At 48.5% G+C, this 132,814-nt stretch overlaps 1 protein-coding gene and 2 long non-coding RNA genes across 5 annotated transcripts; 2 read left to right on the forward strand and 1 right to left on the reverse strand.

The window, feature by feature from the left end:
- Positions 1-9,336: 9,336 nt before the first annotated feature.
- On the reverse strand, positions 9,337-97,426 carry LOC122393932 (dolichyldiphosphatase 1-like). 3 transcript variants are annotated; one of them, XM_043390411.1, is made up of 7 exons: positions 97,398-97,426; positions 93,194-93,340; positions 52,866-52,966; positions 32,708-32,886; positions 12,477-12,575; positions 10,075-10,203; positions 9,337-9,753 (listed from the first exon to the last, which is right to left on the reverse strand). In XM_043390411.1, exons 2-7 carry the CDS (start codon positions 93,249-93,251, stop codon positions 9,621-9,623), a joined length of 699 nt encoding a protein of 232 aa, XP_043246346.1. In that variant the 5' UTR covers positions 93,252-93,340; positions 97,398-97,426; the 3' UTR covers positions 9,337-9,620. The 3 variants fall into 3 exon arrangements, with proteins under 3 accessions (XP_043246346.1, XP_043246347.1, XP_043246348.1); XM_043390412.1 differs by lacking the exon at positions 12,477-12,575 and having other exon boundaries at positions 97,398-97,425; XM_043390413.1 differs by lacking the exons at positions 52,866-52,966; positions 97,398-97,426.
- LOC122393933 lies at positions 62,183-66,062 on the forward strand. Its single transcript, XR_006258779.1, has 2 exons — positions 62,183-63,093; positions 65,505-66,062. It is a non-coding gene; the product is annotated as an uncharacterized LOC122393933 (long non-coding RNA).
- On the forward strand, positions 78,290-85,537 carry LOC122393934. Its single transcript, XR_006258780.1, has 2 exons — positions 78,290-78,536; positions 83,881-85,537. It is a non-coding gene; the product is annotated as an uncharacterized LOC122393934 (long non-coding RNA).
- Positions 97,427-132,814: the final 35,388 nt, after the last annotated feature.

A 132,814-nucleotide genomic window follows, 5' to 3' on the forward strand; every position in this document is an offset into this window, starting at 1 on the left:
GGCCTTCGACTGTGTTGATCGTGACGCACTGTTCATCAAGCTCCAGTGGTACGGAATATCTACACACTGGTTCTCGGACTTCTTCAGCGACCGGACGCAGGCCATAGAGGGCGGCGGCAGCCTCCCGGTGCCGTATGGAGTGGTCCAGGGCAGTACGATCGGCCCCATCATGTTCAGTGTGTTCACAAATGACCTGTCGTGTCACTTGTCACATCACGCGTCACTCATAACCTACGCTGACGACTCCCAGATACAGCACTGCGCCGCGCCAACCCCGGCAGGTCTCACTGAGCTGCGTCTCAGGGCGGAGACCGATCTAGCCACTGTCTCTGCCTGGTTCACTTTAAACGGGCTTAAAGTTAATCCCACAAAGACCGAGCTCATCGTCTTTGGAACGGCAGCAGCCATCAAAAAGACTGATGGATTCATGATCAACTTTGACGGCATACAGATAGCACCAGCCCAGTGTGTCAAAATCTTAGGTGTGGTTCTGGACCGAGAGCTTACCATGCGTCAACAGACGAGCAGAGTGGTGCAGCGCTGCTACAGCAATCTCATCACCATCAGTAAGATCCGAGACACGCTGCCAAGAACTACCCTAGTACACCTCATTCGTGCCCTGGTCTTTCCGCATGTGACGTATTGTCTGCCGGCCTGGGCGCCACCTGCAAAGCAGGATCGCCTTCGCATGGAAAAGGTGGTGAACTATGCAACTCGCATTGTCACACGGAAACGTAAGTTTGATCGTATTTCTAAGACAAGACAGGAGCTCGGCTGGCTTACATTCGAGAACATGATCGACTATAGAGACTGTGTCCTCGTGCACTCACTGCTGTATCAGGAGAATGCACCGTTTCACCTAAAAGCACTAGCCACGTATCGCGCGGACATATCAGAGCGTAGTACGAGAGCGACCGCTGCTGGTCTCCTTCATGTACCGCGGGCCCGTCTGGAGCGAACTCGCTTGGCCGCACCCATCCGGTCGCTGAACACGTGGAACGCTCTCGACGAAAAAACGCGTGTCTGCAGAAGTGACTTTACCTTCAAGAAAAATGTGAAAAAGTCGATGCTTACCAAACTCTAGAGCACGCACACACCTACCATCATTTTAAACAAGAGTGTTTTATATTACATTGCGTCACCATCTTTTAGCCTTGTCATTGAGCTAGTCGTTACATGTCTTTTTTTTAGCTTTTTTTAGGCATCACTCACGCCACTGCGTCCATGTATATTTTATTCTGTATATCATGGCAGCCGGTATGTGTATTTGTATGACGCTGTGGTGTAACAAGCCAATTGCATATTGGAAACCACAAAGATATGCGAAATAAATAAATAAATAAATAATAAGCCTCGGTGTTTTGCTGGTCTATTTTCGATGAAAAAGGACATTTGACCTGGGCTTGTCTTCTTGTGTGTCGGCATATTGGTGTGATCTTGGCACTTTTCCGTTTTTTTTTGTTTTTTTTTGTTTTGTTGGGTTAGGCCCTTTCGGTCGACAAGACCATTGCAGAGCCGGAAGGATCATAGGATTTAGGGGGAGACATTGGTCTGGGCAGGCACCCTAGTGAGTCGCCGGGGCTGAGCCCGTCCAGAGGACAGGCCACCCAGCCCCAAGGCACTCACTGCACCCGGCTACGGGGTGCGCTCCCTCGGGAGCAGCGGTGCCGCTCCAAGGGAGCAGCCCGCATGAGATAAAGTTGCCTGTCCAGCCCGGAAGGGGGTTGTGGCGTGGTGGAGAAGGATTTCAGTTTCCTGAGGATAGAAGCACGGATAGGTGAGATAGGTGCGTGCTGCGCGTGCTGCATTTTTAGGTATGTGGTCTCGCGTATGCTGTCAAATAATGTGACGAGGCCGTGTTGACAGTTGGGTGTCGTCCGATGTTTGGGAAAATCGCATTTTATTTGCTTTTTATATTTGGGCCTATAGTTGTGTTTACCAATCCAGCGATTTAGAACATACAGCATCTTTTTCGACAATGAAAGCCTGTGTTTTATGTGAATGGCAGGCTTCGCCGTGCTTCAGGTTCGTTTCTGGCATGTGACTTTCCCCGAGATTGGAGGGAGCAAATCAGATGGTCGGAGGAAGCAGGGTACGCGTTTGTCAAACAAGCGGATCAAACTGATAAAGCCCTATCTTCTCCCTCTCCCTCTTTCTCCTTCCTCCCTCTCCCTCTTTCTCCTTCCTCCTTCTCTCTCTCTCTCTCTCTCTCTCCCTCTCTCTCTCTCTCTCTCTCTCTCTCTCTCTCTCTCTCTCTCTCTCTGCCTGCCTCCCCTCCCTCATTTCCCCTCTCTTCCTCTGCCTCTGCCTCCTCCTCTCCCTCTCTCTCTCTGCTCTCTCCCCTCTCTCTTCCTCCACCTCTGCCTGCATCTCCCTCCCTTCCCCTCTCTTCCTCTGCCTCTGCCTCCTCCTCTCCTTTTCTCTCTCCCTCTCTCCAGCTCACTCACTTGTCTTCGCCTGCTCGCTCACCCGCTCACTCGGCTGCACACCCGCTCACTCCCCGCTCATCCGCTCACTCACCCGCTCATCCACTCAATCGCTCCATCATCCCAAGCCCGTAAATAGGCCTCGCGCGGTCATTCATCTATGCATACTGATCCGAATCATCCCTTCAACAGCCCAGCAACGGAATATCTCATTGAGCTTATTATTATCTTTTTATCGGAGGTGCCGTCAACCCATATCCACGGCTCAATGAAGCCAGAACAGTCGCCGGCGACTCCAAAATGTTGGAAAAATTGAACTTTCTCGGCAACCCCGACAACTCTTCAATGATTGGCTGACGCGACTGCTACGTCACACCCCGGCGACTGGTCAGCTGATATCGACAACTGCGGAGTTGCCGGCGGCGCCGGCGACTGACCCCGGTCGCTGGCGATCGCCGGCGACCGGAAAAGTTGCTACGTGTGAAAGGGCCATTACTGAAAAACCGAGCGACGAAGGAGCGAGGTTTTTCTGTAACACGCGAGGAAAAGATATCCGATCTTCCACGAGTGAGCCATGAGGAATCCTATATCTTTCTATGTTGAGGTTTATTCTTAATTAATAAAATATTAAATGTATTTGAATGCATTCATCTATGTAAAAATAGATTCAGAGTAGTTTGTTCTTATTTCATAAGTTTCATCCATAAACAACCATTAAAAATGTCGTTCGGTTATTGACCCATCATCACTTGAACTCTTGATTTTCGCTATGAACCCTCGAGACCTTATCTTTGCATCTCAGAGGGATGCAGATGTAACAAATTCTTATCTTTGCATCTCAGAGGAGTGCGAGATTATTTGGTATTTGGTAGTTATTTGGTATGCTTAAAATTAATATCACTCACTATGTTAGAGCCGATCTTTTGAGTTCCCCCAGGTCCCGCTCTAAATCGTGTGTCACAACGTGCATTGTGATGTTATCGAACCGGCCAAGCAATAAAAAAGTGCGCGAACTTGCGCCATTTGCTGCTATGCAACATTTTGCAATACGCTGTCTAGCCTTTATTAGCTCCATAGTGACGGGAGCGAACATATCAGCCTGCATTTTAGCTTATATTATTTCAATTGATGACGGTAACACCAGCCAGTGTTATCTCGTGGGTTAGAAGCATTCTAATTGACCGGAGGATGACCTGTCACGTGACCGGAAAGGCCTCAGGCGATGCACAGTGGGCGATCCGGCCGGTCTGGTCTCGCGAAACCTCAAACACATTTTGTTTCCTAAAAAGTTGAGAAATATTGCACATGAGATAATGGAAAATTCTGCATAAGTCACGCCCCCCCCCCCCGAGGGGGATGCGACTCCCTTATTGGTTTTATCGCGATAGCTCACAACACGACGGCGATAAAGAGCTGAAACTTGATATACTTGACCTTTGATTGAAGCCAAATCTTGGTACATCAACCGCATTTTCAGGTCAGGTCAGGTCGCTGACCTATGACGTCATAAGTGAAACTCTGCACGGTCCTCAGATGTCGCAACTTCGCAACGCCCTCAGTGCCAGAGGGGCTTTCACAGGGAGATAAGCTTACAGGGCGTAGCATACTCCGAGGTCTCACAGCTTGTGTATCTCGGATTTTTTGCTAAAGTTCACATGCGGTCAGGTCGGTCACGTGACCTCACCATTATAAGTCAATGAGGGAAATACGGAAACTGTTATTTTAGCGCCGGGAATGATTTAACCTTCCAGGCGGTGGGGGGGGGGGGGCATTTTTTGCCCCCTTTAGTTTTTTTCAATATATCTCGAGAACCGCTGCGCCGATCGTCACCAAACTGTCAGTACCCTCCCGGGAGCACCTAGCGCACATGGTGACCAAAATTTTTTTCCAAAGGCTATGCTAGGTTGGCCGCTAATGACGTCAGAGTGACGTCATTTTTGCCATTTTTGACCCAAAAAAAGGTTTCGCGGGAAGAGCTGTCAGGCCTACAGCTTTAGAGATACAGAAAAATGTTTCGGACATAAAAGGCGTGGAATCAAAAGGGCTAAAAACTGCTATTTCGGTTTTTCGAATTTTTTTGGATTTTGACCCCCAAAAATAAAAAAATAGATTTTTTGAATATAATAGCCAAAAAATCCAAAAAGTTTTTTGAATTTCGAAAAAAACCGGAGTATATGTGATAGTCCCTACCGCCTTCTATCTACATACCAAATTTGAGATCGATACCTCTTTTTTTGGCCAAGTTATAGCGAAAAAACTGTTCAAAATTGATGACGTCAAATTTTTAAACTCAATTTTTAGCAATTCTAGACCGCGTAGAGCAAAACAAAGACCACCATTAGACTCCCCGTGACGAGCTGCATCAAATCGATACCCATTTTATGTAAAAATATCAACTTTGAAATTTGACCTTTTTTGACCTGACCTTGACCTGACCTCCACCAGAAAGTGGCCTAAACTGTACCTGATGGTCTTATAACCAACACCATTGAGTTGGAAATGAAAAACTGGCCATAAAACATGCATCACATAACCTTAGTAAAGTTGGGCTCATGTGGTGACCCTTGGTGACCTTTGGTGACCTGACCTGGTACGACCAGTGACCTCTATTGGCAACATATGTACTAGACAACTGACGCCTTATCGCTGATTTTCGACAGAATGCGTTTTACTCGGTGTTATAGCGCTTTCCCTAGAAGCCCCGTGAACGGTGAAACATTTTATCTTTGACCTGACCTGTGACGTCATCGGTGACCCAAAGGTCAATGAAATTTGGTTTCCTTCAACAAATTTGACAGGGCTATCGAACGCCGTTTGAAGTTTCCGGATCCGTCCAGTAGTTTCGGAGATACGGGGGGGGGGCAAAAAAAATCCCCCCCCCCCACCGCGCGGAAGGTGGCTGGTAGGCCCACCGCCTGCCGGGTTAAAACTATCTCAAGCACATGCAATCATGGTTTCATGCGCTCCCTGCAAGGTACGATGCTACACCTTTGCATTGCTGACCTTGCATGACGTCATTTATGACGTCACTAGGGCCATATTAGTTTTCCGTCAATAACTCCGGAACAAAGTGAGTTAGACAGTCGACCTCCTTTGACCAAGTTCGTGACCTGGCGGACTCTGACCAGACTTTGACTCGAGGTCAACGACTCAAAACCTTAACCCTCGACTTAACCTGCGATTTGAGGGTGGAACCTTTCTGAAATTAACCCGCGCCGTCGCGGGTTAAGGGTGTAGATTCATGCTCTACTCACTAAAAGTTGCGTTGCGAAATCATTGGTAGTATTACTGAAGGAATTAATTGCGAAGTCGAAATCAATTAGTTATAAGACAGGTAAATACGGTTGAAAAGGAATGTAATGTTTTAAGGCGGCGACTGATTCATGAAATCGATCTATGAATATGGCTATGAGTTATGATTTTCGACAGATACGAATGCTTGAGCTTACGGCGGAATTTCTTCTGTTACTTAGGTGCAGGGTTGAGAGTAGTGGTTTTAGGTCGACGGTTTTAATTCTTGTAGTGCTCTTTGTATGTAAGGCATGTAGGTGATTGGTAAATTCCTTTTTAATGACCTCCTTACAAATTATTTATGTTTTTGATGTATTTAGCTTGATACAAATTTTCGGCCACGGGCCTTGATCACATATCAGTTTAAACACAGACACGAAAGACACACAGACACCAATGCAGTTACAGTTTTGCCAGTTTTTCAGTTTCTGTACAACTTCGCGTGATAAAAAAGCACAATATACCTACAGTTCTAAGGATAAGGAATATGTTAGATGGGCCCAACAAAAACGATCATAGACAACCTAATAGGTCAAAAATTAACTTTAAATTCGTTTTCGTATTCGATTCATTCATCTACTTTTCAACGTTCACTCATGCACATGCACATAAAACCCGATAACTACATAATGTACCACGATGATACATTTCGATTCAGTTGCGGCTTTAGCTTTCGGATTTGTAGCGACTCACTTATCTTTCGGTGTGGATGGTCGCCGGTTTTTTGAATGATTTCCACCGTTAGAGGAATTTCACCCCTTTGAAGTTCTAATTCTCTGTGAGCCGATCTAAAGTGATCACCAATGGGTGTGTCTCGGGTCTTGTTCTTGGCGCTTACGACATGCTCATTAAAACGTAGCCTAATAGGCCGTTTTGTCTCGCCCACATATGTTACTTCTTCTCCACCTTTCTGGCAGACGCTACATGTGATTCTATACACTACACCTGCGGTTAGGCACTTCCCTTTCAATCCCGACTCACAAGTATTGCAAACAATACTTGTGAATACAGTTTGCAATACTTGTGAGTCGGGATTGAAAGGGAAGTGCCTAACCGCAGGTGTAGTGTATAGAATCACATGTAGCGTCTGCCAGAAAGGTGGAGAAGAAGTAACATATGTGGGCGAGACAAAACGGCCTATTAGGCTACGTTTTAATGAGCATGTCGTAAGCGCCAAGAACAAGACCCGAGACACACCCATTGGTGATCACTTTAGATCGGCTCACAGAGAATTAGAACTTCAAAGGGGTGAAATTCCTCTAACGGTGGAAATCATTCAAAAAACCGGCGACCATCCACACCGAAAGATAAGTGAGTCGCTACAAATCCGAAAGCTAAAGCCGCAACTGAATCGAAATGTATCATCGTGGTACATTATGTAGTTATCGGGTTTTATGTGCATGTGCATGAGTGAACGTTGAAAAGTAGATGAATGAATCGAATACGAAAACGAATTTAAAGTTAATTTTTGACCTATTAGGTTGTCTATGATCGTTTTTGTTGGGCCCATCTAACATATTCCTTATCCTTAGAACTGTAGGTATATTGTGCTTTTTTATCACGCGAAGTTGTACAGAAACTGAAAAACTGGCAAAACTGTAACTGCATTGGTGTCTGTGTGTCTTTCGTGTCTGTGTTTAAACTGATATGTGATCAAGGCCCGTGGCCGAAAATTTGTATCAAGCTAAATACATCAAAAACATAAATAATTTGTAAGGAGGTCATTAAAAAGGAATTTACCAATCAAGGTCGACGGTTTGACACTTTGCGACTTTAGGTGGTCCTTGTACTTAACGTATTGAAATTGCGAAATGTCGAGTAACCGATCGTTGTGCTTTTCGTAGAATAAATGCTGGAAAAGATATACGGTGCAGCAGACCACTTGCACATCTCGAGTGGCAAGGCCGATGGCGCTACGACTTGGTACGCTGTTAGGGACCGGTTAGTAGTGGGCCCAAAAGCCAGTTGAAGGTATCACTTTGCAATTCGGTACGTGCCAAGGCCGCTCTCGTGCTCGCTTGTTTGTCGCCGCAAAAGACGTCTTACATGTAGTAAAAATCGTAAATTTGACAATTTTGTAAATTAATCGAAAAGTGTTTTGTAAAATCGAAATGAAAGTACAATAAGTACACGTTACACATTCATTTGGTGATAAAGACCTACCAAGGCCCTGGAATCATGTCCACATCATTCATCACCCATATCTCAGTTTATGACAACAATATCCCGGATGATCAACAGCTACTTCCAACATAACACAACTCGCTTTCACTTGTGGCTGATATCTTAAATCGAGCTTCGCTTTTTTGAAAATGAATTTTACCTTTTTGAAAACGGATTTCAGGTTTATCAGTGATGTTCAACTTTTTAAAATTGAACTCGAAATTTCTAACTTTCGTCTTTCACTTTTTAATACTAACCCTTCAGCCGAGCAGAACGAATTAACCCGCAACCATGGTGGGGTCTGTTAATAACGCGACCTGGTGGGAGGGGGATATTTTTTGCCCCTTCCCTCGTATCTCCGAAACTACTGGACTGATCCGCACAACTCAAACGGCGTTCGAAAGCTCTGTCAAATTTGTCAGGGGAACTCCAATTTCATTGACCTCGGGGTCACCGATGACGTCACAGGTCAGGTCAAACATAAAATGTTTTGCCGGTTACGGGTCTTCTAGGGAATACGCTATAACATCGAGTAAAACGCATTTTATCGAAAATCAGCGATAGGGCGTCAGTTGCCTAGTACATATGTTGCTATTAGTAGTAACTGATGGTACCAGATCAGGTCACAGGTCAGGTCACCAAGGGTCAGCATGCATGAACCCAATTTTACTAGGGCTGTGTGATGCATGTTTTATGGCCAGTTTTTTATTTCAAACTCAATGGTGTTGGTTATAAGACCACCAGGAACGGTTTATGTCACTTTCTGGTGGAGGTCAGGTCAATGGCAGGTAAAAATGGTCAAATTTAAAAGTTGATATTTTTGCATAAAATGTGTATTGATTCGATGCAGTTCGTCACGGCAAGTCTAATGGTGGTGTTTGTTTTGCGCTACGTGGTCTAGAATTGCTTAAGTTTGAAAATTTGACGTCATCAATTTTGAAGTTTTTTTGCTATAACTTGGCCAAAAAGAGACGTATTGATCTAAAATTTGGTATGTGAATAAAAGTCGGTAAGGACTATCATATATATTGTTTTTTTTTTTCGAAAATCGTTTTTTTTTCAGCAAATATATTCAAAAAAATATATTTTGTTATTTTTGGGGGTCAAAATTCAAAACATTAAAAATCCTGGAAAGTAGTTTTGTAGCCCTGGTAGTTCTATAACTTTTATATCATAAACGTTTTTCGGTATCTTCAAAGCCTGACAGCTCTTCCCGCGAAACCTTTTTTTGGGTCGAAAACGGCAGAACATGACGTCACTCTGACGTCATTTTCGGCCAACTATCATAAACTTTGGTAAATTTGGGTCACAATGTGTAAAATTGATGCCCGGGAGGGTACTGAAAGTTTGGTGACCATCGGCGCAGCGGTTCTGGAGATATATCGAAAAGTCTGAAGGGGGGAATAGCCCCCCCCCCAGGGCGCGGGTTAAGGACTGACAAAAACTTTCCAATGGATAGTTCCTACACTTTGTTTATTAATGCGCATTACCATCGAACGACATTGTCGCTTATAAAAACATATGTCGGTCGCAGGAGAAAACTGTCACCGTATGAGCGGCGGCGGGCCGCGCAGCGTCTGGCGGAGAGCTGTCACTGCGCGGATACTCTGAGTGAGATACTCTGAGTCACTGTGTGGACAGGTACGGTGAGTCACTGTGCGGTGACACGGACTGGACACGCCGTCCGCACGCCGCTGGCGGACATGTACCGCAGGCAGTGAGATGGCCGCGCCCCTGCCGTCATTGGCTCTTGCTGGAGGGATGAAGCTTTCGCTGGCGGGCCCGCGCCTCCTGTCTGATGTTGGCGTACTCGAACCACATCACACACGGGATAAGAGTGGTATCGCAGATCAGCAGCAGCTCGCAGACGCGCCTGTGAAAGTACCGCGGCACGACGTCAGCCAACAACCGAGTCACAACGCTCCATTGGCAAACAAATCGGCTAATAAAGCAAAAGAACGAATGCCATTCCAAATCCAGCGAATGCAAAGCTCACCTGTAAGAAGAAATACTTGGACATCTACCTAACTGAAAACGCATGCTGCTGCACAACTTCCTTTAGCAATTTCTAAACATAACAGAACCACAAGGGAACAACAAAACCACCCGTAATGAGCGTCGCCGACGCAACGATTATTATCAGGCGCAGTTCCACAGGCAAGGGGCGCAACACAGTGGCCACCGGCAGACTTACCATTGCACGATCTGCGGAAAGCACGGCGTGAAGACGTAGTGAACCAAGATAAACCAGACGACTGCGAGAGCGAGGCCGACGCCGCCTCCGCAGACCACCTGCCACCACGTGTGGTACTGGAGGTAGACCCTGTGGAGGACACGGCGCCGCGCCGGTGAGACCCATCCACACACTGCACGGGCCGCCCGAGCTGCTGCTGAACGCCGGAGCCACTCGCACAGCAGAGGGCAGGCGCTGACCAGACACCTCGTCAGCGCCACAATGTCAATGGCAGCGCATATAGACACCTCGTCAGCACACACAGACACCTCGTCAGCACAAACAGACACCTCGTCAGCGCCCCAGACGAGGGACACCTCGTCAGCGCCACAGACAATGGCAGCGCAGATAGACACCTCGTCAGCACAAACAGACACCTCGTCAGCGCACACAGACACCTCGTCAGCGCCCCAGACACCTCGTCAGCACCACAGACAATGACAGTGCAGACAGCCCACAGCAAAACGGCATTTCCGGGGGGAGGGGGGAGGGTCTCTAATCTTCGCTCCAGTGGGTACGGGTGTTTTTTATCCCCAGGCTTCTTTCGTGTGTAAAGAAAACCTCGGCGCGCAGCGTCACGAAAGCAGTGGTATGGCTTATAGGCTATAGCACATCACGTTTGCATTGTGTGTTAACAATTTGGTTACAGGTTACCCAAGGTCAGGTCACCATGTCACCATCATGTTTAATTGCCCCACCCCACCGGCCAAATAACCCCGCTAGCGGGGTAATTTGGCCGTTTTGCAGACTTTTGTAGAAGGTCAAAATTTAAGCATAAGTAGTTACTCTATCATTTTCAGTTTACTGTAGGCAAAGGAAAATGATTAGTCACACCTGCCAGCGTTGAGAGAGTGCAGAGATACATGCAGGGTTGGGCAGATAAATTGGGACAAATTTCAACTTCCTCTAAAACGACTTTTTTTTTAAGTGATTAAGATAATTTTTGAACATAAATATAGGCTAATGAATATTTTTCCATGTTATGCAGGTTGCGTTGTAATTTTGAGTCGGCTGGTCACAGAACGTGGGCTTAGGCAAGCCACTATCAACTTAGTCCGCGCGCACATGCATGCCAATATTCTAATTATGCTCCATCAAATGGCTGAAAGTAGTGTGTATCGAACAGACGTAAACGTTGGAGGAAGAGATGATATTGACTCATCCTTACATACCTATTGCATTGACACCGGCCGCTCCCCCGGTTTTCCAGGGGGGCTAAAGGGCAAAATTCAGTTAAATCAGATGATCCTCGCGAAAACAGTGGCGCGAGCTTACAACGAAGGTAGCCGCGCCATGAGAAAGCGATATACCATCACCTCAAACATGTACTCTTATGCACTGATGCATATCAACCTGTTAACATAGATGTTGAAGCAGCTGTGACGTTAAAAAGATTGTTTCCTCTTGAAGGGCTTGGAGAAGCGAGCAAGCACGTGCAGGTCATTTCTGCCGATGGTATCCCCATAATCGAACATATGAACAACCGCAAACACCATGTAACATCGCAACCAGCCCAGAAGACGTGATCTTAGTTCAAAAAAAAACATGCAGCAGACATCATTCCACTCCGTGACTTCTGACGGTCACGTGGGGCCCCCTTATTTTACGTAATCGGGAGGGGGTTCGCCATTACAGGGTACCTAACCATTATTCCGGCAGTTCGAACCAACAAGATGGAAGAAGGCAACATCCTGCATGGGGTGATGCTCTTCGAGGAGTCAGCTCCCCGGCATACAGTAAATTAAATACAAAATCTCCTGAAACGGAGGATCCCGCAAACTGTGCCCAAGGGAAAATGCCTCCTTCCTCATTAAACCTCAGCCCACACAAGTTCTGGTTGCTGGGGCGTTTTTGCGGGTGAGTCAAACGAACGTCCCCAATCCCATGTGACTGTGGCGAGCCTCAGCAGTGCCAGTCGGCTACAATCACGAGCCATTTCAGACGGGAGATCTCGCCGCGCGTGCAGTCAGTCCAGGCACCGACAAGGACTGATGCAGGTGGACCACGGTGACCATATTTGGTGATAAATGTGTAAAATTGGTGTGACAATATGTGATCCAAATTTGAAATGCCTATGTTTACAAATTTCTAAGCTACGGCGTTTTAAATGCAAGTACGTAATTTACCCAATTTATCTGCCCAACCCTGTATGTCGCCAATTTTGAGATACAACGCTTTCTAAAAAAGCGGCCAAGTTGCCCCATCCTCCCCTATACAGATAAGAGGTTTATGCTGCAATTTTAGTGGATTTCTGTTGAAGACTGTTGAAAACGTTATAAAGTCTAAGGAACGCACTAAATTTCTATATATTCCTAGATCTATTTTGACGGATCCACACACATATCAGGACAGCTATAGCTTACCTGCTAAAAGACACCAGTGCTGCGCACACACAACAAACGGCTGCCGCCAGCTGCTTCCAGAAGTTCAGTATCATGGATGACGTCTGGACATGGTGCAGCCTGAGAACAGCAGACAACACAGGTAGACGCCATTGCCAATATAGGCAAACAAGGCGCCGTGACGGCCGGCTATTTGGTATTTGTATATTCAAATACATACTTGACAGGTCACGAATTGTACACAGTACAGTAAAACAAAAACGCTCCTATCTCCATTCCCCTATTTGCTCCCTTTGCCCCCACGAGACAGGTATCTCGCTAGTTCAGGGTCAGACATAGGGTCACGGTCCAGGCCCTGGGCAATAAACTGTGCCCGCATTTCCTGATAGAGCTCGCGATACTTTTTCAGAAGGTCTGTCGACCTAGGAAACTGCTCCGTCTCTATCATCAGAGAAGGGGTTTCGGTGTCTGTTAGGATCGTGACGAGGTCGTTCACAGCGATATCGGAGCCTTTGTCGTCATGCGTATCGAGTAAGCATTCGTGGTCGTTAATGTTCCTCGATTCACACGAGTTTTCACTGCCCCCAGCTTGCCAATTGGTGTCGTCCTTGTCGTTGGGCTCGATGATGCTTTCAGTTGTGTGGGCTGCTCCCATGAGGATTGACGTGGCGTTACCACGGAGCACGGCAAGCGACACTCGCTGAAAGAGGTACTCTGTAGCCCTCCGCCGCTTTCACGTGCTATTCGCCGACCTAACTACGTCCTTCAAGAACTGGACAGTGGACTGTCCCAGTGAGTCACTCGTTTCGACGGCGATGGGCTGGAACTTGAAACGCCTTTCCAGCGCTCCATAGCGGCGCCTCTTCCGGCTTTCGGCGGCTTCTGCTGCAGCTCCTGCATGGGCCGCCGATTTACCGATGATGTAGCTGGCGTATGTATCCACGCAGGTGCTGTCCCATATAAGGCACTTGCCTTCGGTGAAGGGGAAGGTGGTCATCCCATCCGGGCGCCGGCCGTCGCCGCGATCAAGGCCTGTTGGTTCCAGCACTGATGGCATGCCTGCGCTGTGCAGGGCGCGTTTAATGACATCATTCAGCGCGGAGTGTCGCGGCAGACGGCCCGCACTCAGTTGGCAAGACAGCGAGTGCAGCCCCAGGGTGTCGACGGTGGATCCGCACCGGCAGCGGTGAGGAGCACATACCGGAGCGCCTACTCGAAGAGAAAACGTGATTTGGTATCACTTAGATATTATTCGATAAAGATGCAGTGAATTGGGAAAGTCGATATAAAGTGAACACAGCTTGATATTTAAATAATTTGTGAAACCAAGCACCCAATGTTGAAATGCCCTTTTGAAATGAAAATAAAAACTTCAAGAAAATTGGCCTTTGAGAAAATATGGCGAAAATGGACATCTCAGTTGCTCAAATTGCAACAATTTAGCGCGCACGAGCACAAATGACCATTCTGTTCTTCCTTTCGCTTCTTAGTGAAGTGTAGCCTGTCGGCTCTGGGCGCCTCTGTCGGCCGCCGACCATCGTGCAGACGAAGCCTTCGACGATTCACGGCAGCGTCAAGTTCATCAAGGGTCTTGAGTTTGCTCCGCAATTTGAGTTGCTTGATGTTAGACGCTAAGCCCAAGCAGGAAAGAATCCAGACTGCAGGGTGACCAGGGAAGCTGCGTCCTTGCTCGGTTGCTCGGAGGTGAAGAGAGTCTAGCACTATAACCTTGGTCTAGCAATTCTTCAGAAATCTGTCTTACATTCACGTTCGCAATGCATTAACCGACGGGGGCGGTTATCCGCCCCCCTCCGAGGTTTTTCGTGAATAGCGGGAAAACCGCGCCGCGTAGCGCCGCGAAATTTGGTACGACTATTTTCTCATCAATTTTACACATGATGTCCAAGTTTGAACCTCCTATCTCCTAAAGTCAGGTCACCAGGTCACTTCAAATGACCCAGCCTCAAGTCACTTTTTTGCAACTTTGTCACCGTGCCAGAGCTACAGTAGATGATGGAGGCCTTTGACTCCCTGTTTTTACCACTAAAACGCGTCGGAATGGCCCCATATACCATACATGACTTCATACACGATCAACCTTCACTACCTTGAGGTCTGTTTTGCTGTTGGCCAGCGGTAAGGTCATCCGTCATCAAAGGTCACCAAAGGTTTTTTTTTGCCAGTAACTCCGTACAGGAACAAGATACAGCCGCGCGGATGGTATTATTGTGTTCATCTCGCCAAGGCGCATCGAATGATATACATGATGACCTCGAGGTCACGTGACCTGAGGTCAACCTTTGACCTTGACCTTTCGAGGTCAACATATATATGATTCGATGCGGATTGACGAGAGAATCACGATGATGCCCTTAGTTTGTTCCTAGCTTGGCTTGTTCGAAAGTTATTCGAGAAAAACTCACTCCGTATCTAGCGCCGCCATTTTGACTTTTTTGACCCCTGTGACGTCATCTTTGACCTGAACTGAAAATGACCTTGTTGAAAATTGTAGACCTTGTCCGCGCATATCTCATGCCGTTTACCGCTTGTCGTTGTCGCTATCTTGCTTCGTTTTCGAGGTCTCAGGGGGTCATCCGCCCCCCAGTCGGTTCTTAGTTGGCGCACACCCCCGTCGGTGCGCGGCTTAACCCGCGCCCGGCTGAGGGTCCTGGATTTCCACGCCCTGCTGGGGGGGGGGGGTGTTTGAACACCCTCCCTTCTAACTCGGCTCCTGGGCCACGTAGCGATACGCGGAAGGCGGCGTTCGAAAGAGCGTCAAAAATAATGACGAAATCACTTCGGCCAATTTTTTGGTCAGGTGAAAGGTCAGGTCACCAGAGGTCATTGAAGGCAAAATTTTGCTGATTTCCAGGTCGAATGTCGACAATTTCCAAGACGCCAACGCATAACTCGGGAACCATTAGGTAGAGTTACAGCGCCGCGGAAAAGCGCATTCGATAGCTCGTTTAACGCCCTTTCTGGGTAATTCTCTCAGATTTAAGCTAACGTCAACGGTTTTGCCTGCAGGGGGCAAAAAGTGCAACAATAACCGATTTTTTTCGGAAACAGTTTTTCTGCAATAACTTTTGACCAAAGCCTTGTACGAGCTTACTTTCACCGGCATCGTGTTCCTCTCGTCAAGACGCATCGAATGAACTTGACCTTGAAAGGTCTACTTGAAAATTTGACCTCAGGTCAAGGACATGACCTGACCGGAAAGGGTCATTTTGCATATCAGTCGATCCGTATCGTCGAGCTGAACACATCTAAGGCGTTTTCATCGCTCTAGCATGCCTCTATCAAAAGTTATTTGCGAAAAACTGTTCGATACCATTCGTGACCTAAGATGACCTCAGGGGCATAAACAGGGGGTCACGGACACCATTTTCATGTTCAGTGTGTCTTAACCACTTGTAATTCAGTGTTTGGGAGTGTTTATAATGTCTTTCGTCCAAAAGAGGCGCATTTCAATTTTCTCCCATTGACTTATAATGGGGAGGTCGCAAAATTGACCTGACTTAGGTCATCGATATCAAAATTCTGAGACATACATTTTGTACATGCTATTGCTCTTAGCAATCGCTTACAGTTTCAAAGCGATCGGTCACTCGGTGTAGCTATGGCAGACATTGAAACTTTTTATGAGGTGAGGTCACTTCAAGTGACCTCACCTCAAGATCTCGATAACGAAGCAAGATAGCGACAAGCGGTAAACGGCATGGGGTACGCACGGACAAGGTCTACAATTTTTCCTTAAGTCATTTTCAGGTCAGGTCAAAGATGACGTCACAGGGGTCAAAAAAGTCAAAATGATGTGGAGCGCTAGATATGGAGTTTTTGTCGAATAACTTTCGAATTGGTCAAGCTAGGAACAAACTAAGGGCATCATCGTCGTGATCCTCTCGTCAATCCGCATCGAATCATATATATGTTGATCTCGAAAGGTCAAGGTCAAAAGTTGACCTCAGGTCAAGTGACCTCGAGGTCATCATGTATATCATTCGATGCGCCCTGACGAGCTGAACACAATGAGAGCATCTGCGCAGCTGTATCTTGTTCCTGTAAAAAGTTATTGGCAAAAAAACCTTTGGTGACCTTTGATGACGTCACATGATTATATGACAAAAAATCGTAACACAAAAGATCGTATGGAAAAAGATCGTAGGAAAATGATCGTAAGATAAAGATCATATTGGAGGGTCTTTATGTGTGTGTCACGAGTGCATATCACGAGACATGTTTATTTCTGGCAACGTCGATACTCAAGGTAGTGTGCCAGCTTTCTTGGACGATATATTGGACTAGGCAAAATAAAATGGGAAATCATTGGAAGGTGGCACACTACCTTTAATTAATACAGTTGGCTTTCGGACGTCAGGTCGTATTCACCAATCCGACATGGCGCGGTCGGTAGCGTGTTAGCTTTAGAAATGATTTTTTTCTTTTGTGGTATAGGTATAAGCTATACCACACCACCACCATAGCTTATACCTATAACACAAAAAAATGCCACGCCGCACTCGTCGTGAAAACACAACCGCATTGGATAGTAGTGCAACAGACTCCAGGCATGCACTAGACACCGGTGAGTGTATGACAATGTTACAGAACCAGCAACAGATAATGCTGTCAATGTTGCAAGAACAGCAGCGGCTGCAGGGCGAGTTGCAACGGCAGAACGAAGAGCTGAGACGCCAGCATGGCGCAGGACAACCGTCACCTCAAAAGGTCTTATCGTCGTCGCTTCCAGGTAAAGCTTTTTATGACATGTCCATACAGCAGTGGAGAATCTGGAAACGTGACGTGAAGCAGATTGCAGAGATGAGTCGCTGGGATGATAAGACTGCTGTTATGAATGTCCGTCTGCAGCAAGACGGAAAAACTCAAGCGAGTGATAGAAGCGGAGTTCGGTGACCGCTGGATCGACCTGACAGTGGAGCAAGCCTTGGATGCCGTGGAAGCGGTCCTCAGCAAGACTTATATTCTAACCCTGCTAGAGAAAAGGAAAAGTTCCACAGGCTGAACCAGCTGCCTGGGGAATCTGGCAAGACATTTGTGCACCGCTGCGAACAACAGGCACTGGAGTGTGATATGGCTTGCCCACACTGCAATCATGATTTATCGGAGTGGTGTATCCGGGATAGAGTGCTTGCAGGTCTCAGCAGTGACCAGCTGAAGCTGGATCTTGTACCAAAACGTCGAAAAACATCCGGCTCTAGCCAGTCTGATTGATAAGATCAGGGTGTTTCACTAAAAGTGTCAAAAAGAAAATGCTTATTAAAGATATATAAAATACGCAAAGCACGTGGTTGCGCACGTGGCTTTGTTGCAAATTTTTGGACATTTATGCTTTGGCCACTTAAGATATATTTTACACTCATACGGAGCGAGGGCAGGAGGCCAAAGTTACTAGTCGTTTTTTTTCCTTATACAGAACAAGAACAGGTTATTTACACCGCAACGGGAGCGGTGGATTACACTTACATTTGGTGCTATCAGAAGCATTGAAACCGTACGCCGACTTTTCAGGAAACGTTTCACTCTCTCACCTCGCTACGACCCAGATTATAAAAGTTTCAAAGGGCTTCTTGAGAGGTTTAAAAGGGTTCCTTTGATGCCAGTTCCAGTCCAAAAAAAAAGGCGGGTCGCCCCCACCTCTCGGCGGAAATCGTTGAAAAGGTCAGGGTCTTTTTTAGGGCCTTTTAAGATAACAAGAAGCTTATTTCAACATCAGAAATAGCCAAGCCCCCAATTTATCAGAAACAACCACTGTAACGGCTGTAGCCACCAAGAACTGGCTGGACCAGAAGTTCCGTTCCCGGGCCGAATAATCAGCTGCCTCACCGCCCGCCCCTGGCCAGCGCGAGGCCCCGATCTGTCACCGCTAGCCTTCTGGTTTTGGTCAGTAGCTCTCGCAGAGCTGAGGAAGACTTAAGTCGCATCACTTTTGGAGCTGAAGAGCACAATGCAAGGCTTTGCCGACAGTCTGGACGCTGAAGATGAAAACGGGCTGTGAGGCACCTCCGGACACGTGCCGAAACGGTGCATCAAAAGAAGCGGCGGATATGTGGAATAGGTTTGAGTGACGGTGATGTCATTTTTATATATTCAAATTCCAACAATCGCGGATGGAATGATGTGCAAATGTCCATAGAAAACATTGTTATTATGTGCATAAGGGCCTTTTACTTTTTGACACTTTTAGTGAAACACCCTGTAGAAGAAGTATTCGAAGCCGCCAGTGCTGGTTGCAGACAATCAATGGTCGCTGGCCTAAAAGAAGGCGGGAACCCGGGAAGCCATGATGAAGAAGAGCCGTCGGTGGCGCCCTTGAAGCTTCATCCGAGAGCTGGGAAGCCAACGCAGCCTCGCCACAGAACAGAATCTGTCCGTCCCAGCCGGAACGAGCCAGCTGATAAGCGCAGAGTTGGACGAACGGAGACCATCTGCTATAAGTGCGGCGGTAAAGGCCACCGGCGAGCGCAGCGTCCCAGTTATGCCGGGCCAGCTGCAAGCCATCTGCAATGTTCAGTGAATGAAACGGATACGAGCCATACTACAAACTCGTTCAGTGTGGGTGGTGTCGTTCCAACGGGCAGCAAACTCGCCGAGCTGGACTTGACGGTGAGGCCCGGGGAGCGCGCGAGTGCACGTCACTGCCCCGCTGTGGCAGACACGGGAGCGGAATGCTGTGTAGCAGGCATTCAACACTTGAAGAGACTGTCTTGGTCCCGTCAGTCTTGGGAACGACCACCAGGGGAGCAGCCCACTTACTGTGGCGGACGGGTTCCCCGAGTCCTTGCTGTATCTCCTTCTCCAGCTGCGCGTCCACGGCCTCCCGGTAAGCCAGAGGAACCGCCCTCGGCTTGAAGAAGCGCGGCCGCACATCTGGATCCACGTCAATGGTGACCTCGCCACCACGAAAACAGCCGAGCTCATCACGGAACACATGTGGAAACTCATCGAGTACCGGCTGCACACGAGACGCGGACGATACACGACACACTGTGGGCCAATCCAGTGGGATCTGACTCAGCCAGTTTCGGCCAAACAAACACGGGGCACTTCCCTTCACGATGATAAGCGGCAGCCTGGCCACCGTGCTCGACATCCACCGTTACCTGTCCGCACACCGATAGCTGTTCGCCGCTGTAGGTCTTCAGCGTGACGTTGCACGGCTCCAGGCTCGGGCCGCCGCTCGGCCAGAGCTGCCGGAGCACGGAGTCTGAGCAGACGGACACCGCCGCCCCCGTATCCAGCTCCATCTCCACTGCCTTTCCATCAAGCACCACGCTCACCATCAGCGGCGGTCGCCGCTCACTCTCGGGCCGCACACTTAACATCGCGTAGGCCTCATCGATCGCCTCATCACTCGCGGGAGCCGCCACCTCTCGGCGCGACAGCTCGGCACTCTCATCACCGCACTGCATCACTGACGCCGACTGTGGATCCTCGGCCGACAGCTGGCGCAGCTGATGCTGACCCCCCGTCCGCAGGCCACTCGGATGTGGCCGCGCTGGCCACAGGCGAAGCACCGCCGGCCCCGGAACGGGCACGCTGACTGAAGATGATCTCGAAGACATCGGGGGCACTCCGTCGAGCCTCCACATCGAACATCTCGCCGCTGCTGAGGAGGGCCAGCGGCCGTCGCAGGGCGCGGCGGGCCTCGCCGCGCCCCCAACTCGCCGCCGGCACCTCCGGCACGTAGCTCGGCGGCGCGCTCCACCCGCTGCACGGTCGAGTCGCCGGGCGCGCCGACTTCGTGCCCGCTGAGCTCTGCAGCACTAGCGGCAGCAGACTCGTGAGCCTGCGCCAGCTCCACCGCCAGTGGTAGCGTCAGATGCGGCTCACTCAGAAAGCGCGACTGCAGCCGCTCGTTCCTGATGCCGCAAACCAGGCGGTCTCGTAGCATCTCCTCCAAGATACCGGCCGAAAACTGGCAAGGCTTAGCCAGCTTCCGCAACCGCGCCAGAAACGCGCTGACTCCTTCCTGGGCCCCTCTGCAGCACGAGTGGAATGGAAACGGAATCGAGCCACGATCACCGAAGCCTGGGGCTCAAAATGAGCTTCCAGCACATCCACGAGGTGAGTGTAGGTGCAGTCACTCACGGCTGTCGGGGCCACCAGGTCTTCCAACAGACCGAACGTTCTTGCTCCGACGACACTGAGGAAAACGGCCCACCTCTTGCCTTGCTGATCTTCACCAGTGATGCCGTTAGCAATGAAATATTGCTCGAGTCTTCTGGCGTAGGATCCAAACGATTCAACTCCCGGGTCAAACTCTGGCGCCTTCCCAACACACGCCATCTTCACACGCGGTTCGAATCGCCTCGTCGCCAATGTTGTAACGCAGAGGCTCCGTTCCAGACTATGTATTTGCGGCCGGTCACTGGGCTCACAGACACAGCGCCTGAGGCGACCAATCAGGCGTCCGCTGGCCGGCGCTGCCTGCGCCGGCATGGTGCACTGGGACCAGAGCAGCGGCCCGGGTACAGCAGCATTGTGCACCACAACAACTACGTTCAACAGAGATCTCTGCCGGCGATGAGCTGTGCGCCACACAAGATTCATCTCTTACCCGGCGCAGTGCCTTTTGCGCGTCACACGCCCATCCCAGTGAGCAAACACTGGGAAGATGAGGTTAAAGCTCAGCTGGATGAAGACGAAAGAATGGGAATAATAGAAAAGGTGCCTGCCGGAGAGCCAACGGTGTGGTGTGCTCAAATGGTAGTAGTTCTCAAGGCAAATGGGAAGCCTCGGCGAACGGTCGACTACCAGGAGCTGAACAAATTTTGCGTGAGGGAGACGCATCACACAAGGGTTCCGTTTGATATGGTGTCATCAGTACCAAAACGTACTTACAAGACGACGCTGGATGCCTTTTGGGGATTTCACCAGGTTCCGCTTGATGAGGACAGCCGGCCACTCACAACATTTATCACTCCTTGGGGCCGCTACATATACCTCCGCACGCCAATGGGTCACTGCTCAGCGTCGGATGCTTATACGAAAAGATATGACGACGCGGTAGTCGATATAGACCGCAAATTCAAATGTGTAGATGACGTGCTACTATATGACCACGGTGTAGAGCAGGCATTTTGACACTGCTGGGAGTATCTGGAGGCATGTGGAAGAGCAGGTGTGACTTTCACCGGAAAAGTTCGCCTTTTGCAAACGTGAAGTGGAGTTTGTCGGCTTCAAGCTCGGTTGGGATGTGTGTGGACCAGCACCTGGGAAGATGGCGGCCATCGCTGATTTCCCGATGCCGCCGAACCCGACTATCAAAGACATCAGGTCGTTCGTGGGTCTGGTTAATCAGATGGCTCCATTCATGGCTACAGCACCCCTTATGGAGCCGTTTAGAGCCCTCTTGAAAACCCCACAAGCAAAACACGTTTACTGGGACAACCAGCTGAAGGAGAGGTGTGATGTCAAGTCGAAGATATCGAAACTCGTAGCTCGCGGTCTACAGTACTACGACAAGGACAAGCCCACCGCTGTATTGGCGGACTGGAGCAGGACTGGAGTAGGCTTTGTCGTCCTGCAACAGCACTGCAGCTGCTCAAGTGGAGATAAGCCGTTCTGCTGTCCGAATGGGTGGAAATTGACACTGTGTGGCAGTCGTTTCCTGACACAAGCAGAGCAGCTGTACGCAGCTGTCGAAGGAGAAGCGCTCGCAGTCGTGTGGGCCCTTCAAAAGGCAAAACTCTTCCTACTCTGGTGTCAAAATCTTGAGGTGGTCACCGATCATAGACCGTTGGTGAAGCTGTTTTCTGACAGAGAACTCAAAGACATCGCTAATCCCAGACTACTACGTCTGAAAGAGAAGACTCTGCCTTTTAGATTATCGATTCGATTCCGACCTGGTAAGCTGAATGCTATGGCCGATACGCTGTCCCGCTATCCGGTCGAGAGGACGGCGCCTTCCGAAGCTGATCTTTCACTGGATGATGAGCTGACTGTGGCCGCCCTGGGCGCGGTACAGGAGTGCAGTGACATGGTCACTGTGGATCAGGAGGTAGTGCGTCAGCACACAGACAGTGACGGCACGTATCAGCTGCTGAAACAGCGCATCGAGGAGAACAGCTGGCCAGGAAGCTGTTCAGAGGAAATAAGCGAGCTGAAGGCATTCTTCAAAGTGCGAGATCGTCTCGCTGTGGTGGACGGCCTGGTCTGCTACACGTATGAAAGTGGTCCTTTGAGACTTGTCATCCCTGAGGCGCTGAGAAAACTGATAGCTCAAAATCTGCACGCGGCACATCAGGGCACGGACAGCATGTTAAGACGAGCCAGACAGGCAGTGTACTGGCCGGGAATGGAAGGTGACGTGGAGATGACCAGACGCAGGGCACAGCGTCTGACCACCATGCACCGTCGCAGTCGCCGGAGCCGCTGATTATGACACCGCCACCCGAGTACCCGTTTCAGCAGGTGGTGGCGGATCTCTTCGAGTTCGAAGTAGCTGGACACCGCTACCTAGTGCATGCATATCGACTGACCGGATGGATCAAGCTGGACCACCTCCGTTCAATCAATTAGACCTATCGCGTCTAACGTCCTGATACCGATATTTCAGCGGCATTTTTCACAGTACGGAGTTCCGGAGCAAATATCGATTGATGGAGGCACCAGCTTAGTAAGCGCGGAAATGACTGAGTTCTTCCGTCGCTGGTGCGTCGACGTCCGTCAATCATCAGCCCAGTATCCACAGTCGAATGGGAGAGCAGAGGCAGCGGTCAAATCGGCAAAAGCAATCATGCGGAGTAACACAGCATACGATGGCAGTCTGGCAATGGAAAAGATTGCATGCTCTTGGAAAAGATTGCATGCAATTGGAAAAGATTGCATGCTCTGTTGCAGTATCACAGCACCCCTCTGCGGCAAGGAGGCAAGTCACCCGCGCAGCTGCTGCTGGGGCGTCAACTGAGAAGTGGCGTGCCAGTCTCTGTGACTTTGCTGCACGTACAGGAGCAGTGGATGGAGGATCTGACCCGCAGAAAAAAGATGATGGCCCAAAAAAACTGACCAAATAGAGGAGCTGTCCAGCAGGACGTGTCGACAGCTTGACAAGCTTACAGTCGGCCAGCGTGTGCGAATTCAGAACGCACTCACCAAACGATGGGACCGCACCGGCGTGGTGACCCGGATTCTGAGATCAATCAGACAATATACGGTCCGACTAGACGGGTCCGGCAGGCTGGTCCTGAGAAACAGGAGGTTCTTAAAACCTATGGCTGTAGCGACGCAGCATGAGCAGCACGCATCCGCAAGCGACGCGGTGCCATCGCGTCGGCGCTCTGAGCGCCTCTGAGCGCTCTGAGCGGCAGAGTGTAGCTCCCTGAGCAGCGGCTAAGGATCACCGCTGCGCTCCCCCTCCCTCGCCTCGCCGTCACGAGCGCCTCCGAACATTCCGGGCGTCGGGAGGCGAGAGAGCTGAGCTAGGGAGGGGATGGAGGGTCTTTATGTGTGTGTCACGAGTGCATATCACGAGACATGTTTATTTCTGGCAATGTCGATGCTCAAATTTAATACAGTTGGCTTTTGGACGTCACGTCGTATTCACCAATCCGACACGACACATATGTTGTAAAAGATCGTACGACAAAAGATCGTAAGCAAAATATCGTAAAGAAATTGATCGTAAGGTGAAGATCGTATGTCGCAAAAGATCGTACTACTTAAGATCGTAAGCAAGGGATCGTATCGTAAATTAAAGTATCATGAAAAATATCGTGGGAAAATGATCGTAAGATAAATATCGTATATGGCAAAAGATCTTAAGACCAAAGATCGTAAGCAAAAGATCGTAAAGCAATGGATCGTATGAAAAGATCGTAGGAAAATGATCGTAAGATAAAGATCGCATGTTGTAAAAGATCGTGCGACAAGAGATCCTAACGTTAAGTTGGTTAAGTAAATAATCGTATAGAATAAATAGTGTTGTAGGTAAATTATTGTAGCATAAAGCCCGTTAGTTGCAAAATATTCTACGAAAAACCGTGCCGTGCGTGTGCTGCTGTGACCTGTGAGGTGCACCTGAAAAACCGTCCCGTGCGTGTGCTGCTGTGACCTGTGAGGTGCCCCTGAAAAACCGTCCCGTGCGTGTGCTGCTGTGACCTGTGAGGTGCCCCTGAAAAACCGTCCCGTGCGTGTGCTGCTGTGACCTGTGAGGTGCCCCTGAAAAACCGTCCCGTGCGTGTGCTGCTGTGACCTGTGAGGTGCCCCTGAAAAACCGTCCCGTGAGTGTGCTGCTGTGACCTCTGGGGTACCCCTATTGGGCTATGTGCTCGCCCCTGTTGGGCTATGTGCTCATCCGCAATCATGTATCGCAATGTCCATGCACATTATGATGGGTCGAAACAAGATGCAACTAGAAATGTCAAAAGGCCTGACTTTTGAAAGTTATCGCCTATTCTGAATTCAAAAGTACCATTTAGTTTAAGGTCCGAGGTCATCTGGCTGGTTGTCAGCTCTTTAAAAAATCTTAAGTATTCAAAGGCTATTATTTATCGCGACACAATAGGCGCTTAAAGGGACCCTCCCACCTTCAAAAAAGTTAATGAATTGGCATGAAAGTGATGTCGCTCGGTTAAGAAAGAGTGAAAACGAATATCTACCAAATTTCATCGAAAAATATCCACCGGTTTTCAAGATATTAGACTTTTACTTTTGTTTACTTTTTGGAATCTCCGCTGTTCCTAGCGACTTTATTTGAAAGTGCGGCACTTGTTGCGCGCAAAGCAGCATATACCACCGCGTGCTACAAAACGTTTTAGTCAAACATTTAAAAATCGTTAGATATCTGCGCTGACGTCACACATTCAGAGGGGTATTCCTATGCATTAGCCCCTCTGAATCAAAATGCTGCAATTTTGAAATTCAATATTTCCGATTTAAGGCATTTCTCGATGTTGTGAGTGCCGAAACCGGTAATTGTGAGCCAGGGACCCCATTTTGGCTATCTCAACTCAAATCTAATGTTAAGGTGGGAGGGTCCCTTTAAAAAGCTGGTTTGCAAAAGTATACTTGTTTATGGTGCTAAACCTGTTTTATCTATAATGTCTACTTAATTGTTGCCTATTTTATTGTCATTAGAGTTGGTTTAGGGGGTGTGCAAATGGCTTAAATATTTGAGCTTTTTGCCCATTATAAAGGCATTGTTCATTATGACAGCTTATGAAAGGATTTGAGTGAAATGTCAGCACCTTGAACAGCTACGAGAGAATACTTCTACAAAGTACATATATTTTCATTATCGCTTATGCATGACGTCCCTTCCGATTGGAACATGGGTTTAGTTGTATACACTTCAATTCAAATACATGAAACGGCGGCATATACATTCATTTATTCGGCAAATATACAACGCGTTGCTTTTAGGTGCTATTGAGCCATCTAAGTTCTGAAATAACATCAATGTATGGTCGAGCTTACGACGGCCACTTACTACGCGAACACAGAAATTGATAAGCTCTGTATGCGATGGAGTTGGGCTGCACCATGTGAATACCATATTTTGAATGTACGATCTTTATCGCATACGATCATTTGGCGTATAATCATTTACCTCGAGGATCTTTTGCGAATACGATCTATTGTCCATACGAGCATTATGTCGTATGATCTTTATCCATTACAATCTTTAACATACGATCAACTTCCTAGGATCTTCTGCCATACGATCTTTTGCTTTACCATCTTTTTTAATTGTCGGAACGCCTCTTGGATGTAGGGCATTGTTTCTACTTGAATAGTTGTATGTTGGTGACCTTAAGCCCTAGTGTAAAGACGAAGAAACCAGACTGACCTCCAGATGATGTTGAAGACGATGCTGTAGTCGACGATGATGAGAAGAAGACGACAAAGAGAAGTAGTGCACAAATTTTCGGTCCTAGGCCATCCTCAGGTGATGAGAGGGGAAGTAGAGGTAAGGAGGGGGAGGAAGACCATCTCCAACGGTCGCCGCGGCGAGGTACCAACTGACGCTCGACGGAGGTTTGAAATGACACCAGTTGGCGCGCGAGGTGACCTGCAGCGCCACCTGTCTCGGTACGCCATCTGTCGGTCACCGTTCGGACTGGCAACTCCTTCAGCCGCCGGTTATAATATCGGCCATGATGTGGTTTGGGTGTTCAGCAATGGTCTGCGGTCTCGAATAAATAGCGATTCTGCGATTTTCCTGTTTGGGCCGTCTTTGCATACCGTCAAGATGTTGATGCGGAAGCAGTTGGTGATGTCTGTTTGTTCGTTTGGGTGACAGGTAGTCATGTGGTCGCCGAGGGGAGTGTCCGGGTTTCTGTGCCGCGCGTCTCGGAGGTGCTCGTTAAATCTCAGTCGCACGCTTCGTCTTGTCTCTCCGATATAAATATTCCGCGTCTTTACCTTTTCACACAGCTCACAGGCTATCTCAATTCTCATAGACCACATTTTTTGTGTGACACCTGCCACCCAGACCGCTCATACAAGTCGCGCATTTGCAACCCCCTCCAGGGCAGGGGGGGGGCGGTTCCAGAGCGGAGCGCACTAGGCTCTTTTTGAGGCTATTGTCGTTTTTCCACGCCACTTGGAATGCCAGCCCTGACGCCCGGACTGCCCTGACCTAGGGCCGAAAATTTGTGCACTACTTCTCTTCGTCGTCTTCTTCTCATCATCGTCGACTACAGCATCGTCTTCAAAATCATCTGGAGGTCAGTCTGGTTTCTTCGTCTTTACACTAGGGCTTAAGGTCACCAACATACAACTATTTACCATCTTTTGTCCGGTTACCACGTCACATGATCTTACAGCTGCCCAACAGCAAAACAGGCCTCAAGGTAATGAAGGTTGATCGTATATGAAATCAAGCATGGCATATGGGGCCATTCTTACGCGTTTTAGTGAAAAAAAAAACAACAGGGAGATGATTCTTCCTCCATTGACTTATAATGGGGAGGTCGAGAAATTGGCCTGACCTTAGGTCATCGATATCAAAGTTCCGAGATGTACAAATTGTAGCTACCAATGACTTAACCCGCGCCCCGCTGGGGGGGGGGGGGCAGAATCTGCCCCCCCCCCTCCTGCCCCCCTCCCGTTTTTCGCCAATAACTTCTAAACGCGTTACGCCAGCGACGTCAAACTTACAGTACCTTATCATACATCAATTTGACACGTTCCCTGAAAATTTGAGCGAAATCCGTCGGAAAATTTTTGAGAAATTGACGTTTTAGTGACGTCATGTTCGCCATTTTCGCCTCAAAAACGGCAAAATTTCAAACGCCGCTATCATCTTCATTTTTAAAGGAATCAAGACGTAACAAAAAAGGTTATACGTCATTCTACTTTGTCTATCAAATGGCTATCTCGGTTTTTTTTTTAATTTTTTGATTTTGGCCCAAATTTTTTCAAAAAACTAACTTTTTTTGGGAAAATAATTATAAAATCCAAAATTTTGAGTTTATCGAAAAAACCGGAATATATGTTAGAGAAATGGTCTATGTGCACCTACATACCAATTTTTAGAAGAATCGGTTCAAAAATGTGGGAGTTATTCAAAATTTTATGACGTCACGACACACAAAAATTTTGAAAAATCAATTTTTTGGAAGTTCTAGACCTCGTACGGAAACAAAAATAGCACCATTCGATTCGCCGTGAAAAACTACATCAGATAGACACCTTTTTAGGCCTTAACAACCAACTTCAAAATTTGACCTCACTTGACCTGACCTTGACCTGACCTTGACCTGAAATTCATCCAGAGGTGGTCCACATCACTTATTGAGTGTGCCTATTGAATTCTATGAGTAAAATGACCCATAAAACATGTGTCGCACATGCCTATTTCTATATTTTGTTTTTGGTGACCTGACCTGACCTGACCTGACCTTGACCTTGACCTTTGAATGACATTTTATGCAACGAATATTGTCTTGGAAGTCTAAGAACACGTTTTGGGCAATCAGTCTCAGTCCATTCTTCGGCAACTACGGTGCAAGGCCGATACTGTAGAAACTTGCATTTTGTACCCTTGACCTGACCTTGACCTGACCTCTGACCTACTTAAGCAAAAAAAATTGGGCTCTTAAGATCCGCCTTGTTGAGAGCTTTCGATTGCCGTTTTCCCCGTCTTTCTACGACCATCGGTTCGGAAGTTAGACAGGGGGGGGGGCAGAATCTGCCCCCCCCCCCCCAGCAGGGCGCGTATGGCTGAATAGCCCAGCGGGGCGCGGGTTAATAATATTCTGCGACTCTCAAAGGCCTCCGTCATCTACTGTAGCTCTGACACGGTGACAAAGTTGCAAAAAAGTAACTTGAGGTTGGGTCATTCAAAGTGACCTGGTGACCTGACCTTAAAAGTTAGAAGGTTCAAACTTGCACACCATGCGTAAAATTGATGAGAGAATACTGAATAGTCACACCAAATTTCGCGGCACTACGCGCCGCAGTTTTTCCGCGATTCACGAAAAACCTCAGGGAGGGCGGATAACCACCCCCTGCCTCGGTGCGCGGGTTAACCCGCGCCCCGCTGGGGGAAGGCAGAATCTGCCCCCTCCCGTTTTTCGCCAATAACTTCTAAACGCGTTACGCCAGCAACGTCAAACTGTCAGTACCTTATCATACGTGAATTTGACACGTTACCTGAAAATTTGAGCGAAATCTGTCGGAAACTTTGAGAAAATGACGTTTTAGTGACGTCATGCTCGCCATTTTCGCCTCAAAAACGGCAAAATTTCAAACGCCGCTAACATCTCCATTTTTAAAGGAATCAAGACGTAACAAAAAAAGGTTATACGTGATTTTACTTTGTCTATCAAATGGCTATCTCGGTTTTTTGAAAATTTTGGCTTTTGGCCCATATTAAAAAAATGACTTTTTAGGAAAAATAATTATAAAATCCAAAATTTTGTGTGTATCGAAAAAAACCGAATATATGTCAGAGAAGTGGTCTATGTGCACCTACATACCAATTTTTAGAAAAATCAGTTTAAAAAATGTGGGGTTATTCAAAATTGTATGACGTCACGACCGAAAACTTCTTGAAAAATAATTTTTTGGAAGTTCTAGACCTCGTACGGAAACAAAAATAGCACCATTCGATTCACCGTGAAAAAACTGCATCAGATACACCTTTTAAGGCCTTAACAACCAACTTTAAAATTTGGCCTCACTCGACCTGACCTTGACCTGACCTCGACCTGAAATTAATCCAGATGTGGTCCATATCACTTATTGAGTGTGCCTATTGAATTCTATGAATATGATGACCCATAAAACATGTGTCTCACATGCCTTTTTCTATATTTTGTTTTCGGTGACCTGACCTTACCTGACCTTGACCTTGACCTTTGAATGATATTTTATGCAACGAATATTGTCTTGATAGCCTAAGAACACGTTTTGGGCAATCAGTCTCCGTCCATTCTTCGGCAACTACGGTGCAAGACCGATACTGTAGAAACTTGCACTTTGTACCCTTGACCTGACCTCTGACCTAACCACCCTTGTGGCGCAGTTGGCAAGTGCGTTCATGTTTGGTGTGGGAGGTCCTTGGTTCAAAGCTGACCTCTGGCAGCGTTTTCCTCGGCCGGCTCCTACCCAGGAGATGGCAGTAACTGGGGAGTGTTCGCTCGGTCGTGGGGATTACCGCTGTGCCAGCCAGCGCCCCCGGCCGCAGGTACACGGGCCTGATCCGCCTTTAAACAGATCCTTCGGTCCGGTGACATGTCCCGAGGGCACGGCCTCGCTTCATGTCCCGGAGCAGCCCTCTGACCTGCCGGGCCCGAGAAATCGGGATAGCCCCAGCGTGCGCATAAGTGCGGTGTCACCTGGGGTGCGTGACAGGAAGCGTGCGGTCAAGGCTGTCCCGCGTAGCGTGTGCCGAAAACGATTCGTACCACTGCCGTGTATATAGTGCACTAACCCAGTATGAATGTGTGCTACTAACGACAAAAGCCCGGGTCGGGCAGCAAAAATATTAAAAAAAAGACCTCTGACCTACTTAAGCAAAAAAAGGGCTCTTAAGATCCGCCTTGTTGAGAGCTTTCGATTGCCGTTTTCCCCGTCTTTCTACGACCATCGGTTCGGAAGTTAGACAGGGGAGGGGGAAGAATCTGCCCCCCCCCCCAGCAGGGCGCGTATGACTGAATAGCCCAGCGGGGCGCAGGTTAACATTGTGAATTCCTCTGAACCACTAACCTACTGATACTAACCTACCTTACCTGAACTAACATGGCTGAGTCGCGGAAGGAGGATGAGATGTTGGACCCTCTGCAGTCCAGTTCTGGGAGAGCCATCCGTCCATTAGAGGCGGGACGCGAGTACCAAATTCAATTGAAGACGAAGGCCTACAACCATCAGCTACGTTAACTCAAGCAGCTCAGTCGGCAGGCGGTCCGACAGAGTGGTACTGAAGTGGAGGTGAACCCAGACATCTCAGAAGAGAAAGCAAAGAAGTGGATCCACAACTACATCTCCTTCTCACAGACAGAATATGAGTTGTGTCACTTGCTCCCTCGGGCTGAAGTGGAGCAACACTCAGATAACCATAAGATGGTTTTGGAAGAAATCGACCAAGTGAGAAATCGACCAAGAGACCAAGTGGTGGCTGAAGGCTACCTGAAGAGCACACAGCCGCAGAAGACTGCAAGTGCATCATAGGCTGGTTCTGGCGTCAGCATGCAGTCTGGCCTTCAGCTGATGCAGATCGAAGACCAGCGTAAGAAAGCTGAAGTGGCAGCAAGACTGTCCATGCCGAAGGCAAGGCAAGAGCTTGAGCGTCAACGCCAAGAGTTGCAATGGAAAGAAGAAGAGCTGGCACTGCAAACTGAGATTGAAATACAGCAGAGACAAACAGATGTGACCTGCTCACCTCAGCAGATACCTACCTGCGCCGATCCGCACCAAGGATCGGCGCAAAGAAGAAGAGCTGGCACTGCAAACTGAGATTGAAGTACAGTTGAGACAAACAGAGGTGACCTGCTCACCTCAGCAGATACCTGCGCCGATCCGCACCGAGGCAAAATGCGGACTGAGTATGTGTAGCTTATCCTTTCGCAGCAAGGCTGCCGGTATGGTTCATGGCGGAATGAGCCCAAAGAGGGTCTACCAGTAGCTGAGCATCGGCCGCTCCCAGCTGAGCATCGGCCGCTCCCAGCTGATCGTCTGGCTGAAGCCAGACAAGCTGTGACAAGGAAGCGGGAGAAGCCGGCCTGGCAACAAGCCAGGCCGGGGCATCAAATACACCATCCACCCGCTAGCCAAGACAGTGATTGCCATGGCCACTGGAAAACAGCACTAGTCAGCCCGCAAGTTGTTCCAGCCATGTCGGGTAAGACGCTGGATTCCAGCGTCTTACCCGACATGGCTACATCTCCCGTTCAACCATGCAGTGTCATCTCCACCAATCCCTGGGGATGAAACCTTTAAAGCTCACTAGGAGGCCGAAGTAGACGAAGAGGCAGGGAGAACATCGCCTGAGATTCGCCAAGGACCACAAAGACGGGTCAGTGGAGGACTGGAGGAGGGTGATGTGGTCTGATGAGTAGCCATTCGAACTGCACCACCAACCCACCCATCACGAAGGCCGCGTTTGGGCCGTCAGCAGTTCCCAAGTGCCGCCAGTTTCGGCAGTGAAACATTCCACCAAAGTGCACGGCTGGGGGCGTGATATCCCACCGCGCAATGTCCCCGCTGCACGTGGCTAATCAGGAGACAGTCAGCAGCGGCGAGTACTACCACATGGACATCCTCGCCAACGAGTGTTTGGATGCGATCAGCCAGACTGACCAGAATAGCGGGGTCCTTCAGCGGCCGCTGATTGCATACTCCAGCCAGGCCATCTTCACGCAGGACGGAGCTCCACCGCACACGGCGGACCGCCCATAAGACGCAGCAGTGGTGCCGGGAGAACCTCCCCGGCTTCTGGGGGGAAAGGAGTGTGGCCAGGGAACAGCTCGGACCTCAACCCAATTGAAATCCTCCGGGCGATCCTGTAAGAGAAGGTCTTAACAAGATGACGTCTGCCACCACCGCCGATGAGCTGGTAAAGCAACTGAAGAAGGCGTGGCGTAGCACTCATCCGAGTGTGCTGGATAACCTGGTGGAGGGGAATCCCGCAGCGGATGCGTGACTGTATCGCCAACAAGGGCGGCCACATTGGTAAATAAAATGGAAAAAAGCATGGTGTTTACTATACATACCGAATACAAATGTAGAGTCCAGTTAATTATGAGACACCCTGTAGGTACTAGTTACTACTGGTGGCCACTTACCGCACGAGAAGAAAGAGTGTAAGGTAGCCGGCCATGAACCACGAGATCTGCGCGTGGTCGGACGGCATGCCGTAGTGGCCGAAACTGGTCCGCTTCCGGGCGGGACGCTCCTCACGGATCCAGTGCTTCAGCATAATGTTGAGCAGTTCGCAGACGGCCACACCCAGGGCGAACGAAATCTGCCCGTACGGAACGACGGCATTAGCAACAAAACATGCCACCGGAGCGTGACACTGATGACCTGTCCATAGGCGGCGGAACGATTTGGGACAAGGGAGGCACCATGGATTCCCAATTTACAGTTCTTACCTACATCTTATATCACTGGCTTGCCTATAACATACCATTGGACCTTTGTCCTTTATAACCTGCCTCGGGATGGGAAGGGGGTTTTTGAACTATGTGGTTTTTCGAAGATATCTTTAAAAAACAACGGCGCAAAGGAGCGTCGTCGTTTTGTTCGCGGAGCGCCCAGCGCCGTCGAATTCATGCAGCTCTGTTGTAAAAATTTCAGACCCAGGTCGCCCAGGATTAGGCTAGGCCACCAACCACGTCACATCAAGTGACCTTACCTCAAAAGTAAAAAAGCTCGCTTTACCCACACCGACTGAACAATCGCTTTGAAACTTTCAGCGATACTCGAGGGCAGCGCTTTTCGAGGAGCGCTGTGGCCCGAAGGTTTGGACTTTGAATTGTGAAAAACGCCCGCCCGCCGCAAAACGCCAAACACCGCAAAACGCGCAAAACGCACGCCCGAAACGCCAACGCAAAGGTCGCGAAAAAATAAACAAACGCCCGCCCGCCGCAAACCGCAAATAAAAAAAACGCAAAAACGCCGCAAAACAATAAAGCCGCCCGCATGGCACGCCCGCTAACCGCCAAACGGAAACGCCTAAAAATCGCCCGCCCGCCGCCAAAAGCAAACACCGCAAAAAAACAAAAAAGCGGCCGCCTACCGCAAACAAAATTAACACCGCAAACGACGCAAAAAAAGAAAACCGCCCGCATCAACCGCCCGCCCGCCCGCCGCAAAAGACAAACACAGCAAAAAAAAAAACACCAAACGCCCGCCCGCCGCAAAACGTAAACACCGCAAAACGTGCAAAACGCACGCCCGAAACGCCAACGCAAACGGCGAAAAAATCGCCCGACCGCCGCAAACCACACAAAAAGGCCGAAACGCCGAAAAATAAAACCGCCCGCACCGCACCGACGCTAACTGCTAACCGAAAACGACTAAAAGTCGCCCGCCAGCCGCCAAACGCAAACACCGCAAATAACCGCCCGGCCGCAGCAAGATAATAATTTATCAACGACTGGCATACCGTTAGGTTAGTCATTTTCGCAAATCAAAAAGATATCTGCAAAAATCTCCTAGATGAAAGCGCCCGAGTAAAAAACGGATGGCACGTGCGTGTTCCTTGCCCCCAACTTCTTTCAGGTCAATCGTCATTTGGGTCACCTAACGCATTGACGACCGGCTGGGTGGAATGAACATTGCGCCAAGAAACGTAAGTATATTGTCAAAAAGAATCCCCAGAATGGTGGATCCCAAAAGTTTGAAACTACCACTTTGACCCACTGGACGACACCTTAAACAGTTGCCGACCGGATGACACCCATTGTTTGGTCACCCACGCCATAGTATGCATCATGGGTGCGCCGAAATGACCAAAAGTCCTAATTTCCGGTGTGCAGGGTCATTTTCAACGGCACGTGGCACGTGGTTCTGGACTTTATCGGCCCTCGTCCAAAAATGCAACGGTATTCTCATCGGGCTGTCCCACGTGCGTCACCACATCCCTAGTGAACTCCTGCCTACTGTGGTCAGCGCCTTGGTCCTCTCGCACGTCCGTTATTGTCTCTCGGTCTACGGAAACGGCTCGGACAAAAACATACAACGTCTCCAAAAAGTCATCAATTTTGCGCTGCGCGTTGTGTCTGGCCGAAGAAAATTTGACCACATATCGGACGTGCGAGAGGAACTGGGTTGGCCCACCGCCCGTCAGCTGTTCGAAATCCACTCACTCAATTTCCTTCACAAAATACGCTGCACTGGGGAGCCGGAGACTATATCCTCTCAAATCCTGACCAACTCTTCCCTGCGCTCACGCTCGACAAGGCGGGACACTGATCTGGCTCTCCCACGCGTGAGGACCGAAGCAGGGAGGCGCCGTCTGCTCTACAGCATCGCCCAGTTATATAATCGCCTGCCCCATGATTTTAGGAGCCTCTCTATGGGAAGTTTTAAACGCTCTGTTTCCGAGTGGTTTTTACGTATTTAGGGATGAGTGAATGGTTCGATATGTTTACTGAGTGCTGTGATTTGGGTGCATTTTAACTCGTTTTCCCCTTTTAACTCAGACGCGACACTCAGAATAGCCATTTTAATATGGAGAGTGTTTTAATTGTCAATACAATACAATACAATACACTTTGCGACATACCCATGGGTAGTGCACCGAATGGTGGTTGATCCGCATGGAAGAAAATGGGGGGTCGTTTGGATCGTTTTCGAGCAATCTGCCGTGGAACGCATTTTTTCATTTTGCCCAATGGCTTAACACGGGAATTTTCAAAGTCACGTGGCACGTGCACCAGATGGTCCGCGGAGGGGAGACCCATACCAGAACGTAGATCACCTGGCCCACTAGAAATCCTGAAAAAATCAGATTTTTTGGAACAGCCGTTTTCTCGAGCATCAAGTTGTACTGATCTCAGGCAGCTTTTGCCAAATTGTCAGGGAACTGAGATTTGTTTTTTAATAGAAAAACACAATTCTAAAGAATAGTGTTTTAACACAATTCTAAAGAATAGTGTTTTAACTATTGACAACAAACCTTCGGTTACCACTGGGCCTTAATAACCTGTCCCGAGCCAGGGTGTTTGAACACCACTTATGCGTTTCTCTTTTAAGATAGGCATTTAAAAAACGCCGGAGGGGGAGGGGCGCCGCCTTTTTTGACGCAACTCATCATAAATCTTTTTCATCGTCGAAAACACAGTGTGAGACATTTTGAGCCACGGTGTACTCAGTCAGTTTCATGTACCTAATGCCCCAAGCACGACTGTTAACAGGAAGTAACACTGCGGTAATATTCTAGCATTACAAAAAACTGCATGCGGTGAACTGAATGGTCATGAACGGGTTTGCTTTGGAAACCAAATCTGCTAGAAGCCAAATGTCGCGCCAGGTTCAGGCATGACGGTTCTCCACATTGGATGCCAAAAACAACGCAACAGTGGTGTAAGCCGATTTTTTTTTTTTTTTTTGGGGGGGGGGGGGAGGTAGAGAATGCCTTATGCAGTGGCGCAGCCAGGATTTCATTTGGGGAGGGGGGGGGGGGGGTCATCGCCTCCAAAGCGGGCCCCCTAGTGTGCGGGCCCCCATCCATTTTTAAGAATCTCTCCATATTTCATACGCATTTTGCTGAGCGGGCCCCCTTTATCTGCACGATAAGCCTGAGCGAGTTTGAATCGGAAAGTTTTGATAGAACAATAGCTCGGTAATCACCCGGTGTTCAATTTCCACGCAAATTGACTACAAAAGAAATATACTGTTACAATGAAGTATGAATTCGTATCTTTCGAGGCCGAAATGTACCCCTTCCGCAATATGCATACCATATAGGTATGCAAACGGAGCTGTTGCCTGCTTCTGTCGGACAAGATATGGTATATGTAGTCCCATGTGTCTGTCCTAAATCATCTATTGGCTGCTGTAGTAGATTGTGCCATTATTCTTCTTCATTGCGTGAATTCGCTCACAAGAAATTTTAACGCGCTCATATGGGACACTTATTGCTTTGGGCCGGGTTTGTTGTGGTGTGGTAATGTGGTGACGTAGACTTTCATAATGAATGGGGACTTTCATAATGAATGTTACTTTTAAAGAAGCTATTTTCCGCATCCCCTTCGAGCTGCCAGCAAACATAGAGACAATTAGCTATGCTATGCGTAACCAATCTCAGCGCAAACCTCACAACCAAGTCCCTCCAGTAAAACACTGTAGCTGTACAAAAAGGGGCTATTGGTATATTCAGCCCAAATGAACACGACACAAACATACTAGCAAGTATACATGTCTCAACCGAGACTGCCCTGCCAACGGGCCGCCACCCCTCCCCCCGCGCGGCGCAATGGTGTCCCCACCCAAACTAGAAACCCTGTCGTGTGTGTCCTCCCCCGGAAAAAGTCCTAACTAGAAAAAAACCGGGGGACCTAGTTGGGGAAAAAACCACATTTTGTGGAAAAACCCATCTTTATTTAAAAGTGTGGTGCGTGTAAAAAAAAAAGCCCCAAAAATGGTGGTGGGTGGGTGGGAAACGCAAAAACATTTCAGAGCGAGAACACTGCTGACTTGCGTCAGACCGGGCGGCTTAGAACAGAGTGACCGCGCAAATGCACTCAAACCCCGCGCCGTCACCGTCACGTGACACGAGTCGCTCCACCAATCAGAGGAGGCCGTCGCCTTAGCGGCCTTGCCGCCCGGGGGCGCAGGCGGCCGCCCGCCTGCCGCCGAACGCTGCTCGCAGAGGCCGGCCCGGCTCCGGGGCCGCCCCAGAGAAGACGCTCGTAGTGTCGCGGAAAAACCGGTTATATCTTGTCATATATAACCGGGCGTATTTTCCGCATCCCCTTCGAGCTGCCAGCAAACATAGAGACAATTAGCTATGCTATGCGTAACCAATCTCAGCGCAAACCTCACAACCAAGTCCCTCCAGTAAAACACTGTAGCTGTACAAAAAGGGGCTATTGGTATATTCAGCCCAAATGAACACGACACAAACATACTAGCAAGTATACATGTCTCAACCGAGACTGCCCTGCCAACGGGCCGCCACCCCTCCCCCCGCGCGGCGCAATGGTGTCCCCACCCATTCAATACATCCACCCAGACACCAATGCGCCAACATAAAACACCCCCTTCCCGAGACCAGCAGACCGAATGGGGGATACAAATTAACACAGAAGACCTATAGTTACCGCCAGTGTCGAGACCAGTGGCGGAACCCACCCAAATACCTACGTGCTTGGTTGAAGGAAGGTAATTATTTCCTCAACCTGGCCCGAAGCTTACCAGAAACGCCACGATCCCTAAAACCTGCCAACATGAATGTGAGCGATACAGTGGTCACCAATGAAGAACAATATTACGGCATTTATACCGAAGCCCTTACAGCAGGACTAATAACCAGTAGCATTAGCCACTACTGCGATGATAGCCTCCACCAACTAAAGGCCCGCGATGTACCCGCCGAAAAAAACAACCATCCATGAGTTCTGAGGCATCTGACGACAGAAGCTGTATTTTCCTTACCTTGAGCCCACGCACATGCCTCTCAGCGCGACCATTAATTTTCCCAGAACTTTGGAAGGGGTTAGAACAGTATCAACGAAGGTCGTTGACAGCCGCCCAGCAAAAAAGGGGAGGGCTCTCAGCCCGCTCCAGGAATCAGCGCTCTAAGCCGCCGTAAGGACACCCGCGCTACCGGGCGTCCTAGCGGCAGCGACCTAAGGGTAGACTAGCGAGCCGCCCCGTGTCCGTTGTAGAAGGTGGAAGAATGGAGCATCCCGGGCAGCACCCGAGGCCATGAGAAACTGCTTCCCCGGGCAGACTAGCGAGCTGCTTTTTTCTTTTATTATTGTTATTGTTATTGTTATTATTATTATTATTATTATTGTTATTATTTTAGCGCCGCACCTTAAAAAAAAAACAAAACAAAAAAAAACATGAAAACCCATTGGTTGTTAGGCAACTGAAAACAGAGGCCGCAGCCACTGTTACGTGTACCTTAGCCCCTGTGCTATACGTGGCAATGACAACGACCATGAATGTTACCTAAAACTTTGCAAGGGCTTAAAACAGTGACCACGAAACTATAGGTAATCAGGTCATAGATAGCCGACAAGCAAAAAGGGGAGAGCTCTCAGCGCGCGCCGGCATCAGCATTCCAACCCTCCGGAATGACGCCTGCGCTAGACCGGCGTCCTGGCGGCAGCCACCTCCAAGCAGACAAGCAAGCCGCCCCGAGGCCGTTGTAGAAAAGTACAACCTCGGCAGACTAGACAGCTGCCCCGAGGCCGTTGTAGAAGGGGACATCCCCGGGTATACTAGCGGGCTGTCCCGAGGCCGTTGCAGGAGAGGACACCCCCGGGCAGACTAGCGAGCTGCCCCGCGGGGTCGTTGTAGAAGGGGACACTCTGGGGCAGACTAGCGAGCTGCCCCGAGGCCATTGTAGAAGGGGGCACCCCGGGCAGACTAGCGAGCTGCCCCGAGGCCGTTGTAGGAGAGGACACCCCCGGGCAGACTAGCGAGCTGCCTCGGGGTCGTTGTAGAAGGGGATACCCCCGGGCAGACTAGCGAGCTGCCCCGGGGTCGTTGTAGAAGGGGACACCCCCGGACAGACTAGCGAGCTGCCCCGGGGTCGTTGTAGAAGGGGACATCCCCCCCGGGCAGACTAGCGAGCTGCCCCGGGGTCGTTGTAGAAGGGGACACTCCCCGGGCAGACTAGCGAGCTGCCCCGGGGTCGTTGTAGAAGGGGACACCCCCCGGGCAGACTAGCGAGCTGCCCCGGGGTCGTTGTAGAAGGGGACACCCCCGAGCAGACTAGTGAGCTGCCGCGGGGTCGTTGTAGAAGGGGACACCCCCCGGGCAGACTAGCGAGCTTCACCCGGGACTTGCAGAATTGGGCATCCCAAGATTCTCCGAATGTTCAGGGCAATTACCCGACCTGAATACCAAAAATAACCGTTTTTGAAATATGATAGTATCCGCATCACCCGCCACGGGCAACAAGCTTGCCTTTCCGCGAAGCTCCGGATTGATCAGGGACCAAATGACCGGCATACAGACAGCCCCTACGCTGTAAACGGGCCAATATGGGTATAAAGGTTGCCGTTGATTCCTAGCTCGACACGTTTTGGAGGTGTTTACTGCCTCCAAACGCCGAGCTGGCTCAATGTCACCCATAGAAGGTACAGTAACTCACCCACCAACCAACCGTAGGCAGGTCCTGGGTGACGTCAACCCTGATGCTGGCGAGGGTTACCCCGTACCAGTGCCCCAAAATTTGTTGATTTAGGTGGGGAACGACTTTTGAAAATCACTTTATTTTCACTTGATTTGAAAACCAAATGAAAATCACTTTTCACTCGCCTCCATTTTTTAAGCCCATTTTCCACTCCCAATTTTACCAAGAAAAGCATTTGCATGGATCGATAGCCATTTTACTTCCCACATACCAGCCTTGTATTAATTTTTGCTGTACATTCTTTTTCCACTCTTTTTAGGCCTTATCTGACCATCAATTTTCCACCCTTTCCCTTATTTGGTGAGTAATTTTCATAGACCCGGGAAACAGGGGCAGCAGGGGCGCTTGCTCCCCCCCCCCCAACCTGAGAGCCGAGGGGGGGGGGGGCGCCCCCTCAACATTGAGGCAGCGAGAAAGGATCTTTCCTCCCTTTTCCGGACTTGTTTCCTTTATACATCTAAACGTAAACACACGGCATTTTCCTTGCCATCTGAATGTTTTCTGCTGTTACAGTATCGATTTGACATCTGCTGTTGTCATCCCGCTTTTGTTTGGGCCTGGCCTTGGCCATAAGTTTAGCAGGCCAGCTTTTACACTGGACCATTTTGAGTCAACCTTGAGAAATACCTAACGTACAACTGTGGTAAAATCGTTGCTATACAGGGTGTCCCATAAGTTCGTTCTCACATTATATTTGCATATAAAACAGAGTACATTACGTTTTAATATATTTTTGACCCCTCAATGTGCTCCCCATTTCATAGGCAAACACATGAATACATGCTGCGGCATACCAACCGGCATGTTTGGCAGCATAGCAGGCTTGAAGTTAGCACACACTGACTTGACATGCACCGTGAGCTCCTCGAGGCTGGAACAGCGCTTTGATTCGACGAGCCTCAATTTCAGTATTCCCAACACTTTTTAAGAAATTTGGATCCGATGAGTTGCCTGGGATGTGAACTTGCCACAGACGCCTATCACAGTCTCCTGGCACTGTTTTTAAGCCTTGCTTGACCTGTGCACTGATGCACTGTCCTGCTTGAAGATGGGCCTACGACCTCCCGGATGCCATTTTCTCCTCCAAAAATGTGTTCATACTTGCGGTTCGAGTTAAGCTAGAAGGCTGAAACTCCTCCTAGATCTTCTTGGAGAGGCATTCTGCGTTGCAACACTGTTTCTGGAGCACCAATCGTAACCTAATCAGCGTCTGGACGCATATTACCCCACATTACCGTGACCCTAGCCTTTTGCATAGGAACAAAGCGGGACGAAACGAAGGCCTTTTCCTTCGTCCACATGGGACCGTTTTGGGGTTTGGACGGGTTTCTATCTCGAACACGTAGTAGGTAGTCCAGATGACCACATTGATGTCACCGGCTCTCCAGTTTTTTAGCCTCAGGCATAACGAAGCGCATGTTTGGCAATTTTAAGACATTTTCGACTGTTTTGCGTCCTCTGTTAAGTATTAAGCTTAAGTCACCTTGAGGTATGTATCCCGGAAAATATTCTTAGACAGTTGATAATCCATCCTGAAAAGCCAGCTTGTCAACTTTCAAACGTTTTGACCTTTTTAATGGCCTTTTTGACGCCAGACAGTTTTGGCCACATGGCTCACTTCTGAGAGCTGACAAAAAGAGCATAAACTTGCAGCGATTGACTCCCGACAAATCATCGGCGTCACTTGCTGACTGTGCGTCCAGTTAGCGACAGACATTGGCTACAGACTGGATGGCCTCAATCCCCGCAATCGTCGCGAATGGCTCACGTGCGGACTTAATGCCGAGACGCACCCGTATCGGAGACCTCTATGTTACGGCGTTAGCCGTCTCCACAGAAAGTGAACTTTCTAGCAAAAAATATTTTATCTAGGCGAACTAGTTACCATGGAGCATATTCACAGTTCCCATGAGAACCTCATAAACTAAGTTACAAACTAAATTCAGCGTGGCTTTAAATAAGAGAGCTTCTAAAAGAAAAATTTAGGTGAGAACGAACTTATGGGACACCCTGTAGGTATCATAGTCTACCCGCTCCGGGTGTAAGGGAGGGGTGTGGGGCAATGAGCGCACTGACGTGGCGCCCTTGGAAGGCCGGTATGGGATTAAAAGCTCAGCGACACTAAGCGCTTGTATGGTGCCTTCGGTTATCGTAGCATCCTCAATCACCGGTGTAGTGCCCTCAGAGCCGCCGGTAAAGGGCCTTTAGAGGCAATGGTGTGGGAATGTCATGCAGGTGCCGTTGTGGGCGCTCAGATGTGCTAGTGTGATTCTCTGAGGCGCCGGTGAGGGTCCTTACAGGCGTTGCTGTGGGCCCTCATAGACGCTAGTGTGGAGCCGTTACAGACGGGTGTGGGGCCTGAGCTGCGGACGCGAACCCTCTACAAGCCGGCAGGGGGTTCTCAGTGACCGGCAAGAGGCCCTCAGGCCAGCAGAAGAAGTTCTGTGGGGTCCTTAGAGACCGGCATGGCACTATCAGACGCCGCTGGGGCCCTGAGAGTCACCGGACCGGTGTGGGGCCCTCAGAAGTCACCAGTGGGTGGCCTTTAGATGCGCCGGTGTTGGGTAGGAATTCGGGTCCTCACTCAGAGTCACCGATATAGGGCATTAATAGGCACTAGTGTAGGCACTCAGAGTTGGGGGTGTGAAACCCTCAGTCAGAGACACCGGTGTGGGCCCTCATAGGCGCCGACGAGGGCCCCCACAGTTGCCGTTATAGGGCTCTCAGAAAAATAATTGTGGGACCATCACAGGCGGGAAATGCCCCTAGAACTGAGCCCTCATAGGCCGGTAAGAACTTTCAGAGGCCAGTAAGGGGCCTTTGGAGACCACTGAAGGGCCCTTAAAAGGCACAAGAGGCCCTCAGAATCCGGCGTGGGGCCCTTAAAGAGATCTTAGTGTGGCAATTTAGGGTCTATGAGGTGCTCTAATGAGCCCCATGGGGTCTTTCTATATGGCCATTGTTAACCCCCAGTGGTCAAATGGCGTCGCATGGCCCCTCGGACCCGAGGCTCCCTTTGAACCCGATGGGGAGGTGGGGTACGTGTCCCCTTAGACCCCTAGCTACGCCACCGTTTCATACGCATCATGTCAGGTATTTTATATGCTCGCCCCCCCCCCCCTTGAAAATCGTTCCCGGGCCCCTAGGAATTTACCTTTGACACCCAAGCCAAAATACAATTTTGGGACACTGAGGGGAACTCCCAGTCCGAACAACGCATACTGACTTACTTCATTTTAGCTATTAATGATAGTACCTGACCTGTATTGTTCAATGTTCATTCGCTGTTTTGCAGGATAAAGGTCATATCATATTTTGTAGCGACAAGGAGAAATAATTTGCTAAGAAATAGACCGCTTTGAAGATAGTTACAGACGATTTAAAAACCCTCAGCAGCAGCAGCAAACCAAGGTTGAAAATACGTCTAACGTTAGAGTTGACTAGATTTTATTTTTTATCTTCGGGCTTCGCCAAACGATTTTATCACAATTTTATTACTATCTTAGTATCTTACTTTCCACCAGCATTGCCCTCATGTCCCTATTGGTGGAGCCAAATATCCCCTCAAAAATGATGATATCGCCCATGCCCAAGCGTTCACTATCCACCCTATCGGGTCCCCCAGAACCTCCATTAACAGATATGTACCGGGCCCCGTACATGGAATAGCGTACCTTTCAAAACCCCGGCCACCTTGGCCTATACCTGACGATGTCCCGTAAGACCTGCTAGGCAGCACCACTGGAGCAAGATGAGCTGGGATGGGTCGGAACTCCCTCAGCTGACGTGGGAGCTATGAAGGAATCCTCCAGCGGCCAAAGAAGACTCTGGCAAAGCGGGCCGGCCCCGCCGAGTGTGCCGATCCGTCGCCGTTCAGAGTCGGATGCCAACCACCAAGCCATGGAAGAAAAAAAAACAGATTGTGTCACATAACCATTTCTAGCCGAAATCTCGTATCAAAAGGGGCTATATACAAGTATACTGGAACCATTTATCTGACAATGCGTGTGATGACATATCGGCAGGATATGCATATTGCAGATTGTCGCTTATGCATGCCTTGGCAATGCTCTATTGACCAACGACAAGAAAGGCACCTCACTCTGGCAAAAAAAAACTATTTACAAACGCCACTACAATAAAAAAACGAAATACAGATAACTCGACCCCAATGCAGAGTGAGAGCCACACAACCACGGGCTACCCTAAAACTGCAACCTAGAAAATGGCATACCTACTGCAGCCTTTAAACATGGGTGTGAAAACTTCCTCTGGGTAATAGCCTGTAACTTACTAGGCTATCGCTAATGCATCCCAAAACCACCTTACATAATTCCCCATCTAATCCATAATATCCTAGTCCGCCGAGACTTATCACACCCAAACTGGGTTCCACTGTATCACCTCTGTACCTCTGTATCACCCACTAAACCTTTCATTCCAACCTATCAACACCAGATAACAATACCACCTTAGACCAATGCCATTGCATTGTTTATCCTTACAATGAACTCCATTTACCCTCTCAAGTCTCACCCGGTAGTTGGTACCCTTGTTATCAAAAATCCCTAACCCACTATTGAAAACCCCGCTCGGACACGCTCGGACAGAGCCAACATCACCAGCAGCTCATTCTCCACGGGGTACGCCCACCTGGCACACCTTACGCCAGTAACCGTTCACCTGTATGGGAACCACAGTTCAACCAACACCAGGCACCACAAAACGGCAATTCTACCAACTCTCTGCACAACCACCGGCCAACACCACGTGGCCACCAAACCCTACGCCGGCCAGGCCGTGCACTCTGAGCTGCTACACCGAGAAAGCATGAGCTGATTCCACTCACACGGAGTGTAGAATGGCAAAGTCCGGCGCTCCGTTCCAGGGAAGAAACAAAAAGCAGTTACAGCTATGTTACACCTAGCAAATACCTACACTCAATCTCCCAAAATCTGAAAAAACACACCAAGCCTATTTCTACCAGCAGTTCAAGTTTCGTTGTTTCATCTAACCTTCAAAGAACCTATAATACCGGGCATTTGCCGACCCATTGCTCATCGACCCTCTTCTTACCGTGATAGCATAACATAAGCACAAAAATTACCAAACCTCATGCCGAAAATGAAAAAAAATCAGACAGAAACAACAAACCAGTAAAAAAATAAACATAAAAACACCGAAGGGAAAAAACATCCTCGTCAACCAATATAACATTGATATAAAACCGAACTTATACTCCCCTTGATGTCTTCCAGTTTCCACTGAACACGACCGCAGTAAACGCAAAAACATTTCAGAGCGAGAACACTGCTGACTTGCGTCAGACCGGGCGGCTTAGAACAGAGTGACCGCGCAAATGCACTCAAACCCCGCGCCGTCACCGTCACGTGACACGAGTCGCTCCACCAATCAGAGGAGGCCGTCGCCTTAGCGGCCTTGCCGCCCGGGGGCGCAGGCGGCCGCCCGCCTGCCGCCGAACGCTGCTCGCAGAGGCCGGCCCGGCTCCGGGGCCGCCCCAGAGAAGACGCTCGTAGTGTCGCGGAAAAACCGGTTATATCTTGTCATATATAACCGGGCGTATTTCTCAGGACATATATGTTCCCCATGCAATGTGTACCATCACATGAAACAGAAACACATTAGCGTTTTTACTCACAACTTTCATTTTAATGCTCCTCGGGATTTTCCACTGTATCGCCTTTTCTTAACCCGGCAGTTGCTGGGGTATTTCGCCACCCACCGTTTGCTGGGGGGGGGGGGCGTTAAACGCCCCCAGCCGATAACTCGAGAACCAATAGGCGCAGCGAAACGCACGAGGCGGCAAACGAAAGAGTGCGACGAGACGCTACAGATGAGTACTTTAAAGTTGAATTTTGAGGTCACAGGTCGGGTCAAGGTCAGGTCAAACACCTGAAATCGGGCTTTCAGTAGCTTGGACTTCAGGACTTCGCAATGGGCGCCTCTCGTCACAAACTCTGTCAAAACGGTGCACAATCCATCATATAAAGCCTACAAGAGTGTCAGCTCCATGTAGGGGTCAGTCAAGCATAGGTCAGGGTCAAGGTCAGGTCAACCGGGTAGGCACATATCCCCGAAAATCAAAACTGATATTCGCAGCCTGTGACACATGTTTTATGGGTAATTTGGGGCGTAGAACACGATGGTGACATTCATTTTATCATATGTGTACGTGTTTGGCTAAAAAATTTCAATTTAAGAAATGCATGTATCATGGTCGTGAAGTAGTCACGAGAAATTGCCAAGATTCAGTTCAATATTTTGGAAAATGCAGAACGATAATCAATAATCGAAGATAGCCATTTGATTGATCATGGTATTGGCAGTCTAATGGCGTTTACGGCATGTCTGTATGTCTATTTTGTGATTTTATATGATTTTTTGAACATATGCCGTTTTTGGTCGAAAACTCAGAAATCATGACGTCACTAAAACCTCGATATCTCAAATTTTATCCGACCGATTTTTTTTAAACTTTGTCACAATAAACTTCCATCAATTCCCTACAGGTAACCAAAATTTGGCGCGCCTGCGCGCCGTTTTTATGCTATGGCCCGGCGAAAAAAGTACGCCCCCCCCCCAGCAACTCGCGGGTTAACCCACGAGCCGCTGGGGGGGGGGGCATAAAGTTGCCCCCTTTACGTTTTGTGAAATATCTCCGAAACCTGATGAGCTACGAAGATGAAACTTGGCATAGCTTCAAATGAATACCTAGGCAATGTTTGAGGAAAGTTTGGTGGTTGTAGCACCTAAGATGACGTCACAGTGACGTCATAAAGTTTTGTCGTTTTTCGATATGGACCGTTTCTGATGACGCTGAGCATGAAACTAAGCTGTAAATGAACTAGACAGCACGTGCTGTCATCCTAAAACATCTAACTACACTTCCATCTAGTTTCTGACCAATAATCGACCCTTTATATTCGGTCCCATATATCTGATGTATCGTGAGGAATATGAGAGTCGCAAATCTATAATTTCACTTCTGACGTCACTGTGACGTCATTTCAAATGGGATCGACACCAAATTTGGACACAACCTCGGCTAGATATTCAGGAAGATGTGTGCAAAGTTTCGCTTCTCTATCTCTTCGTGTTGCGACGATATCGTCGCAGAAGTAAAGGGGGGGGCCACTATATGCCCCCCCCCCCCCCAGCGGCCGGCGGGTGGCGCGGAGGCCCAGCGGCTACGAAGTTCATAGTTTGACACAAGGTGTCAAATTGATGCAGCCGAAGGTACTGAAAGTTTGGCGTCGATACGTCAAGCTACAACGCCTTGGTATAGCAGGCTTTATCAAGCCCTGTGACCCAGATCAAGTCATTTACAACCTCTCATCCAAAGTCATACCCCCAAGAGTCAAGATTCTGCTAGCGTTCGGACTGGAATTTAAGCTTCCGGTGTGGCGACTGGATTTCTTCAGCTACTTTCTCTGCTTTGAACGGCTGATATCTTCTCTTTCGAATCTTCAACTTCCTCAACGTTTCAAGTTCCAAGACGTCAAGCAAAGGCTACGAACGATTGCCTACAACTTCTACCATGGTTTTAAGCCATCCAAGGTATTTTCACCTGTTTTGTCAAAAAACGATGTTAAGCTGCTCAAAAGTTTTGCTTCTGATGACTCCATTGTTGTTACGAAACCAGACAAGGGGAGGGGTGTAGTTGTTCTCGATAAGGCTGATTACAAAGAGAAAGTCAAACGTATACTATCTGATTGTTCTAAGTTTACTCTGATCAAGGAGCCCATGCAGAAAGTGTTACTACAGGTGGAGGATAAGGTGAACAGAGTGCTGGCGAAACTGAAGAAGTGTGCCGCGATTTCATCTGAAACGTATAACAGCCTGTATGTATCCGGCTCGACCCCTGGAATTTTGTATGGTCTACCTAAGGTCCATAAGCTGTTGACTCCTATGCGTCCGATCTTTGCCGCATGTGGAACGCCTACCTATAAGCTTGCAAAATTTTTGGTGCCCATTTTAGCTCCTCTCACTGAGAACCAGTTCACGATAAAAAATAGCTATCAGTTCGTATCCGATATTCAATCTATCAGATTAGGCTCAGATTCTACCATGGCTAGTTTTGATGTTGAGAGTTTATTTACGAATGTACCGGTCCGAGAAACCATTGAGATATGCATTAACTCTCTGTTTGATGGCAAAGATACATTCGTCGGTATCGCAAAGGGTCTTTTCCAATCCATGCTCGAACTTGCTGTTCTGAACTCGTATTTCTTGTTTGATGGTGACCTGTACAAGCAAAAAGATGGCGTTGGAATGGGGCTCCCTCTAGGACCTACGTTTGCCAACATTTTTTTATGTTTTCATGAGAAAAGATGGCTTGATGATTGCCCCGTGGACTTCAAACCCAGCTACTATCGCAGGTATGTCGACGACTGCTTTCTTATTTTTGACCACCCCTCGCATATAGACCGATTCTTACAATACTTGAACGGCCGTCACCCAAGGATAAAGTTCACTAGGGAAGTAGAAACCAACGGTACACTTCCATTCTTGGATGTGAACGTCACAAGGTCTGGGGACAGATTCGTAACCTCTGTATTCAGGAAACCGTCATTCACTGGACTAGGTTTAAGTTTTTTTAGCTTTATTCCCAAGGCGATCAAGGTGGCAGTACTGCAATCGGCCATCCACAGAGCTTTCGAGTTATGCTCCAGTTATCGACTTTTTGACTGTGAACTTAATTTCCTGAGAACTTTCTTCAAAAATAATGGTTTTCCTGCTCCTCTAATCAATTTCGAAGTGAGGAAATTCCTCAACAAACAATACGATCGGGTACCAGCATCTTTTGATGTGCCCAAGCTCTGCAAATACGTGACTTTCCCGTACCTTGGAGAACAGTCTCAAGCTTTAAAACATGCTATTACCGATATACTGACTACTTTCTACCCTTATGCCCAATTTCGTATCGTCCTGAGGAACCAACTTACGATTGGCTCTTTTTTCAAACACAAAGATAGAGTTCCAAAAATGTGCTGCTCTGGCGTGATATACAAATTCTGTTGCCCCTCGTGCGGGGGGTCGTACATTGGTTCTACCAGTGCACGCCTTAAAGGTAGTGTGCCACCTTTGAAAGATTTCCCATTTTATTTTTCTTAGGATAAGAAGCTTCTGTTTTTACCTAATATCGCAAAAAAAAAATCAAAAATGGGCCTGGAATAGTGCCTTTTTTGCCTAAAAGTTTATCGGTTTTTAGATATGTATAACAACTGTAGTGGGCTCACCTGCAAACAGGCGTCGGGCAACAATCGCGAATGCGGCGCACTTGTGACAATAAGCAAAGGTCATTATAGTGTTACGACCATACGACGTACGGGAATGAGTTATCAGCTGTCTAATCGTAGACAACACAATGTCGAGCCTTAAACTGTAAGCCCGTATTGGTATTGTTTCTTTTATTTGGCTGTCGAACATTATTTATGGTTTGAAATATGATTTTATGTAAAATAATTGATATGAAAAAGCCGTCTTATAAGTTATGACCCCATTTCACCACACGCAAGTGGCAGAAATGACAATGATCAGCTGACGCATTTTTCTTGGCCGAAGTCAAAGCGCGCAGCCCGACGCACCACCACCGCACCACAAAGTATGAGCAGAAGCCGCGCCCAAAGCCAGGGCCCCGGTAACGTGAGGTAGCCGAGTCGGGGCAGCGTGCGCTGACCCAAGCCGGGGCCGCAGCTTTGGGCGCGGTCTACCGCATCCCCGCGGGCAGCCCCGGGCTATCACATGACACCGGGAGGACGCGCGGCTCCGGCTTGGGTCAGCGCACGCTGCCCTGACTCGGCTACCTCACGTTACCGGGGCCCTGGCTTTGGGCGTGGTCTACCGCACCACCTAACAGGCGTGTTCGAAACCGCAGGAGCTGATGATGAACGGGTTTATCGAAACTTGATTGGATGAGCATATCGGTAATAGCGATTTCAGTGTGTGCATTTATTGTTCATAGTGGTGTGAAATGTGGTTGGGGTACGACCGACAACCCGTCGGGGCGAATTTCGCACTGGGGTACTCAAAATTTGAAGAATTTAAGACGTTTCCATGAGATTTGAAGGTATGGATAAGTTCTAAAAATCCGGTTCTCCTTATCTGGGCCATTAACTCCATACGGTCCAGGAAAGCTGGCACACTACCTTTAACACCAGAGTTAGCCAACATTTAGGAATCTCTGAGAGAACGGGTAAGATGCTGACATCTCCTTAAGTCAAAAGTTATTGCAGAAAAACTGTTTCCGAAAAAAATCGGTTATTTTTGCAGTTTTTGCCCCCTGCAGGCAAAACCGTTGACGTTAGGTCAAATCTGAGAGAATTACTCAGAAAAGGCGTTAAAGGGACAGTATCATCGAAAAAAAATCATGCATGGAGCTGATTTTTTTTTACTAGCATTTCTTATTTTTCTGAATCAGAAAAACATAGTTTGAGGACCGAACTCGGTGAAAAATATTGCAACCACATTTCATTTTCATGATTCATTTTCATGAGCGAGCCACCACTATACAAGCATGGCCGCCAGTTTGGAAGCATGCAAAATTACTACAGAACTGGCGCAGATAATACATTATTGACGCTACGCTTACGCGATCGTTCTTCTGATTGAGTTGTCCTTAGGGAGAGGTAGCCTTAGGTATTGCCTATAAAAATATAACGTGACAATTGGAGGAAGTGACAATTGGACGTGACAATTGACAATGGGAGAAAATATCACGTGACAATCACGTGATAAACGTCATACATTGGAGGGAGATTGTGATTCAAGCTGGAGGAATTCCTTTGTTGAGCCGCTAGAATCCGAAGGAAACAGCGGAAATTGCCTACGACTATTTAATGAATTTAACGGTGATGAATAAGTGCGAAAAACGTTTTGGCTTTATAAAATTTGATGAAATGACCAGGGTAAAAGTTTAATTACTGGCGGTCAATTCAAAACGGCGCAAACATTTAAACAGTGAAGATAGTGAAGCACGATCCAAAGTGTGGTACACCTTTCGTACTTTGAGCGGCGATAGCGGGATAACGGTGTGGAGCTTCGAGGATCGGTCTTCAGTTCCCGGACCAGAAAGGTGGGGCCTATGCAATGTCAAATTTCATCAAAATGGTGATACTGTCCCTTTAATAGGGCTATGGAATGCGCTTTTCCGCGGCGCTGTAGCTCTATTGGTTCCCGAGTTATGCGTTGGCTTCTCGGAAATTTTCGACATTCGACCTGGAAATCGGCGAAATTTTGCCTTCATTGACCTCTGGTGACCTGACCTTTGACCTGACCAAAAAATTGACCGAAGTGATTTCGTCATTATTTTTGACGCTCTTTCGAACGCCGCCTTCTGCGTATCGCTACGTGGCCCAGGAGCCGAGTTACAAGGGGGGTGTTCAAACACCCCCCCCCCAGCAGGGCGTGGAAATCCAGGACCCCCAGCCGGGCGCGGGTTAAGAGGAAACAATTATTTACCTAGTTCGGTTTGACAGTACAAGGCGTAAAACAATGTGGTATTCAAAATAGCCCTGTTATACAAATACAGAAGCAACGTGTACCAATCCCATCGCCTTTTTTTCTTCCACCCGTATTTAATTGATCGCATAGGGGATGTACTGAGTAGAAGCCGGAGCCGGAGCCGCCGGAGCCGGAGCCGGAGCCGATTTTTTTCTCCGGAGCCGGAGCCGGAGCCGTCTGAAATTTCCACGGCTCCGCATCCCTGGTTGCAACGGAACTAGTTATGATGCGGAATGGACGGCTCAGTGGCTATAATTGACCAATGTTCAGTCGCGGGTTGTTAGAACGAAGTTCTGTGCTTTTCTCAAAAGTTTTAATATGTGAGATGGTGCTTTTTGCCATGATGAAGAGATGCCAATATGTAAAAATGATCCATAACATGGCAGAAATGTAAAACTTTTATTGTAAAATAGGCCAAATATGAGAATAACCTTTCGCTTTACGGCATAATCAGATTCATTCTTCCCCTTTCTCTGCAAACTTTGCAGCCTTTTCCCAAAGGTTGCACTCAACGTTTCTATCGGTTTAACCCGCGCCGGGCCGGTGCTTGGCGCCAACCGCGCCAGGCCAAGGGTTTGAACTAGTGGTGTCAATCGGAACTTGAATCTTCGGAATTCCGATTTTGCCCAATGCCCAATTCGGAATTCGGTTGGACAATGAGAGCAGGCTTTGGACAACTTTGGGCAATCGCTTGTTACACCTCAACATTTTTATAAAGTAATCGTGTTTAACATTGATTGGCAATTAGAAAGCTCAGCATTCGATATGATTACCACTTTTGAGCTGGTAACGATACATTAAAAGCAAACTAAATAACGGTGTTGAGTGTAAACTACTGCGTAGATGTCGGACATCTTTGGACAAATGGTTGGCTTGGACATTTTTGGACGGACGGTCGACGTAAGTATTGGACATTGGACAGACATTGGACATACGTTTTCTGAAATTGACATCACTAGTTTGAACACCCTCCTTCTCCCTAACTTTGCTCCTGAGCCAAGTAGTGACATGCGGTGAGCGGCATCCGAAACGGCGTCAAAGATCACGAAGGAAGCACTCGGTCATTTCTCAGGTCAGTTCAAAAGTCGAGTCACCGAATGTCATCAAAGGTCATATTTTGCCAATTTCAACATTGTGTTCAGTTACAACTGTTGAACTGATCTGAGAAATGACCGAATGCTTCCTCCATGATCTTTGACGCTCTTTCGGATGCTGCTCACCGCGAGTCGCTACCTGGCTCAGAAGCCAAGTTAGAGGGGGTGTTCAAACACCCTTGGCCCGGAGCGGTTGGTGCCAAACACCGGCCCGGCGCGGTTAAACCAATAGAAACGTTGAGCACAACTCTTGGGACAAGCACAGAACTTCACTGCATAGCAACCCGTGACTGATCCTTGGAGTGGGTTGGGAACTCGATTTTTTAAGCAGGTACGAAAATGATCAAACTATTTTCACAGAGTTTATGGTGCATACAATTTCCTAATAAAATCAATATGCTGAGAGAAATGGGGGAAAGAAAGAAAATATTTTTAAGGTTCTTGAACAAGACGCCGTTGGTGCATCTACCTCATTTATTGGACTCTCATGCTGATCGCCATACTCACGGTGTGAAGGTCTCTTTTGAACACCACCAATGTCACAATGCTGACAATCATTGCTTGTGGTAAAAGGCTGAACAGGCACAGTGTCTTGCCAATGAAGTCGCCTGACAGGAGAAACAAGGGAGATATGTGAGTGTCACAGTGACAGTTTTCACACCAGGCACGGCAATGGAGTCGCAGGTAGGGTACAAGCACCCGCGGTTTCTTCTGTAGGTACACATTGTATATTACAACCTTAGAAATGTACTATTATTTGCTAGCTGGGGCATTCCACGATAGATCGTACCAGGCCCGTCACCTTCATCTCTCAGATTTTAATGAAAATCGGGCCTAGGGGTAATCATAGTCCCCAAAGACGCCTGGCAAAATATCAGACTTCTCAGATCAAAACTTTTTGAGTTATATTGCATTACATTTTTCTAACTTCGGTTTGTAACGGTGAGTTTGATGGCCTATAACTCAAGAACGGGTTATGCAACCAACAAACGGGAAACAACACTAAGCTTGCGATGAACCAAAAATTGATATTACTTTTGAAAAATTCTAAAGAAAAATTTTGATTGTTGAACAAAAACCTTCATCTTTTTTCATTGGCCTTTAATGACTTTTGAGACCAAAATTTTTCACATTCTTATTTTTTCAAAATAAAATTCATGTCATTGCAAATCGACATGCAAAAAATTAGAAAGCTGTTCTTTCCATAAGTTCCTCATTTTCCCGCAAACAAAATGGGTTTCGGAGGGGTTGATACGACCCCAGCACGCCGTTTTGCTTCTAATAGAGGTAGAGCCTCGCGGAAAAAACGAACGTGTGTGCCGTTACAAGTCGCAGCGATTGGTACCCAATTTTAAGGTCTCAGGTTAACCGGTAGCGTCTGAGGTCAGGTCAAGTGACTGAAGTTACGGGTTCGGTTTTTAGTAAATAACTTCGCAAAAAATGGCCGCAGAGCCGCGATTTTGGCATCATTGTGTTCGCCTAGCTCAGGTGCGTCGAATGGTATACTTTTTGTTAGGGTGAGGTCAACTTAAGTAGTTGACCTCGGGTCAAGGTCAGGTCAGAGCCCCTCAGGTCACGAAGCTGGGCATTCCATAGTATTTTGTCTCATATCCTTCATAATCACCTCGGCAGAATAGCCACAGCACCTACTTGTGGAGTCGTTGTATGTCTAAATAAATAAAGGGTATCATAGGGCATATCATTCGATTCGGAAGGTCTTCCCGAGTCCATTGGGAATTTTTTTTTTTCGGTCAATGGGGCGGCCTATACGATTTTCTTCAAAATCGGCATGGTGATACTACAGGCCGAGATGATCAATCTGGCTGAAGAAACCCCTATGGGCATTGAAATCTATGGGGTAAAAACGCCCTTGGAAAGATTTACCCACGCATTTCTGGCAAGTGTATCGCAAGCATCCCCCAATATGGGTATCATATGAAAGCCCATGAAAACCCAAACAAAATGGTGGGGTAAAATTTACCCATTACCCCATCCAGGGTAAAGTTTACCCAAGATGAAATTTTTCGGTCAATGGGGCGGCCCCTACGATTTTCTTCAAAATCGGCATGGTGATACTACAGGCCGAGATGATCAATCTGGCTGAAGAAACCCCTATGGGCATTGAAATCTATGGGGTAAAAACGCCCTTAGAAAGTTTTACCCACGCATTTCTGGCAAGTGTATCGCACGCATCCCCCCAATATGGGTATCATATGAAAGCCCATGAAAACCCAAACAAAATGGTGGGGTAAAATTTACCCATTACCCCATCCAGGGTAAACTTTACCCAAGATGAAAATTTTCGGTCAATGGGGCGGCCCCTACGATTTTCTTCAAAATCGGCATGGTGATACTACAGGCCGAGATGATCAATCTGGCTGAAGAAACCCCTATGGGCATTGAAATCTATGGGGTAAAAACGCCCTTGGAAAGATTTACCCACGCATTGCTGGCAAGTGTATCGCAAGCATCCCCCCAATATGGGTATCATATGAAAGCCCATGAAAACCCAAACAAAATGGTGGGGTAAAATTTACCCATTACCCCATCCGGGGTAAAGTTTTCCCAAGATGAAATTTTTCGGTCAATGGGGCGGCCCCTACGATTTTCTTCAAAATCGGCATGGTGATACTACAGGCCGAGATGATCAATCTGGCTGAAGAAACCCCTATGGGCATTGAAATCTATGGGGTAAAAACGCCCTTGGAAAGTTTTACCCACGCATTTCTGGCAAGTGTATCGCACGAATCCCCCCAATATGGGTATCATATGAAAGCCCATGAAAACCCAAACAAAATGGTGGGGTAAAATTTAACCATTACCCCATCCAGGGTAAAGTTTACCTAAGATGAAAATTTTCGGTCAATGGGGCGGCCCCTACGATTTACTTCAAAATCGGCATGGTGATACTACAGGCCGAGATGATCAATCTGGCTGAAAAACCCCTATGGGCATTGAAATATATGGGGTAAAAACGCCCTTGGAAAGTTTAACCCACGCATTTCTGGCAAGTGTATCGCACGCATCCCCCCAATATGGGTATCATATGAAAGCCCATGAAAACCCAAACAAAATGGTAGGGTAAAATTTACCCATTACCCCATCCAGGGTAAAGTTTACCCAAGATGAAATTTTTCGGTCAATGGGGCGGCCCCTACGATTTTCTTCAAAATCGGCATGGTGATACTACAGGCCGAGATGATCAATCTGGCTGAAGAAACCCCTATGGGCATTGAAATCTATGGGGTAAAAACGCCCTTGGAAAGATTTACCCACGCATTTCTGGCAAGTGTATCGCAAGCATCCCCCCAATATGGGTATCATATGAAAGCCCATGAAAATCCAAACAAAATGGTGGGGTAAAATTTACCCATTACCCCATCCAGGGTAAAGTTTACCCAAGATGAAATTTTTCGGTCAATGGGGCGGCCCCTACAATTTTCTTCAAAATCGGCATGGTGATACTACAGGCCGAGATGATCAATCTGGCTGAAGAAACCCCGGCTGAAGAAACCCCTATGGGCATTGAAATCTATGGGGTAAAAACGCCCTTGGACAGTTTTATCCACGCATTTCTGGCAAGTGTATCGCACGCATCCCCTCAATATGGGTATCATATGAAAGCCCATGAAAACCCAAACAAAATGGTGGGGTAAAATTTACCCATCACCCCATCCAGGGTAAAGTTTACCCAAGATGAAAATTTTCGGTCAATGGGGCGGCCCCTACGATTTTCTTCAAAATCGGCATGGTGATACTACAGGCCGAGGTGATACTTAACTTTACCCTGGATGGGGTAATGGGTAAATTTTACCCCTACATTTTGTTTTTTCATGGTCTTTCATATGATGCCCATATTGGGGGGATGCGTGCAATACACTTGCCAGAAATGCGTGGGAATTACTTTCCAGGGGCGTTTTTACCCCATATATTTCAATGCCCATAGGGGTTTCTTCAGCCAGATTGATCATCTCGGCCTGTAGTATCACCATGCCGATTTTGAAGAAAATCGTAGGGGCCGCCCAATTGACCGAAAATTCTCATCTTGGGTAAACTTTACCCTGGATGGGGTAATGGGTAAATTTTACCCCACCATTTTGTTTGGGTTTCCATGGGCTTTCATATGATACCCATATTGGGGGGATGCGTGCGATACACTTGCCAGAAATGCGTGGGTAAAACTTTCCAAGGGCGTTTTTACCCCATAGATTTCAATGCCCATAGGGGTTTATTCAGCCAGATTGATCATCTCGGCCTGTAGTATCACCATGCCGATTTTGAAGAAAATCGTAGGGGCCGCCCCATTGACCGAAAAATTTCATCTTTGGTAAACTTTACCCTGGATGGGGTAATGGGTAAATTTTACGCCAACATTTTGTTTTTTTCATGGGCTTTCATATGATACCCATATTGGGGGATGCGTGCGATACACTTGCCAGAAATGCGTGGGTAAAACTTTCCAAGGGCGTTTTTACCCCATAGATTTCAATGCCCATAGGGGTTTATTCAGCCAGATTGATCATCTCGGCCTGTAGTAACACCATGGCGATTTTGAAGAAAATCGTAGGGGCCGCCCCATTGACCGAAAATTTTCATCTTGGGTAAACTTTACCCTGGATGGGGTAATGGGTAAATTTTACCCCACCATTTTGTTTGGGTTTTCATGGGCTTTCATATGATACCCATATTGGAGGGATGCGTGCGATACACTTGCCAGAAATGCGTGGATAAATATTTCCAAGGGCGTTTTTACCCCATAGATTTCAATGCCCATAGGGGTTTCTTCAGCCAGATTGATCATCTCGGCCTGTAGTATCACCATGCCGATTTTGAAGAAAATCGTAGGGGCCGCCCCATTGACCGAAAAATTTCATCTTGGGTAAACTTTACCCTGGATGGGGTAATGGGTAAATTTTACCCCACCATTTTGTTGGGTTTTCATGGGCTTTCATATGATACCCATATTGGGGGATGCTTGCGATACACTTGCCAGAAATGCGTGGGTAAATCTTTCCAAGGGCGTTTTTACCCCATATATTTCAATGCCCATAGGGGTTTCTTCAGCGAGATTGATCATCTCGGCCTGTAGTATGACCATGCCGATTTTGAAGAAAATCGTAGGGGCCGCCCCATTGACCGAAAATTTTCATCTTGGGTTAACTTTACCCTGGATGGGGTAATGGGTAAATTTTACCCCACCATTTTGTTTGAGTTTTCATGGGCTTTCATATGATACCCATATTGGGGGATGCGTGCGATACACTTGCCAGAAATGCGTGGGTAAAACTTTCCAAGGGCGTTTTTACCCCATAGATTTCAATGCTCATAGGGGTTTATTCAGCCAGATTGATCATCTCGGCCTGTAGTAACACCATGGCGATTTTGAAGAAAATCGTAGGGGTCGCCCCATTCACCGAAAATTTTCATCTTGGGTAAACTTTACCCTGGATGGGGTAATGGGTAAATTTTACCCCACCATTTTGTTTGGGTTTTCATGGGCTTTCATATGATACCCATATTGGGGGATGCGTGCGATACACTTGCCAGAAATGCGTGGGTAAAACTTTCCAAGGGCGTTTTTACCCCATAGATTTCAATGCCCATAGGGGTTTCTTCAGCCAGATTGATCATCTCGGCCTGTAGTATCACCATGCCGATTTTGAAGAAAATCGTAGGGGCCGCCCCATTGACCGAAAAATTTCATCTTGGGTAAACTTTACCCTGGATGGGGAAATGGGTAAATTTTACCCCACCATTTTGTTTGGGTTTTCATGGGCTTTCGTATGATACCCATATTGGGGGGATGCTTGCGATACACTTGCCAGAAATGCGTGGGTAAATCTTTCCAAGGGCGTTTTTACCCCATAGATTTCAATGCGCATAAGGGTTTCTTCAGCCAGATTGATCATCTCGGCCTGTAGTATCACCATGCCGATTTTGAAGAAAATCGTAGGGGCCGCCCCATTGACCGAAAAATTTCATCTTGGGTAAACTTTACCCTGGATGGGGTAATGGGTAAATTTTACCCCACCATTTTGTTTGGGTTTTCATGGGCTTTCATATGATACCCATATTGGGGGGATGCTTGCGATACACTTGCCAGAAATGCGTGGGTAAATCTTTCCAAGGGCGTTTTTACCCCATAGATTTCAATGCCCATAGGGGTTTCTTCAGCCAGATTGATCATCTCGGCCTGTAGTATCACCATGCCGATTTTGAAGAAAATCGTAGAGGCCGCCCCATTGACCGAAAATGTTCATCTTGGGTAAACTTTACTCTGGATGGGGTAATGGGTAAATTTTACCCCACCATTTTGTTTGGGTTTTCATGGGCTTTCATATGATACCCATATTGGGGGGATGTGTGCGATACACTTGCCAGAAATGCGTGGGTAAAACTTTCCAAGGGCGTTTTTACCCCATAGATTTCAATGCCCATAGGGGTTTCTTCAGCCAGATTGATCATCTCGGCCTGTAGTATCACCATGCCGATTTTGAAGAAAATCGTAGGGGCCGCCCCATTGACCGAAAATTTTCATCCTGGTCAAATCATGCTTTTGGTTAAATTGATCCGGTATTTAACCATATCATTAGGTCCGGGGTGAAGAGATCTTTCAAATGGTGGTCTTATTTTTCAGTTTCGTCCAGCCGTTTAGGCGTAAAACGGTTTTTAGATTTTTCCCTAGATTTCTAGATTTTTCCCTAGATTTGGCAGCCCCAATCTTGGCTGGGCCGAATGTGGGCTGAATGTGGGCTAACTTCCGTTACATGTCGGAATGGCACCATATACCATACATGACTTCATATACGATCAACCTTCACTACCTTGAGGTCTGTTTTGCTGTTGGGCAGCTGTAAGGTCATGTGACGTCATCAAAGGTCACCAGCGGTTTTTTGCCAATAACTCCGTACAGGAACAAGATACAGCCGCGCGGATGGTCTCATTGTGTTCAGCTCGTCAAGACGCATCGAATGATATGCATGATGACCTCGAGGTCACGTGACCTGAGGTCAACCTTTGACCTTGATCTTTCGAGGTCAAATCATATATCATTCGATGCGGATTGACGAGAGGATAAAAAATTCTTGACTTTTACTTTTGTTTACTTTTTGGAATCTCCGCCGTTCCTAGCGACTTTATTTGAAGTGCGGCATTTGTTGCGCGCAAAGCAGCATATTCCACCGCGTGCTACCAAACGTTTTAGTAAAAGATTTAAAAATCGCTAGATCTACGCTGACGTCACAAATTCTAAGGGGGCATACCAATGCATTAGCCCCTTAGAATCCGAAAACTGCAAGTTTGAAATTCAATATCTCCGAATTAAGGCATTTTTCGATATTGTGAGTGCCCAAACCAGTATTTTCAGGCCATGGCCACCAATTTGGCTATCTCAACTCAAAACTAATGTTAAGGTGGGATGGTCACTTTAAGTGTGACGCCTGCTTTACGACTACCACATTTTTAAAATTTAAAATTACATTTTAAATTTAAATGTTAAAATAAAATGATTTTATTAGTTTTTACAATTTAGAACAAGTGTCAAAAACTATAAAGAGGCAAGTGGTGTACATTACTCAGACCATCGCTTAGTTAGTTACTTATTTAGCCAATGCAGCATTGTTATGAGGTCTAATATTGCATATCTAATAGTCATGCTCAACTTAAAATTTAAAAACTTTCGAACAACCCTGACAAACACCTAAAGAAAAGTTCCATCAGCATTTGATTGTGCAATATAAACCAGACTCTGATGAACAGACACTCTGAACAGAACAGACGCTAAAGGAAAATAATGACAGAAAACCTGGTGATATTATAAGCGATCTGATAAATAAAGCTAGAGTTGTCCGAATCCTCAGTGGCCCGATCTAAATTCGCAAATTTGCCAATAGCACTAATTTCAAGGCCAAATGCGAGTGTGTGGCAGGTATTTACCTGTACCTATATCTCATCCATGCCTGTAGCTTGCATTATGAATGTCTCACGCAAGTCATTTATGTCTTACCAAAGGGCTACCATATCGCTACCATATTGTGTGGCGTCAGCTAGGCTACAAAAATCCTTTAGTGAACTAACCTTATTAGTAAAGTAATCTTGATAGTAGGCCCACCGTTCTCTATCCACATGCCAAATTTCAGATCGATATCCCTTTTTTGGCCAAGTTAGAGCGAAAAGCTTCAAAAATGATGACGTCAAATTTTCAAACTCAGCTTTTAGCGATTCTAGACCACGTAGCGTAAAACAAAGGCCACCGTTAGACTCGCCGTGCATCGAATCAATATCCATTTTATGCAAAAATATTAACTTTGAAATCTGACCTTTATTGACCTGACCTCCACCAGGAAGGAACCCAAACCGTTCCTGATGGTCCTATAACCAACACCATTGACTTAGAACTGAAAAATTGGTCACAAAACATGCATCTAACGGCCCTAGTAAAGTTGGGTGACCTGTGTTGACCCTTGGTGACCTGACCTCTGTGACCTGACCTGGTATCAGTGACGTCTTTTAGCAACATCTGTACTAGGCAACCGACGCTTTATCGATTATTTTCGATAAAATGCCTTTTAATATATGTTATAGCGCATTTTCTAGAAGGCCCGTGAACGGTGAAACATTTTAACTTTGACCTGACCTGTGGCGTGTCAGTGACCCTGAAGTCACTATGAAATTAATTTTCTCAATTTAATTCAATACAATTCACTCAATACTCAATATCGAACGCCGTTTGAGTTTTCCGAATCCGTCAAATAGTTTCGGAGATACGAGTGTGTGTGTGTTGTGTGTGTGATGTGTGAGCCATGGTTCAGCGGGCTTTGGCCCGTATAGTGTTATTTACGGGTTAGCGGGCTGTGATCCGTCTCGCGCGTCGGCTCCTACCCGTAGCGCAGCCGCCGCCCGCCAGGTGCGGAAGTGGGCGGGGCCTGGCCGGCAGTCGGAGTCGTGGGACGGCCGGGGATGGGTGTGCCGCAGTTGTGGTCGAGCGTTAATATATATACTGTTGTGGTGCACAATGCTGCTGTGCCCGGGCCGCTGCTCTGGTCCCAGTGCACCATGCCGGCGCAGGCAGCGCCGGCCAGCGGACGCCTGATTGGTCGCCTCAGGCGCTGTGTCTGTGAGCCCCGTGGCCGGCCGCAAATACACAGTCTGGAACGGAGCCTCTGCGTTACAACATTGGCGACGAGGCGATTCGAACCGCGTGGGGAGATGGCGTGTGTTGGGAAGGCGCCAGAGTTTGACCCGGGAGTTGAATCGTTTGGATCCTACGCCAGAAGACTCGAGCAATATTTCATTGCTAACGGCATCACTGGTGAGGATCAGCAAGGCAAGAGGCGTGCCGTTTTCCTCAGTGTCGTCGGAGCAAGAACGTTCGGTCTGTTGGAAGACCTGGTGGCCCCGACAGCCGTGAGTGACTGCACCTACACTCACCTCGTGGATGTGCTGGAAGCTCATTTTGAGCCCCAGGCTTCGGTGATCGTGGCTCGATTCCGTTTCCACTCGTGCTGCAGAGGGGCCCAGGAAGGAGTCAGCGCGTTTCTGGCGCGGTTGCGGAAGCTGGCTAAGCCTTGCCAGTTTTCTGCCGGTATCTTGGAGGAGATGCTACGAGACCGCCTGGTTTGCGGCATCAGGAACGAGCGGCTGCAGTCGCGCTTTCTGAGTGAGCCGCATCTGACGCTACCACTGGCAGTGGAGCTGGCGCAGGCTCACGAGTCTGCTGCCGCTAGTGCCGCAGAGCTCAGCGGGCACGAAGTCGGCGCGCCCGGCGACTCGACCGTGCAGCGGGTGGAGCGCGCCACCGAGCGACGTGCCGGAGGTGCCGGCGGCGAGTTGGGGGCGCGGCGAGGCCCGCCGCGCCCTGCGACGGCCGCTGGCCCTCCTCAGCAGCGGCGAGATGTTCGAGGTGGAGGCTCGACGGAGTGCCCCGATGTCTTCGAGATCATCTTCAGTCAGCGTGCCCGTTCCGGGGCCGGCGGTGCTTCGCCTGTGGCCAGCGCGGCCACATCCGAGTGGCCTGCGGACGGGGGAGTCAGCATCAGCTGCGCCAGCTGTCGGCCGAGGATCCACAGTCGGCGTCAGTGATGCAGTGCGGTGATGAGAGTGCCGAGCTGTCGCGCCGAGAGGTGGCGGCTCCCGCGAGTGATGAGGCGATCGATGAGGCCTACGCGATGTTTAGTGTGCGGCCCGAGAGTGAGCGACGACCGCCGCTGATGGTGAGCGTGGTGCTTGATGGAAAGGCAGTGGACATGGAGCTGGATACGGGGGCGGCGGTGTCCGTCTGCTCCGACTCCGTGCTCCGTCAGCTCTGGCCGAGCGGCGGCCCGAGCCTGGAGCCGTGCAACGTCACGCTGAAGACCTACAGCGGCGAACAGCTATCGGTGTGCGGACAGGTAACGGTGGATGTCGAGCACGGTGGCCAGGCTGCCGCTTATCATCGTGAAGGGAAGTGCCCCGTGTTTGTTTGGCCGAAACTGGCTGAGTCAGATCCCACTGGATTGGCCCACAGTGTGTCGTGTATCGTCCGCGTCTCGTGTGCAGCCGGTACTCGATGAGTTTCCACATGTGTTCCGTGATGAGCTCGGCTGTTTTCGTGGTGGCGAGGTCACCATTGACGTGGATCCAGATGTGCAGCCGCGCTTCTTCAAGCCGAGGGCGGTTCCTCTGGCTTACCGGGAGGCCGTGGACGCGCAGCTGGAGAAGGAGATACAGCAAGGACTCTGGGAACCCGTCCGCCACAGTAAGTGGGCTGCTCCCCTGGTGGTCGTTCCCAAGACTGACGGGAAAATTCGTATTTGTGGGGACTACCGACTGACTGTTAACCGGGCTGCGAAGGTAGACCAGTACCCCTTACCTCGTGTTGAGGAGCTCTTCTCAAAGTTGTCTGGTTGTCAGGTGTTTTCTAAGATCGATTTAAAGAGCGCCTATAACCAGCTGGTTCTGGATGAGAGGTCCCGTGAGTACTTGACTGTGAACACCCTTCGGGGACTGCTGAGACCGCTGCGACTCACCTTTGGGTACGCATCTGCGGTGTCACTGTTTCAGCGTACACTCGAGACGTTGTTAGCAGATATACCCGGGGTGGGGGTATTTCTAGACGATCTAGTAGTAGCGGGTGCCACCGAGGAAAGCTACGACTCCACTCTGCGGGTCGTCCTCGGGCGTTTGAATGAGGCCGGCCTTCGTGTCAACCGCGAAAAATGTAGGTTTGGCGTAGGAAGCATGACGTATCTGGGACTCAGGATTAGTAGTAAGGGGATCGAGACTACGGATGAAAAAACGGCGACCATTCGGGAGGCTCCGGAACCGCGGAACGTCAGTGAGCTGCGCCGTTGGCTAGGGCTGATAAATTACTATGCAAAGTTCCTTAAGAACTTGGCCAGCACCCTAGCTCCTTTGTACCGATTGCTGCGCAAGGATCAAAAATGGCAGTGGACCGAGACCGAAAGCGCCTCTTTCTGCGCTGCTAAGGACATGCTGATCAGACCGCCCGTTTTGGCTCACTTTGACCCAGCTTTGCCGGTAGTAGTGGCCTGCGACGCGGGCCCCGTCGGTGTGGGCTGCGTGCTGAGTCAGCTCACCCGAGATGGGGAACGTCCTATCGCATATTACTCGCGGTCGTTGAGTGATACAGAGTCGCGGTATTCGCAGACTGATCGGGAGGCGCTAGCGATAGTGACGGGTGTTAAAAAGTTCCATTACTTCTTAGCAGGCCGTACATTCACGATTCAGACCGACCATAAGCCTCTACTTGGGATTTTGGGAGAACAGAAGCCCCTGCCGTTAATGACGTCACCACGTATGGTTCGATGGGCTCTGTTACTCGGAGCCTACGATTACAGGCTGGAGTACCGGCCCGGCTCCAAACAGGGGCACTGTGACGCGCTCAGCCGGCTTCCCACAGCGGGCTCCCCGCCCGCCAGCGTGCCAGTGCCGGCTGAGATGGTTCACTTGTTAGAATTTTTGGATGCGTCACCGGTACCTGCGGCTCAGATCAGGTTGTGGACCTCTCGAGATCCGATCCTCTTGGCGGTTCATAGATGTGTGCGGGACGGCGGCTGGGAATCAGTGGTTGATTTGGGCCCCGAGTTTCAGCCGTACAAGAGCCGTATGGGCGAACTTAGCATCCAAGAGGGCTGTGTTTTGTGGGGCTCACGAGTCGTAATACCGCCTCAAGGCAGACAGAGTCTGCTCAAGACAGAGTCTGGTGACCCTCTTACATGAGGGTCACCCTGGGGAAAGTCGCTCAAAAATGTTAGCCCGGATGTACGTTTGGTGGCCTAAGATGGATGATGATATTCGCGATGTTGTCCGTGGATGTGGGAAATGTCAGCAGCTGAAGGGCAGAGCCCCCGAGGCGCCTCTGCACCCCTGGCGATGGCCATCACGGCCATGGGAGAGGGTGCACATCGATTACTGTGAGACAAATGGTCGAATGTTCTTGATCCTGATCGACGCGCATTCTAAGTGGTTAGATGTGTATCCGACTCGTGCATCTGACTCCGAAACAACGATTGATAAATTGCGGATGTCATTTGCCAGCTGGGGTCTGCCGAATGTGATCGTGACCGACAATGCCCAGGCGTTTGTGTCCCGACAATTTGAGCTGTTTTGTCACACGAATGGCATCAGACATCTCATTAGCCCATGCATGTCACCCAAATCGAACGGTCTCGCAGAACGGGCGGTGCAAACTTTTAAAAATGTTTTTTACAAGCAGGTTACTGGATCTGTTGAGACCAAAGTGGCCCGGTTTTTGTTACATTACCGGACTACACCTCATACGCTGACCTTACGCTCTCCGGCGGAGCTGTTTCTGGGTAGACAGCCCCGTACTCACCTGAGTGCAGTTAGCCCCGACTTGAGTCAGCACATCCGTGACAGACAGTCCGAGCAAAAAGAGTACCGTGCTAGGGGGGCATGTGAGCGTGACCTGTCGATCGGGGACAAAGTGTATGTCTCGGCTGTGGATCGTTTGCGGGGGGTCGAACGGTGTCGCTGGGTGCCTGGTGTCGTGCTTGGTGTGAACGGTGTGAAATTCACCATCGAACTCGCAGACGGTAGGATTGTTGTCCGACATGCTGATGTTGTCAGGAGACGGTATAGCGAGCATACTGTGCCGACTTCTTCAAACGTTGTGTTTCCTTCCAGCCCCGTGGAGCCCGTGATGCCACCCGTGCCACGTCCACTCCTGGTTCCCGTGTCGACCGCACCGGTTCCAGGCGTGCCGGCCACCGGAGCCCCGCCGGATCCCGCACCGGTGTCGGCCGCTGCTCCCGTGCCCAGCTCCGGTCCGTCACACCGGCCGCAGCCCGTCACTGACAGCTGCTCCAATGGACCCGGGGAGTCGAGACCAGCTCTCCCCGTCGTACCATCCACTGGCACGCCGGGTGGCTCCACCGGCCACCACGGGTACAATCTGAGGAATCGCGCGACCTTGCGAGCTCCGGATCGATATTGATGGGCACGTCTCTATGACTCGGTTTTCGCAGAAGTGTTTTCTTCGGTTATGTTCTTGTTACGGTGATGGTTTTGTAACCAGGGGGAGGAGTGTTGTGGTGCACAATGCTGCTGTGCCCGGGCCGCTGCTCTGGTCCCAGTGCACCATGCCGGCGCAGGCAGCGCCGGCCAGCGGACGCCTGATTGGTCGCCTCAGGCGCTGTGTCTGTGAGCCCCGTGACCGGCCGCAAATACACAGTCTGGAACGGAGCCTCTGCGTTACAACATATACAATCAGTTACAAGCTATTTCGGCAGTATGGCCAGTTTTGACGTTAAATTAATCCCAGAGTTCGATGGGTCAGACGGAGCGTGCGTTCTCGAGTGGATAGAGAAGATCGAGATGGTGTGCACGCTCTCCCAGCGCGCAGGAGAAACGGAGACGAGACAAGAGGTCGTCATTCCACTGAGACTGAAGGGAGGCGCGCTGTCTGTGTATCGCCAACTGCCAGAGGAAGACAGGAAGGACCCACAAAAGATCAATAACGCTCTTAAAAGGGCTTTCGCGCTTGACAAATTTACGGCCTACGAGCGATTCATGGACAGGAGGCTCCGTGACGGAGAATCAGTGGACGTTTACGTGGCTGAACTTCAGCAGCTCGCGGCCCTTTTGGGGGGAATGAGCGAGGAAGGCTTGTCCTGCGCCTTTGTGGCTGGCCTCCCGATCGCCGCGAAACAGGTCCTGAAAGCTGGAGCCAGGGTCGACTCGCTATCTCTCGGCGAGCTCGCAGACCGGGCCGGCACACGTCGGATGCAGGTGGCGCCACCCGGCGGCCGCGGCGCCAGGCGGCGGGGGCCGTGCTTCTCCTGCGGTGAAATCGGCCACGTCGCACGGGATTGCCCCCGATCCGAACACTTCGGGAAGAGTCAGCAACAGCCAGCACCGGGACGCGGTGGTCGGCCGGCCCCTGCACGCGGGGATGGACTCCCCGCCCTGCAATGCTACGGCTGTGGAGTGTGGGGGCACATCGCTGCAAGTTGCCCAACCGGCGAGCGAGGGGAGGCGCCTGCGCCGGCCTCCTCTCGGGACTGAGCTACCTCACCGGCGCGCTTCCAACCAGGGAGCTGGAGATCGGAGGGTCGCGATGTTGACGTGTGGCACTGATCGACTCTGGGTGCACCCGGACCCTAGTGCACGAGTCGGTGTGCCACCAGTGGCGGAGGAGCGCGGCAGAGGTGATCACAGTGAACGGCCAGCGGCTGCAGTGCGAGGGCGACGCTGAAGTTCGGCTCGCGGTGCCGGGCTGCCGCGCAGTGGAGGTGAGCGCCCTTGTTATAAGGGAAGGGCCCCTCAGGTTTGCGGTGATCGTGGGAATGGACGCTGTCCGATCGCTGCACAGTGGGCGATCCGGCCGGTGTAGCCTCGCGAAACCTATCGGCACTCATAACTTCCATGTTTTTGAAGCTAGGACCACAAAATTTAGGAGCAACCTTCTTGAATATCCAATGAGCATATGTTTTAAATAAGGACTATCTCTTTTAGGATTTGTGCTCTGTGGCGAGCTTGCAATTTGCCTTATTGCCGCTCGAATAATGCATGAATACTTTTGAGGGTAGGTCGAAATTTATGACGATATGAGCTGGGTAGGACATTGAAATGGTGTGTACCTCCGTAGAAAATTGCTTCCAAACCAACTTTTTATTCAAACGATTATGCCCTACCAATTTATACATATCATGAAACAGTGTAAATCTCGCCCGGCAAGGCCCCATTTCATAACGTGACCCAAGCAGCGGGTTTGGTTTTTGGTAAATAACTTCGCAAAAAAATGGCCGCAGAACCACGATTTTGACATCGTCGTGTTTGCCTTGCTCAGGCGCGTCGAATGGTATACTTTTTGTTCAGGTGAGGCCACTGTAAGGTGTTGACCTCGAGTCAAGGTCAGGTCAGAGGTCTTCAAATCACGAAGTTGGTCAAAGGAGGTCATATCGCATATCATTCGATTCGGCAGGTCTTCTGGAGTCCATTGGTGACCTTGTCGACTCTCTAGCTCAATTTGATCGGGAGTTATTGACGAAAAACTCGTATGACCCTAGTGACGTCATAAATGACGTCATGCAAGGTCAACAATGAAAAAATGCAGCATCAGATCTTGCAAGGAGTGCATGAAGTAACGATTCCATGTACTTGAGACAATTGAATATCATTCCTGGCGCCAAAATAACAGTTTTCATATTTCTCCATTGACTTATAGGTGAGGTCACGTGACCAACCTGACTTTGTGACATTTAGGAAAAATCTGAGATATAAAAGTTGTAAGACCTCTAAAGGACAATAAGTCCTGCAAGTCTCACCTCCCTGTGAAAGTTACTCTGGCACTGAGAGCGTTGAAAGGCTGCGACATCTGAGGATCGTGCAGAGGTTCATTTATGACGTCATAGGTCAGTGACCTGACCTGACTTGAAAGTGCGGTTGGTGTCACAAGATCCAGCGTGCATCAAAGGTCAGGTATGCCAAGTTGCAGCTCTCTATTGCCTGGGTGTTTTGAGCTATCGTGAAAACACCCTTTGGGGCATTTACCACTTGTGCTCAAGTGCACCAAGCCACGGTCAACCCTTAGAAGAAAAAAGTGTCTGGATGCCAGGGCTGCAAGTGGCTGCAAATTTTCACTGGCTCCCCTAATAGATAGTGTCTTAGTGCATGCGATACAGCATTATTTTCAGTTCATCCTCGTAAAACTTTTTTTGCTGGGCTTGGTTAATTCAGTGAACGTAATGTTCAGTGGTAGAAAAAAATATAAAAAGTTAACCTAATTATAAGACATTTTGAACTGATTTTGTCTAATTGCTTTCTATGGCGGAATCATCTAAACATCTAAATTTCACTTTCCATGCAAAATGGATGCTCAGCACCTAGCAATTTCATCGTTCCGCAAAATATTCAAAGAGCGTACAAATCGGCTGTGATTATCCCCACTATGAAGTGTTACGGAACGCTGTCTTTAACGATACTTTTGTCTACGAAAAAATGTCTCCTGAGCCATGCAAATGCACTAATCGTAATCTTTGATGAATTTTCTGTCGACTAGTATGCGTTGTTTTCCAATTTTCGGAAAAAAGTGTCTTTGAGGTTTCGCGAGGCTAGACCGGCCCGATCGCCTACCGTGCGCTGGGGGGAGTGACCGTGCGCTCGCCCTCTGACGTGCAGTTCGGATGCGAGTTATTCGGCTCGAGCGTGAGTGATGTGCAGTTCGGACGTCGGTCGGTGGCGTGTGCTGCCACAGGCGAGGAGACGGGACTGAAAATCGAGAAGGAAGACTTTGTGGTGACGTTCGACCCGACCCGGCGGCGGTGGGTGATGTCGTGGAAGTGGGCTGGGGGCAGAGCGCCGGGTGAGCTGGGCGGCGCGGTGGACGAGTATCCGGTGTCGGAGGAGGCACGCGCCGAGTACGAAGCTGAGCTGGAGAACTGGATCAGAGACGGCTGGCTAAGTGAATATGACGAGGAAGAGCTGGGTCCGGCCATGGGCTCGATACCGCTGATGGCGGTCATGCAGCGGACAAAAGTGAAGCCTGTGATGGACTTTCGATCTCTGAACAAGCACGTGCCGGCCTTCACTGGTGACGCGGATGTTTGTGCAGAGCGGCTACGCCGGTGGCGCCAGATGGGAGCGTCCGTGGCGCTCCTGGACCTGAAAAAGGCTTTCCTTCAAATTCACGTCGAGAAGGCCCTCTGGCCATACCACACTGTCTGGTTCAGGGGCAGGAGATACGCACTGACCAGGATGGGGTTCGGCATCAGCGTCGCCTCGTCGGTGATGCAGGCGGTGCTGGACCTGACCGTGGCTCAGGACCCGCGGGTTGCAGCGGCCGTCTCCACCTATGTGGACGACATCCTGGTAAACGAGGACAAACTGCCTGCCACCCAGGTCGCCGAACACCTCCAAATCTACGGGCTGGAGAGCAAGGCTCCACAGCGAGCGAGCGACGGCACCCGCATCCTCGGGCTGAGATTCTGGGGAGAGCCCGATGGAGACTTGCGGTGGGGCCGAGACAACGATGTCAAGAACGTGCCGAAGCCGCTGACGAAGCGCAAGGTGTTTTCCATCTGCGGGCAGCTGACAAGCCATTACCCGGTGTGTGGCTGGCTCCGCCCGGCCGCGTCGTTCGTCAAACGACTGGCGAATGAAACGGCGAGCCGCTGGGATGACCCCATCGAAGGGGGTCTCGTGCCGCAGCTGGTTGAGGAGCTGGTGGCCAGCGTGAACGCCACCGACCCAGCCAGGGGGCGCTGGAACGTGAGCGGCGACACAATGACAATATACACCGACGCGAGCTCACTGGCACTCGGTGTGACTGTCAAGTGGACGGTGAGACGGTGGAAGACGCCAGCTGGCTGCGCCGGGCAGACGACGCGGCTCATATTAACCTTCGCCCCAGTGCACTGTAGGCGATCCATGCATTCTAGCGCTTCAGGGGCCCGAAAAAATGATGGCAAATATGAATAAATACTGGCGTATTTTGTAGCTAAATATCCCAGCATCTGAAATGTGACACTCTTTTTTCCACCAGACCACACACTTTAAAACCACAAACGTCCAAACACCAACTTGTTGGAGAAGCTGAGCTACGGTGCCTGGTCGTGATTTGACCTTAGTTACAATGAGGGCTGTAAATCAAGACAAAAGTTAATTATCTTGAAAACCGTAATTTTATTTGAAGCCACATTCCTTGTAAGCAGTATGCAACACACAAATTTAACTTTTGAAACTTATCTATATTTTAAATAATTTTTCGCAGCACACCTTTCAACTGCATCAGATCAATACTGTAAATGATAATTGCTTTTCTGAACCCATTAAAGTAACGTCGGGTGTACCGCAAGGAAGTGTTTTGGGTCCCATTCTATTTATTTTATATATAAATGACCTCACAGACAAAATCAATTGTTCAGTTAGATTGTATGCAGATGATGTAGTTCTCTATACACATGTTTCAGGTAACGAGACATATAATAGTGTTTTGCAGGCAAACCTTGATGAACTATCTCAATGGTGCCAAGACTCAAAAATGGTTATCAATGTTAATAAATGTGCCATCATGCGTATGTCTAGACAAAAAATGAATATAGCACCTACATACTTTTTGAACAGCGAGGAGATTAACGCTGTTCAAGAATTCAAGTACTTGGGAGTGCATATATCTAGCAAATGTAGTTGGCAAAAACATGTAGAATATGTCGCTGGAAAAGGCAACCAAATTCTTCGATTCATTAAAAGGAATTTTAGAGACTGCCCTCAAGCTGTGAAGGAAACTGTTTACATGCCACTAGTCAGGCCAATTTTGGAATATGCAAGCTGTGTCTGGGACCCATGTGGAGAGGGTTTAAAGAAAGAAATTGAGATGGTTCAAAGACGTGCTGCGAGATTTGTGTTGAACGATTACGAGAGATATAGCAGTGTTGATGAAATGTTAGAAAAAATTGGATGGAAAACTTTGGAAAGGCGACGTAGTGAGTCTCGACTGTGCCTTATGTTCAAAATGTTCAACGGTGAGCTATCGCAGTTATCCACAGAACTCAACAGCATCATATGCCAGCCCTCTTATGTTGGTAGGCATGATCATGAGAAAAAAATTAGAATGGTTCAGTCTAGACTTCTCCCTTACCATCATTCATTCTTCCCTAAGACGATTAGGGAATGGAACAGACTCCCACGTAGTGTGGTTGAAGTCAATTGTTTCAAAGATTTTCAGGAACTTTTAAAGAATTGACTGGCTAAGCATTCCAAGATGTACGAAATATGAAATTATTGTGTAACCGTGATGTGACAATGTGTGTGATATCTGTGAATGTGTATGTGTAGCATGCTATTTTCATGTGCGACGACGTATAGGGTAGGGTGGTTTAATTTGAATGGGGTGGGGTGATTTGAGCATGGTTGGTCCGGATGGGATTGTGGGAGGGGTGCTGGACCTTACATATGCTGTAGATAGAATATCGATAGTTAGGTACTACCATCACCAGGGCTTTACAGCATTTGTGATGTCTGAACTAATATACGAATAATATACGAATATACGATAACCATGTTTGTCAATGCGCATCTTTTACCATCCAGGAGATCCGGTAACAAAAATACCATTACATAGTAGCTTGGTGTTTGGTCTCAATATCCTGCAAAAATCGGCTGCCACTTTTTGCGATTCACGGAGTTATGGGCGTTTTGCTCAACCCTTACCGTATAAGGTGGGGGCAGGGCCGAGGGGAGAGCGAAGTACCGCCGCCCAACCGAAGATTCTGTTCGCGACAGCTCCGAACTCACCAGCGATAGAAAGCTGAAACTTGGCATACCTGACCTTTGATTCAAGTCGAATCTTGTGACACCAACTACATTTTTAGGTCAGGTCAGTTCACGGACCAATGACGTCATAAGTGAACCTCTGCACGATCCTCAGATGTCGCAATTTCGCAAAGCCCTCAATGCCAGAGCAGCTTTCACATGGAGATGAAACTTACAGAACCTAGTATCCTCCAGAGGATTCACAGTTTGTATGTCTCGGATTTTCCCTAAAGGTCACATGAGGTCAGATCGATCACATGACCTCACCATTGTGAGTCAATGTTGTAAAATGAACACTGCTACTTTGGTGCCGGGAACGATATCAAACTAGTTCAAGCTTTACTTTTGCAAGGTCCGATTCTTTACTTTTGCATTGTTGAACTTGCGTGACGTCATTTATGACGTCACTATGATCTGGTCATTATAGTTTTTGGTCCATAACTCCAACAAATTGAGCTAGCGATTCAGGCAAGCCACTAATGAACTCAGGAAGACCTGCCGAATCGAATGGTATGCAATTTGACCTCCTTCGACCATTTTCGTGACCTGGGAACTCTGACCTAAAAAACTTACAATCGGGTAGGTAGAAATGGCTTCCGTTCGGGGAGAGCAGCATGCCCACGTGGCACCGAAGTTCTAACTCATTTAGAGGCCAAACGGAAAACGAAATTCCTACTCTTTCCTTTAACTCCGTTAGCGTACATTCATTTCGCAACTTTGAATCCCAACCACCAAACATAAGCGTTACGTTGTAGGTAGACACGATACTAGGCACTAGCTAAAGCTATTTATTTGTAGAACATGTGATCGGAACGTTCAAACAACCACAATTTTTCGCAAGTCATGGTCTCCTCTTTTTTGCTTTGCAATTGCATCTTAGCTTTGCTTACATGCAATTTCAGCGCTAAACCATTTCCATTTCACCGATAATTACCTTCTTCCTAAAACACGATAACTTGCGATCTCCTGAAATGTGGTAGTCTGTTGGTACTATTTTCCCCCAAACAGACCAGTCTGAAAGCGCCTTTGCAACCACAGAGATCTCTATGTTTGCAACAATGTTTTCTTTGCAAAACCAGCTCGCGTGGTTTGCGATCAAGTGGTTCATCCGTAACTGACGCTAGTTGAGAAGTAAGTCATAACACAGACAACACTGCATATGTTTTTGTTAAGCCTCTTCTGTCCTGTGTTAAGCCTATGGGGAAAAGGCATTGCTCGCTCTCTTGCACGTTGCAAAGAAAACCTGATTACTTCTGATGCAAACACTTATATCAGTTGAAGCGCAATGAAACTAGGCACAAAATAAGGGGTTTAAAGATGACTGGTTTTGAGTCTAACTTAAGATATAGCTCATGAAGTGCTAGGATAGCGAAATCGCCTACTGTGCAGTGGGGGGGGGGCATATGTTACCACCCTGTCGCGTTTTTCGCGTGTGAATAAAAAACCGCGGCGCGTAGCGCCGCGCCGCTTGGGGTAGCTTTTCGCACATCAATTTTGGACAATGTGTGAAATTTTTGACCCCAGGTCATGTCAGGTAAGGTCACCAGGTCAAGTTAACTGACCAAGCCTAAAAAAAAAGTTTGCAATCATGTCCAGCCTGCAGTGTTTGTCAGAAAGGTTTTAAACTTGGTGGATTGCATGATGTTATGGGCGCCTACAATTTGTATATCTCGGATTTTTTTATCCGTGACCTAAGGTCAGGTCAGTGGCGTGACCTTACCATTATAAGTCAATGGAGAAAAATGAAAATGCCTCTAGATCCGTGTGTACGCATAGGAACAGTCCAAATATTTCAGAATCACAATGATGTGGACCACCCGTGACGACCAAGTTGTCGTTTTTGCTGATAGCCTCTAGAAAGGTCATCCGAGGTCATTTGAGGCTACAAACAGATTTTTGCCAATAACTCTCGATTGGAAAGAGATAGAACGCTGGGGATGGTCTCATTGTGTTTGTCTTGCCGAGACGCATCGACTGATATGCAACATGACCTTTTCCGGTCAGGTCATGACCTTGACCTGAGGTCAAATTTTCAAGTTGACCTTGCAAGGTCAAATTATAGTTCATTCGATGCGTCTCGGCGAGAGGAACACGGTTCTGGCAATAGAAATGTCGTGGCGTTTTTTTTTTTTTTAGTCAAAAGTTATTGTCGAAAAACACTTTTCGTAAAAACAGATATTTTTGGAGTTTTTGCCCTCTGGAGGCTAAACCGTTGACCTGAGGTCAATTTCGATGATGACCTAATCAAAAGAAGAGTTTAAGAGCTATCGAATGCTTTTCAACGCGTTTTTCTAACTATCATAGTTCCTGAGATAAATGCATGTTTTCGAAAAAATATAATGACATTTGGCAAATTTTGACCTTTGATGACCTCCAGTGACCCCAATATTGCTCTAAGAAGAAAAATGACCGAAATACTTTCAAACGTACGCATTGAGAGCTATCGATTGCTTTTTACCGCGTCTTTCTAGCTCTCTTAGTTTTTGAGTTAGAGGTGGGTGGTAACATATGCCCCCCCCCCCCCCCACTAGGGCGAAGTTAGCTAAGACCGCCACTGGGGACGCTTTATCAAAAGCTTGTCAAAAATCGACATTTTATCGTGCATGTCGATAACAAAATTAATAGAACCGTAGGTCTGGCTAGCAATGCTCCATGGGCCTCCAAATAAAGATATGTAGGGAAAATGAAATCTGCGACAAGGTATCATCGTATCATCATTCTTCGAATAATTAGTATCATTGAATAGCCTGTAAAATCTTTTCCCGGATGTGATTTTAAAACCAATATATTCTTCCATTGGTTGTTGGCAAAAAAATAATCAATCATGGGGTTCGTCGTTCACGGCCACGCCCCGCTCTCATCGGGGAAATATGCAGCATGGCTTTGTTCCACAACTAGTGCCGTGAAGTGATAGCAGATTTCCCTTTAAATAGCGCCTTACTGTGAAGAATTGAGCACTTTATCGGACACCTTCTTGATCTAGAATCGGTCGATTGCATTGTGCGTGTCAACATGAAACTTGACATAACTCGAAGTTTATTGTTATCAGGCCCAGGAATGCAGAATGAGCCGTGAACACTGAACTATGAACGAGTAAGGAAATTGAAATCTGTGACGAGATGTTATTTTGATGTTTCGAATACCTAATTAGTACTTAGTAGGTGCCAGTGAATGACCCGTTCGGACAAGATTCCAGATTAAAATTGTTATTGCTCTGCTTCTTAGCAAAAGCAATAAGTCTGCACACATCATAGGCCACAGTGTACGCTCCCATTGCTATAACATGCCGTAACATGCAATGCAATGTCGGCTGGACATTCCCTCTGTTACTCAAAAAGTGCGATGAAGTGATGGCGGATAATCACTTGAATTTAGTGTCATTCTGTGTAGAATTAAACGCTGTATCGAATGCTAGTCTAGAATCATATGTCAATGGTGTCTGCCAATGCAAAATTGGCAATTGCACTGCAAACTTGAATTTTCTCATGGGACCGGCCGCCGGCGGGCCGATCGTCACATGACCCCAATCTCAGGAGCCGGTCAAGGTCACATGGCCTGAGTACAGTTAGTAGTTCCCAGATTCGCCGCCAGAGTAGCGCCACTTGGAACGGAATAAAAGAATGCTACATTGCGCGGTAGACTTTTAAAATGAACTTGAATATTTCTTCCTTGCCGACAGAACCCCAATGTCCCCGCTTGCATTGCTCGGGTGAGACTAAATGCTTACTTCGAAATCTAAGCTGTGTTGCGGCATTGGCGGTTATGTGCGGCGTGTATGCCGCATGATTAGTAAGCGGCGACCACTAAATAAAAAACTAAAGCGCTCCAACCTGTTTTCAATGAATAACACTGCATACCAAAAATGCCAATCGCTCTCATCATAAGATATTTAGATTTAAATAACTAAGTTATCTGCATCATCATTTTGAACCAAATTAATGCTTTCAACTTAATACTCACTCATTCCTTCCTTCGTTGGCTCCCAACAGTCTTTCGATTGTCTGGAAATCGTATGCCAAATCCCGCACCTGTATACGACTGGTGCATATAAAGGCCGATGTAAGAATTTCAATAGGCTCTCACATGCGATTTCCTGGCTACCCAAAAAGTATGTTTCAGTCATGCTATCAAAACATGGTATGTCAGCCCTGTCACCAGCTTATGACTGCTCTGCTTGTAGTGCCCCTGACCGTCACCGACTCCCTTCCCTCCTTAAAAGCCTAGTTTCCCTCCATCATCTCTCCACTAGATTTAGGTGATGCTCCGACAAATTCACAAACAAGACCGAACTTGTCCGGAGTTCGGACTGTGAGTTAAAGGGACCATCCCACCTTAACATTAGATTTGAGTTGAGATAGCCAAAATGGGGTCCCTGGCTCACAATTACCGGTTTCGGCACTCACAACATCGAGAAATGCCTTAAATCGGAAATATTGAATTTCAAAATTGCAGCATTTTGATTCAGAGGGGCTAATGCATAGGAATACCCCTCTGAATGTGTGACGTCAGCGCAGATATCTAACGATTTTTAAATGTTGGACTAAAACGTTTTGTTGCACGCGGTGGTATATGCTGCTTTGCGCGCAACAAGTGCCGCACTTTCAGCTGCCAAATTATAGCTTCCAAATAAAGTCGCTAGGAACAGCGGAGATCCCAAAAAGTAAACAAAAGTGAAAGTCTAATATCTTGAAAACCGGTGAATATTTTTCGGTGCAATTTGGTAGATATTCGTTTTCGCTCTTTCTGAACCGAGCGACATCACTTTCATGCCAATTCATAAACTTTTTTGAAGGTGGGAGGGTCCCTTTAACCCTCGCCCTTTAGGGAGGGGGGGGTCGAACGGACTCCCCTCGGTTTTTCGCGAATAACTCGTGTAAAAAGCGGCCGATCACGACGTAACTTTTAGTACCCTCGCGTTGATCAATTTTACACCTACCCTGACGGAGGTAGACGGAGCCGCGACACGGCCCGAGCTGAGCCAACAGAGAAGTGAAAGTGATTTGGTGATTCAGTTTTTGGGCCCACTCCGGACTCGGGATCGATTACCGGGTGGGATGACGGAGCCGCGCCGTCTACGGTCCGGCGCGGCGATGGCCGAGTCGGGGGCCGGGACGGAGCCGGACGCCGCCGCCGTCGACATTGACCGGCTGGTGGACGCCGTCGTCGCCCGTTTGACGGCGGCAGGCGTCGGGGCGGAGGCGGCTGCTCCAGTCGTCAAGGAGGAGGAGCCGGAGGTGGTAGAAGATGCGCCTACTTCTCCGTCGCGGGCACAGCGGCAGCTGTGGCTGGCGGAGCTCCGCCGACAGCTCGATGTTCCCGCCGCGACGTTCGGCACCCGCGAGCAGGAGGAGGTCAGAGGTCTCCTGATCATCGGGGAAGGCGGCGGCCCGCCTCCGGACCATTCCCACTGGTTCTGGGGCCGTGTGCGGCTCTTCCTGATTGTCGCCCACGAAGGCTGGGGAGCGGCCGTGCGCGACGCTCGGTCGTCCGACATGGAGCGGCTGGGTATTCACCTGAGCCGAGATGTCCAGCCGCCGGCCGCCGCGCGGCCTCAGCCGCCCCCGCCGCCGCCGCCGGCCTCTGCACCGGCCTCCAGGTGGCGTGGGCGCCCGTCCCGTCCGTCCGGCCTGCGAGTGCCGCCCAGGGGCGCCGCGCCGCCGGCCGCGTCGCGACGTTAAAATTCGGACGGCGCTGCGGGCGGTGGGGACGACGGTCTCGGCTCCCCTCTCCGGTCTCCTGCCGCCCGCAGACTCTCCAGCTCTGCCCACTGCTGGAGAGAGTACCTCGGCTGCCCTGCTGGAGTGTGGCGCCGCGGCCACAGATGGCGCTGCTGGTGGAGGTTCGTGCGACGTCGACCTGGGACTGCTGCCGCCGTCGTCGCCGTTGTTGCTGGTGCCGCCGCTGCCGCCGCCGCTGCCGCCACTGCCGCCGCCGCTGCCGCCGCTGCCGCCGCCGCTGCCGCCGGCGCCGCTGCCGTCGCCGCCGCCGGCGCCGGCGCCGCTGCCGGCGGGGCGGTTTCTGGCGGCGGGGGGCGCTGGCTGTGCCCTCGGGGCGCTGCTGGGGCTCCTTGAGCGGGCGGCTCCTCAGAGTGGTGGTGGGTCGGCTCCGTCTGCGCGGGCCGACCGGGGTGCGGCGTGGGCGGCGTCGCCGTTTTCCGGTGTGGCGTAGTTTGGTGTCCTACGTAGTCCTACGCCCGACCACGGGCGTAGGAACCGCGGCGTCCCCGGTTTATGGCGCGGCCCCGAAGGTCAGGGGCGTGGCCCTGCGCGGCCGGCGCTGGGTCGCGGCGGAGCGGGAGGCGGGCAGTGTGTTGGAGTCGGTTACCGGGAGCGGAGGCAATAAAGGAGAGTGCACGTCTGAGGACTGTTGGAAGCGGGCAACAACACAACATTGGCGCGGTCGAAGGTAAGAAGCTACGTCTGACTTCTGTTACTGAGCATTATTAAGTACTTATCCCGGTTAGGGCAGCCGTTGCTGTGTGTGTTTTTTTTTTTTGCATTCTTATTTTTGCCGAGGTCAGTGAGAGGTGCACTCCACTGCGCACTCGATAACTCACCTGGAGGCGGGGGCAGCGAGAGGTGTACTCTGCCTGTCACTCGGTGCACACAAAAAAGCAATGGATGAGAAAGAACAACCAGGCCAGAAAACCCGTTCGGACAAACTGCTGCGCCTCATTTCTAGGATCAAGAAATTTGACGGAAGTAACGACGAAGGCTGGGATGTTTGGATCCAGCGGTTCGAGCTGCTAGCAGGCTTGGGGGACAAAAGTGAATGGCTCGAAGCGTTATTTATATGCCTAGACGGTAAGGCATTGGACGTGTGCACGTCGATGCCGGGAAAGCTGCGAGGGCAATACGCCGAGGTAAAGAAAGCGCTAAAGGCACGCTTTGGGAAAGACGTGAGCACTATTCACGCATATTCGGACCTCAACCAAGCTATCAGACAAACAGGAGAATCACTTGAGGACTTCGGCGACAGAATCCAGGGGTTGGCCAAGAGTGCCTACCCCGAGAAATCTTTCTCCGATTTACAGTCGGTTATGGTGAGTCAATTCTTGTGTGGATTAAAAGAGCCTTGGCTGCAGAAAAAACTGATGGATAAACCCTTGAGCAGTTTAGACGAGGCTTTAAAGGAAGTGCGAAGTCTCCGTCAGACTCGGGATGCTCTGGCCGCGATCGGAGCCGTCGGCGGCACGAGTGTCGCAGAGGAAGGGCCGTCCGATCAGGTGCTCGTAGCAAAAGCGCCAAAATCGGCAGACCAGCTTGAACAAAAAGTTAATAAGCTGCAGGAGAAACTAGACGAGGTACTGGGCGTCGTCGCTGCGATCGGAGAGGCGCAGAATTCAAAGGACGAAAAGGACCGCCAAAGAAAGAGAAGAGAAGCAAGGTGCTTCGGCTGTGGGGAGCCGGGTCACTTTAGAAGGAACTGTCCGCATGCCTCACCGAGAAGACAAAATGTGTCCGAGAGACCGGAAGCATTTTGTCTGTGCTGTGGACAAGCGGGTCACTGGATGGCTACCTGTCGGAAGCGACCCGAGCTCAGCCGTCAGAGCCAGCATCTGTCGGAAAACTAAGCGCAGCTGCGACCGGGAGGCGGGAAACAGCTGGGAAAAGCGAGGAGCCTCGGAAGACGGCAGCAATGATCAAGGTGATGTTGGAAGGGAGGCAGATTTGGGCCTTATTGGACTCGGGAGCGGACTTCTCACTGATCAATGAAGAGCTGGCCAACTCATTGGAGGAGCAGGGCGACCGGTTGATGGATCAACGGTCAGCCTCCTCTGTTCTCGGGGCTTCTGGAGAACACATTGACATCCTGGGATGTAGACAGATTGAATTCAGGATCCAAGAGGAAACATTCACCTGCAAAGTGGCGGTGACACGAGGCCTCATTGTAGACCTGGTACTGGGGCGAGATTTCGCGTGTCGGTATCGCTCGGTTCTGGACGATGAGGCAGGCGAGTGCCGCATTGGGAAATTGAGAATTCCGCTGCCGTCTTACAGTGAAGTCCAGCCGAGCAGATCAAGGGTACGCATTCTGCAGACATCGATCATTCCTCCACGTTCAGAAGCGTTCGTACTGGCGAAAGTCGAACCTTTGAACGGTGGGTTGCAAATGGCCCCAGGCCAAAGCTTCCAGGGAGTCTTGGAGCCATGTGAGAAAAAGAACGCGGAACATCTATGGGTGCCACGCTCAGTGGCGATCGTCCGAGACAATAGGGTTATCCCAATCAAAGTGGTCAATACCGGCACGACCGAGGCTAAAATCGTGAAGCACACAGACGTAGGAACGTTATTCACCATCTCGGAAGGAGAAAAGGACTTGTACGATATCTGCGAGCAGGCAGATGCGTCAAACGATGCAGCACAACTTTCGGTCACGACTGTTCCAGGTCTGGATTTGGAGAATTGTGACTTGTCAGAAGAAGGTAAACGAGAGCTAGAAGCGCTGGTGCGTGAGTTCTCTGACATATTCAGCAAGGGCGCCGATGATATCGGAAGGACTCATCTCACTCAACATGAAATCAAGACGGGAGATGCCGCTCCGATCAAGCAGAGGCCTCGCCGAATACCACTGAAGCTGCGAGATCAAGTGGAACAACAAAAGGTCGAGATGCTCAGGGACGGCGTCATAGAAGAAAGCACCAGTCCGTGGTGCTCACCGATTGTGATGGTAAGGAAAAAAGATGGAAGCTACCGATTTTGTGTGGATCTGCGAGCTGTGAACAGCGTCACTCAGGGGATGTCCCATCCCCTTCCCCGAGTGGACGATGCACTGGACACTCTGGCAGGAGCGAAATATTTTTCTTCGCTGGACATGGCGTCAGGATACTGGCAAGTCGAAATAGCTCCAGAGGACAGAGAAAAAACCGCTTTTACAACAGGCAAGGGTCTTCATCACTTCAAGGTCATGGCCTTTGGCCTCAAAAACGCTGGACCAACGTTCCAGAAGCTCATGGAACTCATTTTGGCAGGAATGGACAACAAAACGTGCCTGGTCTACATTGACGACATCATTGTCTTCAACGGCACTGAAAAGGGCCATCTCGAGACACTGACTGAGATGTTCAACAGGATCCGCGGAGCTGGCATGAAGCTGAAGCCGAGCAAGTGTCTCCTGGGGAGGCAGGAGGTGACCTTCTTGGGACACAAGGTCATGTCGGGAGGAATACTTCCAGACCCGAGAAACGTGGAAAAGGTGGCTCAGTGGCCACAACCTCAAAACGCTGATGAGCTTCTGAGCTTCCTGGGCTTGTGTGGCTACTACAGCAAGTTCGTCAAAGAGTATTCCGAGGAAACTAGACTGTTACGAGAGGCTGCAGCGCGAAAGGGCCCGCTCGATTGGTCACCCGAGCTGTTGAACGCCTTTGAAAGGATGAAATACGTGCTGACCTCCGCACCGGTGCTACGACTGCCCACGTTCCGAGGCAAATTCAGGCTGGACACCGATGCGTGCAACGCGTCGATAGGCGCAGTCCTCACAGAGACAGTCGATGGTGAGGATCATGTGGTCGCCTACGCCAGTAAAGTGCTGTCTAAGTCGGAAAAAAGATGGCCAACTTATGACAAGGAGCTGTGGGCAATTGTGTGGTCGATACGCCACTTCCGCCAATATCTGGTTGGCTCGCCGTTTACGGTGTGCACAGACCACAAACCTTTGAGAAACTTACCAAAGTCGATTGTGATTGAAAACGACGCTACCGGCAGAAGAGGTCGCTGGGCAGTCGAGCTCAGCTCATATGAGTTCGAGGTCGAGATCAGACCGGGCGAGAGTCACGGCAACGCTGATGCACTCTCACGAAGACCTGCAAGAGGCGAGGTGACACAAGAGGTGGCATCTGACGTCCAGTCAACAGCGAGGTCGCTCATGCCCCCTGTCCATTCCGTTCCGTTCGCGGGTGCGAAGGAACAGGACAGCGGTGAGGTGCCAAATTCACTGAATCGCAATGGAGATGACACGTCAGAACAGAGTCAGCACCAAACCGGAACGACAGCCGTCTGTCGAGAAGCCGAGGACCAGGCGAGCCAGATGTCCAGGTCTGCCAACAGCGGACAGGGCTTCGAAAAAACAGACTGGCGGACGGTCCAGGAAGAAGACGAGGTGCTGTCTGAGGTCATTCGATGGGTGCAGGATGGCGAGGTGCATCGGTTTGATTCGAAGGCAAAAGGAGCTTGGAAGCGACGGATTTTTGCCAGAAATTTTGAAAACCTGGAAATCAGAGACCATGTTTTGGGTATCGTGAGGAATCACAATGAAGAAACCAGCTTCAGGATCCTGGTCCCACAGAGCAAAAAGGAAGAAGTTCTTCAGAGTCTGCATGATCATGAAACAGCGGGCCATATGGGTTTCCGGAGGACTCTAGACCGAGTGATGGAGAGGTTCTACTGGCCTGGTGCGTACGGAGAGGTCCGGGACTACTGCAAATCCTGCGTATTGTGCCAGCGCAGGAACCGGTCGTCTACCGCAGCGAGAGCACCGCTTCAAACCGAACTTGTGAGCCGACCGTTTGAACGTGTGGCGATGGACATAACCGAAATGCCCTGCTCCAGCAGAGGGAACCGCTACGCCCTGGTAATAATGGATTACTTTTCCAAACTGGTAAAAGTCTACCCCATGCAAAACCAAAAGGCTGAGACGGTGGCAGACTGCCTGCTGTTGTGGGTGTACGACTTTGGAGTTCCGGAGCGGCTTCATTCAGACCAAGGGCGGCAGTTTGAGCCAACCGTTTTCCAGGAGCTATGCAGAAGACTTGGTATCGAAAAGACAAGAACAACACCGTACCACCCAGAGAGCGATGGGATGGTGGAGCGGTTTATGAGGACGCTCAAGGACGTCGTCTCAAAGTTTATCGAGCCACAGGGCTCCGACTGGGATTTAAAAGTCAGAGCTGCGGCTATGGCGTACAACTCATCGAAACACGAAACAACACAATACACTCCTTACTTCCTGGTCCATGGACAGGAAGCCCGTCTTCCCGCGGATGCAAAGTTCCGTCCACCTGAACCACTGGTGCAGGTCCAGAGTTTCTTGGAAGACCGATCACGAACCCTGCAAAAGGCATTCCAGGACGCTCGAACCAAATCGGAAGAAGCAGCCAGGAAGATGAAAGGACGATGCGATAAGAAAGCGCACCTTACTGGTTACAAGGCGGGAGACAAGGTGTGGGTGACAGACCCTACGGCGGCAGCAGGAGGTAAGCCAAAGCTTGGCCTCCCATACAAGGGGCCGGCCACCATCGTTAAATCGTACGGAGAGCAGAGTGTGGTGCACAAGGTGCAAGGGCCAGGAGGAAGAATGACGAATGTGCACCACAACCGGTTGAAACCAGCCTTCTCGAGCAGGATTTTCCGCAGGCGAGGTCGCCAGATAACAAGAGCTGGGACGAAGGACGCCCGACCACTTCAGGAGATGGCTGATGGGTCAGCATCGGCACCGGGGTGTCGGAGCAGTCAGCTGTCATTTTACGAGTCTCAGGATGATGACGGTCTGGACGCAGAGGCGGAAGAAAGGGAACACCTTCAACCCAGGGAACCGGAAAGGGCGGAGCAGGCAGATCAGGTAGTAGGCAACAGCTATTATAAAACTCGTTCGGGCAGAGAAGTGAGACCACCAGAGCGATTCCAAGCTCTAGCCGTGCGATTCTGGGAAACTGTATGAAAGAGTGATGTTTTCCCCTAAGCCCCTGACGCCCCAGCACTACTCTTTGTTTATCGAGTGTCCAATGGAAGCCTTACTGTGTTTAAAATTTCAGATGGCGGAGGCAGATCCCAGCGCGGAGGTAGCCGCGCTTCGAAGCGAGGTGGCTCAGCTACGAGCGGAGCTGGCCGCGGCCAAGGCGGAATGGGCCTGTCCCAGAAATGCAGCAGCGGCAGGGCCAAGCGAGCAACCAGCCGCCGACGAGGATGACATCCTCGGGCACCTTCTTCGTCCCGAGTCGCCGCTTCCGGACTGGGCTACAGGCGACGAAATAGACCGCCTGCTACAGGAGGCGACCCACGGCGGAAGCGCTATCTGGAACGGAGCGGAAGAGGCGATGCGGGTGACCATCGCCCCCGGAAACCCGCTCGGAGGCGGGCTCGGACAGCAGGCGGCGGCGGGGTCGGTCGATAAGGGCGACGGCCCCCGAGCCGTCATGGTCGTCCCGGGGTACCCGCTCGGAGGAGGGCGTGGAGGGCGGACGGCGGCAGGTGCGGTGACAGGATCGGCCGAGGATGGCACAGGCTCTGGAGTAGCTCCTGGCCACACGCAGTGCACGGTGCCGAGTGGCACGAGTCGCCGCGACGCGACCGGGGGGGCGTCGGGGTCGGTCGATTGGGCCGACGACCCTAGCGCAGCCCCGGGTCGCACACTGCGTGTGATTTTGGGAGATTCCATCGCCCGGGACGCCCCATGGAGTGGTGGAGTCTTGTGCTTGGCGCGGGGTGGCAACACCTGGCGTCGGCAGGCAGACCGTCTAGAGAGAGACCTTGCGCGCTGGAAGGATGTCGCAGAGGCTGAGGGCCAGACCATGGGTTCTGTGCTGTTATGGCTCGGCAGCAACGACATGTACAAGAAGGACGGAGAACGGGTATCCGACCCAATGGATACCATCAAGGAGGTGCTCGAAGTCCTGGCCGAAAAGGACGTGATCATGATCGGACCCCTTCCACGAGCCTGCGACCGGGGGCGGCGGTGGGAAGACACAAGGGCGTACTGGTTCGAGAGGTCCCTAAAGCGTGCTCTCCCCAGCCGATGCCGCCTGTACAAGCCCGGCCACAGGCTAACCCACATGCTGCGGAGGCAGCGTGTCGTTGGAGACGGCACGCAAAGGGACGGTCGCGTCATCCCATGGTACCGCCCAGACGGGGTCCATCTGACCCCAGAAGGCTACCGGAAGATAAGTGACCTGCTCCCACGGGGATACCTTGGAAGCGTTTAGGAGGACGGGACATCACCCCAGCAGCGGCACCACCACCACCAGCAGCAGCAGCAGCAGCAGCAGCAGCAGCAGCAGCAGCAGCAGCAGCAGCGTCGCAGCGGTGGTAATGATGGGAGATGTTGTCATGAGTGCTGTGCGGTGGCTGCTCAGCGCGGGGAGAGTGTTGGAGTGATCTGGGGTTGCAGTGTTTTGTTTTGGAAGTTATGTTTTGGAAGTTAACCGTTATGTTACTCAGGAGGGTCACCCTGAGGTGGACCCCGAGGTAGGGGCCATTTCTCTAGGGGGGAGGAGTGTGGCGTAGTTTGGTGTCCTACGTAGTCCTACGCCCGACCACGGGCGTAGGAACCGCGGCGTCCCCGGTTTATGGCGCGGCCCCGAAGGTCAGGGGCGTGGCCCTGCGCGGCCGGCGCTGGGTCGCGGCGGAGCGGGAGGCGGGCAGTGTGTTGGAGTCGGTTACCGGGAGCGGAGGCAATAAAGGAGAGTGCACGTCTGAGGACTGTTGGAAGCGGGCAACAACACAACACCGGCGACGGGCGGCGCCGCGTGTCAAGTGGGGCCAGAGTGCGGCCGCCGGTGTCGGTGCAAGTGAGGCCAGACTATTACGTGCGCCATCATCGGGTACACAGTGTTCTGGCTCGAGGCCTCAAGTTACGAGTGCCTTCTGTGGTGCCGCCGATCTGGCGGGCGACTCCTCGGTCTGCGCTGATGGACGCGGCGGTGCATTCGTTTGTGTCTGCGGGGGTTTTGCGGCCGGGGAACCCGCTGGCTTGCTACCGTCTTTTCCCGGTTGCGAAATCTGAGTCGGTTGCGCGTTTGGTTTACGATCTGTCTGATTTGACTCCACTATTGTCGGCCCGTCCATGCAATTTGCCTTCTATTGACAGAGCGTTAGATTTATCGTCTCAGGGTTTTGTATGGGCGATTAAGATTGATTTGCGCGATGGCTTTTACCATATTCCGTTATGTCCGAGCACGCAACGTAACTTTGGGGTATTATATGATAATCATACATATTTGCAGGGGTGTCGTTTTCCGAAAATGATTGGTAGGGCCAAAGGCGGCGGCCGGCCACATGTGGCGGGGCTTAAAAGGTAGGGTACCCCCAAATCTGCCTTTCTCATCGGATTTCGGCCACTTATTTTTTCCCCCTGGTCATTGACAAGACAAACCAAAATCTAAAAAAAAACATTTTGGAAGTCTAGGTCCTCAACGAGCTCCATGCACAAAACGTGCAGTTAAATAGGCAGTTATAATAGTGTCGGACGAATGCACGCCATTCTGAAAGAGGCCCACGCCGACTTAAAAGCACGGCTGTGCTGAAAGGGGCCAGGGACGGTTTTGATGGCCCAAGCCGAATGAAAAAGACGGCTACGGGGCCAGGAACGGCTTTGAAGGCCCACGCCAATCGCAGGGTTCGACAACTAACGAGGTCTCGAAACACCACGATAGTTAGAAAGACCTGCTTGCCAAAATAAAAGGATGACGGTACAAGCCGGCATTCAGAAAGTTACATGCCCGACCATGAAGAAGCAGAGAGATACGTCATCGACTTATTAGACAAAAAAGTTCATTTATTCAAATGACCACCGCTAAGACAAACACATTTCGCGCAGCGCTTCGGCCTTCGGGAGAGCCCTCAAAGTCTCCATAATCAATTGGGTTTTGGACCCATCCCACGTCCAAGACGGCTGCTTTAGTCTCCCTGCAGTCAGCGTAGCTGCCACTGCTAATTTCCTTATGTTGGGGAAGAGGTGGCAACCAGAGGGTGCAGGGTTCGGAAAAAAAGTGGATGCGACAACAACTCGAAGCCACATTTCATCACTTAACTTATCGTCACCCCGCGCAAGTACGCAGGTGCGTGGCCGTGGATCAGTTGCACACTTTATGTCAGCTTCCCTGTAGCCTCTCCTCGATGTCTATCGAATGGACGCACATCATCAATTGTGCGCCCCTGTTTTAGAAAGTTGACAAGCAGAGTTGTTGACAAGTCGGCATACCAAAATGTAACCACTATCACTTTGCCGACTAACTTCAACTCGTACCACTCATTTGGTGGCCGTTACTCGGTGTGCACTGTGCTTCCACTTGCGCAACTCGGCACGGTGTCCCTTAGTGTGAACGTGTGACGCCCACAATTCCTTTACGGTGACAAGTCAATGATATCTTCTAGATACTCGATAAGGGGCCAAACACCCCGCTAAGCCTCCTTTCGAGCTTGCCTTTTCTCTGCAGTGTCAGCAAACGGGGGATACATCTTGCAGAGATCTTAAACATAGCATGATAGATTCCAGTGGCGTAGCCAAGTGGGGGGGGGCACAGGGGGCGCGTGCCCCTCCCATCGGGTCCAGGGGGCCCTTCGGGTCCCTGCGGCGCCAATCGGCCGCTGAGGGTCCACGCTGGTCATATTTCGTCTCAAAGGGACCCCACAGGGCTCGTCAGAGCATCTCATGGGCCCCTAAGTGGCGTATTAAGATCTTCGTAAGTGCCCCACGCCGGCTTCTTAGAGCCCTTGTCACCAGTTAAGGCCCTAAGAGGCCGCCAAGGGCCCCTTACCAGCCTGCCCCTCACGGTCTCTGAGAATCTCTTGCTGGCCTCTGAGGGCCCATTGGTGGCCTTGGCTCTGAGGGCGCATTGGTGGCCTCGGCTCTGAGGGCCTATTGGTGGCCTCTGAGGGCCCTTACCGGCCTATTAGGAGCCGGCTCTACGAGCTGCATGCCCGCCTGTGATGGTCCAACACCAATTCTCTTAGGGCCCCAATAACTGTGAGGAGTGCCTCTGATAGCCCACACCGGCGTTTCTGAGAGCCCACGCCGGCGTTTCTGAGGCCCCTTCTCCCCCAGTTCTGAGGGTCTTCATCAGAGGCTCCTAAGGCCCTACACCAGCGACTCTGACGGCTCCACTGAGTCCACACTGGTGACTCTGAGCCCTGAGGGTCCCAGTGGCGTCTGAGAATACTATTCCGGTCTAAAGGGACCCCCTCGGCGCTCCTGAAGGCAACACCGACCTCTGAGGTCCCCTTGTCGTCCTATGAAGGGCCCGCACCAGCACTCAGCTCAGCAGCTCTAGCCTCTAAGGGTCCCACGCATATCTGTGATGGCCATAAACCAGTGTATCTGAGGGCCCCGAAACGGCGCTTAAGAGGGCCCTCACCGGCGACTGTGCAGGTCCCACTCCGGCGCCTCTGAAAGCCCCACACATATGCATCTGACGGACAACCACCAGTGACTTTTGCGTGGCCCACACCGGCAATTCTGAGGATCCCACCGGAGTCTGAGAGTACCGTGCCGTTCTCTAAGGACCCCACTGAACTTCTGAAGGTGCTGCCGGCCTCTGAAGACCCTTTGCCGGCCTGAGGAGTGAGGACACCTTGCCGTTCCCTAAGAATCCCCTGCCGGCTTGCGAAGGGTTCGCGACAGCAGCTCCTACGGCCCACAGGCCACACACATCTGTGACGAATGTACATATATGCTTATTTGCTTATCTGTTTATTTTGATTTTTTTACCAAGTGACAAAAGATTGGTAGAGCTCAGCGAACACTGGTAGGGCCCAAATAAACATTGGTAGGGCTCGGGCCCTACCAGGCCTATACAAAACGACGCCCCTGCATATTTGTTTACGAGATTGCCGATGGGTTATAAACATGCGCCTGCTGAGATGCAGCATTTTTCTTGTGTCACTGTTAAACTGGTGGAGGAGCGTTTTCCTGGTGTTCGCGGCGTTGTGTATTTAGATGATTTTCTGTTTCTTGCTCGGGACTTTGCATCCCTCGGTGGTATTGTTCGGTTTTTGACGGATGTGGGCTTATGCAATAATTTTGAGAAATCTATATTGTCACCGGTGTCGAGCATTGTATTTTTGGGGGTTGAGCTGAATTTGCGCGAGAGTTCGGCGCGGGTGCAACGCGATGTTTTGCTACCCCTTCGTACGGCGGTAGCTGAGTGCTGTCCGTCTTGGCCGTCGACGGTGCTACATCGTCTGGCGGGTTATGTTAATTTTGTAAGGCCTCTATTTAAGCTGCCTCTCGAGGTTGTGGCGGCGGTCAGGGACGGAGACTGTGCCGCGTGCGCTGCCATTGTGCCGTATTTGGCCGATGATGTGGTTTGGCGGTGGCAAGATCGATGTGCGTGGTCCGAGGCGCATGACCGTTCGGTTTTTGTCGACGCCACTCCGTTTTGTATTGGTATCGTGCGCCCGGGCTGCGCCCCAATTTCGGCGAGATTTCGGTTCGCCCTTCCGATTTATGTTGCGGAATATGTAGCGGCTTTGGTGGCGGTTTATTTAATGTGCGCGGGCACTGCTCCGTTTACAGTGCATACGGATAATTTAGGTGTTAGATATAATTTAGACAAAGGAAGGTGTCCTAGGCTGTGGCTTCCTATTTTATTACTTTTGTTCTCTAGGCGTAATTTTTCAGTTCGTTATATCGCTTCCAGTAGTAACCCCGCCGATGCGCCGTCACGTGACCTCGGCCTGTGACCTGGCGCGATCAGACGATCGCTGTCCGCCAATGAGAGGCATTCGCGCCAAAGGGGTGACCAATCGGATGCAGCGCCATGTGGCGTGATATGTGACTGTTCACTTTGTGCTTGGCTGTCGGTTTAGTCTCGACTCAGGTGTGGTCACAAATACACGGCCCGAGCTGGGCCAACAGTTTCATGATTTCATGACCCTGACGCAAATAACCTTTGACATGTGACCTACTTTTCGAGACCATGTTTGGAAAGATCCGCGATTCAGCGTATGTCGGCTCGCATTAGCAGCGCGTTTGCAGTCTTTTCGTGGTTTCAAGCGTTCAAACATGTGATATGATGTTGCCCCCATGCATTAGGGTGGGTGTCAAGGTCACCTGAAGGTCAGGTCATTGACGTTTGGTGACCTCGGTTCACTTTTTCGAGTTTGACATGTTTCTAGGCCAGTTTTTCGAGCTGAATTCGAATTAAGCAACCACATGAACGTTTACGAAGTAGTTTTGGTGCCTTCGTAACATGTTACGAGACTGTCAGAGGCGGTTGACACCTACTACAAATACCCGGCAGGATCTCTACTGGTTGACCTGACCTGACCTAGCCCGACCTGGCCTAAATGAATGAAGACATCATCTGTGATCAAAACTAGCATGATATTCGTGATCAGCACCCCGAAAAACCCCATAGCAGCCACACTACGACGTTCTAACAGGTCCCAATTTTCCCGCCTTTTGGGTCATTGACCTGACCTGGAAGGTCAGCCGATGACCTAGGACCTTAAAATTGGGTATCATCGGCTTCCTCTCGTCACGGGCAACACGCTCGTTTTTTCCGCGAAGCTCTAGCTTAATCAGGAGCGAAACGGCAAACGGCGAAACCTTATGCGTTCGTGGCTGGAAAAACACCAATACGGGCGAGGGTCAAGTTGAGAGTATTAATTTGGTTCAAAACAATGATGTAGATAAGTTAGTTATTTAAATCTTAATATCCTATGACGAGAGCGATGGACATTTTTGGTATGCAGTGTTATCCATTGAAAACAGGTATAAGCTATTGAGCTTTTAATTTAGTGGTCGCCGCTTACTAATCATGCGGCATACACGCCGCACATAACCGCCAATGCCGCAACGCAGCTTAGATTTCGAAGTAAGCATTTAGTCTCACCCGCATTGCTCTTGGACGCTAACGAGTGGGGAAAATATCAAGGTCACTTTTCGAAAAATAGGTCAAAAGGTCACGTAATCAAAATTTTCAAAAATTGAAAATCCGAGATAGCCAAAATGTTTGTTGGCTGATTATGAGTTGAACCATATAAAGTTTTTATCGTAGAAAACCAATACTTTCTGAGTTACAGGCCGCCAAACATAGGGCTGCAGCGCGACCTGCTGGAATTGCCCGAGGCTATATCTCGGAAACCGTTGCTCGAAGAAAAATCCTTGCCACAGCTGGCTTCCCCGCCCATCACAACCCCTTACACCAGTTTTCAATGAAAAATAAAATATGAGGGTGCAAATTTAATTTTTTAATTTGTCGATTTGTCGTGGAACGCCCCCCTATGGCACATGTAAGGTGATCTTAGTGTAGTGATCAGTTACCCCGACCTCTGGGTGAGAATGATTTCTTTTTTTGTAGACTAAAATAAAAAAGTTATGATAAACTTCAAGACATGAACTGAGGTCAGTTAGATAGATAATTATGTAATTGGTATGATGAAACATTTTCAAGAGTGAAGTATCAAGTGATATAGAGATAGTGTAGGTACCATAACGGTCAAAAGTGATGCAAAGTCACCCCAGTTTACAGTGCCAATACTCAACAACTTCCTGGGCCCTCACCCTGTTCGGTCGCTGTTTTTATATCAGCGTGCTGTCGGTTTTCCCCATATAAGGAAGTTATTGCTGGCGCTTCTTAGCCTCTCATTGGTCTAACGAATAGACCACTTGAATTCGACCAATGAGGAGCCAAGAAGTAGCAGCATGCTCGCAGCCTGTTGATAAATAAATGGGGTGCAAACAGAGCTCCTGGCCCTGTTTCGCCGGTGATAGCAGCACTCTGCTATTACACATGTCAAATTGGGTTCCTATGGAAACATCAACAAACCATGACGCCCTCAATCTGTGTGATGTCATCAAATATTGCTGCTAACATCTTCATGGCCGTGCGATCAAACAAATGTTATAAAACGCATTCAAAGAGACAGCAACTCTGTTCTAAACGCAGCTCACGTATTACACGAAACGTCATAACAAGTGTGACCTCATCACATTACGTCAGCTCACGCAATTTGATATCTATCACCGGTGAAACAGGGCCCCTGTTTCACCTGTGATAGCAGCACGCTGCTATTACACATGTCAAATTGGGTTTCCATGGAAACATCAACAAACCATGACATCGCCAATCTGTGTGATGTCATCAAATATTGCTGCTAAAATCTTCACGGCCATGCAATCAAACAAATGTATCAAACGCAACCAATGAGACAGCAACTCTGTTCCAAACGCAGCTATGAAAAAGCTCACGGATTACACAAAACGTCAATAGTGTGACGTCATCACATTACGTCAGCTCGCGCAATTTGTTAGCACAGTGGCGCAGGAACCGGGGGGGGGGGCTAGGGGGGCTGAGCCCCTCCAACTTTTCGGCTGGGGGGCGCGTAATGTATTTGAGCCCCCCCCAGCTGGAGGAATCGAAATCGGAAATCTACCAACATAATTTCATAGATTCATACATAGGCGCGGAAACCGGGGGAGGGGGCAGTGGGGGAAGTTTGCCCCCACAACTCTGGGGCCGTGGGGACGGTGCCCCACAACTTTTCATGAGGCCAGGAACCATTGGGGCAGCTTGTCCTCCCTAAATTAGGTGTTGTGGGTCACAAAGGAAGAAAGCATGTGTGAAAAATCCACCTCTTTCACTGGCTCGGCAACTCATTTGGCAGATTAAAACCTTGATTCCAGGTTGCCACTCAGCTGAGACGGAATACCTCACTTTTTTGCAAATATTTTCGTTTTTTTTTCATTGAAAAGGCAAAGGTCTGAAAAATAAGTGGCCTAAAACCGGTGAGAAAACTAGATTTGGGGGTACCCTAGGTTGATCTCTATTATGGTTCAGCCCCCCCAGTCTAGAAGAAGTTCCCGCGCCACTGTGTTAGCAGCGTGCTGCTGTGACCAGTGAAACAGGGCCTGGAATGTACCACCAACCCAAACCAAGTGATACACCATACTGCTACCTTTCTCACTGGAGCATTAGGTACAGGTCTCGCGAGATTAAGCGGTAGGTTTTGCACTTTTACATTTCCGGTTATATCTCAGAAACTACCTAATCGATCTACGATGAAGCCATTTTACACGATCATGGCCGGCTTGTTACCCAACAAGTCGATCGCATCTTTAACACTTAAAAGCTTAAGACGACGAGGATGTAGCCTGAAGTACACTAAATTTTCTAGGTGCAAAACCTACCGCTAAAACCCGCGAGACCTGTACCTAGGTAACCTTAACCTTGCATTAGACATCCAGAAAATGAGGGATAGGTAATTATCCGGAATCCCTGGTAATTATTTGGTGTTGCAGGGACCATTAAAGCAACGTATGCTAAATTTCATCTTTCAATCTGAACATGTAGATAAGCTGAAAACGACAAGTCAAAATTGAAGCTAAAATACTATGTTGAAACTTACCAGACAGATATTCCACATGGGTAAGCGCAAAATCGCGCCATTCTTGTCTGTCATCCATGCCTCGAAGCTCACACCGTATTGCTATAAAAAAATGATAATGATATATCGCCCATTTACCTATCTATATACTCCACTGAACTCTATAATGTGGGACGACGGTGAAAACAGGGCGCCTGGGGCGATTTGATCAAGGTTCGTGAAATTCACACGTGATGTTTTACGTGTAGAAGGCAGGGACGTATAAATAAACTGGACCCGCAACCACCTCCATTCAGGTGAAGCCGACAAGGCGCCATTTTACGTTGCCAAAAAGCCGTGCTGTAAAAGGTCATCGAACCCATACAATTGGAATTGCGTCTAAACGGATGTTCGGATCGAGATGCTGGTGGTACCGTTCGACGGGTAATGCTATGAGGCAGGTGATGATGCATGTCACAGGTCATTCGGTGTCACGTGGCGCGTGCCACGTGCCGACAAAGTCAGGAAGGGCAAAAACCTTTAAGCGACGCTCCGCGACGACGCGAGGTGGGCGGCACAGGTGCCAAATTCACAGGCCACATGTCCCGGTGTTTGACCATTAAAGGAAATAGTTCACTTTTTAACATGGGTTTTGAACTGGAATAGCAGTTCCGTAGCCTGGGCTGAGACGAGCATAAATCAGGAGCTTTTACAGCCCAACGATCACCCTAGGCAAAGATATTCTATTTCTCGTCCCGAAAAAGGTGTCTTGCGTTGAGGATGTGTGCCTTGCATATATTCGCATCCAGTATGAAAAGAGCATGGGTACCGAAAATTCTTCAGAAACTAGAGAAATTATCTACGAGAACTCTAGAGAAATCCTCGTACTGATCAATAAGGACATTCAGCAGCAGCAGATCGCCCAAATGCCGGTGGCCGCGATCATTTCTCTAGTTTCTGAAGAATTTTCGGGACCCATGCTCTTTTCATACTGGATCGCCTGTGCCTTACAGAAACTGAAAAGTTCTTCTTATTATCAAAATATAGAAAATAATATTTTGTTATAAATAGGTTTTATTTTCTTTGCTGATCATTTTGAACATAAAAATCATAAATCCATTGCAAAAAAAATAATTTCGTGAAAGTGAACTATTTCCTTTAACATATGGTATGCTCGGCAGCAGGGGGTGCGGAATGCACGCGCCAGGGGCGAAAAACATGTTTTGAGGAGGCATCCTCCGATTCCGGAAAACCTTGACCTAGGTACACCAAATTTGGCACACTGACACGACTGGACGAGCGCTTTAAGGCGCTGTACAAATAGATGTGCTGGGGTACACGGTGCACGTGCTGTGCACGTGCAAAACTTTTGACGTTGCGCTCTGTGTCACATATACGGCAGAGCGGGTAGCGCTAGCAAGCTCAAAGTGCCAAATTTACACAGGCCATCTAGAATGCAGTCCCGCATAGTTATTGAGCATATCCATCTCCTGGTGGACCCCGAAGGTGCGCTCTGCACGTGCAAAAAATTGTCCGCGCCGGGCGGTGGGGATGCTTGGACACCCCATGTGGATTGATGTAAATATCTCCATCCATAGTAGATCAACCACCACTGATGGCGTCGTAACATGTTACGAAGGCTCTAAAACTATAACTTCTTTAATGTTAAACTGAATGCTAAATTCGAAATCAGCTCCAAAAATTGTCCTTGGAACATGTAAAACTGGAAAAGGTGAACCAAGGTCATTAAAGGTCAGTGACCTTGACCTAATTTTCACGTGACCTTGACACCCACACTGTCCCACCATATTGCATGTGACTAACATTATATCACATGTTTGAACGCTTGAAACCACGAAAAGACAGCAAACGCGCGGCTAGTGCGCGCCGACATACGCCGAATCGCGATTCCGGCCAAACATGGTCTCGTAATAATAACTTAACCCGCGCACCGACGGGGGGGGCGGATATCCGCCCCCCCCCCTGAGGTTTTTCGCGAATAGTGGGAAAACCGCGGCGCGTAGCGCCGCGAAATTTGGTATGACTATAACCTCATCAATTTTACACATGGTGTGCAAGTTTGAACCTCCTACCTTTTAAGGTCAGGTCACCAGGTCACTTTGAATGACCCAACCTCAAGTCACTTTTTTGCAACTTTGTCACCGTGCCAGAGCTACAGTAGATGTCGGAGGCCTTTGAAAGTCGCAGGATATTATTAGGTCATTAGTAGCTACAATTTTTATATCTCGGAATTTTGATATCGGTGACCTATGGTCAGGTCAATTTCGCGACCTCCCCATTATAAGTCAATGGGGGAAAAATCAACTCCCTGTTTTTACCACTAAAACGGGTCGGAATGGCCCCATATACCATACATGACTTCATATACGATCAACCTTCACTACCTTGAGGTCTGTTTTACTGTTGGGCAGCTGTGAGGTCATGTGACGTCATCAAAGGTCACCAAAGGTTTTTGGCCAATAACTCCGTACAGGAACAAGATACAGACGCGTGGATGGTCTCATTGTGTTCAGCTCGTCAAGACGCATCGAATGATATACATGATGACCTCGAGGTCACGTGACCTGAGGTCAACCTTTGACCTTGACCTTTCGAGGTCAACATATATATCATTCGATGTGGATTGACGAGAGGATCACGATGATGCCCTTAGTTTGTTCCTATCTTGACTAATTCGAAAGTTATTCGAGAAAAACTCTCTCCATATCTAGCGCCGCCATTTTGACTTTTTCGACCCCTGTGACGTCATCTTTGACCTGACCTGAAAATGACCGTAGTAAAAATTGTAGATCTTGGCCGTGCGTATCCGATGCCGTTTACCGCTTGTCGCTATCTTGCTTCGTTCTCGAGATCTCAGGGGGGGGCGGTCATCCGCCCCCCCCCCCCGTCGGTGCGAAGTCGGTGCGCGGGTTAATATCAGATGCTGATTTACCGCTACTCAGTCAAGTTAGAACCATTTCTTGGCCGCGGTCACCGGTCCAGGCCACCACATAGGTAATCGTATTACACCGCGCCTGCTCAATGCTCAGCTCGTATTGTAAGAGCACTGCGGCACAGCATAGATGCAGGCACTCTGCTACTGCCATCTATGGGTGAAAGATGAAGATAATGGTTATTGCGGTACAGTATCACTACAGGCGCAAACAACGTGGAAACAAAGATGCCTATGCTGCGCTACCGGGCAATGGATGGTAGCGTAAATTTGCGTTGATGGGTAGCTAAAAGTTTTGGAGCCCGAATTAACGTAACCTGATGACCTAGCTTTGAGTGACCTAAGTCTGAAAGCTACGCAGCATGTGTGAAAAAGATGTATGAAAAGGTGTGCCAAAAACGGCGGCGCTACACAACGCCGTTTTCGAGATATTTACATCAATCCACATGGGGTGTCCAAGCATCCCCACCGCCCGGCGCAGACAATTATTTGCACGTGCAGAGCGCACCTTCGGGGTCCAGATGGATATGCTCAATAACTATGCGGGAATGCATTCTGGATGGCCTGTGTAAATTTGGTACTTTGAGCTTACTAGCGCTACCCGCTAGCTGCCGTATATGTGACACAGAGTGCAACGTCAAAAGGTTTGCACGTGCACAGCACGTGCACCGTGTACCCCAGCACATCTATTTGTACAGCGCCTTAAAGCGCTCGTCCAGTCGTGTCAGTGTGCCAGATTTGGTGTGCCTAGGTCAAGGTTTTCCGGAATCGGAGGATGCCTCCTCAAAACATGTTTTTCGCCCCTGGCGCGTGCATTCCGTACCCCCTGCTGCCGAGCATACCATATGTTAATGGTCAAACACCGGGACATGTGACCTGTGAATTTGGCACCTGTGCCGCCCACCGTTTGATTGGGAGCGTTGCTTAAAGGTTTTTGCCCTTCCTGACTTTGTCGGCACGTGGCACGCGCCACGTGACACCGAATGACCTGTGACATGCATCATCACCTGCCTCAAAGCATTACCCGTCGAACGGTACCACCAGCATCTCGATCCGATCATCCGCTTAGACGCAATTCCAATTGTATTGGCTCGATGAACTTTCACAGCACGGCTTTTTGGCAACGTAAAATGGCGCCTTGTCGGCTTCACTATCTTCCATAGGAGGTCCATTGGGATCGTCAGTCCAGTTTATTTATACGTCCGTGGTAGAAGGCCCATGAAGGGGGAGAACTTCCAAATGTCACGTGACTAATATGCCCTCCGGCGCCCTGTTTTCACCGGCGTCCATAATGTGGAAGGCGCATCCAGGGGGTTTACATGCGTATATTCGAATCCAGTATGAGTAGAGCATGGGTCCCGAAAAATTATTCAGAAACTAGAGAAATTATCGCGGGGCAAGACGACTGTCAAACTCAGGGTATATAGAACAACGTCAAACTAGCAGCGAGCAGCGAGCAGCGAGTCCAGCAGCGAGAAACGGGCCATCCCGATTTAGCTTAAAATTTGCTCACAGAGCCTTCTCAGCACGCTGATTCCGAAAATCATGGCCTTGATCCAGGGGTAGCCAGTATACCAGTAACATTTGGTAGCATTAGGCCAAATGGGCGCTACGGGTGAGACTAAATGCATGTCCATCAATTGAGCAGCAGATTGATATTCGCGAATATCAAACTAAAAATTCGATATTCGGACGGGGAACGCAATAACTCAAGAACCAGCGAACCGATTTTGATGAAAATGCCATCATTCGATTCCTCGTTCCTTATTGCAGGTTGACAGCGATTTCCAGGTCACTAGGTCATGACCTTCAAGGTCAAAGTCAAGGTCAAAGGACGGAGAACGCTCTACAGCCCAAAGTTACCGTCCGATTGGCTTGTAAATGGTCTCAATCGATTCCTCGACCCCGATTCCAGGTTGACAGCGATTTCCAGGTCACTAGGTCATGGCCTTCAAGGTCAAGGTCAAAGGACGGGGAACGTTCTACAGCCTAAAGTTACCGTCCGATTGGCTTGTAAATGGTCTCAATCGATTCCCCGACCCCGATTCCAGGTTGACAGCTATTTCTAAGTCACTAGGTCATGACCTTCAAGGTCATTTTCATTAACAGCAGATTCGCGAATACAAGGTCAATGAAGGGGAACGCTCTACAGCCTAAAGTTACCGCCCGATTGGCTTGTAAATGGCATCAATGGATTCCTCGACCCCGATTCCAGGTTGACAGCAATTTTCAGGTCACTAGGTCATGACCTTCAAGGTCAAGGTCAAGGTCAAAGGACGGGGAACGCTCTACAGCCTAAAGTTACCGTCTGATTGCCTTGTAAATGGTCTCAATCGATTCTTTGACCCCGATTCCAGGTTGACAGCGATTTCCAGGTCACTAGGTCATGACCTTCAAGGTTAAGGTCAAGGTCAAAGGACGGGGAACGCTCTACAAAGGTACCGTCCGATTGGCTTGTAAATGGTCTCAATCGATTCCCCGACCCCGATTCCAGGTTGACAGCGATTTCTAGGTCACTAGGTTACGACCTTCAAGGTCATTTTCATTAACAGCAGATTCGCGAATACAAGGTCAATGAAGGGGAACGCTCTACAGCCTCTTTTAAATGGTCTTAATTGATTCCTTGACCCCGATTTCAGGTTGACAGCAGTTTCCAGGTCACTAGGTCATGACCTTCAAGGTCAAGGTCAAGGTCAAAGGACGGGGAACGCTCTACAGCCTTAAGTTACCGTCCGATTGGCTTGTAAATGGTCTCAATCGATTCCTCGATCCCGATTCCAGGTTGACAGCAATTTGCATGTCACTAGGTCATGACCTTCAAGGTCAAGGTCAAGGTCAAAGGACGGGGAACGCTCTACAGCCTAAAGTTACCGTCCGATTGGCTTGTAAATGGTCTTAATCGATTCCTCGACCCCGATTCCAGGTTGACAGCGATTTCCAGGTCACTAGGTGAATCTTATATTTCATGAGCACCTCTACCATCCTCTACCATCTATCGATGGAATCAAACGCCTTGCTGTAATCAATTGAAGTGACAATCAGAGGTGCCTTCATTTTAAAGCTTTCTTCCACACAGTACTGTAATAGGAAAAGATTGTCCTCTATCCTTCCTCCTCTTGTAAACCCTGCTTGTGTCTCTAACTTTTGCTCTGCGCTTTCTAGATGATCTTCTAGTCGCTGTTTTAGAATTGACATGTAGATCTTATATGATATATTCGTTAGAGCAATTGGTCACAAGTCTTTGGCAGTTGGCTTAGACGTCTTTGGTATCATTTTCGTCCTTGATATCTTCCATTCTGATGGCGTGTCACTTCTCTCGAGGACTTCTTGGTAGCAGCCTGTCAGTATCGTCAAGCATTTTTCATTTTTTATCAAAGCTTTGTATAATTCTGGCTTGAGTTGATCAGGTCCTGCCGCTGACTTGTTCTTAAGCCTGCCTATACATTTGGTGACTTCTTCCTCAGTTATTTGTATATCTTTCATCTTCTTCATCCTCTTCCTACTGTTCATGGCCATATCCATATGTTCTCTCAGTGTGATTGGGAAACTATATCCTTTTATTTGTATCTGGTCCTGCTTCTCTTTCTCCAGATCTGCAGTATAGGTTAGCTTCGCCCTATCGTTCCACACTTCTTCTAACTTGTTTTCATGTCTTTGATAGATTTTCTTCCAGACACTTGCTAAGTTTTCCTTTTCTTCTTCTCCTTGCAGCATTTGTCCAGCTTCTGTGAATAGGTGAACTTGACTGTTATCCTTTTGCTTTCCTTTGAGTTTGTTGATATTCTCCCAAAGTGCCTTGCTTTTATAGCTACTATAACGTATTTCGTCAGTCACTTTCTTTTCATGCACTTTGCTATTTCTTCCTTGATGAGTAGCTTCGTCAGTCGTTTCTGCTCATAATATTTTTCATATTATCTGCTCTTTTCTTCTTCTGACTTTGCATTTCTCCTGAGTCTGTTGAAGGCTTTCCTTTGCTTGATTTGTTTCCGTATTTCTTCGGTCATCCATGGTTTTTCTTTGATTTTTTCATTCTTTCTGTCAGTTTTTCCTCTGTACCTTCTTGTAAGCAATTTCTCTGCCACATCCTTCATTATCACATTGAGATCTTCCATTAGGCATGTGTTATTAGCTTCTATTCTATGTAGTACCTCTTGCACGAAGTCCGACAATGATTCTTGGTCTGTCTTAAAGAAGTATTCATCTTTCCATTTGGCTTTATTGAGACTCAGTGACTTTTCGTCTTTGAAAAACACTGTGATCATGTTGTGATCTGATATAGATCTAGTAGTTCTTGACTTTCATCAATTTTCATCTTAAGGATAGACTGATGCATCTTGCTGTTGACCAGCACATAGTCAATAACACTTCTGTATTCTTTACTTCCCCATGTATACAAGCCTTCACATATGTCATCACCATTCAGTAGAATCATATTGCTTTTGTTAAAGGAAAAGGGCCACCTTTAACATGGGGATTGAAACTGAGATAGCCATCTTGTAGCCCGTGTCCGAAAACCTATCTGTCAACCTCCTTACGGCCGATTTCGGCCTCCATTCGTAGTTATCGGCAATATTAAAACAAAATACGCCAGGAATGCGTCCTTATCCCAGGAATGCGTTCTTATCCGACAATACAGCCACCCGCGGCGAGGCTTTGGTTTTTTACCAATCAGCTCCAACCAGCTCAGCTTTAACCAATCAGCTTATCTGACACAATCCGACGAGTCTGTCTTCTGAACGCTGATTGGCTTGAGTGTGACGTCATCGCTATGCCATCATACAGTAGGTGCCGTAGAGAGTATCAACATAGTACCAATATGTTAAATAGTCTTAAATACTTTTTAGCGAATTGTGCACTTCTGGCACCAGTTTTAAAAAGAAAATGAAAAATAATAATGTCAAAATGAAAAACAACGATATCTTCATATTTCACGAAGGTGGCCCTTTTCCTTTAAAGGGACCCTCCCACCTTAACATTAGATTTGAGTTGAGATAGCCAAAATGGGGTCCCTGGCTCACAATTACCGGTTTCGGCACTCACAACATCGAGAAATGCCTTAACTCAGAAATATTGAATTTCAAAATTGCAGCATTTTGATTCAGAGGGGCTAATGCTTAGGAATACCCCTCTGAATGTGTGACGTCAGCGCAGATATCTAACGATTTTTAAATGTTTGACTAAAACGTTTTGTAGCACGCGGAGGTATAAGCTATTTGCGCGCAACATCTGCCGCAAACGCCGCACTTCTAAAATAAAGTCGCTAGAAATAGCGAAGATCACAAAAAAGTAAACAAAAGTAAAAGTCTTATATCTTGAAAACCGGTGAATATTTTTCGATGAAATTTGGTAGATATTCGTTTTCGCTCTTTCTGAACCGAGCGACATCATTTTCATGCCAATTCATAAACTTTTTTGAATGTCGGAGGGTCCCTTTAATCACATCAATGACAAATTTTCCGTTCCTGTTCTCTTTTTGGCTTCCTAGGAACCCTACATGTCCATTAACCCATTTATGCCCAGGAATATTGACCATCATGAAAATCGACGAAATCAAAATATGTTATGCTCCTACCAGGGCCTTGCATGGAATCGAAAATAATTTTTACCTGCAGCAAAAGTTTTTCGAGAGAAACGTAAAAAACATGCGTTGCGAAATCGCAACGAAGGGCACACCGGACGCCATCAGCGTTGCGAAAACGCAACGACGGGCACATCAGACGGACATAAAGTACACTGAATGGCCGTATATGCTAATATGTTTTGACAAAACATCAATCAACCGTCGACAACTATTGCTTGAAAATGCGGAACCCACATCCCGTCATGCTCTATAACCCGCCTAAGAGCCTCAGTGATGAAGCATAACTTCATTATTCGCGAACGGGGAGATGGCAACACGGTCATTATCAACCATTTACTTTGTCCTTGCTGTTCATTGAAAGTTGTGGTCGACACGTATCCAGGGTGGTGCTTTCTTTTTGGAAGCTAGACAGAGCCATTACCCCCACCTATCAGACCCCACACTGAATACAAATTAAACGGAGGATTGGGAGTAAACCAGTGCCTAACGTATGCGCGTATATCCGCAATCATTCTTAACCACCCTCCTAGGAGTAAAGTTAAATTCCATTGCAGGTTAGTCGTACCCACTCTCAGCAAAAAGAAAAAAGGACCGATCCGGCTCTAACAAATTGCCCGCGTAAGGCGTAGCGCATCACAACAAATCGACTCCCAGCTTATCATGTTTACACCTAATCCAAAATTGTCATGGCCCCACTCTCAGCGACCTTCACGTGTAACCTCTTTCTCGAGACAATGCCAGGACAGAATGGTGATTCGATGTCAATCCGTCCTTCCCATCTTCCGGATAGTTGAATCCTCCTCCACGCCTCAACCCCCTGTTCCGGGCTGGACCGGCAACGTATATCGCAATCGGGCAGCTCACATAGGAGCGCGCCTGTAGCCGGGTGCAGTGAGTGCTTGGGAGGGGGAAGGGGGTGGGTCATGGGTGGCCTGCCCACTGGCTGGGCTCAGTCTCCAGTCTACGATTAACCGTGTCCGCTCAGAGAAATGTCTCCCCTAATTCCAATAATCCTGCTAGCTCTAAAAATGGTCTGATTAGATAAAAGCCTATCAAAGTAAGAAAACAAGCGTATACTCCACATCAAGCAGCTTATGAATCTATGCGAGTTATGAATCCTAAAAATAATTTTTTCCCAGACGCCCTCATTACCCCTGCCGAAGGGCTCAGCTACCCACAGAGGGGGCCCACTATTTTCCGACCCTCAGTTATCTTTTCTAACGTACAGTTACGTACAGTTATCTTTGTAAATGTTGCTAGTCAGCAGATTCTATCCAGAGAATGGCGATGCCTATCTGTCGCCTAATACCGGAATACATCCCCGTTATTCATTATATATGCACAATGTACATAGTAGATCCAATTTCCAAAGGACCTAATTATCTCTCAGCTCCGTTAGCATCGCCGATTGTTTGATGCATGGGTCCTTTTCCTACCATGCGATTTTCAGATGCATGGGAACACATTGCTTAGTGAACGAACAGCCCGAGGCCGATAATCTGCGAGAGAAAAAGAAAGGAGTGTTTGTGCCTGTTTGAGCCAGCAAATATGAAATGTGTCGCAACATTTTACGTGCGAACGCACCTTGCACTTAACATACCTATACACGTCCCTCATGGCATAGGCGGCGGAGCGGGGCGGGAGGGGGCACCGGGGCACCGTGCCCCCTTGATTTTGCCATTTTAACATTATCCCTATAGGCGTTGCATGGAAATGGAAATGGAAAGAATGGGACCAAAAAAGTCGGCAGTGCCCCCCCCCTTAATTGAAGATGTTCCACGGCTACAGCCTCATGGCTACAAAATGAGAGAAAGAAAGAAAGAGAAAGAGAGAGAGAGAGAGAGAGAGAGAGAGAGGGGGAGGGAGGGAGAGAGTTGGGGAACGAGGAGGAGAGGGAGGAAGATGGGGGAGAGAAAGAGAGAACCCATAGCGTATCACGAGTGAAGTCTATTGTTGATATTCATACTTCCGCTACCCTGCCAATGTGCCCATCGTTGCGTTTTCGCAACACCGCTGTCTTTCCCATGTGCCCTTCGTTGCGTTCCCGCAACGCGACCGTAGTCATATTTGAAAATAGTCACAAACCCTTTTTGTAGCATTATTTCTTAACAAAATGCATATCTACGCTATTGTAGGGACTCTGCAGAATATGTTTGCACAATTTTCATTATGATATTATTAAGCACTTAGCCTACTTATCTTGTTTTTCATGACGTCATCACTCACAAAACCTTCGACTTCACTCTGGGAGCTCTAGGCGGTAACTTACCGGCCGCACAGACTTGTAACTGCGTAGCATCATGCGCACAACCATGCTACACACGCTGAAACTTGTCTCATCGGTGAGTCTCTTTTACACACTTCTCAAGCTTCGATCACGTCGACGCTTGCTTGCGTTGCGAAAACGCAACGAAGGGCGTAAATGGGTTAAAATCCCCCAACAACATTGTTGCCATGTCTGGACTTTCTTCTAGCTTCTCTTCAAGCTCTTGTTTGATTTTCTCATTTCGCGTTATTATTCTGTTATTTAAAGGAAGACTGCCACCTTCAAAAAGTTTTCTCAGATCGGCCTATGATTTATTCCCTGGACAAAACAAAATTTTAGAATTCACCTGACAAAGTATCATCACGTGAATCGCGAAAAAAATTGTCGATTATCATACAATTATCAATCGGTTAATGTCTAGCGACAATGTTTACACATCACTAGACTTCAAGGTCATAAGATTATTACATTTTATTTGAAAAAGTAAGGTATGTTATGATTTACTAATATATGATTTCATAAGAAATTGGCCATGTTTAATTTATTTTGCATTTAAGTTCGTAAAACATTTAAAAATCATGGCTCATTTGGAATGGGTCTGGCCCATGTTAAACCCCATTTCCCACACTTTTTTGGAAAAAATGAACTACTGAATATATAGGTTTAACTTTTATTTTGACACTCCAAAATTCTTCTCTGATCTCGAAACAATCAAAGTTTTGACATATATTTACCAAAAGATAAGAAAATTCATGTTTCAAAGTTATCGATAAACAGTAGAGATGTCGGTTTTCTTGGACTAAAAAAAATGGCATCAAACTGAACTTTGGTCTCCGATTTCTCGCAAACGGGTTCGAATTTCGGAAAACCGACTTCAGTCTGGGACATAGGTGGCTCAGCTCTAGTGAAAACCGTTTTGTAGAAAAAAGGTGGCAGTCTACCTTTAAGAAATTTAAGAAATGAATGTCACGTGCGCGTCACGACTGCCAACCATAAGCGCTACCATATTCTAGTTTGATCTAGCTTTTTGCTAGTCCCGACCACATAAAGTAGGTTTTCTAGTAGTTATACTAGAAATTCCTACCAAAGTTCGTCCTACCCTTTACTCAATTTACCTTGATATCAATATACCTAGCGAGTTGCGACTGCCCATTCTGTTCTAGAGAGCGGTAAGTTGAAAGTTCCTTGCCACTACACTTCTTTTGTCAGTTGAATTCGGTAGGTACTATATCGTCCATTTAAGAACTAACGAAATGTGTGTAGACATACCGAAATATAATGTTCAAGAATTTAGAGCAGACGTCACACGAAGGTTTTCCAACCAAGGAGAGGCGCCATACCCGGAGGTGCTTCTTTTCTTTCTAGGAAAACCTAAACAAACCTAACTTAACCTGACCTTACCTAACCTACAACTTACCTACAACCTACAAATCTACAACCTAAAACCTACAACCTACAAACCTACAGCAGTGCCTCTCCTCAGTTGGAAAACCTTCATGTGATGTCTGCTCCACTAATGCCAAATTGTATAATATCTCGGTGCAGGTCAGGCAGTCTGCGGTAAGGCATTCAATTTTGGCACAGCGGCAAAACACACCATTTTCGGCGATTGATAGCGCAAGTAGAATCGGCTGAGCCAGCACAGGATTAGAGGTAGCGCATCAGCATGCTATTTAGCAACAGTAGCAACCAAATTCGGCATTGTTCATTTAATTTTGGCGGATAACTGGAGGCACCCAGATGATTCATATTTTCAGGAATGCTTCCTGAGCATCAAATGAATCCTTATACAGCTTTGTGGCTTTGAGATGTTCCAGTCGGGGGAGGTTTGGTCAATCGTTGTCATTGACGCAGGCCATTTTTGGCATCGTTCTCATTGACACATGCCATTTTTGGCAACCATGTGCCAAAAATGACAACAATTTCAGCTATTTTTTGGCAACGATGAAGCTGATTTCACTGCTCAGCGAGGAAATCACGATTTTGGAAATACAAGCACTGATTTTGGAAAAGAAGTGCTGCCACCTGGTGCAAGAAGAATAAACCAGCTTTAATATGGCCGTAGTTTGTATGGTAGTCCAACGTTGAAGTACCTACCGTAAAACGGTGTTAGGGGACAGTGGGGTGCTATGGGACAGTTGCGTTGTAAAAACTTTGAGTCATAATAAGTTTCTAATTTGAGAAGGTTAAATAAAAACTTGAGTGTGGTAGTTGACACTGTTTTGTTCTTGACTAAAGGACAAAGTGGCATGTTTTTTATGCAAGTGATTTGGTTCAAAAATGGTTTTGAAAATCATGCTACATTTTCACAAAATTGAAACATCTCCAAAACTCTGTGTATACCAGGGCCTATTTTAACATGTTAACTGGGGGGGGGGGGCAAATGCCCCCGTGTCAACAGAATTGCCCCCCCCCCCCAGTCGTTGAGATTTGCCCACTATAAAAATGGGCATAAACGAACAGGGTGACAAACATACTACTGTGACTTGTTTTGCAATGGATGTCAAATGAGTCAGTTTAAAAGTAATAACCAATGATGGATCCAAGGGTGAGTCATATGTGTCATGTGTGGACCCCGCCCCCTTTGGGCCCGTCCTGCCAGGCCTGCCAGGGGCACCACAGGCCTGTTGGGATCACCATCGACCTAGGAAGAGCACCATAGACCTGCCAGGGGCGCCACCGACCTCGCAGGGGCACCTTGGGCCTGTCAGGGGCACCACAAGTTTGTCAGGGGCACCACAGGCCTGTCAGGAGCACCATCGGCCTAGCAAGAGCACCATAGGTCTGCCAGGGGCACCACAGACCTGCCAGGGCCCCACCGGCCTCGCAGGGGCACCACCTTGGGCCTGCCAGGGTTACCACCACAGGCCCGCCAGGGGCACCACAGGCCTGCCAGAGGCACCACAGGCCTAGCAAGGGCACCACGGACCTGTCAGCGACACCACGGGCCTGTCGGGGGCACCTCAGGCTTGTCAGGGCCAAGGAACACCACAGTCCTTTCAGGGGCATCACAGGCCTGTCAGGGACACAAGAGGCCTAGCAGGGACATCACATACCTGGCAGGAGCACCACCGGCCTCGCAAGAACACCTTGGGCTTGTTAGTGGCACCACGTGCCTGTCGGGGACACTTCAGGGCATCACCGTCACGTTCAGCAGACACTACACCCAGCACTCTACCATCAGCAGTCTCCAGATCTCCAGCATCAGCTGCCACCAGCTCTCCAACATCAACAGCCTCCTGTGCACCGACATCAGCTGCCACCAGCTCTCCAGCATCTGCAGCCTCCTGTGCGCTTTGCTGTTGAAGAACGTCATACATCATGTCGCCGTGCGACTCAGGCGGCACATCACTCGTCGCAAGCCACTCAGGCCCCTCAAACCAGAGGGAGGACGTCACCAGCGCGTCAGCCAGCGCGCCTCGGGTGAGAAGGTCTGCTGGGTCATCAGCCGATCTGCAGTGAAACCAGTTCTCTACAGCGGTCAGTTTCTGGATCTCAGCGACCCGACCCGGTTTGACACGAATTGTTTCCAGCGCTGCGGCCGGCCTCGTAACCAGCCCAGCGCTATCATGCTGTCGCTCCAGCAGGCATACGGCGTACTATCGGGTAGTCGCAGAGCGTCACGGACAAACCGCACCAGCTTAGCGGCCACCAAGCACGCCATCAACTCCAGGCGAGGCAGCGAAAGCCGCTGTCTAAGCGGCACCACTCGGCCCTTGGACATCACAAACGACACTCTGTAGGATCCGTCCGGCTGCTTGATCCTCAGGTATACACAGCTGCCGTAGGCCTTTGGCCATGCGTCTGCAAACACATGCAGTTCCAAATCTGTCAGAGAACTCCAATCAGTCTCAGACAGAGTGGTGAAACAGCGTCCAACTTTCACATTCTGCAGCTTCAGGCAGCCCTCCATCCAGATGCAGAACAGCTCTGCTGCATCATCAGGAAGCACGTCATCCCACTCCTGACTCCAACTTCAACGCCCACATCTCCTGAAATAAACACTTGGCCAGCACTGTGAATGGGGTCAGGAGGCCAAGCGGGTCATAGATCCTTGCGAGCAGTCTCAGAATTACTCGCTTTGTCGGCACAATCCCATCTGGCAGCTGGTCACCTGCAAATGGCAGCGTGTCATCTTCACGGCACCACGTCACGCCCAGAACCCGAGTCGCCTCAGAAGTCGGGTGCTGCTGACCCTGTAACTGAAGTTTGTCCAGCAGGACAGGTGAGTTACTGGAGCACTTTGCGAGCTCCATGCCGGCAGCTCCCATGATTGCACGTGCCTCTTCAAGCATAGACACAGCACCCTGTTCAGAATCACATCCTGAGAGCCAGTCATCAGCATACAGTGACTCAACTCTGTCACTACAGGACTTTCGGGGTACAGAGACAGGTGGTGTTTGACGGTTGCATTTAACAAAAACGGACTGCACGCAACGCCCATGACCACCCGCTCGAACCGCATGACTCGTGTGCGCTCACCCCCGTCGCCTAAAGAACCCGTGGGCATCCTGGTCACAGGTGGCAATCCTAATCTGGTGGAAGGCCTTCACTATGTCTGCACATATGCCGAACCGCCCCCGTCTAAACCTCAGCAAAACGTCCAGCATGTTGGGCATGAGTGGAGCCCCCACCTCAACAACATCATTCAAGCTCACACCATTGGGTCCAGCCGCGCTGGCGTCGAACACTGGCCGAATATTTGTTGACACACTACCCGTCCTCAACACCGGCCTGTGGGGCAGGTAGTAAGTCACATCGCCGCTGGCTACCTGCTCGGGGGCACCTCACTTATCACACCATCCACCTCCATCTGCTCTAAGGCAGCGTCATATCCTGCTTGCAGCTCTGGATTTTTGGCTAGTTTCCTGCTCTGACTTACCAGCCTTTGCTTTGCCAACTCACAGTTGTCCATGAGCTGTGATTTCATGTCATGTTTCCATGGGATCTGAACTTCATACCTACCAGCATCATATTTGATAGAAGAGTTGAACTCATCTCAGCGTCAGATGTCTGATCACTTTCAGACAGGTCACTGGCACCCCAGGGCAGATGTGCCTAGCACTGATTGGTGCCATGCTAGTCATTGTCAGCAGCTGCCTCCCGTTCGCCCCACCATGGACTCCCCCTGCGTACCCTTGACAGGACCTGACAGGACCCACCCAAGCACTGTCTCCATAGCGACTAGCCCCTCAGAAGTGCGCACAAGCCCTTTTACAATGCCTAGCACAATAATTTTACAATGCCTCTGTGTGGCGACATATCTGATAAATCAGCAAACATGGAACAGTCATTTCGCACTGCTCTTGGTAGACAATGAACTAGGCTTGCTTACCGAAGCATCTCAGATCAAATTGACAGCTGAACAGTGAATTAATGTCGTTTTCATGACAGTATTTATTTCAGAAATTTCATTAAATCATGTACATATTTAGCTATAAAATCAGCCCATTGATAATGGCGCCCACCAAACTTCATCAGCAGTTTGCTTCCACAGCACCTGTTTCATCTGTAATGTTTTTAAAAGGAAGGAAACAATTGCGTCATAAATAAGAGCATGGGCGTTTTGCCTACCCTGGGCGTTTTACACTGTTTTCCCCTACACACTTTTAAATAAAAATGACTACTCCGGTTAATAAAGCCACCGCTTCATAAATCCAAAACGGTGTGTTACCAAGGTGGATTTATTAAGCGGATTCTACTGTAATCAGTAGCGGCGGAACACCTTCAATAAGGGGGGGGGGGCACTACCGACTTTAGGTCCCATTCTTTCCATGCAACGCCCATAGCAGGGCTAATGTTAAAATGCCAAAATCAAAGGGGGCCCGGTGCCCCGGTGCCCTCCCCGTTCCGCCGCCTTTGACTGTAATTGAGTTTCTATCACTTCCTTCAATAGTTGGTTATTTCCTTGAAGAGTGCTTCTGACATAATGTCTGATGCCCTTTAATAACTCTCGTCTTCATCGCCGATGCTCCAATTTCGCCTCGGAGGGCACAGATGGCTGTATGTTTTGGTGCACCAAGCATCTGCCGATGCACTCCGTTTTCTATTACATCCAGTTTCTTGACCTCTTTTTCTGTTATGTAAAATTACAAAATGGATGGCAGAGCAAAGCTCTTCCAGAATGTTTTCCCTATCAGGAGTTTGTCGCAACTTCTTGCGACCATCCCATGCGTGATATTTGCTATCCTTTGGGCTCTTTATCATGTTTGTCTGCTCCTTGAATATGTTTCACTGATTTCCAATCTTTTCACCGAGATACTTTAGCTGTTTGTCGTCGATATTTCTTCTATTTCATCTGGTTGTTCCTTACAGTTGTATACCAATACAGCTGTCTTGTCCTTGTTTATATCTAGACCGCACCTCTTACTCACTTCATTTACAGAAATGACGTCACTTCGACGTCATTAACGGTCAACCTTTTTATAACCTTTGGAAAAACTTTTGGTCACAATGTGTAAAAGCTACTCCCGGGAGGGTACTGGAAGTTTGGTGACGATCGGCGCAGCGGTTCTGGAGATAAATCAAAAACTAATAATACTAAAAACTAAATAATGATCAAAAAAGATAATATTGATATTTCGATCACGGATCTTTGTCGGAAAACACAACAGAAGACCAATGTTTTGTCTGAATAAAACGGATGATCGAAATATTAATGTCAGTATATTTTTGGTAATTTATATTTCCTAGGGAAGGTCATAAAACAAAACTGCATATTGCCAGGAGCTTAGTTTGAGAAGAAATTGTAATACAAGCTGCCCGGCCCCGCCCCTTCAGCCATTGTTTGACTCGAAACGTTTCATTTCAGTGAAGTTGCTTATATTACAAACACGACCATGTTTTTGGTATATGCCAAGTCGAGGAATGGCAACAATTCAGCCACATTGATTCGCCCTTCAGAGCTGCCGACGTACGATGAGTTTACCGACGGAGCGCAGTAAGTAACAGCCGGCGATGGAGCGGGCTGGGCGATGACTGACTGCTGATATCTTTGTATAGGGCAGAGTGTGTATGTTTCCGACGGCAGGATAGTCCGGGCAATTCAAATTTCTCGAAAACGCTAAGAGCTAGCGCGCTCAGCACGCCGATAGCTGACACCATGCAGCGGCCTGGCTCCCGGGGGCGCTTGGACGTGAGGTGCATTTTTTCGTCTTTTGAAAAGCTGATGTATTTTTTTTTGCATGCGCTGTCGTAGTGCCCTGTACCTGTTAAACTGCTAGCGTTTCTTTCGCCTTTTTTATCGTGGTATTGCGGAGCTGTTATGAATTTAACCAGACTGTTGCGTGCATGAGAGTTCACGTCTTCCCGAATTGCCATGTCCCATGCTGTCGGGGCGTGATGGTATGCTGGTGGCTGTGTGAACTGTGGGGATTTTCGGGCTGTCCGTAAGCTACACATTACACATCAGATGGTAGCATGAAATACCACACGGGGTCGGTAAATGATTTCTCGAGGACAAAGGTCGTTGTTGATATTCCGCCCGAGGCCAAAGACCGTGGGTGGAAAATCAAACAACGACTGAGGTCCTCAAGAAATCATTCCGGCCTAAGTGTGGTATTTATTTTACCGTAAGCCATGTAAAATAGGGTTGGGACCTATCTCCACACTCTGTATGTTGTGGTAAAATAAGAAAGCTGATTTTTCATGATTTAATTTAAAATCATGTTGTTAAAAAATGCCTAGTTAGCTCAGGAATTAATTATTTGTGACTGAAAACAACTTGCTTCTGATTGGTCGGGCTAATCATGACGTCACATGTAGGTATATAACTGTCTGTATATTTGGCGCAGTTGAGACATATATTTTCTATGTATTTACCTATGCTAAATCGCAGTGATTGGTCGTGTTCTCAGTGTCTCCTTATTTTGCGCTGGTATTGCGTGGCTAACAAATTCTATCAAGAGTAACATATACTAAAATGTTCCTTTAATAGTGGAGCTTCAGTATCTGTGAGTTTTATTGGCAAGCGAAAACTGATTTCGCTGTTATTTTATCTGGAAATTACTCATTTTTTAGGTCAATATTCAAAATATTTTACGGGAACAAGATGGCACTTCTCTTGATTTTTGCACTCAAATCGCGTGCGACTAAACTGTATTGGAACTTGCAAAGAAGCTTGGTGATTAATTAACTGTGTTGTTGTGGCACTGTTTGCAAAGCATGGATAATGGAACTGTGCCAAAGACTTAGCTACATCGCAATGCCTCAAGTAATACGCAGAAGGGACATAATTCAGAGCAAGGCTATAGAACTCCATTCAGAGTCCGATCGAGAAGAATCGGTGCAAATGCTACGAGGACCAGGCAGCTCTGATACGATGGCTATAGTCCATTTAGTTTTCAAAAGGCTCATGGCCCGAAGTATTATTTTGGAGTTGGCACGTGCGAGACGCTAGAAAATAACGCAAGCTGAGATGAATTTCTCGGCCATTTTTGAAAGATAAGCACAGTGCAACGGAGCAAGCTGTTCAATTTAGCTTTTAAATCGTGTCACATTGCAGATGTTAGTAAATTCATAGATTTGAGCCATTCTGTTGACTTTGCATGCAAAGTTAACGTCACTCCTAGAGTAGCATTGATTCCACAGCCAGCTCATCACTTGAGAAACTAGCAAGCGGCAAATCTTTAAACATTCAAGACAGAATCTGTCTTGGGCCGGAATTCTGAACAGCAAGCTCATGGAAAACATGCCATTGTTAGCGGCTGAAGCTGGTGACGTTCCATATTGTTGTTTTACATTGTGTTCTCGCATGCTACCTACAAACTTCAGTCGTCTTTTTATAAGTCTTTCCAGATTTAGTTGGCGCATACCCGACTTCTTCCCAATGCCGAAATCGATCGATCAGCATTGTACCTAATAGACCGGCAGATATGCTGGCTCATGTTTCTTTTGTACTCAACAGAAATAAATATCAAACAAAATGTCAATCCGTGTGTTACTTTTGTAGGTCTACAAACAGGTCATCCACGTGATCATTTTAATCATTTGTTTAGTGCCTATGGCTAGACCCCGTGTGGAAGCATTTTCGATTCACAGTTCCTCATTATGAGTCGTATGTCTATACTTTTTTCCAAACTATCGCAAGTCAGAGGCCAGCCGACCGAGCCCACCGAGCCGACCAGTCTGATTTCGAAACGTGCCAAGCCGGTGTTCGTTGATTTCTGTAAAATCCAGTAAAATCCATCACTTTGCACGTGACAATTCTAAAATCGATTTTCGGGCCGTGCGCCTTTTGAAAAAAAAAAATGGACTATAGTCGTCTCACTCCATTAGACCAGCTGATTCCTGACAGCACCGACTCGGATGCAAAGATGGAGCTCATCTTCCAAGCCAGAAACCAGTTCTGTGATGGAAGATGTGATGCTGCCTCTGTCTCTGCTTGTTGGCCACTTTGGACGGGGTCGAGCTCCGCCCCTTGCGTGAGCGGCCTGTCATCCAGAAATAGTTCCTTCGTTTGCTGGCCGTTCCCTGATTAGGTGCAATACGGGGAGCTGTAATCAGGGAAGTAACTTTCCATATGAAAGGGGTGCAGGTGCACCCCCGTCCTCCATTCACTAGAAGTGCACCCCCATCAAGTCAAAGTGCACCCCCATAGGATAAGCGGCGCCCCACACGCCGCCCCTCACCGATTAGCTCTAGAGCAGATGGCGAGGGTGATTTCCCGGCTACATTCCATCTCGGCGTCGTGATGCTTGTGGGCTTGGAAAGCGTCCAGTCGTATGTAGGGTAGTGTAGGTTTGAGTTCAATAAGGTCCTTACATTTGAAAGGTTTAACCCTATTCCTGGCGGGGGGGGGGCCTCAGGAGCCCCCCCTGAGGTTTTTTGGTTATTTCTCCCAAACGCGTTGAGCTAGGAAGCTCAAATTTTCTGACTTTTCCTAAAAGGCTTCTACGCAACATGTCTGAAAATTTTTAGTTGATCTGACCTCAGGTCAGGTCACCAGAGGCGGTTTGGTGACCCTACCTCAGAAAAGTTTGCAATCACGCCAGAGCTAGAGTTTTTGACCGATCAATTTCTTCTCTTCAGGCTTTAGTTAGGGTACCAGTATGTGCAATTTGTATATCTCGGAATTTTGATATCGGTGACCTAAGGTCAGGTCAGTTTCGCGACCTCCCCATTATAAGTCAATGGGGGAAAAATCAACTCCCTGTTTTTACCACTAAAACGGGTCGGAATGGCCCCATATACCATACATGACTTCATATACGATCAACCTTCACTACCTTGAGGTCTGTTTTGCTGTTGGGCAGCTGTGAGGTCATGTGACGTCATCAAAGGTCACGAAAGGTTTTTGGCCAATAACTCCGTACAGGAACAAGATACAGACGCGTGGATGGTCTCATTGTGTTCAGCTCGTCAAGACGCATCGAATGATATACATGATGACCTCGAGGTCACGTGACCTGAGGTCAACCTTTGACCTTGACCTTTCGAGGTCAACATATATATCATTCGATGCGGATTGACGAGAGGATCACGATGATGCCCTTAGTTTGTTCCTATCTTGACTAATTCGAAAGTTATTCGAGAAAAACTCTCTCCATATCTAGCGCCGCCATTTTGACTTTTTCGACCCCTGTGACGTCATCTTTGACCTGACCTGAAAATGACCTTTGTAAAAATTGTAGACCTTGTCCATGCGTATCCGATGCCGTTTACCGCTTGTCGCTATCTTGCTTCGTTCTCGAGATCTCAGGGGGGGGGGCCGAATCGCCCCCCCCGCCAGTTTCTTGTCATTCATTCATTCATTCATTCAGTGTATTTTGGTAACCACGAACAAAAAATATCGGCGAAAATAATCGCGGATCGGCGCAAAAGCAAAATGCTTAAATCAAAGCGCCTCTCCCACAAAACATAAGCACAAAAAACACACAAAAAGGAAATATTAACACGAAAATTAAGTGCAAAGTAAAACCACCTGGCCACAGGTCACGACGGCCCCGCCAGCAGCCCGCCGAGCAGCCCTCCGGACATAGTCACCAGGTGTCCGGGCCCCGGGCAGCAGCAATCGGGTACGATGTTGTGTAGTGTGTGTGTGTGTGTGTGTGTGTGTGTGTTATTGCTGTGTGTGTGTGTTGAACCGTTGAGTATGTACAATGTATGCATGGAGATGATGTGTTATGCTGATTCCCTGGTTCTCAGTAAGATCATGGCCGAATAGGATTGCACTAAGCTTGCGTTTGTAGGAAATGTTTTCGAAGTTTGGTATGATTGTTCGCGCCGCGTTAAGGAGGAGTGATCTTTGGTGTGTATATAGGGGGCACCGGAGTATGTAGTGGGCAGTGTCTTCTTGGTGATGTCCACATGCGCATGCTGGGCTTTGTGCAAGTTGATACTGATATAGATGTGCATGTAGATGTGATAGACCGACTCGTAGTCTGGTGTGGTATGTGTTGGCCATTTTGGTCCCTACTGAATGCAGTGTTGGTGGCTCCGGTGCCCCAAATCGCTGCCAGACTTGACGAGTGAATTCACGGCGGGATGGGGTATTGCGAAGGGTTTCAGGAAGAAGATTCCATTGCCGAATGGTGGTAGGGATAAAGGACTTGCGGAAGGATGTTAAACGGGTAGTAGGGACTGAGAGAAGTTGGGCTTGGCGTAGTCTTAGTCCCGTAGCTCTTTGTCTCGTGTTTGTTATGAGGTTTGTCAGGTATGAGGGGAGGGGAGGGTCGTTGTAGAATAGTCGATGGAAAAATATCAGTCTGTGTATGCGTCGTCTGTCTGCCAGTCGTTCCCAGCCTAAATCTTTAAGTAGTGCGTCAGTAGATGTTCGAAATAGGGCCCCAGTCACCAGTCTTGCGCAGCGATTTTGTAAAGTTTGCAGTCTCGCTGAGTCGAACAAGGTCAAGTGTCCATCGTAAATAATGTCGCAATAGTCGAAGTGTGGTCTAATGTATGTCGTAATCAAGTCATTCAGCACACGTCTCGGTAAGAATTTCGCAATAGGGTAAACTGGTCCTAAATGATAATTCACTGTCTTGATGATCGAATTTACATGTTCGTGGAAATGTAGGTCAGTGGAAAAGGTGAGGCCGAGATGTTTGTGACTTGTTGAACTTGGTATTCTTTGTCCGTTAAACTTTAATTCGGGATTTGAGTTATTCTGTTTGTTTGTAAATGTTTGCAATACTGTTTTTTGTGCACTAAAAGTAATAGCCCATTCTGATCCATATTTACTGATATTGTCTAAGTCGTTTTGTAGGGATTGTAAATGTGTTTTGCTGTTCTGTGGATAGGAGGAATATAAAGAAGTATCGTCTGCATAGAAAAGAGTTTCGTTTGTTGTTTTGTTTGATAGGTCATTAAGGTACATCAGGGCGAGCAGAGGCCCAAGAACCGAGCCTTGAGGGCAGCCTGCCATAATTTTTTGTGGATGAGAAAAACTGTTGCCTATGCGTACTACTTGGGTTCTGTCTGAAAGGTAACAAGTTAGCCATGATAACAGTGAGCCGGATATACCGTATTGAATTTCACATTTTGCAAGAAGTGCTTCATGCCAAATTTTATCAAAATATTTAGAAATATCAAGGAAAATTGCAGTGAAATTTTTGTTGTTATCCAGGGCGGAATACAGTTGATGTGTCAGATAAAGAAGTTGAATTTGAGTGCTATGACCCGGCCGATAACCACTTTGTTTTTCAGTTAAAAGATTATTTTCAATTAAGTGTGTGTATATTTTTGCAAACACTATTTTTTCTAATATTTTTGATAGGGAGGGAAGAAGACTGATGGGTCTGTAGTTAGTTGGGTCTGAATTTGAACCTTTCTGCTTGAATATTGGAGTTATGCAAGCTTTTTTCCATTGAGAGGGAAATTTTCCTAGCCTAAGAGATTTATTAAATAGTTTTGCAAGAGGTTTGGCAATGAGTAGTGCTGACATTTTTAGCAATTTGTTAGGAATTTTGTCAGGACCTGATGATTTGTTAGCCTTTAATGTATTGATAATTTTAAGAACCTCATGCTCGGTTACTTGGGCCTCTGATAGGATAGGAATTGGGAAGGTTGGAGGGGTAATATGGGGAATTTGCTGGTTGGATGTGTCTAGTTGAGTTTGTGCTGCAAAATGGTTATTGAGGATAGTTGCCTTAGCAGAGTCGTCAGTAACTGGCATCCCGTCTTGATTTATAAGTGGTGGTATATTATGCTTTGCTACTTTACCAGTAAGACTTTTTAAGATGTTGTGATATGCATGTGGATTCTGTTTTTGTTCTATGAGCCTGTTTACCTGCGATTTTATATGAATATTTTTAAAACGTTGGTTCATCTCGGTTGTTATGTTGCGTTCCTGTCTCCATCGTGTCCAGTCCTGTGGGGTGTCCCTTCTTTTGGCAATAGAAAATAACCTGTTTCTCTTCCGAATTTGGCGCTTTAGTTCTGAATTAAACCAAGGTTTGTTATTTGTTTTGGATGAAATTGTTTTTTGGGGAATAGAAGCTATTGCTGCAGCCATTAAGGCATCGGACATATTTTGAGTTGCAGTGTCTAAGTCACAGTCTAGTAATGTGTCCCAGTCAGTGTCCATAAGCAGTGATACAAGTTTGTCAATGTCTGTTTGTCTGAAGTCAAATATTTGTTTGGTGTATTTTGAAATGGAGGGGGTGTCGATAACGAGGGACACAAAGATTGGGATGTGATCTATTTTGGAGAAGGAAGGAAGTACACCACTCGAGTTGACCATTGATCCGTTATATATTATTACCAGGTCTCTAAGATTGGCAATGTTGTTGATCTCTGAGTATCTAGTTGGTTGGGTAATCAGTTGTTCAAAGTTAGATGTTGAGATAACGTCATGGAGATAAGTTTCGTAGGATGATAGAGGACTATAGTTTTTGTACTTCGGACTAAGGAATGTATTACCAGCATTAAAATCGCCAAGAATAACAATGTTATGTGGAGAGTACACTTGTGCCAGGGTCATACTTTCAGTTAATTTATTAAGGAATGTTTGATATTGATCTGATGACATGTTAGGGGGTATATAGACAGCACATATTATCAAGGAAATTCTCTTTATTTTCACAAGGCACCATATCCCGGCGGAGCCCGCCAGGAATAGGGTTAAACAGTCCGCGATCAGCACAACATACCACAAGTTAAATAAAAACTACCAAACTCCGCCCAACTAATATTAAAGGAAAAGGGCCACCTTGTGGTGGATTGAAACACAATGAATAAAAAATGTTTGGTATTCAGAGCAAAACACAAACTTTCAAACCAAGAACTAAACCAAATTCCAAGCCATATCTAGCGCTGGAGACTCTCAAGACCAACAAACCAGCCGACCCAAACTTTCAGTCGGCACACATTTTCCTACATCGTGCGCGCGCGGTTCATAATGAGCCACCGCCGCACTTTTAGCAGTTGACAATAAATTATTTACTTATATAACATTACTTACAACATTTTCCTGCTAGCACACCTCACCCTGTCTTTCAAGACACATCAAATCATATATCACACCTGTGATTCACGAGCGGCACGACTTCGGAGCCTCTCTGATCGCCGCAAAACGGTCTCGGGGCGGTCTCGACCTGTGACCGGGGCGGTCTCGGACTGTGGCGTCACTTCTGGTTGTCTGACGGGGAGGGACACCAGCATGGGTCCTTTCTCACTTGAGTCACTGTCATCCTCAGCTTCATGGTCCTGTTGGAGCCGATGTCGCAGCTCTCGGACGTGGCGGGGCACTCCGTTCACCTCCACGGCCTGTTCCGAGAGCGTGCGTGTCACCACGCCCTGCTCATACTGTGTGTGACAGCGCGCGCCGGGTGGCCTCACCCAGACAGCATCTCCGGGCTCGTACGCTTCTTTTGGCGGGCGGTACCCGCCAGCCGGTTCCTGCTGCGCTGAATGGTCGGAGTGTGGCAGACTCGTCCTCCAGTTGTAGCGATACAGCTGGTTCGCTGGCGTCGAGTTGTCTGTCTTGTTGTCTTTCGGGGTCATATTGTAGATGTACACAGCTTCTGAGATATCACATCCCTTCCTTGCTGCTATGGTCTTGACGGTGCGGTGGACGCGTTCGGTGACACCGTTTCCGGACGGGACGTAGGCACAGCGGAACGTCAGTCGCACGCCCCACTCTGCAGCAAATGCACCAAAACGCCTGCTTCGAAACACTGGGTCGTTATCCAGTAGGATTTCATCCGGCGCTCCTCTCTCCAACAGGATGGAGCGTAGCTCGGCCACCAGAACTGAACTTGTTTTCAGTCTCAGTGGACGCCAAATGGTGAATCGACTTGGGCCGCAGTCGATGATGGTGAGGTATAATCTGCCGCGGTACTCTGTGACGTCGATCCCAAGTCTTGTCCAGACCTGCTTGACACTGAGTTCGCCTTTCTTCCACTTGACAGGGGCAGGATCGATCGACTGGCAGACTTGACAGCTCGTCACGACGTTCCTGACACAGGTCTTTGTGACCGTGGGCATGACACGTTTAGCGAAGAAGTGCGTTCTTCTGATTCCGGGATGGCCGGCATCAGCATGAATCTGAGCGACGCGGTCCTGTTCACACTGCACGGCTGTTGCCACGGCTGCGACACCAGTCACACCGAGCTCGTTCGCAGAGATACCGTCCTCTTCCCGCTGTACAGCAGCTTCAGCGATCTGACAGGAATCACTCCTCGCTGTCGTTCCAATCGCGGCACACAGGGCTCTGTGCTTGTCATTCCCTGCTTCTGGATTTCTGGTTTCAGTGGCGCCTCGCGGAGTACCTGGCGCTTTGGTCTTCACTTCTGGACTCAGCCATTTGCGTGGCACCCTTGTGAGATTGTCGGAACGATTGGCAGCAGAGGTCACACTTCGCACAGACATGTCCAGTCTGTACTCCTCACCCAGCATCTGCAGAGTTGAGAGACGTCTTCGGATGAGCATTTCAGACGCGGCTTTCGTCTTTAGCCTCATCTTTCCGCTCAGTGAGTTTGATATCCAGTGATATACGGTGCGGGAGTCTGTCATTAGGACAACCTTCTTGGCTCCCCATGATATCGCCAGATTTACTCCTTTGATAGCTGCGTCCAGTTCTGCGACGTTTATGTGCGTCCCATCGTCTTTCCTCAGCCAGCAGCCGTCCTCTATCAGTTCGCCGTCTGCTTCCAGTGCTACCCCGAGGGCCAACGAGCTTGCATCAGTCCAGACTGTGACATCTCTTCCAGACACGTCCCATCTGCCCTTCGCTGGGTCATCTGCTGCCACCTTCTCCAACAGGTCCTGAACCATGTTCTTCACCTCACTGTCTTCGATGGGATCGTCCCACCTCTCGGATAGCGCGCTCGCGCGTCGTTTCAGGTACGAGGTAGCTGGTCGGAGCCAGCCACATAGGGGCAGATTCCCTGTGAGACGTCCGCAGAATGAAAATATCTTTCGCTTTGTCAGTGGCAGCTCGATCCCCGTGACTTCATTATCACGTCTCCATCTGAGTCCGTCTGTTCCCGCTGATACTCTCAGCCCCAGAGCTCTGCCTCCGTCCTTGAGTTTTACTGCCGGTTTGCACTCCAGACCGAAGCGCTTCAGGTGCTCGGCCACCTTCTCAGCCGGCAGCACGGCCTCGTCAACCAGCACGTCGTCAATGTACGTCGACACTGCCCGCTGCACGTCCGAGTCCTGGCTGACGACCAGATCCAGCACGGATTTCATGACGCAGGGCGATACGCTGAGGCCAAAGCCCATCCTCGTCAGGCAGTATCGCACGCCACCGACGATAACCGTTTGGTACGGCCACATCTCCTTTTCCACGTGAATTTGCAGATAGGCCTTGTTGAGGTCCAAAAGCGCCACGTCTCTCCCCAGCTTGCGCCACTCTCTCAACTTTTCATTGCACACGTCCGCATCTGCCGTGAAAGTGTCCACGTGTGTGTTCATTTCTCGAAAGTCCATCACCGGTCTGACTTTCTGTTTGTTCAGTTGCACGACAGCCATCATGGGGATCAATCCCTTTGGCGGACCCAGCTCACTTTCATCGTACGGTAGAAGCCATCCATTTTTTATCCAAAGGGCCACTTCCTGTTCGTATGCCGCCTTGGCTTCAGCTGAGATGCGATACTGAGCCACACAGTTTTGTAGCACTCCAGGTGCTTTGCCATCAGACCACTTCCAGGACACGATCCAACATCTTTGCGCTCATCAAACCAAGCCCGGAAATCAGCTTTCTCCACGGACAGCTGTGGCTTCACATCTACGCCAGTCGTCGAGTCAGGAGGCTCTTCACTGAGTTCAGTGCGCGGCCTTTTCTCGCTGCGACAGAGTTCTTCAGTCGGAGACTGGGCCGAGGCGCCTTGGCGTGACCTTGCAGCCGCACCCGATGTCGACACACTCTGTTCTCGGAGTCCAGCGCAGGTGTTCTTCTCGCCACAGAAGAGTACCTCGGTTGGAGACCGGACGGAGACACCACCAAGCGCCTGCACACCGTCCATTCCAAGCACCATGTGGAATCCCAGAGGCCTGTCTTCCGCTACCAGTGCGCTTATTGTCACAACCTTCAGCCCCGGAATGAGCACACTGACGTCCGCGACTCCGATGCACAACAGATTGTGGCCGCTTGCAGTGGCAACGTTCACAAGTTGCCGTTCCCATGATTGGCAGACAGACAGATGAATGATACTGCGGGTGCATCCTGTGTCAATAAGAACATTACACTGTTTTCCGCAAACTTCCAGTGATCGCACTGGCAGCGCGCCCATCCACTTCAATTCCGAGGAGAGGCCGGCGCTGAGTCCTCTCCTCGCAGCTCGTTTCCCGAGCGAGGCTGGCTCGGGCACTCAGCGGCGATATGACCCCATCCGGAGCATCGGTAGCACTGGATACTCTGTCTTCCGCGGCCCGTGTTCCTTGAAGACACGGTTGACCTGTTATTCTGAGAGCGGTTGGACACCACCCTACTCGAGGGGTTGAGACCTCGCATCGCAGAGACGCCCTGCGAACGGGGAGTCTGTCCGAGGAAAGCAGATGCGCTTGGTACTGTCTGCTCTTCACAGAGAATTGCTCTCGCGCGTGCCACTATCTCTGTCAATGACAGCGATTCCATGCGAGCGCCGGCGCGCATGATCTGCCTTACCGCATCCGGTAAGCCCGCCATAAGAGCACACGCTAGCCCTTCTTCACTGAGACCTCCGAACAGTGTTGACAGCTGCTTGAGTTCTGCTAGATACACATCTACCGACTCTCCATCTCTCAACTTTCTGTCAACGAACTTCTCGTATGCCATGAATTTGTCCGCTGCGAACGCACGCTTCAGCACAGTTTTCACCTTTGTCACGTCCTTCCTTTCTTCTACAGAGAGCTGCTGGTATAGTGCAGACGCACCACCTTTCAGTCTCAGAGGGATGACAATCAGTTCCTCAGCCGGCGGGGTCTGTAGATTACAGACCATCTCGACTTTGGTCAGCCAATCTACGACATCACCTGACCCGTCAAATTCCGGTATTAACCTGATGTCGAAGCTAGGTGAAGCCATTCTTGCTGACTGTGCTATTCGCTTGATATTTGAATTAAATGATAAATTACGAATAAGGCCGAAATAGCTTGTGGTGGATTGAAACACAATGAATAAAAAATGTTTGGTATTCAGAGCAAAACACAAACTTTCAAACCAAGAACTAAACCAAATTCCAAGCCATATCTAGCGCTGGAGACTCTCAAGACCAACAAACCAGCCGACCCAAACTTTCAGTCGGCACACATTTTCCTACATCGTGCGCGCGCGGTTCATAATGAGCCACCGCCGCACTTTTAGCAGTTGACAATAAATTATTTACTTATATAACATTACTTACAACATTTTCCTGCTAGCACACACCTTCGTGAAATATGAAGATATCGTTGTTTTTCATTTTGACATTATTATTTTTCATTTTCTTTTTAAAACTGGTGCCAGAAGTGCACAATTCGCTAAAAAGTATTTAAAACTATTTAACATATTGGTACTATGTTGATACTCTCTACGGCACCTACTGTATGATGGCATAGCGATGACGTCACACTCAAGCCAATCAGCGTTCAGAAGACAGACTCGTCGGATTGTGTCAGATAAGCTGATTGGTTAAAGCTGAGCTGGTTGGAGCTGATTGGTAAAAAACCAAAGCCTCGCCGCGGGTGGCTGTATTGTCGGATAAGAACGCATTCCTGGGATAAGGACGCATTCCTGGCGTATTTTGTTTTAATATTGCCGATAACTACGAATGGAGGCCGAAATCGGCCGTAAGGAGGTTGACAGATAGGTTTTCGGACACGGGCTACAAGATGGCTATCTCAGTTTCAATCCCCATGTTAAAGGTGGCCCTTTTCCTTTAATAAACATTACAGCCAAACTAATGGCCTAAATAAAAATACCTCTCAAATCATAACAGTTATCGCGGGTGATGGCGCCATGAGTTGCTATTATCCAGAACAGATGCAACTAACATGTTTGTATGTTATATGTATGTTTGTTTTAAAAACGTTGCAGCGGCGCTGGGAACTGCAGTCTTAGATCTGGGTATGTTTGGCATCTGCAACTCTTCATATACACATTAACCCTATTTCGGAGGGGAGGCCTTTCAGGATTTTCTTGTGCAATTGTCAAGCGCCGCGAGACATTCAGCTCATATTTGGTGACTTTTCCTAAATGCTCATTGCGCACATCTCAGCAAAAAAAAAAAAAAAATGCCGGGTCAGGTCAGGTCAGGTGACCAGAGCGGGTTTGTTGACCCCACCTCAGAAAAGTTTGCAATCACGTCAGAGCTTCAGTTTTTCACGAAGTTATTTCCTCTCATCAGGTCTTCAAAACAGTACCTGCAGTATGTGTCGTTTCACGTTTGTATATCTCAGAATTTTTTATCTGTGACCTGAGGTTAGGTCAGAGTCGTGAACTTTACATTGCAAGCCTATGGAAAAATATTGAAATGCGACCTGCCTCGAGTAAACGAGTCAAAACCGCCCAATTCTTTAAGAATTATGACAAATTATCTTATCTGTAATGATCCAGGTGCCATTTACTGACAGGGACACCGGGGAGGGTTATCTGAGCCGAGATCATGTGAGGTGATATCTACCATATATCAATGCTCACAATACTTACAATCAGGGATGCGGAGCCGGAGCCGGAGTCGGAGCCGGAGCCGCCGGAGCCGGCATATTTTGCCCGGAGCCGGAGCCGGAGCCGGAGCCGTGAAACAATATAGACCGGAGCCGGAGCCGGAGCCGGAGCCGCCAAAAAAGGGGGCGACTCCGGCTCCTTTTTATTTTTTGAAGAGGAAAAAAAATAATTGACCTAGTTCGGTTTGACAGTACAAGGCAGTGAAACATATGGTATGTACTTACGTCATGGGCCATCAAGTGAATGAAAAAAGCCGAATATCCCCAGTATCCCACAGTACGCAATCAACTTCCTGTCTGCTCCTCCCCCCCCCCACGTCTACTGCATCCCCAGAACATGAGGACCGGTCATCAGGTGACGGCCATTGTTTTCAAGCCAGTGCAGTGGACTGCGACTCCCAGCACCGTCTCTGCCGAGACGGGTGTCAGCTTACGATGGTTCAGTGAACTCCGATTCGCGGCGACTGCGTTTCCAATGCCATCGCTTCCTAGTCCTTTGTTCTGCCAGTTCTCTCCGCGGTGCGTTTGCGCGGGGACGCGGTCATGAGCCGGTCATGGCAAAGAGTAACGCGTATAACCAATCCAATTTTTCTTCCACCCGTATTTAATTGATTGCATAGGGGATGTACTGAGTCGGAGCCGGAGCCGCCGGAGCCGGAGCCGCCGGAGCCGGACCATTTTACTCGGAGCCGGAGCCGGAGCCGGAGCCGCCATAACATTTCACCCGGAGCCGGAGCCGGAGCCGGAGCCGATTTTTTTCTCCGGAGCCGGAGCCGGAGCCGGAGCCGTCTGAAATTTCCACGGCTCCGCATCCCTGCAGTTACAATATTGACAATGCTTACAATACTGTCACAATACTTACGATGATACCAGCAAGCACTCTGCCGTTACAGTTCTAACTTCCGTTTCGAAAACCGACGTTACACACATTCGCTGCCAGCATAACATGTATTGTTTGACAGTAACAAAATACAATTGACATCTGAACCCCAAACGGACCGCCATCCACTCAAATTTTATAACCCTGACCGGTCAGGGGGCGAATGGAGGTCATCTCCTGGGCATTACACTCAGCCCTTGCACAAAATATCTCACCTCACAGTGATCATTACAACAATATCACCGACTTGATAGTGGATTTTCAAAGTAGGTACTTGCATCAGCTCTTCTTGCTATTGCAGACGATCATCTCCTCAGGGTAATGTTGTTCGGGACATGAACGAAGATCGTTTTCGGAGTTTCATAAGTGCTACTGCAACAGCCTGGCACAAAACAGGACTTGTACGGGGACCCGCAGTTGCTTCTGTACACGAACCCCAACTCTAGCCGTCTGTCCTGTCCAGAAACAACCGATAACATTGATATCGACTGCCGGTCCCTGCACAACAGCAGCTGAGGTTTTCTGTGCATACCCTCTGACAGCTTATCGTTGTTCCCTATGAGGGTGCTGGGACAATTTACTCAGGGTCGCTGTACAGTAGCAACTGCGGGTCCCCGTACGTTTTTCTCTGCACTTTTCCCTTCAGTATATCACAAAAGAATTGTTTAGAATCCATCTTACGCTTCTTTCACAGTCTCCCTTGCCACCGTAGGACGTAGATAGATTGCTGTTGCTGGTAAGTTAAGGCACGGTAGATAGAAATTACCTCGGTTCTCAACGCCTCAAGTTATTCTTATGAAAAAGAATATAGAAATTATTAATAAGATTAGAGAAATGTTAAAATTTTATTGTAAATTAGGCAAAATGCGTATTGGAAAGAGCTTTTGCCCTTCAGCATCTTCCGATTCATCATGTTTTTCAAGGTTTTTCATTTGAAAATTCGAGGTTCACAAAATGTTTACCACGCGCTCAATGTTAAATGGGAACAGTACACGGCAGACGCATCAATTTTTGGCACTGAGCCATTCATTCGTGAATGCTTTAGCATAATTTAAAGCTAAAAACAGCGCGAATGGCAGAGTGAAACAAACAACCTCTTTCACATGTAGAAATAACGTGTAATCGGTGGTGCGCCAGATGCGCCGTTATTTGTCAACCGCAGAAGGTGACATGTGACGTAACAGCATCAAGAGCGTCTTTTTCAAGAACTTAAAAAAAACATGTTTTCTATCTGTCTTCCCCCATTTCTCTCAGCATAATGATTTTATGAGGAAATTGTATGCACCATAAATTCTGCGAAAATAGTTTGATCAATTCTATACATTCTAAAAAAATCGAGTTCCCAACCCCATTGTAATGGTTTTCATTTCCATAGATTTACTTCGTGGTTCATTTTTGACATATATTAACTGATAATCACAGTAAACACAGTAATCACAGTGATGGTGGTTAAATTATTTACCGAGCTATATCATGTCGACTTGTTTTTTTTTTTTTAGCAAACCCCATTTCTTTTCTCCTGGGAATATCCCACAAGTTGAAAAGAATCTTTCAAAAAAGGTACTTTCAATCGTTTTTATGAAGCTTGTCTGTCTTGACAGATTAAAGGTAGTGTGCCACCTTTGAAAGATTTCCCATTTTATTTTTCCTAGGATAAGAAGCTTCTGTTTTTACCTAATATCGCAAAAAAAAAATCAAAAATGGGCCTGGAATAGTGCCTTTTTCGCCTAAAAGATTATCGGTTTTTCGATATGTATAACAACTGTAGTGGGCTGACCTGCAAACAGGCGTCGGCAACAATCGCGAATGGGGCGCACAGCAAAGGTCATTATAGAGTTACGACGTACGGGAATGAGTTATCAGCTGTCTAATCGTAGACAACACAATGTCGAGCCTTAAACTGTAAGCCTGTATTGGTATTGTAATCTTTTATTTGGCTGTCAAACATTATTTATGGTTTGAAATATGATTTTATGTAAAATAATTGATATGAAAAAGCCGTCTCTTAAGTTATGACCCCATTTCACCACACGCAAGTAGAGGTCTGCACCGGCCGGCTGCAGCCGCGGCTGGCTGCAGCCCCACGGCTGTGGGCCGGGGCGGCTGCAAATATCTCCAAGAACACGGCTACGGCTGTGGCCACGGCTGTGATATTTCCAGCTCAATCTTAAGTGCTAAAATATAAAATTTTAAATCCTTAATCTTACATTCTAATAAGCAGTCTAGCCTGTAAAAATCATGCAAAGGATGCCCAGCAACATTGAAAGTGGTGAAGCCTTTGAAAACCTGTAATGGTTTTACCATTTGCTGTGGGGGAGTTTGCACTCTGGTACAGAATACTAATTATAGGTACCAATTGTTCCTTCATCATCAAGAGCTTGACAGTTTCAGAAAATGCAACATGCTGCATTGTCACATCCCTCTCAAATCAATCTCACCTGGTCATTAGGAAAGCACCTTACAGCTATTGAAGACGAGCGTTCAATAATTCTTTCAGGTAATAGAAAAAGAAATCACGCCTCGGTAAAGGCAGGTAAAGGCTTCATAAAATATTATCTAAAATAACTCTTATAAGCATTTCTGGATTTTCGGCAAGTCCAATTACATAATATAAAACTGGCGCTTTATGTTCTAACTGGTGTGTTAGTGACCGCTAACAGAAAATGCTGATCAACGGAGCCAATGGAATTAGATTATAAGTGAGCATGAACCTTACTTACGGCTAATTCACATGATGGTGAAAACCTTGAACACGTAATTCACATGACGGTGAAAACCCTGAACACAATATTTCTTACGCGAGCTGTTGACTTTACTAATAAAATGACGTCTTCTTCTGAAAATGTTAAAATTTGATACCTAACCGTTGTTTGAGAGCAATTTTTAACTATATAGCATTAGTATTTAATAATTGTAATTTTTATGGCTGTTTATAGTGACAAAAAACAATTTATTGCCACTTCTTTGCTATTGACGTCATTAAAAACTCAAGTAAAATTTTTGATTGAAAGGCAATTGTGGCTCGCACGTCCTTGGGGATTTGAGCGAAGATCATTATTTGGAAAAATCAAAATAGATGAATGTTTTTCTTTCTTGGATGCTCACTAGTGTTTTGATGCCTTGCATATCAAATTAGTTTTAGACTTGCTCAGAAGGCTGCGCTAAGCCTGGCATATCACACCCCAGAAAATATGCAAGGTAAGAAAGAAGCAAGAGTTTTGACTAGACAATCACTGTTTGACAGTCCATCAACTTCAGTTTCATTTTCCATACCTAACATTGATAATGAAAAGCACCAGGGTCTGTTCTGTCCCACAACCATGCTTCAGGATTTGGCATTTGATTTCTACACTGCTAGTGCTTCTATTCTGGTTCGTTGTTTATGTTTTCTGTTGATGTAGGTATCTACCTACCCATCTTTCTTAACCCCTTGCAAGGGCTTGTGTAGGCATGCGTTGCGCATCAGGCTTCAGGCCTTCGGCCTAAAGCCAGATACACAACCACTTAACCTATGATGCTTCATGAGCTTGAGAATCTATAGCCCATTGCAATGTGCTTTTTGCTATATGTTTCAACTAAAAACAACTTAATATTATATACTATTTGGTTGCATTTTATTGAAAGTATCAACGGCCGGCTGACGGCTGGCTGCCCACAGTTTGCCACGGCTGTGGGCGGCTGTGGCTGTGGAGCCACGGCTGCGGGACGGCTAGGCTGTGGAAAATTGCAGCCGTGCAGAACTCTACACGCAAGTGGCAGAAATGACAATGATCAGCTGACGCATTTATCTTGGCCGAAGTCAGAGCGCGCGGCCCGACGCACCACCACCGCACCACAAAGTATGAGCAGAAGCCGCGCCCAAAGCCAGGGCCCCGGTAACGTGAGGTAGCCGAGTCGGGGCAGCGTGCGCTGACCCAAGCCGGGGCCGCAGCTTTGGGCGCGGTCTACCGCATCCCCGCGGACAGCCCCGGGCTATCACATGACACCGGGAGGACGCGCGGCCCCGGCTTGGGTCAGCGCACGCTGCCCCGACTCGGCTACCTCACGTTACCGGGGCCCTGGCTTTGGGCGCGGTCTACCGCACCACCTAACAGGCGTGTTCGAAACCGCAGGAGATGATGATGAACGGGTTTATCGGAACTTGATTGGATGAGCATATCGGTAATAGCGATTTCAGTGTGTGCATTTATTGTTCATAGTGGTGTGAAATGTGGTTGGGGTACGACCGACAACCCGTCGGGGCGAATTTCGCACTGGGGTACTCAAAATTTGAAGAATTTAAGACGTTTCCATGAGTTTTGAAGGTGTGGATAAGTTCTAAAAATCCGGTTCTCCTTATCTGGGCCATTAACTCCATACGGTCCAGGAAAGCTGGCACACTACCTTTAAGCAATACCAGAACAAGCTCACGAACACACATACCTATTTGACCAGCATCGAATGATTCGACACTTTTTGAAAGACATCTTTCGTGCTTCCCGGAAATTTACGGGAGAACAGATGTCGGGGTTGGAAAAAATCCGTCGTTGTCAGAAAAAGGTATGCCCGAAAAAGACTAGTTTCGTCAATATAGGTAATTTTGGCGATTTTTGACCCCTGGAGGCCAAAACCTGAGGACAAATCTGACGTCTTATTCCAGATAGTGTTGTAAATGGGCTATCGTTTCTTTTTCCACGCCGCTCTAGCTCTTCTGGGTTCTCGAGTTCGAGCGTCTGAATCTGAAAAGTATCGAGGCCCGGGAAAACCGGGAACATTTTTACTTTGCTAACCTCTGGTGACCTTCAAAAGATACTACCTATCAGACATCACACTGCACTTCAGAACTGAAACTGATAAAACATAGGTACCTAAGAGAGGTGGGTAGCGGAGTTGCGGAGTTGCGGAGTTTTGCCCTTTTACATTTCCGGTTATATCTCAGAAACTAATCGATCTACGATGAAGCATTTTAAACGATCATGGAAGGCTTGTGAACGAACATGTCTATCGCATCTTTAACACTCAAAAGCTTAAGACGACCAAGATGATAGCCTGAAGTATACTAAATTTCATAGTGGCAAAACCTCCCGCAAAAACCCGCGAGACCTGTGCCTCAGGTTGCGGAAAGTAGCGGTAGTGGTTTCCAAATTTCGGTAGCGATGCCCACCTCTGGTTAACCCGCTCCCCGCTGGGGGGGGGAGGCAGAATCTGCCCCCTCCCGTTTTTCGCCAATAACTTCTAAACGCGTTACGCCAGCGACGTCAAACTTTCAGTACCTTATCATACATGAATTTGACACGTTCCCTGAAAATTTGAGCGAAATTCGTCGGAAAATTTTTGAGAAATTGACTTTTAGTGACGTCATGTTCGCCATTTTCGCCTAAAAAAACGGCAAAATTTCAAACGCCGCTAACACCTTCATTTTTAAACGAATCAAGACGTAACAAAAAAGGTTATACGTGATTCTACTTTGTCTATCAAATGGCTATCTCGGTTATTTGAAAATTTTGGATTATTGCCCAATTAAAAAAAAAAACTGACTTTTTTGGGAAAATAATTATAAAATTCAAAATTTTGAGTGTATCGAAAAAACCGGAATACATGTCAGAGAAGTGGTCTATGTGCACCTGCCACCTACATACCAATTTTTAGAAGAATCGGTTCAAAAATGTGGGAGTTATTCAAAATTTTATGACGTCACGACACACAAATTTTTTGAAAAATGATTTTTGGAAGTTCTAGACCTCGTACGAAAACAAAAATAGCACCATTCGATTCGCCGTAAAAAAACTGCATCAGATAGACACCTTTTTAGGCCTTACCAACCAACTTCAAAATTTGACCTTACTTGACCTGACCTTGACCTGACCTGGACCTGAAATTCATCCAGAGGTGGTCCATATCACTTATTGAGTGTGCCTATTGAATTCTATGAGTAAAATGACCCATAAAACACGTGTCGCACATGCCCTTTTCTATATTTTGTTTTTGGTGACCTGACGTGACCTGACCTGACCTTGACCTTGACCTTTGAATGACATTGTATGCAACGAATATTGTCTTGGTAGTCTAAGAACACGTTTTGGGCAATCAGTCTCAGTCCATTCTTCGGCAACTACGGTGCAAGGCCGATACTGTAGAAACTTGCATTTTGTACCCTTGACTTGACCTGACCTCTGACCTACTTAAGCAAAAAAATTTGGGCTCTTAAGATCCGCCTTGTTGAGAGCTTTCAATTGCCGTTTTCCCCCGTCTTTCTACGACCATCGGTTCGGAAGTTAGACAGGGGGGGGGGGCAGAATCTGCCCCCCCCCCCAGCAGGGCGCGTATGGCTGAATAGCCCAGCGGGGCGCGGGTTAATGAGCTTGCAAACATGGAATGCATTGGTTAGTGGGTGTTGAACACGGCCTTCTTCTGTTGGTAACATTTTGACCATTGTCCTCCCCGTGGCTCAGTAGATAAGGCGTTCCGTCTCCCATTGGCGTTGACAGGCCATAGGAGGCCATAGCCCATAGGGATTAGGGGCCATGGCCCCCGCCCTTTCCGCCCAGCCGCCCAGATGGCGCCCCAATTGTCGCGGACAAGGCTGATGCCGTTTTACAGAGGGAACATGAATTAAAAAGTGATGTGCAGGCAGGGATCGAGCTCAATATTTCTTTGGGGTTGCCTGGACACCCCAATGCTCTCCAGGGCACCCCCAAATAGGACCTGGCCCCCCAATGTTGAATGGCGCGCTTCCGGAAACCAGAATATTCCGAACCCCCAGGTCGATGGCGCCCCCGGGCCCAATCTTATAAACGCCGTGAAATGGATATGGCAGCACACTAAGGCTGGATATATCAGGGGTAGCCAGTAACAGTTGGTAGCATTAGGCCAAATGGGCGCTCAAAAACTACTACCCCATAGGGTTTGCATGTTAAATCGACCTTTTTCAAGCGAGCCCCACACGTAAGCTAAAAGATAAAGTGTCAATATTATTGTGGGGAAAGGTAGCCTCAAGCTTCCTCTACAACCTTTTTATCTAGTGTTTTTCGATGCGGAGGCCATAACAGGTCCAAAAAGCATTGGGCGCTGCACGAGGTACCAAAAGCCCCTCCATGAGAGCACAAGTTCCTGCGCATGCGCACATTGCCTCAACCCTGTACTGGCGTACATTAGTGATACTGCTCATGGACTCGGTCAGCCAACATTGTCTGCCTCGATAGTGGAGTGGTTAGAACCGTGGACTATCACCGGGGAAACCCGAGTTCGATTCCCGCTGACTACAGGAGCTTTCGAACGGTATGACGCGTACGGCGCAACGCCACCAACATCCAGGTCCTTCTAAGGGCCAAAGAACACCTGACGACGGCCGGAGAAGTAACTGGTCGAAACGTTGTGAAACTAACATCTCAACTCAAGACGGGGACGAAAGTCCGACAACTAACATCAGTGATACTAACACCTCGTCTCAAGCATTCAGAAGAGCTTTTCAACTAACTTTATGCTAAGTTTTAAACTATGGTTAGTATGTTATTTCTAGTTCATATAATTTAAAAATAACTGCTTTATGAATTTGGCTTTACTCGTATGAATAGAATACTCTATTTTTTCCATATTCAAAAAATATATCACCTTCCATGTAACTCATCCAGGTAAAATGGGCGCTTTCCGCGTCGTTGGTGTACCCGTTGTTCTATATACCCTGGGATATATAGTACGCAATCTTATGAAACTCTGTGAAATCGAAAACACGGCACGCTCTTTACGGTATTGGTAGCCGCTGGTTTTGAGGATGCTGTAGAATGATTTTAACCGTGAGCAGCTGTGCACATCTCAAAACACCGACAATCATCAGCTGTTTGCGGTTTCAGCGGCGTCCATTTCACGCCAGAATTTGTGGCGTACTTTGACGAGCTTCTCAGACAGTTTAATTGATTTAAGATAAATTCCATGTTTTT

Source organism: Amphibalanus amphitrite, unplaced genomic scaffold, assembly GCF_019059575.1.
Source record: "Amphibalanus amphitrite isolate SeventyFive unplaced genomic scaffold, NRLGWU_Aamphi_draft 000564F_arrow, whole genome shotgun sequence".
NCBI lineage: Eukaryota > Metazoa > Arthropoda > Thecostraca > Balanomorpha > Balanidae > Amphibalanus > Amphibalanus amphitrite.

Bases quoted from the DNA above. Each gene is read 5' to 3' on its own strand.
- LOC122393932 (XM_043390411.1), bottom strand. From the start codon at position 93,251: ATGGATGACAGACAAGAATGGCGCGATTTTGCGCTTACCCATGTGGAA. The intron at 52,967-93,193 runs GTAAGTTTCAAC...TTCTCCTGTCAG, and splicing joins CCATGTGGAATATCTGTCTG to GCGACTTCATTGGCAAGACA. The intron at 32,887-52,865 runs GTGAGTATGGCG...CCGTACGGGCAG, and splicing joins TCAAAAGAGACCTTCACACC to ATTTCGTTCGCCCTGGGTGT.